The 144179-nt window shown below is 36.1% G+C and overlaps 8 protein-coding genes and 1 long non-coding RNA gene across 10 annotated transcripts in view; all 9 read right to left on the bottom strand.

Moving 5' to 3' along the window:
• LOC114643364 (extracellular calcium-sensing receptor-like) overlaps positions 1 to 305 on the bottom strand; it is a 6268-nt gene extending 5963 nt beyond the window's left edge. The window contains exons 1-2 of the mRNA XM_028791953.2: positions 100 to 305; positions 1 to 16 (exon numbers count right to left, since the gene is read on the bottom strand). The exon at positions 1 to 16 is cut by the window's left edge and continues 279 nt beyond it. Coding sequence (XP_028647786.2) covers positions 1 to 16; positions 100 to 296 — 213 coding nt within the window. The 5' untranslated portion in view covers positions 297 to 305. The remainder of the gene's footprint in view (positions 17 to 99) is intronic.
• A 7306-nt stretch (positions 306 to 7611) lies between these two features.
• On the bottom strand, positions 7612 to 31533 carry LOC114645410 (extracellular calcium-sensing receptor-like). Its single transcript, XM_051923773.1, has 6 exons — positions 31308 to 31533; positions 13837 to 14131; positions 12849 to 13640; positions 12206 to 12433; positions 11953 to 12076; positions 7612 to 9272 (listed from the first exon to the last, which is right to left on the bottom strand). The coding sequence occupies exons 1-6, from the start codon at positions 31502 to 31504 to the stop codon at positions 8374 to 8376; spliced, it is 2535 nt and encodes an 844-aa protein (XP_051779733.1). The 5' UTR covers positions 31505 to 31533; the 3' UTR covers positions 7612 to 8373.
• Positions 31534 to 40928: 9395 nt separating this feature from the next.
• Positions 40929 to 45405, bottom strand: LOC114645408 (extracellular calcium-sensing receptor-like). Its single transcript, XM_028793266.2, has 6 exons — positions 45209 to 45405; positions 44823 to 45117; positions 43689 to 44480; positions 43149 to 43376; positions 42902 to 43025; positions 40929 to 42015 (listed from the first exon to the last, which is right to left on the bottom strand). The coding sequence occupies exons 1-6, from the start codon at positions 45403 to 45405 to the stop codon at positions 41090 to 41092; spliced, it is 2562 nt and encodes an 853-aa protein (XP_028649099.1). The 3' UTR covers positions 40929 to 41089.
• A 10918-nt stretch (positions 45406 to 56323) lies between these two features.
• LOC114645407 (extracellular calcium-sensing receptor-like) lies at positions 56324 to 84379 on the bottom strand. The gene is made up of 8 exons (XM_051922548.1): positions 84160 to 84379; positions 78622 to 79064; positions 60461 to 60561; positions 60079 to 60373; positions 58981 to 59772; positions 58359 to 58586; positions 58112 to 58235; positions 56324 to 57281 (listed from the first exon to the last, which is right to left on the bottom strand). Exons 1-8 carry the CDS (start codon positions 84377 to 84379, stop codon positions 56368 to 56370), a joined length of 3117 nt encoding a protein of 1038 aa, XP_051778508.1. The 3' UTR covers positions 56324 to 56367.
• Positions 70976 to 71852, bottom strand: LOC127526834 (uncharacterized). The gene is made up of 3 exons (XR_007934274.1): positions 71707 to 71852; positions 71333 to 71586; positions 70976 to 71091 (listed from the first exon to the last, which is right to left on the bottom strand). It is a non-coding gene; the product is annotated as an uncharacterized LOC127526834 (long non-coding RNA).
• Positions 84380 to 95020: 10641 nt separating the features above from the next.
• On the bottom strand, positions 95021 to 130434 carry LOC114645406 (extracellular calcium-sensing receptor-like). Of its 2 annotated transcripts, none has more exons than XM_051923771.1 (6): positions 130236 to 130434; positions 129856 to 130150; positions 128550 to 129341; positions 98464 to 98691; positions 98210 to 98333; positions 95021 to 96312 (listed from the first exon to the last, which is right to left on the bottom strand). In XM_051923771.1, the coding sequence occupies exons 1-6, from the start codon at positions 130430 to 130432 to the stop codon at positions 95399 to 95401; spliced, it is 2550 nt and encodes an 849-aa protein (XP_051779731.1). In that variant the 5' UTR covers positions 130433 to 130434; the 3' UTR covers positions 95021 to 95398. The 2 variants fall into 2 exon arrangements, with proteins under 2 accessions (XP_051779731.1, XP_051779730.1); XM_051923770.1 differs by lacking the exons at positions 95021 to 96312; positions 98210 to 98333; positions 98464 to 98691 and adding exons at positions 126108 to 127031; positions 127675 to 127798; positions 127932 to 128159.
• LOC114645405 (extracellular calcium-sensing receptor-like) lies at positions 117469 to 121795 on the bottom strand. The gene is given in 7 exon segments (XM_051923772.1): positions 117469 to 117529; positions 117531 to 118393; positions 119037 to 119160; positions 119294 to 119521; positions 119912 to 120703; positions 121218 to 121512; positions 121598 to 121795. Coding segments are annotated over 7 exon segments (2550 nt in total). The 5' UTR covers position 121795; the 3' UTR covers positions 117469 to 117478.
• Positions 130435 to 134744: 4310 nt separating the features above from the next.
• Positions 134745 to 139075, bottom strand: LOC114643355 (extracellular calcium-sensing receptor-like). The gene is made up of 6 exons (XM_028791946.2): positions 138873 to 139075; positions 138493 to 138787; positions 137187 to 137978; positions 136569 to 136796; positions 136312 to 136435; positions 134745 to 135668 (listed from the first exon to the last, which is right to left on the bottom strand). The coding sequence occupies exons 1-6, from the start codon at positions 139067 to 139069 to the stop codon at positions 134755 to 134757; spliced, it is 2550 nt and encodes an 849-aa protein (XP_028647779.2). The 5' UTR covers positions 139070 to 139075; the 3' UTR covers positions 134745 to 134754.
• Positions 139076 to 143196: 4121 nt separating this feature from the next.
• LOC114643344 (extracellular calcium-sensing receptor-like) overlaps positions 143197 to 144179 on the bottom strand; it is a 6896-nt gene continuing 5913 nt past the window's right edge. The window contains exon 7 of the mRNA XM_028791936.2: positions 143197 to 144179. This exon is cut by the window's right edge and continues 40 nt beyond it. Within this exon, the coding sequence (XP_028647769.2) occupies positions 143306 to 144179 (874 nt within the window). The 3' untranslated portion in view covers positions 143197 to 143305.

Here is a 144179-nt window from a genome sequence, read left to right as displayed (position 1 = left end):
TCCTGTATATTTTACACTTTTAAAATAAATAAAAAACAAAACTTAGTCATACTTAAAAAATGTAACTTGTATGTTATTTTAAATAGTCAGAATACTCACCCTTTGCAGTTTAATGCTTCAGGCCTTGACTTAAGTGTGGGTTTGGATTCTATAATATTATTATGTAGTGTAAATATTCCTCCCAGCATGAAGTCCCCAGTCTTTGAAAAAAGAGGAATATCAGGATTTGTCCATAATTTGCAAAGATGATCTTCACCCTGTACTGAAAGAGCCAGCACAATAATTCTCAGAAGCATGTCTCTGAGTAAATTACAAGACACCAAAGATAAAGAGCTGGAGTTGATTGAGTTTATATAATGTTCTGCCTGAAGGTATTACTCCTTCAATAATTGCAAAGTAGAAAATGTTCTCATTTGCCTAATGTAGTCATGTTAGCCATGGGATTTGTAAAGTGTCTGTTTTTTTTCTGCAAATAGTATCTTTAATGTCTTAAATGTGCAAATTCTGATGGTAGTTATTTTAGTGATATGAAAAATAGCCTTATTTTGTATCCTAAAGTTATGTATGTAGTTTATCAATATACTTCTACTGAATTTGGGCAAAGGGAATACTAAAGAGAAGCATTTTAAGAAAATTCTCAGACATTTGTAAAATTCAATTTGAAACCAATGTAAGTCTATTCTACATAAAAACTGTTAAAGATTATATTAAAAAATATTCGGTACAGATACAATGCCACTACAAATTGAATTGCTGTCTCACAGCACTTTTATTCCACTTTGATTCTTGGATGGAATTTTATCCATCCATCCATCCATCCATCCTCTTCTGCTTATCTGAGATCGGGTCGCGGGGGCAGCAGCTTGAGCAGAGATGCCCAGACTTCTCTCTCCCCAGCCACTTCTTCTAGCTCTTCTGGGGGAATTCCGTGGTGTTCCCAGGCCAGCCAAGAGACATAGTCCCTCCAGCGTGTCCTGCGTCTTCCCCGGGGCTCCTCCCGGTTAGATGTGCCCGGAACACCTCACCAGGGAGGGGTCCAGGAGCCATCCTGATCATGCCCGAGCCACCTCAACTGACTCCTCTCGATGCGGAGGAGCAGTGGCTCTACTCTGAGCTCCTCCCAGATGACAGAGCTTCTCACCCTATCTTTAAGGGAAAGCCCAGACACCCTGCGGAGGAAACTCATTTCAGCCGCTTGTATTTGCAATCTCGTTCTTTCGGTCACTACCCATAGCTCATGACCATAGGTGAGGGTAGGAACGTTGATTGACTGGTAAATTGAGAACTTCGTCTTTCAGCTCAGATGGAATTTTATGTTTGAAGAATTTGCATATTCTCCATATGATCTCATGATTTTCTACTGTGAAAGAACTGTTTTTCCCTTTTCAGTCTAAAGGTATACTGTATGTTTGATTGACAAACCTAAATAGAGCTTGTATGTGTAAGAGCATGGCCTATAGTTGACAGGGTTGTTCTGCTTTATACTTCCTGGGTAAGGTCTGTCTGTCCCTAATGCTTTATAGTAATGGGAAAGTTTAGAAAGTTAAGTAAAAGTCTGTTGTCCAGCCCCAATCTTAGTCATACCTACAGTAAATGTGACTTTTCCATTCTGCAAAAGGTCATATGTTAGACACGACCGGGGGAAGTCTTACATCAGATCATTGATGGAATCTTCAATTATGCACCTCAGCTGTATCATCTGTTGAGATCAGGTATGTTGCTTTTGAAAGGTAAGCCTCTGTGAAATGGATGGTGGTGTAGGCATGATTTGATGTGCTGGGAATTTATTTTTCTTTGGTAATGGAACATGATGCACTAAAGTGAGTGAGACAGGGCATCACTGTTGGCAGCTCACATTGTCTCCTTATGGAAAAATGTGTTAAAAGTACAATGAGTTTATCAGAAACTTCAGGTGTGTCAGAGTCCGTTATGATTTCTTGTCAGGACAGGATGACAATTTTAAACAACATCCTATGAAAGTAAGACCAAGTATTCCAGACAGCCAGGTCATCCCAGGAAAGTCAGAGAAGAAGTAAAGGAATTACCCATTAAAATCATGTGGCCTCAGAGAAATATAAAAAAGTGGGTTTGGCTTAAGAAGCAAATAAGCTGCCTGCCTTCACCTGAGAGGCTGCTCCATACAGAATAGTTATATAATTCTTTGCATTTATATAGCGCTTTTCTCACTACTCAAAGCACTCAGCAATTGCAGGTTAAGGGTCTTGCTCAAGGGTCCAACAGAGCAGAGTATCTATTGGCGTTTACAGGATTCGAACTGGCAACCTTCCGATTGGCAGTGCAGATCCCTAGCCTCAGAGCCACCACTCTATGTCAAGAGGACCTTACTTCTCTAACCGGGAAAGACACTTTTTATTTGACTCCCTGTTATGCATGTTCTACGATAAGTGAAGCCCCTTATTTCTTACATTTTTAATAAACAACAGTTATGCATGTTTCCTTTTATGCTCTTCTATTTGTTTACTTGTTTTTTTTTTGTGCTACCATTGGCCATTTCTTCATTTTTCATTAATTCTTCAGTTTTCTTAATACACATTTTCACTCCATTTCCTTTCATCATCCCAAAGACATGCTGGTTATAGTAGGTTATCTCTTAAAATTCACATGGTATGAGTGAGAGTTGGTGTGTGCTTCTGTGAGCCATGTGATTGACATATATTAAATTGTCGGGATAGCCTGCAGCTTCCTGAGAGCTGGTAATGAAATGAATGGGTTTGAAAAATGAGGTAATGAATTAATATTGCACTGTAAGATACAACAGTTTTTTAATGCAAAACTATGTGTCTGGTAGTGTCTTAGGTGCAGGAATAAAACCACATTTTAATGTTTTTAAAATGTCAGTTTAATTTTCTCTCTAATTTTACATTAATTATTCCGGCAATCTTTAGCCTAAAGCTATGCTGTCAGGCTAAATTGGTAATGTCAAATTTTAACCATTGTAATGGAAGGCATGGATGGGCTGGCATCCCAGCAGGGATGGATGGTGGTACCTTCCTACATTTCTGTGTGATGCCCCATGCACTGCTACCTCTGCACAAGCTCAAACTCTAGGCGTCTGTGACGTACCTGAATGGACCAGTGGTGCAAAGCAGAAACACTGAGAACAATTTTTTATTACAGTGCCAGCAAGACAAAAAAACTGTAATGTCATGCACTTCAAATTAATTGCAGTCTTCTGCAATGATACGGAATTAATATATATATATATATATATATATATATATATATATATATATATATATATATATACACAAACAACAATAAACAAAAATAAGTGGTGGTGAATATGTACAGTACTTACAATGGCTCAAAAAAATATTAATGACAAAAATAAAAACAAACAATCAGACAACTCTTCTTCTTCCTCACAGAACAAAAATCAAGAGGACAGAAAAAAATAGTTATCAAAATCAAAAGTGACAATAATGGTACAAGGACAAAAATACAATAACTCTCTAAATACAGGAATGCTCAATAAAAATCACTATTCAGTTCACTCACCTTTCTCTCTAACTCCGGATGGTCAAAACACAATCCCTACTGGGCGTCCCTCTGTTTTATATGCCAGGCCAATTTCCCTGCAGTCATTAATGCTAACCCAATATACACCAATCAGCCTGTGACCTTCTACCCCTGCCACCTTGATCTTGCTGGAAGTCTTTGTATTTTCGTTGTTTGCCTTTACTTATGCATGTGTGTGTGCCGGGCACACACTCACATGCACACGCTTCCAGCTTCCTGAAGTCACTTTTAATTTTACTCTTTATCTGTAAGTTCAAAATTCAAAATTCCACTGTTTAGCCTGCCACAACTCATGTGGCCAAATGGATGCCCTTCCACAGTATGGCGTGAAGTATTGGTTGGTTGTTGCTGTGTTTGCAGTCGAGGGTTCAAATGGGTGAGAAGCCTTTTCACTCACGTTAAAAATAAAACAAGCCTTTTGTAAACCAGAGATTTACATTTTTAACTTGTTTATTTGACTGACGTCTTTATCCATGGTGACTTATACTCCTTGAGATATAATTAGCTACATTTATTACTGTATATATTTCCAATTGAAGCACAAGCAGGCAAAGTGACTTGCTCATGGTCACACAGTACTACCAGTGGTGTTTGAACCCACATCTTCAGGGTCTGCAATCCAAAGCCTTAACCACTAAAACACACTGCCTGCATTTAGTAGCTGAGTCCTAGATTAGGGGAGTAAGACACCATTTAATTTCCACACCAGCCTACACTATACCATCCTATATACAAAATGAGTGCCACACAAAGTCAGTGTGTTAGACCCATCAACCAAATATCACATTATAAATATAAGAAATAATAGAAAATAAAAATATGTATTGTTTACAATAAGCATGCAATTACTTGATACTGCCTGGCTTCTGTATTAATTAAACAAGCACAAAAAACAATAAATAAATTAGTTTTCTCTCTCTTTTTCCTGCCTGCTTCTCCCATCCTTTAACCTCCCATCTCTTTTCTTGTCTCTCTCTTTTTCTTTTTGATCTTGCACTCCCCTTTAAAGACTGGGGAGCTGTTTTCCAAGCTGATAATAAGGCAATCAGACTGCCCGCACGCGCCGGCAAGGCAGCGCACGGACAGCTGACCACCTCGCACCAACCAGGAGTGTCTTCCTGGCAGATCGCTTGCACCTGCTCCACTCCCCAGCACAAGCACGTTGATTATTTATTAAAACTATCACTTTTTTTGATTTGCAGACCCGCTATACCACAAGGTGCCTTCTGTTAGTGTCTGAAATATGTATTGGTGGTGGTGACCAATTTTTGGTCTGGGAGTTCATATTCCCACATAGTTACTCATATTTGTTGTTTTTATGTTATCTATTATTACTATTAACCTTTTTTCCACCTATACACAAAACAATATATTATTCATATATATAGTATACGGTAATTTTACTGCTAGTAAAATCAACTGTGAATGTGGTCATATTGGCAGATGCAATTGATGTTTCACATGCTCTCGTCACAACACAAACTTTGCAGATCGTATTTGGTGTATGTCTTCACATCTTCCATATGTGGTAAAATAGCGGAGGTCAAGTGCCGCATGCTTCACATATCTTCAATGTTTTGCCAACAATTTAAAAATGAATGCATGCAATATAGGGGTTGAAAGCTCAGGAATAAAACTATTTTATGATACGTAATTCGTTTTTTTCTCCCTTTGTGGATCTCCAACTGCAAATATGCAAACCGTATCACAGACCTTCTCTTCCATATATATATATATATATAGAGAGAGAGAGAGAGAGAGAGAGTCACATTCTGACAGAATGTTCTCTTGATTATAATGATCTCCATGCTAAGTAGAATGAACATTGTGACGTGGTAAGAGGTTACAAGCAATGTGCCCTAGAAGAGGTGGATTTGTCCTCTAACAAAATGCAAGCTTTCGAGGCAACTCAGGCCCCTTCTTCAGGCAAGATGTAATACAGAAACTGGAGTTCCCTGTGTTTATATAGACACCAGGATAATAAAAGGTGTCATTTTGCTTCACTTCTCACTACATTCATAATGGCTAACACAGTACAACACCCTAGTACTTCCTCCAACAAATAAAAGGTTCCAAAATTTTAAGAAAGTCTCTTCTTCATTTATATATGAATAAAAGTATGTGAATAAATGTAAAGTGTATGCAAAGACCTTTTTCATTTTGCTTAACATAAATGGCAAAGTATAACAATATTGTTTCCTTCTGAAACTTTAGAGTATGTGGGAGACCTTTAAACTACTAAGATCTCAGTCAAGCAAAGCTTTAAAACTGACAATTTAGATGGTTTCTTATGAGAAAAAATATCTTGAGCAAGTCAGTTGGTCTTTAATCTCATAGTGACTTCTATTGTGGTCTGTTGTGCTTTCTTCTGTATATTATTATTTTTTTAATTTTCTATTATTAGAATGTAAATGTTTGTCAAAGTAGTTTTCACCACTGACTAACTGGTCTTGAACAAGTCACTTTACCTTGCAAACATATTTTGATTTCAGTTTTGCTAAAATACGCAATATAGCAATGATGATATCTTACTGATAAGACACTTTTCCGTGACTTTCACTTCCTGTTTTTTGCCTACTACTCCTGCTCAGGGATCCATTTTGAGTCCTATTTTATTTTCTATTTTTTATGCTGATGACATGCAGGTCTATATTCCTGTGTGTAATTCTGCAATGAATCATCTGCACAATTGTCTTATACAACTAAGATCCTGAATAGCTGACAATTATCTCGATCTTAATCAAAATAAAATGAAAGCGCTGATAGCTGCTCCTCCTGCCAAAGCTCAGATTGGTTTTGGACACATTGGCTCTTTCTCTAACTTTTGCAAACCTCGTGTTCGGAATCTTGGGGTTATTTTTGATAGTAACCTCTCTTTTGAGAATCCGATAAATTCTGTGGTCAAGAGTTGCCTTTTCCAGTTTCATATTTTAGATAAAGATTAAGACTTTTTAATCTCCTATGGATCTTGTGAAAGTTATTTATTCTTGGATCTTTTCTTGGATTGATTACTGCAACTCATTGTATTCTGGGAGCAGCAAATCCCTGATATGTAGGCTCCAGTTGGTCCAGAATGCTGCTGTCCATTTTTTGGTTGGGGCAAGAAAGTTTGATTTTTTATCTACAATTTTAGCCAATTTACACTGGCTACCTGTTAGTTTCAGAATTAATTGTAAAATTTTGCTGCTGGTTTTTAAATCAATACATGGGTAGGCTCCCACCTGTTTATCTGAATTGTGTGTCATGCAACCATCCAGAGAGCTTAGATCTACCAGTAAGTTGTAGTTTGTTGTCTCTCGTACAAAGTACAAAACTAAGGGGGATAGGGCTTTTATAGCTGCTGCACCTTTTCTTTGCAATTCTTTACATGTTTAACTGTTTATAACTAGAATGAAGATGCATTTCTATTCTCTAGCTTTCCATGACCTTCAGTGATACTGATGGTTCCTTCCTCACAGTCATTTGTTTGTTATTTACTTCTGGTTTGCATTGTGTTTTATTGTATATTATTTATTCTATTTATTTTATTTATGTTTATTGTATAATTTATTGTAAAGCACTTTGGCTGTAGAATTACTGACGTTATGCTGTCAAGATTTCAGTGCACAAAGCAAACAATGAGAAAACAGACAGGTTTATTGTATTTTAATAAGCTTTTATTAACAATAAATTGACTCCTTTCACTTTTTTATTTTGAGGTATACAGTATGATCACTATTCATTCACTGTAAAACATGCTTTATGTATTTGAAAGCAGAACAATAACCAATAATTAACAGCTTTAAGTTAATTTGTTTAAGTAAACAAAACACAAAGATACTTGGCTCTTTTATTATTACACATTTAATTGCTTGTAGATGGTTTTACTTCAGTGTTTATAAGATATACTCAGAATGAAGTGTAACACTGTCTTTTTCATACACTGTACAATTCTTCTAAAAAACAAGTAGATACAAAGTTTTATTTTTTATAATGTGTTTTCATCACAAACAGATAAAATATGTTACAAAGTATTAATATCACACAAGCTTTATAAGTGTATCCATTTAGATTTATGAATCAGTTTTATGTAAACATGTATGAACTGTGTTGCTGTGGGAGAGACATGTCTTTCAAGAAGAAAAATCTATTATTTTATCTATACAGGTTACTTATTTGGCATATGTCTCCATGTTTATACCACACTAGCAAACATCATCATTTACAGATATCAGTTAATGAAGTTATATATGTAAATAAATAAGAGAAATATAAAATCACCCTTCAAATTAAGCAATGTTGCAAAATATCTCAAATATATTCAGAATATCTTAATACAATTTTGCTTTATACTGAAAACTTCCTTAATAAACTTTCTTAATTTGTTGACATAACATACAGTCTGAAAATCACAATCAAATATAAATTGTCATATGGTGTCAAACTGAAATGTATGGAAATGAACAGGAAGTTACTTTAAAATATGCCAGAATGCATTTCTGATACATAAACATTAAGAATAAATTATTTTGGGATCTGATAACAGTTCTTTCTTATGTTTCATAATCCATTTCATTCATCCTTCCTTTTACTAATAAACCCAGCTAAATTAGATAAAGGCTGTGGGGACTGCAGCCAAGCACAACATTTTAAATATTCTAAAACAGACATGTTGAATTATACACATGATTCATTTTTAACAATCTTTGGATTACCTTAGCATACAGTTCATGATACTTCTAAATTTTAATTTGGCTTGTTGTACAAGCAATGCTTTAAAAAAGTATCAATGTGTACTGTATTATGGATTTGATGTGACTGCATTTTCAAATGTTGATCTCCAAACGATTTTGACTACATTTTACCCATTAGGTGTTTTTTTGAATTTTTATCTGGTTTTAGTAGTATGATATAACATTTTGGAATAAAAATACAAAGAAGTAAACCAAAACTTGATGCCAGAATAGCAAATACCTCTACAGCTACTGTATACTTTCCAGGAGAGCTGATATAAGATGGAATAAATGTGATCCAAACACTACAGAATACCAACATGCTGAATGTGATGAATTTTGCCTCATTAAAGTTATCTGGTAATTTCCGAGCAAGAAAAGCTAAAACAAAACACATGACTGATAACAGGCCAATATATCCTAACACAATATAAAAAGCTACTGTGGATCCCATTTCACATTCTAAAATGATTACTTCTTTATTAGAGCTTATGTTTTTGGAAGGGAAAGGAGGATGTTTTACTAACCAAATGATACATGTCAAGGTCTGTAAAAGTGTAAAACTTAAAACGCTTAACCGCTGTTGAGTTGGTCCAAAGCATTTCATTACATTACTACCAGGCATTGTTGCTCTAAAAGCCATAAGCACAACTATTGTTTTCCCCAGAACACATGAGATGCAAAGGACAAATGTGATCCCAAAAGCTGTTTGTCGTAACATGCAGGACCACTGAGTGGGCTCTCCAATAAATGTAAGTGAGCACAGAAAACACAGAGTCAATGAAAAAAGAAGAAGAAAACTTAGTTCTGAATTATTAGCTTTCACAATTGGAGTATCTCTGAACTTGAAAAACACAGCAGTAACCGTGGAACTTAACAAAGCCCCTAACAAAGCAAATATAATTAATATCCTTCCCATTATTTCATCATAAGACAAAAATTCAATGTCCTTCAAAATGCACTGGTCTTTCTCCTTATTGGCCCGGTATTCCAAAGGACACTTTGTGCAGTAAACTGCATCTGTAAGTAAATGTTAGATTATCATGAACTAGCCATCTCAAGAAACATTTGGACTATTTTCATTTATTGATAAATGGAAAAGAACAAATTATACAGTATTATTATATTTTGACTAGCCTTTGTGGGAAGAAAATTCAGTACAATATATAGCTAAAAACATACAGCACAATAAAACTCCAAAGTGGCATTTAATTTAGGAGCAGTGTAGCAGATTATCTATTGAAATTTTTACAGAACTGTATCAGAAATGCAAATGCAAACCCTTACATCTAAAGCAAACCATTGTCTTCTGCTGTTAACTTAAAGTGCTGGTATGGTAAGAGTAAAACAAGAGATGAAAGAAAATGTATTTTTTTTATCTGCATTAGGAGTACAAACTAAGTAGGAAGTGAAAAAAAAAAGATTTTATGCTGGAAAATAGCATAGACAGAGTTCCATTTGGCTTCCTCACTGCACTGCAATAATTTGATAGGAGTATAGCAAAGTCCCAAAAATGTATGTAGTAAATGGATGTTATGATAAGAAACCCAGGCACCAGGGTCACACAAGCCAGTGCGGTCTTAGTGCTGGTCCCAAGGGCATTCAGCATAAAACCTGTGCCAAATCAAACATGTGGATGAGAAACAGAATGTCCATACTGGATTGGTCAATGCCCGGGTTACCAATGACCACTACCAATGCTGCTGTCCAGCAGGGAGTCAGTGGAAACTATGTTACAGCTGGGCAAAGTAGGTGAAGGAGAACAATAGGGGGAACAGTGGATTCAAACACAATGGAAAAAGACGAAGAGAAAGAGTGTGGAGTTCAGAGTAGGAACTTTGAATTGTTGGCACTATGACTGCTAAACGGTAAGAGCTGGCTGATAGAGCGGAGAAATATAGATGTACTGTGTGTACAGGAGACCAAGTGGAAAAAGAGTAAGGCCAGAAGCAATGGAAGTAGGAGCAAACTGTTCTAATATCATGTGGACAGGAAGAGAAATGGGGTAGGGGCACATGTAAAGGAAGAGTATGTTAGGAGAGTTTTAGAGGTGAAGAGAATGTCTGACATTGATGAGCATAAAATTGGAAATTGAAGAAGTAAAGTTAAATGTCATCAGTGCATATGCTCTGTAATTAGGATGTGAGATGGAGTAGAATGAAGGTTTCCAGAGTGAGAGACAAAATGGTGGAGAGTATACCTAAAAAAGAGAAAGTGGTGATCAGAGCGGATTTTAATGGGTACATTAGCGAAGGGAACAGTGGTGATTTAGAGGTGATGGGAAGGTATGGTGTTAAGGAGAGAAATGTTTAAGGGCAGATGGTGGTTGACTTAGCAAAAAGGATGGATATGGCGGTGGTGAATACATATTTTAAAAAGAAGGAACACAGGGCGCACTATGTCCTACATACGAGATGAAACATGAAAGAAATTAGAGACTGTAAGGTGGTGGCAGGGTGTAATGTAGCTAGACAGCATCAATTAGTGGTATACACGATGAATTTTGAGGTGAAAAGGGGGAAGAGAGTGAATATTTAATCAAGGATCAGGTGGTGGAAGCTGAAAGAGTTAGACTATTGTATGAAATTCAGAGAGGAAATGAGACAGGAGCTGGGTAGTGAAGACATGGTAGATGATTGGAACACCACAGCTGAAGTGGTAAGGGAGAGAACTAGGAAGGTGCTTCATGTCATACCTGGACAGAGGAAGGAAGACAAGGAGACTTGGTTGTGGAATGAGGAAGTATAGGAAAGCATAAAGAGGAAGAGATTAGTGAAAATGAATTGAGATACCTAGAGAGATGACAAAAGCAGACAGGTGTACAAAGAGATTCAGTGAGAGGCGGCAAAGGCTAAGGAAACAGCATATGCTGAGCTATATGAGAAGCTAGACATGAAGGATGGAAAAAATAGCTTGTACTGATTGTCCAGGCAAAGGGTCCCTACGGAAAAGTATGTGCTGCAGGTCAGAGTGATAAAGGATACAGATAAAAATTCGGTGACAAGCGAGGAGAGAGTGTTGAAAAGGTGAGAAGGAGTGCTTTGAAGGACTTATGAATATAGAAAATGAGAGAAATTGTAGGCTGGATGAAGTGGAGATAGTAAATCATGAAGCACCAGGGATCAGCAAGGCTGAAGTGAGGGAAGCTATGAAGAGAATGAAAAGTGGAAAAGCAGTTGGCCTGGACGCTATACCAGTGGAGGTGTGGAGATATTTAGGGGAGAAGGTTTCTAACTAGATTGTTAAACAAAAAAGCGAGAAAATGCCTGTGGAGTGGACAAGGAGTATATAAGTACCGGTTTTCAAGAATAAGGGAGCTGCAGTAACTACAGAGTGACAGAAGTGATTTGTGATAGAAGAGTAACTGCAAGAGTGAAAGAGAGGGTCTATGAAACTGTAGTGAGACCAGATATGTTGTATGGTTTGGAGACGGGAGCAGCTGAAAGAATGTTTTGATTAGACTTTATTAAGTATGACAATAGATGAATGTTTGCAATGAACTGATACAGGAAAAACCTATATTTAATCTGACTGCTTCCATGCATTACCAAATAGTTTATGCACCCTGTGATGAAAGAACACCTGGATTCCTGGATTATGTTCAGTTCTGCTGAGACACATTCCAAGTTCCCTTAACAAAGCAGGTTATGGAAAGGGATCAGTTTAACTAGTTTGTGTATTTAAACACTTTGGTCATTACCTGTGCTATTGCTAATTTCTCCTTCTGCACATGGTAGGCAATCAAAACAACAGACTGGTTTTCCTTTTTTTGTAGCCTTCCGTGTACCAGGACGACAGCTTTCACTGCATACTGATTTTGGAATCTAAAAAAAAAAGGAAAGCAACAAAAACAAAGAAGTATTTTTCTGAAGCATACAATAACAAAGCTCGTAAAATTGCAATACACTAAATTTTGCCTTTTGTTTAAGTAAACATAAAATAAAAAACATTACCTTGGTATCATTGTTAGCCCACACAATGCTGTTGTTGTTCATTATAAACTGTTTTCCTTCTGGTAAAGATGCATCATAAAACCCAATAGTCACAAATTCTATGATTCCATTTACATTAAGCTGCCAATTCACCAAATCATATCTTGCAGGAGGGTCTCCGTTAATGTCAAAATTCACATAATCACCATTGTTTACACTGAAATTAACTATTTTTAGGTACTGCAATGCCTGTTATAGTAAAAAAATATTGTGATCATAAAAAATAGATGATCAAATCCAACAACTCATCAGCTTTTATTTGCTCAACATTTTCAAAGTAACATCAAGGAGAGATTCAAAATATCATAATATACTGATTTAATTCATACTGTTAGCTGATTTTTTTCTATATACCTTACAATATTTATTAACATTTTGCACATTCTTATGGATACATCAACTATAGCAGAAGTCAATGTAAATTAATTCAAACCTAAATTTACTTTAACAGTATCTGTATTTATAACCACCATTATGTAAGCTAAAATCAAATGAATATTTTTTTAAGAAAACAAGTAAAAGTAACATATAATTTAAAAAGTTTAATGAGCTTGTTAAATTATGTATTAAAATATATATAAATAGTAGATGACAAATTACTTACCTGCACTGGCAGTGTATCTTTTTGGTTTGCCATGCAGGGTCCTTGACTATCCTGGCAAGCAAGAAGGTCATGGAGCGCATGTGCTACAGTATATACAGCTTTGTACACATTATATGTAATTCTTAGTTCAGAAGCATCAGTGTACAGATTATTTATTAGGTGTAGATTCTCCGATCCTGTACAGGTTTTAGAATGTGAAGTGTTGAAACTGCAATCAAACATATCTTCCCAAAGTTTAATCAAACCTGTATTGCCTGAAGTGCTAGATGGACGAACTGAAAGTAAAAATTCTTTCAGCCCTGGTATTTCTGCATTAGCAATTGAAAAACCAATCGCTCCTTTATAAATTCTGTAGTTTTCCTTAGTTGCCACATTTTTGGCGGAAACCCAGGACTCACTGCCTACCCACTGTAACCCTGTAATATTTTGAAGCAGCAATTCCTTAATTAAAAATTCCATGTCTATAAAAATTGCAAAGGCTACAATAGTCTTGGAAGAAGCCATTTTAATTACTTCGACTGTTTTAAGAAATTTCTCTCTTGAATTGGTTCTGTAAATAACCTCTGAATATTCAATGCAGATACCTTCCTGTTCAGCTGCTTTTATAAAGGTAGCCATGCCAGAATTGCCGTAGTCATTGTCACTTCTTATTGTTCCCACCCAGGTCCATCCAAAATGCTTGACAAGTTGTGCCAGTGCCCTGCTTTGATAATAATCACTTGGTATTGTTCTGAAAAAAGTGGGAAACTCTTTCCTGTTGCTGAGACAAGCACAAGTAGCGAAATGACTGATCTGTGAAAATGAAATCAGTTAAATTAAATATATAAATACATATATAAAATATATAATTTGTAAACATTTTCAGTATATCATAATAATGTACACCTTCATTATAATTATAACTGTAAAAAGGATTTACTGAAAACCCACTGAGTAAGATTTAAAATCTAAAATAAGCAGGTAATAATAACAATACACTATATCTTACCACTGGTATGTTAAATTGACCAACAAGTGTAGCGATACCAATAGTTGGAGAAGATGCAGAATGTCCTATGATTGCATGAATGCTAGACTGTTGAGAACATGGCAGGGTTGATGGTTGTGCTTCTCCTGCTCCACTCATTAGTGCCATTGCAGCTTTGATTGCCAAAGGAACTGTATCACAAGTATCATATATCTTATATCCCAGCGACACATTAGGCAAAATATCTGTTCTGTTGTTTATTTGTTCAATCGCAAAGATCATGGTTTCAGCAAACTGATATTCTTTATAATTTAAACTTTTTAGAATAGAAAACCAAATTTAGTCACAGTTTTAAAATTAAACTTGACACTTATGTATTTTAGATAAATAAAATAATACTCACTCAGTACAGACTAATGCTTCAGGTGCTGACTTAAGTGTGGGTTTGGATTCTATAATATTATTATGAAGTGTAAATATTCCACCAAGAATAAAGTCACCAGTCTTTGAAAGAAGAGGAATATCAGGATTTCCCCATAATTTGCAAAAAGGCTCTTCGCCCTGTACTGAAAGAGCCAACACTATAACTCTCAGAAGCATGTCTCTGATTAAACTGCAAGACACCAATGATAAAAGAGTTGGAGTTGACTGGGTTTATGTAGTGTTCTGCCTGAAGGTATTATTTGATAAATGCAAAGTAACAAAGATTCTCATTTGCCTAATGCGTTAATTTTAGCCATGGGATTTATACATTGGCTGTTCTTTTCTGCAGATATTATCCTGCAGATATTATTATTATGTCATCAATGTACAAATTAGACAGATTATATTCTGATAAATTATAGTTCTTTCAGTAATAAAATGAGAGTTCTATTTTTTATCCTAACACATTTTATATACTCTACAGTATGTGTTTTATTAATACTCTTCAGCATTTAGAGATATACTGCACACATCAGTTTGAATTTGTGCAAAAGGAATTCTAAACAGAAAAATTTTCATACAACAGTAAAAACTAATGTGTAACCAATGTGAAGCTTTTCCAAATAAAAGCTATTAATTGTATAATTCAACAATATTCATTATGAACAAAGTGGTGCAATAAATAGTGTGACTGTCTTTCAAAACTTGAAGTTCACTTTGATTCTTTGATGGAACTTCACTTGTGCATATTTTCCATATCATCTTATAACTTTCTGCTTTAAGGACACTGGCTTCCTCATATAGTCTAAAGGCATACCATTTTTCTGAGTGAAATTCATAAATAGAATTTGTGGGTGTATGAGCATGGCCTGTAGTAGATAAGAGTTGTTTCTTGATTTCTTTGGTATTGGTAGGGTAAGGTCTTGCTGTTTCTACTCCTCTACAGGAAACAGCAGGTTTATAAAGTTAAGTAGGAGTCCTGTTGTCCAGCCTCAATTACACTCATATTTACTGTATATATGTTCCATTCTCCAGAAGGACATAGATAAACACAGATATTATAAGATGATAATTGTTGGAGGGAATGACGCTGATCACAACAATATTTTGTCATCATTTAGCTCAGTTGGAATCACCATTCATTTTACTGAATCAGCCCGCAATCCAGGAGTTATCTTTGACTCTAGCATGTCATTTAAAGTGCATATTACTAAGTTGTCCAAATCATGTTTCTTCCATCTTAAAAATGTTGGGAAATTAAGGCGCTTTCTAAATAAACAGGATTCTGAGAAATTAATTCATGCATTTATTTCTAGTGGGATTGACTACTGCAATGCGATGTTCACTGGATGTTCAAACTGTTCTTTATACAGCCTCCAGTTAATCCAAAATGCTGCTGCAAGAATTATTACAAGAACAAGAAAATACGAACACATAACTCCTGTTCTTAAATCCTTACACTGGCTCCCGGTTAAGTTTAGGGCAGATTTCAAAAGCCTTAAATGGTGGAGGTCTGGCTTACTTGTCTGAACTTATCATGATTTGATTTATGATGATGATTTATTATGATTCCAAGGATTAATAAAATAACAGTGGGAGGTCGAGTTTTTAGCTACAGGGCCCCAAAACTGTGGAATGGTCTGCCTGCTACTATAAGAGGTGCCCCTTCAGTCTCAGCTTTTAAATCCTGGCTGAAGACTCACTACTTCAGTTTAGCATATCCTGACTAGAGTTGCTGATTAACTGTACAGACTGCATCTCTGTTGTTAGTAATTAGCACTAAAACATAAGTAACATGATAGTTATAATTTGTTACTAACCCTCACCTATTCTGTTTCTCTTCTTGGTACTCAAATGTGGCACTTGGTGCCATGGCCCACCTGCCAAGTTGTTTTGCTTGCCTAAGGTAAAGTCATCCCTAATGGTGGATTGCAGGAATCGTGGGGTAGAGGGGTCCTTTCATCAGATTGGCTGGCCCAGCGCTGTTTCAGCTGTGGAATGGCCAAATGGGGGAGGTAGCTTGATGGTTGAGGTCTCCAGGACTCTAAACAAATCCAAATCATATTATGTGATATCATCTACTGTTAAATTCTGCTCCATACTTGTAATATTTTTATTTTTATACTGTATTGAGGATTTGTTCTGTTCTGTGTATTGTATTGTATTGACCCCCTACTTTTTGACACCTACTGCACGCCCAAACTACCTGGAAAGGGGTCTCTTTTTGAACTGCCTTTCCCAAGGTTTCTTCCATTTTTTCCCTACAATGGTTTTTTTTGGGAGTTTTTCCTTGTCTTCTTAGAGAGTCAAGGCTGGGGGGCTATCAAGAGGTAGGGCCTATTAAAGCCCATTGCGGCACTTCTTGTGTGATTTTGGGCTATACAAAAATAAATTGTATTGTATTGTATATATAAAACAGGACAGGGATCAGTCTTACATCATATTGTTAATGGACTTCTCAATTATGCACCACAGATGTATCATCTGTTGAGACTAGGTATGCCGTTTTTGAAATGGAGGCTTCATTGATGTGGATGGTGGTTTTAGTATTTTATTGTTTGTTGGGAAGGAAATTTTCTTTGGTGACTGAACATGCTGCACTAAAGTCAGAGGTTGATGAGGCATTGTTGTCTCAGTTCACAGTGCCCCCTTGTAATATAAAGTGTTGGAATTACAATGATCTTTATGTGTCTCAGAGTCCATTTTGATCTTTTTTCAGGATTGAACCGAATGCAAATTAAATGCAACATTCTCTGAAAAGAAGACCAGGAAAGTCAAAGAAGAACTAAGAGAAGTACCCCTTAAAGACAAGGGGCCTCAGATGAATATTTAGGAAGAAGGCTCTGTTGAAGAAGAAAAAAAGCTTTCTGCCTTCGCCTGAGAGGCTGCCTCATGCAGAATATTTATATCACAAAAGGACAAGAAGGGAAGCCACTGCTTTGTTGACTGCCTGTTATGCAAGTCCTCTGATAAGAGAAGCACCATTTTTATACATTTGTAACAAGCAAATGTAATAACCTGCATTCTAAAATACATTGTTTACATTAATGTTTGTCACTTGTTTTCTGCTTAACTGTTAAACACATTTTTCATCCATCTTCCGTATTCATAATTGAGATAAACTACTCCATTTTCTTTCATCATCTCATAGACATGCTGATTAAGTGTAGCTCATCTCCCTGAAGTGACCTGGTATGAGCGAGTGTTGGTGTGTGCTGCTGTAAGCCATGCAATTGACTGTCAGGATTCGCTGCAGCTCCTTGACAATTAGTAATGGAATGAATGGGTTTGGAAAATGAGGGAATAAATTAACCTCTTGGCATTAATACTACACTGTAAACTATGTCAAAGTTTTAATTTCAAACTATCAATGTACATTCTGTCCATTTATCTGTATCAGTAAATAAAAGATCAATATCCACAGATTTGCTGTTGGATTAATTGGAGAGGATTAAAATGTAAGGGAGAGTGATGCGTTGGACTGTGCTCTGTAATGGAGTTGAGTCCTATATAAGGTTTAGTTTAAGTAATTATGTTATGGCTAAAGAGACATTATAGAGTTTACTTTGTTTCACAATCATAGAAAACTACTTGACTTAATGTATTAGAAATAATATTTGTTCCATTTAGCTAAAGGTACAGGCCATTAAAAACAAAAATCAAACCAGATACTGAATATGAACAATTTTGTACTAAACAAACTGTACCTTTGCATGCAAATTATCAATCTAAATTTTACTTAAATAAAGCAAATAACAAATGACTGAAGTAGTCTTATACTGTAAAAATGTATGAATGCTTCTTTCTTAATTACATTCCCAGCATAGCATTTACTTCTGCAGCAGATATAATGTAAAATTTGAGGGTGTGAGAAGCAGGACCATTTTTGAGCCATGACATGTCACATAGCCTTGTAGACCTGCCAGAACAAATTAACTTGGGCTTCTTCACATTGTTTGTATTTTATACAGTTTGTTCCTCAAGCTGTTGCCATGAAATAGGTCATAAGCCAATTTATGTTGACTGTAGGTACATTTTAAAGCTAAGACAATGAACTCACAATTGCTGCTTTCAAGGTTGTGTTCAAGTACTTCCCATACAGGGCTTTATTATTTTCTAAACCTCCATATTCACCTCTTTGGAAGAACGTGCAAATTCCATACTGATATATCCTTAGCCAGAAAAAAAAGAAATGCCAAGGCACAGAAAGGCACTGCATTAATAATAATAATTAAGCAAAAGTAAAAATAAAAAACTACATTTATTTAGATATACATTTTCAGAAAGGAGCAGCTTGTTTGCTCAGTAGTTAGCATTAATTCAAGAGTGTGAATCCAGCACCTGTTGACTGTTGCGAGGATTCTGAACATTTTCTTAATATCTGTGTGAATTTTGTTCTTGATGTTTAGTTCCAAAGTTGTGTTTGTCATGTTTACTGGCAGTTCCTAATAAGCCTTGTGTATGGGTGTGCATGAGTGGGCCCTGTGATGGACTGTCTCCTCTTGTGTCTGATGTTGCTGAGATTCACTCATTAACTCATGAATTTATACATGTTATCATTGGCATTTTTGGCAGGAAAAATCTGGTGGGGCCAGTCCATATTTTCCTATATGTATGCAGACTTCTCTAACATTTACATTAATTAACCTAACTGATATTGTCTCCCTCTGTTTTCCTAATGCCTAGAGAGACACACTTTTTCACGTCACAAAAATATCAATAAAACAATGGGATGTGTGTGTGTTCATGTGATGCTCACTGGGGAATGGCTGCGCATTAGCTGCTCTTCAAATCACACCTTATTCTTTAGCTTTTTCCACCTACTTTTTCTGTCCCTATAACACTGACAATATACTGTAGTTAAACAGGATATTAATTTACCCACTAACAATAATGCTTTCAAGAGAAAGAACTTCTTTTGAATCAACAACTGTTAGCCCAGTTACAAGTCCTTTAAGGCCAGACATGACTGCGTTATAGCGATTGATACTGACAAATTTTCCTTGATAATTACAAAGCTTAAAAACTTTGACAAGGAACAAAGTGACATACATAAAGCCTTGTTAAACACAGTCATTCAAAAAAGTTTTCTTTGAATAAAGAACCAACTAATGCTTTGAAATCAGAGCAGAACAAACTCTCTAAATTCTTTGAACTCTTACTAGGACAACCAGAATGACACAACTTGAATATAACCTGCCTGCTTTTTAAAATGGCAGCTTTGCAGTTTAAAAGACGACCAGGAGGGACAATTGTAGAATCCTGGATATTCTATCAAATACTGAGAAAGGTAATATGGTGCAGTATCTCGAGTCACATTGGTCATTCTAATTCCCACATCTTTACAATTTCATGCTTGAGGTCATGAGAACTTATCATATTTGCAATGAGACGGGTTGATGCTTCCTACTCATCTGTAAGATCCTCTTCTTTCCTGATTATGGTGCTCAGACTGCACAAGTTTGTAATTCAATGTCCCAAGTCCAGAAGAAAGCTAGAGACATCAGCATTCAAGCTTTCCTTTTGTATCCTTGTAATGTCCATGTAACACATGCAGGTTTTCAGCACCTTTTCATAGATCACAAGCTGGATTTGGAGGTGAATGATAACTTTATTTTGACTGATACCTGACTTTTGGACTGTTTCACATACTGTACTCTCAATTGTTATATGTTAACATCATTATCATGGCTGAACTGTAATTACTAATGGTCTTGGTGTGAATTGTATTGTATTTTTGCACTGCAAGGTGTAGTGGACAGTATCTGTTACTTTGTCCAGCATTTTTCCTGGGTCTGCATCAGTCCAGTGGCTCCTCTTTCTTTAACTGTTTTTTGGGTTCTACCAGGGTGGGCATTCAGAGATGGGTGGTGACCTCCTTTGTTTACATCATGTTTCCTTTCCTTTAATAGTCATAGTAAACCAGCTACTAAGCTGACCTGCCCTACGTGCAGTATTTCACAGACACCAGGGACACTCTAGAGGAACTTAAGTATAACAAATAATTGTTTTTATTGTGGTGATCCATGAAACATGGTGTCTAAAACACCAATCCAGTTGTTTGTGGGATAGGCATTTGTAATCAAATGAACATTGATTTATGAGCTATATAGATTAGGTTGCTGCTGAAAACTTTATTAGCTCTGTTTTAGTAAATAAATTTCATCTGCTTTATACTTCACTAAAATATAAGTCAAAGGTGCTTTCTGTTGATGGTAAGACCATTGGTTTGGGTTTTTAGAGTCAAGTATTCTTCCTTTAAAGCTCAACACTGGACTATTACATAAACTATTACATTCATTGTTACTCAGTCTTCCATTACATAGTTCATCCCCTATCACTTCAACAACTAAGAAGATTCACAAGAAGTCCTGTTGGGCCAAGGAAGCTGAAGAGGCCTTTAAAAATATAAAACGTCCCTGACATTAAGACATCCAGATCCATCCTGACAGTTCAAACTGGAATTGCTCACTTCCAGTATAGGCTATCCCCTCACAAATGTTTCCTGATATGGGAAATACTCATCATTGTATCATTGTGCATGCTATCCTAGAAAACTTACATCTACAAAACAGAATTATGGCATACAATAGGTAACAGAAAACTATTAGCCATCAAATTGGCATTAGAAGAATGGAGACATTGGTTGTAAGGTGCCATATACCCATTCACCATATACTTTAACCATTTCTTTGGATGTTTTAACTTTATTATTAACTATCATGCTGGTGATAAAATGTGTAAAATGTAGGCTTTATCATGACTTTATGATCTGGATGAAGTACCTAGTAAACAGAAGACAAATTCCTAACAGTGACCATTACCAAATTACATGATCCTCTAGGAAACATTATAAGAATTGCTCAATCACAAATTCCAGTTGCTAGAAAATTCTCAATGGGCAAAAATAATATACCTTCAGACTTATAGGAAAGATTTTGGAGTGGGTTCACTCCTCTAATTTATTCAGAAACCTTCATATTGTTCAGAACATTGAATTCATGAAACATTATTTCTTGTGGGGGAAAAAATGGCTGTGATTTTGTTTTAGCCTTTGAGGTTTGTAATTGTACGATAGAATTTCAGGGGTTGCCTTTAAGTTTACTAACCTAATCCTGCCCATAGTCACTCTTGAGAATCCATTTCTATGGATTTAGTTACAGACCTGTCTTCATCTTAAGGCTATAGTGTTATTTTGGTTATAGTAAAATGATTTTCAAAAGTGGCTTACATTATTGCTGCAAAATACTGTACTAAAATCACTAAAAATAAGCTAGAACATGGCTTTCAAACTTTTCAAAGTGAACTGTTTAATCAGTATTCAAAATACTCAAAGATTGACACTAAGAGGAAAAAAGTGGTGGAACCTTGATTGGGTGAAATTAAATGGAAGTGCTGGGCAGGTGTGGGAGGCTTTTATTTTTGGAAGGGCAGCAGGTGTGGTGCTGAGCACATATTCTGGACTGAAACAACATGTAGTCCATGTGATTTTTGACTGAGAAAAAAGAGTGGTGGGGTCAGTATTGACTGTGTGGTGGTGCAGAAACCACAGTGACTTTAAAAATAGAGAGTGAACAAACTTGGCGAAGGCATGACCTAGGTCAGACACCAGGCAGAAGACCATATGTAGAGGACTGAACTACAAATCAGATAAAAAAAGTTCTGGATGATACTTCAGTAGCTAGGGCATTCTTCACAGCCAGTAGAGTGAGGGGGTTATAGTTACATGTAAATAGTTCCAAGTGCAACTCCTTTTATTAGTGCCTTATACTCTGTTTTTTTCTTTTTTGTATTTGTTAAGTAAATGGCTTTCTATAACCACTTTCAAACACAATAACTGGGTCACTACAGTATGTTGCATACAGTGCTCATTGACTTTATTTTTTAAATATCACAGCTAAAGTACTAATACGAATAAGTTAAAAAAAGATGAAAGAATGTGAAAGACTTTAAAGTCATAAAGACCTTTAGTGTTTTAGAATAATGCCAATAATGGTGTGACTTCACATGTGCTGCTGCTGTGTTCACTTTTTAAAGTTGCACAGGTGTCGCAGCCAGCTGTCTTTCTGCGGCTTACCTAAGTGCTGCCGCTGCCCTCATGTGTTGCTTTTGTCTTTTCCACTAACTTGATTGTTTTGCGTGGAGAGGAAACACATTTGCATCTTCAGTTCTGTTAAATGTGGCTATCACTAGTGGAAATGCTCCAGTGCTGTTTTCAAATGAAAACAAAGTAGCTTCTGTAGTTCTCTGCAGCAAAAATACTCCATTTTAACAATTGCTTTTACATTTTTATTTTCAGAAATATGGTAAAATGAAATGCTTAATTAAAAAAGTAATACTTAAACAAAGTGAGCAATGAGTAGCTATTGTTATCAAAGATATCTGTGGTGACAAATTCAATAATTAGTAATTACTGGTTATTATATATCTTTAAGAAATGGCTACTAGTTTTATACTATGATTAAGAAATTCAACACAATCCAACCTCTGCTCCTTAGGGACAAGCTGACAGAGATGGGATTAGATTCATACCTAGTGGCATGGATCGTGGACTATCTTAAAGACAGACCTCAGTATGTGCGTCTTGGGAACTGCACGTCTGACATTGTGGTCAGCAACACAGGAGCGCCACAAGGGACTGTACTTTCTCCGGTCCTGTTCAGCCTATATACATCGGACTTCCAATACAACTCGGAGTCCTGCCATGTGCAAAAGTTCGCTGATGACACTGCTATCGTGGGCTGTATCAGGAATGGGCTGGAGGAGGAGTATAGGGACCTAATCAATGACTTTGTTAAATGGTCCGACTCAAACCACCTACACCTGAACACCAGCAAAACCAAGGAGCTGGTGGTGGATTTTAGGAGGCCCAGACCCCTCATAGACCCAGTGATCATCAAAGGTGACTGTGTGCAGATGGTGCAGACCTATAAATATCTGGGAGTGCAGCTGGATGATAAATTAGACTGGACTGCCAATACTGATGCGCTGTGCAAGAAAGGACAAAGCCGGTTATACTTCCTTAGAAGGCTGGCTTCCTTCAACATCTGCAATAAGATGCTTCAGATGTTCTATCAAACAGTTGTGGCGAGCGCCCTCTTCTACGCAGTGGTGTGCTGGGGAGGCAGCATTAAGAGGAAAGACGCCTCACGCCTGGACAAACTGGTGAGGAAGGCAGGCTCTATTGTTGGCATGGAGCTGGACAGTTTAACATCTGTGGCAGAGCGAAGGGCGCTCAGCAGGCTCCTATCAATTATGGAGAATCCACTGCATCCACTAAATAATGTCATCTCCAGACAGAAGAGCAGCTTCAGCGACAGACTGCTGTCACTGTCCTGCTCCACAGACAGATTGAGGAGATCGTTCCTCCCCCAAACTATGCGACTCTTTAATTCCACCAGGGGGGGTAAACGTTAATATTTAACATTATACATAGTTATTGTCTGTTTTTTTTCACCTGTATTATTATCATTCTTTAATTTAATATTATTTATTGTATCAGTATGCTGCTGCTGAAGAATGTGAATTTCCCATTGGGATTAATAAAGTATCTATCTATCTATCTATCTATCTATCTATCTATCTATCTATCTATCTATCTATCTATCTATCTATCTATCTATCTATCTATCTATCTATCTATCAGTAGTAAAATAATTTTTATTTAATAAAAGCATTATTTTTGAAATGGCTTTTTAATTTTGCATTATGCTTTACAATATAAGCAATGTAACAGCACTAACAGCAAATATAATTGTGTTAATACATATAGGTTCCAAAACAAACACGCTTCTCAAGACAGTAGTAAAACCGCAGGAGGGGAAATATTATGTAGGGGGTCCTACATGAGAAACACTGGTCTAAAGAAACATCCTGCTGCATGGGAATTACCAGATATCTTTTTAAAAAATATGTCCGTTTACATGGATTCTTCTCATCTATAATACCTGATCATGACCCTCAATTTGTGTCATGTATCTGCCGATTTTCCTGCAGTGAAAAGGCCTGCAAGATTAATATATTATCAGGATACTAGCCTAAGTCAGATGTTCGGATAGTGAGAATTAAGCAGGACTCAGAGAAGTACAATTAAATCTAATTTTAGAGATATTTTTGCTCATCGTTGAGTTTGCTCGCAATTTCACTCTGCCAGGAAAATGTCTTCCTTTGAGCGTTTGTATGGATTCAGACCACCTCGTATTGCACTTCTTTTGACTTCATCATAGGTACCGAGTGTTACCGTGTATCTTTATAGACTTTATTGTGATTAGCCACTTGTTCAGGAAAGCTTGAATGACATGGAAAAACACTGCCAAGCAATTTATAGATGTTACCGAGTTTCTGGCTGGGGAAAAGGTAGGACTTGCAATGCAAGCTATACTTCAGTGAGTTCTGTCCTACAAGTTGGCACCAAGTTACACTGGTCCCTTTTCAGAAACATGTGGGGCTAGTATCCGATAGGTTTGCTCTCTTTTGCCATTTCAGGATACACCCTGTATTCTATGTTTCATGACTGTAATGTACACCTCCTCCTCCTATTAATGTGGATGGCTTAGGGGAAGTTCACCACATTGTGGACTGTCGTCATAAAGGAGTGCAAGTGGAATATGTTGTACACTGCTGTGGTTATGGTCCAGAAGATCACTTGTGGGTCGGTTCGGATAAAGTTACACACTTGTAGCACATTTTCATGCATGTTTGAGTTTTGACCAAACTGGAGTTATGTTATGATGAGCATAGATAATGTTTTTACATGTTTTTCTGCAAGTATTTTGCCCTTTTATGCATCTTGGTTATCTTGTTCACCACCAAATTAAACATCTAATTGTTAGGTCACACTCCCGGCTAATCGGGGCATGCCACCAAAGGTTGCAGCGTTTGTCCCCACTGATGCAACAAGTTAAAAGATCACCTGCAAAGACCTTTCCTCCTCCAAGTTTAAAACAAATAAAATAAAATAAATCTCTGTAGTTGTTGTAAGTATTCTTTATTAACATTATAGACCTTATTTGGCTTGATTTTGATTTTTGTTTTGAATCACCTCCATTATTCTCAGTTTGCTTCTTTCGGCAAACTATATAATACTGCTGATATAAAGTGTTAAGATCACACTGGGCCTCCATCCCTCATGTTTGTAGGGCCCGGAGACAAGGAGACCCTAATTTTGCGAGTTGGCTGTTGTTAATGCAGACAACTGAGGCTGCCCCATTTAAGCCTCTAACTGCTTCGATTTTTTTTGGTTTCTTCATGGTCCCCCAACATTAGCTTAAAAGTGAAGTATTTGTCAATTGGCTATTAGAGTGAGTTAGTTATTTTTCTAAATTTTTTCTACCTTTTTTTCTTTGTTTGGATCTTTAGTGACTTGGGTTGTTCTGGATTATAACAAAAGTCGTTCTCTTTAGATTGTTTTTCGGTTTTGTTATTGCTAAACCACTTTGGACGTTAACTGCTTAATTATTTTCTGTTCCTAGCCTTTATTTTAAACTAGCACTCTTATTTTATGGAAAACATTTCTTTTTGTACAGTTTGTTATTTTATGCAGTCTCTCCCAGTCAGACCTCCAGAATGTCACAAAAGGAATGTTAAAATTGAATTAGAAAAGGAAAGGAAATGATCAGACATAGAAGATGTTAATAAAATACATGTTAATAACCTAGGCTGGCAAAATCCCATAAAAATGTATAATCTCAGTATCTCTCTACTAGGGAATCTCAGGTAAACTGATTGAATTGATGTAACAATAAGCTTAGAGAATACTCCATTAATTTGCATTCGTAACTTCTGAAAACAATATCTTTTCACACAAATTACTGCCAATTCTTAATCCAGTCACTTGCATGGTTTAGTAACACAACATTGTAAAATAATGGAAATTTGAAATAAATTCAGCAATAAAAATTAAACCAATTTTGCTGATATATATTATAATGATCAGACTGTTAACATTGGTCAAAATAGTTTTCACCACAGACTATTTGGTGTTGAACAAGTCACTTCACCTTTCAATATGTAAACCTATTTTGATTTCAGTTTTACTAAAATGCACTGTGTGATTTGTGGTGCTTCAATATATCATATGACCTAGGACATACGAACTCCTATTAGACAAACTGCTGCTGGGAAAGAGACAAAAGTTCTTAAGTTAATTGCTCCAGCATTATAATAAAATCTATTGCAATAATATCTCAATTGAGAGGTAATGCTGTCAAGATATTACAGATTTGATTACACAAAACAAACAAATGAGAAAACATATAGCTTTATAGTAGCTTAATAATCTTTTATTAATAATAAACTGACTCCTTTCACATGTTTAGTTTGATGTATATGATTACTGTTCACTCACTGTACAACATCTTTTATGTACATGAAAGGATGATAATAACAAATAATAAACACCTTTAAGTAAATTTGTTTAAGTAAACAAAAAGCACAAATTTTTTGCCCTGTTATTATTACACATTTAATTGTAGCTGGTTTTACTTCAATGTTTATAAGACATACTTGGAATGTAGTGTAAAAGTGTTTTTCATGCATTGTTTTCTATTATATATTTTCTAAAATACCAGTTTAAAAAATATTACATTGGTTCAATATTGTAAACTCTCTACCAAAAATATGCTTAAGCCAATTGTTAACTGATATTGCTACCTGCTAATAACATATTGAGAGCATAAAACTGAACTTTTCTAATAATGTGTTTTCCTCACTAACACATAAAAAGTGTTACAAAGCATTCATGTCACACAAGCTTTATAAGTTTATCCATTTAGATTTATACTTTTGTTTTATGTAAACACACATTAATCTGTTTATAAAGAAGCTGAATTGGGGACCAATTTTTGAGCATAAAAATATATTATGTTATCTATATAGGTTACTTGTTTAGAATATTTCTCAATGTTTATACCGCACTAACAAACACCATCATTTACAGATATTTATTAATGAAAACAAATATGTTAAATTATACACACAATTAATTTGGTTACCTTAGCATATAGGTCAGAATATTTCTCAGCTTCATTTTGGCTTGCTGTACTATCCATACTTTAAAAAATGTCACTGATTGTGTACTGTATCATAGTTTAAACGTGACAGAATTTTCATGTAGATGTCAAAGCGATTTTGCCTGCACTTTACCCATTAGGTGTTTTTTTGAATTTTTATCTGGTTTCAGCAGAATGATATAACATTTTGGAATAAAAATACAAAGAAGTAAACCAAAGCTTGATGCCAGAATAGCAAATACCTCTACGGCTACTGTATATTTTCCAGGAGAGCTGATATAAGATGGAATAAACGTGATCCAAACACTACAGAATACCAACATGCTGAATGTGATGAATTTTGCCTCATTAAAGTTATCTGGTAATTTCCGAGCAAGAAAAGCTAAAACAAAACACATAACTGATAACAGGCCAATATATCCTAACACAATATAAAAAGCTACTGTGGATCCCATTTCACATTCTAAAATGATTATTTCTTTATTAGAGTTTACATTCTTTTGGGGGAATGGAGGATATTTTACTAACCAAATGATGCATATCAAAGTCTGTATGAGTGTAAAAGTTAAAACGCTTAACCGCTGTTGAGTTGGTCCAAAGCATTTCATTATATTACTACCAGGCATTGTTGCTCTAAAAGCCATAAGCACAACTATTGTTTTCCCCAGAACACACGAGATGCAAAGAACAAATGTGATCCCAAAAGCTGTGTGTCGTAACATGCAGGACCACTGAGTGGGCTCCCCAATAAATGTAAGTGAGCACAGAAAACACAGAGTCAGTGAAAAAAGAAGAAGAAAGCTTAGTTCTGAATTATTAGCTTTCACAATCGGAGTATCTCTGAACTTGAAAAATACAACAGTAACCACAGAAGTTAGAGAAGCTCCTAACAAAGCAAATATAACTAACATCATCCCCATTATTTCATCATAAGACAAAAATTCAATGTCCTTTAAAATGCACTGGTCTTTCTCTTCATTGGCCCGGTATTCCAAAGGACACTTCAAGCAGTGAACTGCATCTGTAAGGAAAAGTTAGACTGTCGTTAAATTAGCCATCTTAATTAACATTTGGACTACGTTGATTTGCTGCTAAATAAAAAAAACGATAAATTATATTATTATGATATTGTTCAAAAACTGTTATGGCAGGAAAGTTCAGTCCAACATGTAGCCAAAAATGCAACACAGTTAAACTCCAAAGTATCATTTAGTTTATAAGCAGTGTAGCAGTTTTTCTATTGACATTTTTACAAAAATGTATCAAAAGTGACATAAACTCATTAATAAATGTAAACCATTGTCTTCTGCTGTTAAGTTGTAGTGCTCATATGTTAAGAGTAAAACAGCATAAGAAAAAAAGATTATTATTTTTTGTCTGTCTCAAAAGTACAAACTCTTAAGATAGAGGTGGAAAAAAGAGGACTTTATGCTAGATAAAAACTAAGTACTACAGCAGATTATTATTAAAATAAACAAATACAGGAAAAATGGTATCATGTTCCTCAGTTATTTAGTTCTCACATTACAAGGAATATTTTGCATATTTAATGTATCAACTTTCAAACATAAGGTTACTATACAGACTGTGCAACCTAAAATTGGCTAACATTCTGTTCCTGGACTATTTTCAGTTCTGCTGGGACATATTCCAAGTTCTTTTAACCGTGCACTATACAAAGAAGGTCATTACCTGTGCTATTACTAATTTCTCCTTCTGCACATGGTAGACAATCAAAACAACAAACTGGTTTTCCTTTCTGTGTAGCTTTACGTGTACCAAGACGACAGCTTTCACTGCAAACTGATTTTGGAATCTAGAAAAAAAAAAGTAAAAAAAAAAAAAATGATGCACAACTTTGAAGTATGCACTATTAAAGCTCATAAAATTAAATCATACTAAATTTTGCCTTTTGTTCAAATGAAAATAAAGAGATCACCTTGCCATCATTGGTGGCCCACACAATGCTCTTGTTGTTCATTATGAACTGCTTTCCTTCTGGCAAAAATGCATCATAAAATCCAATAGTCACAAACTCTATGATTCCGTTTACACTAAGCTGCCAATTCACCAATTCATATCTTGCAGGAGGATCTCCATTAATGTCAAAATTTACATAGTCGCCATTGTTTGCACTGAAATTTACTTTCTTCAGGTACTGCAATGCCTGTTATATCAATGAATATTGTGATCATAAAAAATAGCCTATCAATTCCGAGAATTTATCAGCTTTATTTGCCTAGCAATTTCAAAGTAACATCAATGACAGATTTCAAATATCTTAAGCTACTGCTTTAATTCATACTCTTAACTGACTTTTTTTATATACATTGCAATATTTATTAAAATTTTACACATCCTTACTGATATAACAGCTGTACCAGAAATCAAGGCAAATTATTTCAAACTTAAATCCAATTTAACAGTATCTGTAACCAAAATTATGTAAGTGAAAATCACTTTTTTTTATAATAATAATAGTAATGATCAAATATTTAGAAACGTTCAATACCTTGGTTAAACTATATGTTAAAATATGTAAACATTTGAAGATAAACTACTTACCTGCAGTGGCAGTATATCTTTCTGTTTTGCCATGCAGGATTCTTGATTATCCTGGCAAGATGGAAGGTCATGGAGCGCATGTGCTACAGCATATACAGCTTTGTACACATTATATGTAATTCTTAGTTCAGAAACATCAGTGTACAGATTATTTATTTGCTGAAGATTCTCCAGTCCTGTACAGGTTTTAGAATGTGAAGTGTTGAAACTGCAATCAAACATATCTTCCCAAAGTTTAATTAAACCTGCATTGCCTGGAGTGCTAGATGGACGAACTGACAGTAAAAATTCTTTCAGCCCTGGTATTGCTGCATTAGCGAGTGAAAAGCCAATTGCCCCTTTAAAAATTCTATAGTTTTCCTTAGTTGCCACATTTTTGGCAGAAACCCAAGATTCACTGCCTACCCACTGTAGACCTGTAACATTTTGAAGCAGTAGTTCCTTCATTAAAAATTCCAAATCTATGAAAATTGCAAAAGCTACAATAGTCTTTGAAGAAGCCATTTTAATGACATCAACTGTTTTAAGAAATTTCTCTCTTGGATTGGTTCTGTAAATAACTTCTGAATATTCAATGCAAATGCCTTCCTTCTGGGCTACTTCTATAAAGGTGGCCATACCAGAATTGCCATAGTCATTGTCACTTCTTATCGTCCCCACCCAGGTCCATCCAAAGTGTTTGACAAGTTGAGCCAGTGCTCTGCTTTGATAATAATCACTTGGTATTGTTCTGAAAAAAGTGGGAAACTCTTTCCTGTTGCTGAGACAAGCACAAGTAGCAAAATGACTGATCTGTGAAAATGAAAATATACATAATTCTACACAATACATAAACACTTTCAGTATATCATAATATATTAGTAACAACAATTAAGTAATTTTACAGAACAATTTCATGCTGTTACATTTTTATGGTAAATTTATTTATTGTGAATTTTACATGCCATAGACGTGATGCAACCTTGGTATAATACTAAAATTTATTTGAACAATTACACCTTCATAGTATTTAAGACTTTTAAATGGATTTACTGAAGAACCACTGAAAAAAGAGCTGTTAATAATAATACTACTACTAATAATAATAATAATAATAATGATACATTATTTCTTACCACTGGTATGTTAAATTGTCCAACAAGTGTAGAGATACCAATAGTTGGAGAAGAGGCAGAATGTCCTATGATTGTGTGAATGCTAGATTGTTGAGAACACGGCAGAGTTGATGATTGTGCTTCTCCTGCTCCACTCATTAGTGCCATTGCAGCTTTGATTGCCAAAGAAATAGTACCACAAGCATCATATATCTTATATCCCAGTAACACATTAGGCAAAATATCTGTTCTGTTGTTTATTTGCTCTATCGCAAAGATCATGGTTTCAGCAAACTGATATTCTTTATAATTTAAACTTTTCAAAACAGAAACACAAGTTTAATCAGTTTAAAAACAAAACTGACACAAATGTATGCTATGCAAATTAAAAACTACTCACCCTGTACAGAATAATGGTTCAGGTGTAGACTTAAGTGTGGGTTTGGATGCTATAATGTTATTATGAAGTGTAAAAATTCCACCCAACATGAAGTCACCAGACTTTGAAAGAAGAGGAATATCAGGTTTTCCCCATAGTTTGCAAACAGGATCTTCACTCCATACCGAAAGAGCCAGCACAATAACTCTCAGAAGCATGTCTCTGAATAAATAACAGGACAGCAACGAAAAAGAGTTGACTTGGTTTATATTGTGTTCTGCCTGAAGGCATTACTCCTTCAGTAATTGCAAAGAAGTTTCTCATTTACCTAATGTACTCATTTTAGCCATGGGATTTATACATTGGTGGTTCTTCTTTTTCTGCAGATATTATCCTTCTTGTCATCAATGTAAATATTCTGACAAATTAAAATTCTTTTAGTGATAAGAAAAACAGCTATTTTTTTTATCCCAAAACATTTAGGATACTGTATGCACTTTAGCATTACATTTCAACATTTAGAGATATATTAACTTATATTACCTATGGGATTTGAGCAAAGGGAATTCTTAAAACGAAACACTTTGAGACAATAGTAAAATTTTATGTGAAACCAATATGTGTGTATTAAATTCAAAAGCTATTAAAGGTCATATTCAGGTCATATTCAATTGCTCAACAAATAGCATAGCTGTCTTTCAGCCCTTGGACTCCACTTTGAATCTTGGATGGAACTTCACAAGTGAGGAATTTATACAGTATATTCTCCATTTGAGCTCATGATTTTCTACTTTAAGGGCACTTGCTTTCCTCACATAGTCTAAAGGCAGGCTGTTTATTTGACTGACATACCTAACAATTTGTCTGTGTATGGCCTGTAGTGGACAGTAGTATCTCTTGCCTTCTGCTTGATCTTGATAAGCTAAGGTCTGGCTCTCTCTATCCTTCTACAGGAAACAGCAAGTTTAGAACGTTAAGTAGGAGTCTGTTGTCCAACCTCAATTACACTCATATTTAAACATGTTCCATTCTTCAGAAGGACACATATAAGACTGTACTGGGAGCAGCCTTGTTAAAAATCGTTAATGGATTTCCCGATAATGCACCTTAGATGTGTCATCTGTTGTGATTAGGCCTGTTGCTTTTGAAAGGGAGGCCTCAGTGATCTGGATGGTGGAGTAGGTATTTTACTGTATGCTGGTGAGGGAATTTTCTTTGGTAACAGTATACACTGCACTGAAATGGCTCAGAAATTAATGGGGTAATTATGTTCACAGTGCCGCCTTGGGAGAAAAAGAATTACAGTGAATTAAAAACCTCAGGTGCCTCAGAGTTTATTTTGCAAATTCTGTGCAATATCCTCTGAATTCCAAGCAGGAATTCCATCACAGGAAGGTCAGAGAACAGGTAAGAGGACTACTCCTTAAAGTCATATTAAAAATTAAATAAGAGGGCTCTGCTGAAGAAGAGAAAAGGCTTTCTGGTGTCTCCTCCCCTTATCCTGTCTGGACCTTGCAGAAGGAGGAAATATTCAACTGACAGTTACAGCCATCCAGCTTCTACAGGTCTGTGTCCCATGGCTCCCTGCAGGGCTCCCCATTCAAACCTTACCTAACCAAGACTCTAGTCCCTGTGGCCATCTGTGGCCCCTAAAACAGCTCCTCATCTGAGCCTCCCGACTCCCGCTGCTTTCCAGGACTTATGCGGTGTGTCCCATGAACAGTGCACTCAATCTCTATGATTGCTCAGCTGGATTAGCCTTCTCCAGTCCCTGAGCATTGGCTGCACGCTCCCCTAAAGGGGCTCTCCTCCCAGCTGTCTGCTTTTTCTCTTTCTTTCTCACTCACACACCAGCTGTCTTCTGCTCCTGCTTTTCTCTTCCATTCTTTCTTTTAACCTCTGACTCCTTCTCACTCTTTCTGCCGATCTGTTTCCTTCCCCCTTCTGCCCGTACAGGCTTCTTATATATTCTGCTGTGCTCAGCATGGCTGTGATGAGTTGTGCTCTCTGAAGCACCACTGAGGCACCTGACTGATCTACCTGCCTTCACACGTATATACTACGTGGACAGCCAGCTCCACAATTAACCCTGGAGTGAAACGCACACACACACCCATGCCCACCTGGCAGCTGCACTAAGTTGGGCCACGATTATTTATTTAAAATTTACCTGACACCACAGACCACAAAATGGGGGGCTGTGTTAAGGGTATGTGAATACCTTGGGAATATTACAATGTAGCTAGCTAGCATTAAGAGTTAAAGGAATACAAGAAAAATGTCGACAATCAGCATTGTTTACTAAATAAGCGCATAAGCTGATGTGCAACCACTTATGCAAGCATTGTATTTACAGTATGTAATCTCTGAAGGAGAAGTATATTAAATATTGAAGTAAATCTTTGTTTGGGGTCACTCCTATCTGTCATTCAGTGCCTGCAGGATACCCCTTTTCATTAAAACAAATAAAGTGCAGAACGGACAAGCTTCCTTCTGCCAGGTTCATTTAATTACCTGAGTAATAAAGGGAGTCCTTTTTCTTACACAGTTTTCCTGGTGCCCAGACATAGGGCTGCTCGAATCCTCCCAGTGAGGAGACCCAGTGGATTGAAAATCTCTAAAGGAGAAGAAGGCTGACAAAGTAGTTATGTCCAGTGGGACCACGTCCAGCAAAAGTTGAGACTGGCCCGTTCTCATCTGTGAAGGACCCAAGACTCCAGGTGATGCAGGGGAACAATTTTCTGTCTTTAATATGTATAATTACAGTTTAATTTTTTTCCACAGTTTTTGATGCCCAACTTTAAGTCAGTCCGAATCTTTCCGGTGAGGAACACACAGCAGATTGGCAATCTCAAGAGAAGTGTGGGCGACAAGGTAGTTATGTCTGGTGGCAGGTAGTTATGTCTGGTGGCAATCGTTAGAACCGGCCCATTCTCAGCTGCTTTGGACTCCAGAGGACGTGCTCATACCAGTTGTGGAACAAACCTCAAACAGGTAGAAGAAGGCTTGTTCATTTGCTCTTTTGAGGTCAAACTAGCTAATCTGTGTGGTAACTAAATGCTTACAATACCTGTGTGGTCAAATAGCTAAGTGCACAAAATAGCTAGGCAAAAGTCCTGTGGTTCAAGTCCAGCTCCAACCTCAGTCTCCCTGTCTGCGACTGTGCCTCAGGGGGTCGTGAACTATGTAATTTAACACAGCTCTGAGTTAATTTGGGTCAAAATATTAGTTTGGATACAGTATGTGTGATATTTGGTACAATGAAAATGTCTCCACTTTTGCTTATAAAAATGTAGATCTCTGATCAAGTCTTAAGGAAAAATGTTCTTTTGATAATTATAAAATACAGAAGAGACCATTTCAGTAAAAGTAAAATGATACTGGTGAGTATGTGTCTGAAAATGTTGCATTAAACGTGTAAAAATGCTGTTTTAGTTTTATATGGTGATTTGTTTGAGGAAAATACTGCAAGTGATTAGACATATTAAAAGAATGCTCAGTGTGTCTGAAAATGAGTATTGATAATACATAGATAATACTAGTTGTGTGTGTGCCAGCGGCATTTATAAGATAGGAAATGAAGATTCAAGCTTGTATGTTTTCTGTGTAGAGTTTGTGGGTTCTCCCACAATCTATACTAATAAAAGGCAAAGCCCTCACTGACTCACTCATCACTAATTCTCCAACTTCCCGTTTAGGTAGAAGGCTGAAATTTGGCAGGCTCATTCCTTACAGCTTACTTACAAAAGTTAAGCAGGTTTCATTTCGAAGTTCTACGCGTAACGGTCATAACGGTCAACAACGTCCGCCATGTTAAACTTTCTTATTTATGGCCCCATCTTCACGAAATTTAGTAGGCGGCTTCCCTGTACGTACTTATTTTGGTGGTATGACGCCACTGTCGGCCGCCATATTGAGCTTTCCAATGGTCTTTGTTACTTATGGGCCCATCTTCAAGAAATTTGGTACACGGGTTCCCAACGCTAACTGAATCCTACTTACGTACATACAGTAATCCCTCCTCCATCGCGGGGGTTGCATTCCAGAGCCACCCGCGAAATAAGAAAATCCGCGAAGTAGAAACCATATATTTATATGGTTATTTTTATATTGTCATGCTTGGGTCACAGATTTGCGCAGAAACACAGGAGGTTGTAGAGAGATAGGAACGTTATTCAAACATTGCAAACAAACATTTGTCTCTTTTTCAAAAGTTTAAACTGTGCTCCATGACAAGACAGAGATGACAGTTCAGTCTCACAATTAAAAGAATGCAAACATATCTTCCTCTTCAAAGGAGCAAATAAATCAATAGGGCTGTTTGCTTTTAAGTATGCGAAGCACCGCGGCACAAAGCTGTTGAAGGCGGCAGCTCACACCCCCTCCGTCAGGAGCAGAGAGAGACAGATAAAAAAATCAATACGTGCCCTTTGAGCTTTTAAGTATGCGAAGCACCGTGCAGCATACTTAAAAGCTGCACACAGAAGGTAGCAACGTGAAGATAATCTTTCAACATTTTTAGACGAGCGTCCATATCGTCTAGGTGTGCGAACAGCCCCCCTGCTCAATCCCCCTACGTCAGGATCACAGATAGTCAGCGCAAGAGAGAGAGAAAGAAAAGTAAGCTGGGTAGCTTCTCAGACATCTGCCAATAGCGTCCCTTGTATGAAATCAACTGGGCAAACCAACTGAGGAAGCATGTACCAGAAATTAAAAGACCCATTGTCCTCAGAAACCCGCGAAGCAGCGAAAAATCCGCAATATATATTTAAATATGCTTACATATAAAATCCGCGATGGAGTGAAGCCGCGAAGGGCGAAGCGCGATATAGCGAGGGATTACTGTATATACGTCCATAGCCTGCAGCTTGGTCGCCGTGTGAGGCGGCATTGGGTAGTTGGCTGCCTGACTATATAAGGCCATCTGTCGCTCCGGTCTCTTCATTCCCTTCCTTGCTTCGCCACGGTATTCACGTCTCCCTGCTGATAACTGCAGCCTTTTTATTTAATCCACGGCTTCTCCGCTGTTTTATTGTTCGTTTATTACGATTATAGTTATTGTGTAGGTATTTTAGACTTAGTTTACATTGTTCAGGTACCCATTTCCTTTATCGTTCCAACCATACCCCCATTAACATGTCTATCGAGGTGATCACCATCGATCAAAGAACTGTCATTTACCGAGTGGTTTTCATGCCCGGAGATGGCGACTGCCTTTTCCATTCTCTGTGTTACATATTGCACGCCCATATCAGGCTCACTCTTGATATTCGGAGGAACATTGTGTCTTATGTATTGAATGACTGGGACAGGTTCAAGGTGTAGACTGATGACGGTACAGGAGATAATTATACTACACAGGAGCACTATAAGAGTGAAATGCTTAAGCCCTTCACCTATGGTTCTGCATGTGAGTTGATGGCTGCCGCTGAATTGTTCGGTTGTCACTTTCAAGTGTACCGAAATGGTCAAATATTTTACACCTTTGTACAACCGCCAATGCCTCTTAAAGATCTTAGATTCACAGGTGACGATTTGAATAGTGGACACTTTGATGTTTATGAATGTTTAAACTCTCAAAAGCTGGATGCGAAGTTATCGATGAAACCCATTTCAATTCAAACTCCTCCAATTTCCAGTAAGGCTCTGCTTCACAATGACAATTAATAAGTCTCAGGGACAAACCCTACAAAAGTTTGGCATTGATTTGAGGCAAGATTGCTTTTCACATGGTCAACTATACGTTGCATGCTCAAAAGTAAGCTCAGTGCACAGCTTGGTCATATTACAACCGGAGGGCCGAACTGACAACGTGGTATACAAAGAGATCCTTAACAAATAATTATTGGTATATTTTCCCTCAGTTTAAAAAGGTTTACTTTTCTTCTTAATAAAAATTTTAAAGCAGTACTTCGCCGCTGCGAAGCGCAGGAATTTTGCTAGTATTTAATATTTTAGCTTTGTTTTTTTTGGCACGTGGTTTCCTAGTTGTTAGATATTTTCCTTGTTGTTGCAGAAATGTATCACCACAGAAGATTCTTCCTCATTGTTGCTGACTCAGTTTGCACCATGTAGAACTGAGCTGGATTGTATTGTATTACAGCTGCTTTTGTTGCTCTGCTCCCTATGTGAAGCTTGCAGCAGTGATTGGGGGGTTATGTCATCAAAAGCTATTGGGTGAATGTTTGTCCTGATCAGTAAAGTGAGCGAGAGCGGAGTATAAAAATAAAGCAGTTAACTCATTATTCTTTAGAATTTGTTTTGTTTTTGTTTCTTTTTGTGAATTTATTGCTTCCAAACTCAGTGTGTAATTAAATAGACATCTTAATGTTCAGCGATTTCAGAGAAAGTAAATGTAAGCATAAGTGGCAGAATGTGTAAATACTTTAAATAGCAGATGTTGTGAAAAAAAAAAAAATAAATAATCATAATAATAAAACTTGTGTGACTTTGAGTATGGTATGCAGTGTATAAAAGATATTTTTTGAAGAAGTTTAAGTGAGTTTGAGAATATGTTTGGTTAAAGGCATTGTGTGGAAATATGTGGTGCTGTTTGAAAGGATGAAGCAATTGATTAAAAATATGCATAATATTATAACCTGCGGTAGGTTGGCACCCTGCCCGGGATTGGTTCCTGCCTTGTGCCCTGTGTTGGCTGGGATTGGCTCCAGCAGAACCCCGTGACCCTGTGTTCGGATTCAGCGGGTTGGAAAATGGATGGATGGATAATATTATAACATGTATTGTGACATGTTTGTTTTCCATCCATCCATCATCCAACCCGCTATATCCTAACTACAGGGTCACGGGGTTTTTTTTTTAATTTAAAGAGCTCTGAATTCAATCTGAAAATTTGTAGTAATTTTAAAGAAAATTTACAGTAAAAGGAAATATATTAGATATAAGCACTGCCGTCCAGTCTGGTTATTGTTCCATATTGATACAAGCCATACCGATAAGGGGTGTATAAATAATGCAGGAGAAAGTTTTAACTAACAAATAAAAGTAGATTGTGGTTTTTCCGTAGAACGAACACTCTGGAGAAGATACAAGGAAAATATCAGAAGATATCACCTGAAGAGCATGGATGAACTAGGCTTAACAGAAAATTATGGGTAAAAAAATCAATGTTATTAAGCATAGATACATTTTATACATTAGAATATTTTCTTATTAGTTTTCCTTATTAGTTTAAAGCACTATAATGTTTAACTGATAAAGGAGCAGAACCTCCATTCTCAAAATGCAGTAGTGTGATGCACTGCCTACCCTGAAGGAATTTTAAATACAAATATATTTGAATTTATAAGGTATTTGATGCATGTGATATATTGATTTCTTTTTCCATCCATTCCTTGTGCTATAAGCATATTTCAAATGTGAAATAAGATTGAATGTTAATATTCACATAACTACATAGCTAAGGGAAGGTTTAGTTTTTTTTTCTATAATCCGATGTTTTAATGAAACATTCCAGACAATTTGTTAAAATTATAAAGCTTATGATAGAAATGCAAGTGTTAATTTAATTAGCAGCTTAAAGAAACATACCTGGGATATGTATAAAGAACTTTTAGCCTTTAGATAACATGTTAAGAGATGCTAATATATGTATTTCAAGATAATTTCTGGGTATATAAGTGACCTATAAAAAGATTAAAGGATGTGGGAAACAATAGAATATCCATCCATCGATTGTCCAACCCGCTGAATCCGAACACAGGGTCACGGGGGTCTGCTGGAGCCAATCCCAGCCAACACAGGGCACAAGGCAGGAACCAATCCTGGGCAGGGTGCCAACCCACTGCAGGACACACACAAACGCACCCACACACCAAGGCCAATTTAGAATCACCAATCCACCTAACGTGCATGTCTTTGGACTGTGGGAGGAAACCGGAGCGTCCGGAGGAAACCCACGCAGACACGGGGAGAACATGCAAACTCCACGCAGGGAGGACCCGGGAAGCAAACCCGGGTCCCCAGGTCACCCAACTGCGAGGCAGCAGCACTACCCACTGCGCCACCGTGCCGCCCACACAATAGAATATGGTTTATATTAATTATCCTTTAAAACAATGTGAAATATAAGTTGTTTGGTAAATGATTTTAAAATCTGAGATTGAAATATAAAATCTAGACAATACTCTGCAATTAGAAACAATGGGAAAGGGATACTGGAGTCTGTTTTAGCTTATTTAGCTTGTTTTTGATATTGCTGCAATATGCTCAGATTCATGGCATGAAAATTCGAATGGGGCCATAACAAGAATTTTTATAAACGTTTGCAGACTTCTCTAATGTATCCAAAAATACACCATTTAGAAATGATCTGTTGTGCTGCAGTATGACATTTGGCCAAGGTAATAGGAATTCCTGTTTCACAAAATGTGAAAGCTGCTGTCTCTTGAAGTCAGACAAACGCTTCTGTGTTAATTGTTTCAGAATTGTACTGAAGCCTGATGCAATAATAAATCAATTGAGAGGTAGTGCTGTCAAGATAATGTAGATTTCATTGCACAGAGGAAGCAATTGAGAAAACAGACAGATTTACAATACTCTAATAAGTTTTTATTAATAATATATGGATTAATTTTGCTTTCTTATTTTGAGGTACATGCTCACTATTCACTCATTATAAAAAAGCATTTATGCAGGTGAAGGCAGAAAAATGACCAATCATAAAGCAGTTCATTCATTTTTGTAAACATAAGAAGAAGGTGCTTTTTATCTTTATACATATCAGTTGTAGTGGGTATTATATCAGTGCTCATGAAATATTTTTGGATTATAGTGTAAAATAGTCTTTGTCATGCACTGTTTCCTGTTGAAAGTAAGAAGTACAATTCTTGTAAAAAATCCAAATAGATTTTTTTTCCAGATAGAAGTTTTAAAAATATTGCATTGGATTAATATATTAAACTTTCTGTCAAAAAGATGCTTAAACCAATTGTTAACTAGTATTGCTACTTGTTAATAACATATTGAGAGCATAAAACTGAACTTTTCTAGTAATGTGTTTTCATCAAAAACAGTAAAAAGTATTACAAAGCATTTATATCACACAAGCTTTGTAAGTTTATCCATTTAGATTTATGAATTTGTTTTATGCAAACACACATTAATCTGTTTATAAAGAAGCTGTGGTATAATAAATTATTATTTTAAGTATACTTACAGTTTACTTGTTTAGATAATTTTTCAATGTTTATACAACACTAACAAACATCATCATTTACAGATATCTGTTAATTAATTTAGATATGTAAATAATTAAGAGAAATCTACAAACACACATGTTCCAAATTATCTCAAATGTATTTAACATATCGTAATACAATTTTAATTTATAGTGAAATAGCTTCCCTCATGTGTTGATATACCATAAAGTCTGAAATCACAATCAACTGATATAAATTTTCATAGGATATCAAACTAAGATGAATTGAGATGAACAGGATGTCACTTCAAAATATGCCAGAATGCATCTCAGATATAAAAAAATATCTATAAATTATTTTTCAATGTGATAAAATTTGTTTCAAATGTTTCATAATCTATTTCATTAATAAACCCAGCTAAACTAGTTAAGGGTTGTGGGGACTGAAGCCCAACACAACATTCTAAAACAAACATGTTGAATTATATACACTTTCAATGTTTAAAGTGTTTAACAATCATTTGATTACCTTAGCATACATGACAGAATACTTCTCAATGTTATTTTGTCTTGCTGTACTATCAATGTTTTAAAAAGTATCACTGACTGTGTACTGCATCATAGTTTTAACATGACTGAATTTTTACTTAGATTTCAAAGTGATTTTCACTGCATTTTTACCCATTAGGTGTTTTTTGGAATTTTTATCTGGTTTTAGTAATATGATATAACACTTTGGAATAAAAATACAAAGAAGTAAGCCAAAACTTGATGCCAGAATAGCAAATACCTCTACAGCTACTGTATACTTTCCAGGAGAGCTGATATAAGATGGAATAAACGTGATCCAAACACTACAGAACACCAGCATGCTGAATGTGATGAATTTTGCCTCATTAAAGTTATCTGGTAATTTCCGAGCAAGAAAAGCCAAAACAAAACACATAACTGATAACAGACCAATATATCCTAATACAATATAAAAAGCTACTGTGGATCCCATTTCACATTCTAAAATGATTATTTCTTTATTAGAGTTCACATTCTTTTGGGGGACTGGAGGATATTTTGCTAACCAAATGATGCATATCAAAGTCTGTATGAGTGTAAAAGTTAAAACACTTAACCGTTGTTGAGTTGGTCCAAAGCATTTCATTATGTTATTACCAGGCATTGTTGCTCTAAAAGCCATAAGCACAACTATTGTTTTCCCCAGAACACATGAGATGCAAAGAACAAATGTGATCCCAAAAGCTGTGTGTCGTAACATGCAGGACCACTGAGTGGGCTCACCGATAAATGTAAGTGAGCACAGAAAACACAGAGTCAGTGAAAAAAGAAGAAGAAAACTTAGTTCTGAGTTATTAGCTTTCACAATTGGAGTATCTCTGAACTTGAAAAATACAACAGTAACTGTGGAAGTTAACAAAGCCCCTAAAAATGCAAGTATAATTAAGATCATCCCCATTATTTCATCATATGACAAAAATTCAATGTTCTTCAAAATGCACTGGTCTTTTTCCTTATTGGCCCGGTATTCCAAAGGACACGTCATGCAGTGAACTGCATCTGTAAGGAAAAATTATGTTGTCATGAACTACACATCTTAAGGAACATTTGGACTATGTTGATTTACTGCTAAATAAAAAATAATTAATTATATTTTTATGATATTTTGACTAACTATTATGGGAGGAAAGTTGAATATAATATGTAGTTAAAAACATACCACACAATAAAACTCCAATGTGGCATTTAATTCAGGAGCAGTGTAGAAGCCTTCCCATTGAAAGTTTTACAGAAAATGATCAAAAGCAACACAAACCCATTCATGTAAAATAAACCATTATGTAATGCTGTTAAGTTGTAGTGCTGGTATGGTAAAAGTATAGCAAGAGATGAAAAACGAAAATGCATTATTATCATTTTTTTGTCTGTCTCAACAGTACAAACTCTAAGAAAGAAATGAAAATGGTGGACTTTATACTTGATAAAAAACTATGTTGTGGTGAATCATCCATTGCAATAATTTAAACGTGTAAAGCAAAGTCCAAAAACGTGTGCAGACCTTTTCCAGTAAATGGATGTTTTGATAAGTTTTTATTTTATTAAATATGACAGCAAATACTTTTTCCAATAAACTAATACAAGAAAAAATGGTGTTCTGCTCCTCAATTATTTAGTTCCCACATTGTAAGGTATATTTTGCTATGATGCTTGGGTCTAAAAAGTAAATCCTTATATATTTAATTTGACTACCTTCAAGTATAAGATTACCATACAGTTTATTCAGATGGTGATGAACTAAAACCTCATCATGGACTGGTTCCTGGGTTATGTTCAGTTCTGTTAAGACACATTCCAAGTCCTCTTAATCAAGCACTAAACAAAGTATGTTGTGGACAAGGATGGATTTTACTAAATAGTTTGTATATTTACACACTCTAATCATTACCTGTGCTGTTGCTAATTTCTCCTTCTGCACATGGTAGGCAATCAAAACAACAGACTGGTTTTCCTTTCTGTGTAGCCTTACGTGTACCAGGACGACAGCTTTCGCTGCATACTGATTTTGGAATCTAGAAAAAAAAATTAAAACAAAAAAAAATGTATGCACAACTTTGAAGTATACACTATTAAAGCTCATAAAATTAAATCATACAAAATTTTGCCTTTTGTTCAATTGAAAATAAAGAGATCACCTTGCCATCACTGGTGGCCCACACAATGCTCTTGTTGTTCATTATGAACTGGTTTCCTTCTGGCAAAAATGCATCATAAAATCCAATAGTCACAAACTCTAGGATTCCGTTTACACTAAGCTGCCAATTCACCAATTCATATCTTGCAGGAGGATCTCCATTAATATCAAAATTGACATATTCACCTCTGTTTACACTGAAATTAACCTTCTTCAGATATTGCAATGCCTATTATTAAAAAAATATATTGTGATCATAAAAAAACAACTGCTTTAATACTATCTGTAACAAAAATTATGTAAGTGAAAATCAAATGTTTTTTGCAGGAAAACTGGTAAAATACCGATATAGTTATAAATGTTGATTAAACTATGTATATTATTTCAAACTTAAATCCAATTTAACAGTATCTATATCCAAATATACGAAAAGGGGAAATTTTATACGAAAATAGGTAAATAATCAAATATTTAGAAACGTTCAATACCTTGGTTAAACTATGTGCTAAAATATGTAAAGATTTGACAACAAACTACTTACCTGCAGTGGCAGTGTATCTTTTTGGTTTGCCATGCAGGGTCCTTGATTATCCTGGCACGCTAGAAGGTTATGGAGTGCATGTGCTACAGCATATACAGCTTTGTACACATTATATGTAACTCCCAGTTCAGAAACATCAGTGTACAGATTATTAACTTGCTGTAAATCCTCCGATCCTGAACACGTTTTAGGATTTGAAGCATTGAAACTGCAATCAAACATATCTTCCCAAAGTTTAATCAAACCTGCATTGCCTGGAGTGCTAGATGGACGAACTGACAGTAAAAACTCTTTCAGCCCTGGTATTGCTGCATTAGTGATTGAAAAGCCAATCGCCCCTTTAAAAATTCTGTAGTTTTCCTTTGTTGCTACATTTTTGGCAGAAACCCAGGACTCACTGCCTACCCACTGTAAACCTGTAACATTCTGAAGCACCAATTCCTTAATTAAAAATTCAATGTCTATAAAAGATGCAAAAGCTACAATAGTCTTTGAAGAAGCCATTTTAATGACATCAACTGTTTTAAGAAATTTCTCTCTTGGATTGGTTCTGTAAATAACTTCTGAATATTCAATGCAGATACCTTCCTTCTGGGCTACTTCTACAAAGGTGGCCATGCCAGAATTGCCATAGTCATTGTCACTTCTTATCGTCCCCACCCAGGTCCATCCAAAGTGTCTGACAAGTTGTGCCAGTGCTCTGCTTTGATAATAATCACTTGGTATTGTTCTGAAAAAAGTGGGAAACTCTTTCCTGTTGCTGAGACAAGCACAAGTAGCAAAATGACTGATCTGTGAAAATTAAACCAGTTAATTTCAATATATATGTTTACAATATATATAATTACATAAAACTGTAAACACTTTCAGTATATCATAATAATATATTACTAACAACAATTACTATAAGTAGTTTTATAGATTAATTTCATACAGTTACATGTTTATGGTAAAACTATTTATTGTGAATTTTTACATGACAAAAATTTGATGCAACCTTGGTATAATACTAAAATTTGTTTGAACATTACACTTTGATATTGTTTAAGACTGTAAAAAGGATTTACTAGTAATTAATTAGTAAGATGTAAAATATAAAAAAGCTAGTAATAATAACAATACACTATTTCTTACCACTGGTATGTTAAATTGACCAACAAGCGTAGCGATCCCAATAGTTGGAGAAGAGGCAGTCTGTCCTATGATTGCATGAATGCTAGATTGTTGAGAACACGGCAGAGTTGATGATTGTGCTTCTCCTGCTCCACTCATTAGTGCCATTGCAGCTTTGATTGCCATTGAAACAGTACTACAAGTATCGTATATCTTATATCCCAGTGACACATTAGGCAAAATATCGGTTCTATTATTTATTTGCTCTATCGCAAAGATCATGGCTTCAGCAAACTGATATTCTCTATAATTTAAACTTTTCAATGTGGAAAAACAAATTTAAGTCACAGTTTAAAAATAAAACTTGGCACTCATCTACATTATGTTAGACAGATTAAAAAACACACCCTGTACAGACTAATGATTCAGGTGTTGACTTAAGTGTCGGTTTGGATGCTATAAAGTTATTATGAAGTGTAAAAATTCCACCCAGAATGAAGTCACCAGTCTTTGAAAGAAGAGGAATATCAGGATATTCCCATAATTTGCAAAAAGGCTCTTCACCCTGTACTGAAAGAGCCAGCACTATAACTCTCAGAAACATGTCTCTGAATAAATTACAAGACACCAAAGATAAAGAGCAGGAGTTGATAGAGTTTATATAATGTTCTGCCAGAAGGCATTACTCCTTTAATAATTGCAAAGTAGGAAAGGTTCTCATTTGCCTAATGTAGCCATGGGATTTATATATTGGCTGTTGTTTTTTTTCTGCAGATATTATCCTTCATGTAATCAATGTACAAATTCTGATAAATTAAAACTCTTTAAGTGATAGGAAAAGGAACTATATTTTTATCCTTAACCATGTTATATACTGTATGTATTTTATCAATACCCTTCAACATTTAGAGATATATTGTAAACATCTATTGAATTTGTAATTTTAAAAAGAAGCACTTTAAGACAACAGTAAAATTTAATGTTAAACCAATATGTGTCTATTAAATACAAAAGCTGTTAAAGGTTGTATTCAATGGCTCAACAAAAAGCAAGTCTATCCTTCAGCACTTGGACTCCACTTTTATTTTAGGATGAAACTTCATGTGTGAGGAATTTGCATATTCTCCATATGAGCTGATGATTTTCTACTTTAATGTCACTGGCTTTCCTAACATAATATAAAGGCATGCTGTTTATTTGACTGACATCCCTAAATAAAATGTGTGTGTGTGTGTGTGTATGATTTTAGAGGATTGTTTCTTACCTTCTTGATATTGGTAGAGTAAGGTCTGGCTGTCTCTAATCCTCTACAGGAAACAACACGTTTAAAAAGATAAGTAGGAGTCTGTTGTCTACACCCAGTTACACTTATATTTAAACATGTTCCATTGACCAGAAGGACACATATAAGACAGTACTGGGAATAGCCTTATAGAAATTGTTAATGGACTTCCCAATAATGCACCTTAGATGTATCATCTGTTGGGACTATGCGTGTTTCATTCTCCAGAAAGACACATATAAGACAGTATGGGAACACCAAATTGTTAATGTTATCATCTGTTGAGACTTGGTATGCAGCTTTTGAAAGGGGGGCCTCAGTGAAGTGGATGGTAGTGTAGGTATTTTATTGTATGTTGGGGAGAGAATTTTCTTTGTCGACAGAATATACTGCAATAAAGTGAGTCAGAACTTGATGGGACTTTAATGTTCGCAGTGTCTACTTGTGAAAAAAAACCATTTTGAAGTACAGTGGATTAGGAACTTCATGGGCCTCAGAGTTTATTTTTCTTTCTTTTTAGGACAGGACCAGATGCAAATTATATGTAACATCCTCTAAAATTAAGAACAAATATTGCAGGTGACAAGCCCATTCTAGGAAGGTCACAGAAGAGGTAAGAGAGTCATATTATCTCAGGAAAATGTTAAAGAAAAGGACTTAGCTGAAGAAGAGATAAAGCTTTCTGCCTTCGCCTAACAGGCTGCTCCTTACAGAATACTTATATTACAGGAGGACCTCACTTATCTGACTGGGGGAAAACACTATTCATATGATTCCCTGCTATGCATGCCCTCCATTAAGAGAAGCACATTTTTTCTGCATTTTTAACAAGCAACAGTTATGATTTGCATTTCAAAATGTATTGTTTAAAGTAATGATTTTCACTTGGCTGGATTTGTTTACTTGTTTTCTGTTTAAATATTAACCTCATTTCATCCGTCCTAAAGGCATGCTGATTAGGGTAGCTTGTATCCATGAATTGAGCTGGTATGAGCAACTGTCAGTGTGTTCTGCTGTAAGCCCATGCAATTGACATGTTGTACTGTCAGGACTGACTGCAGCTTCCTCATATCTAGTAATGGAATGAATGAGTTTGGAAAATGAGGGAATGAATTAACCTCTTTGCATTAATATTTGTCACACACGTGCACATGGGAGGCAGCTAAAGGGCTTGAGTAACGGCAGTTCCGAGGCATACCGGGATGTGGCAGAGTGCACTGACTCTTTTTCTCCCTTTCCTGTAGACCAAGCACAGGAGAGTCCACCTGGCTCTCTTGACGTCACTTCCGGGACAGAGCCTATGGAAGGAGACCTTGCCGGCTCCGGCCCCTGTGATGTCACGTCCAGGCTCGAACCAATGGTTGAAGACCTTCATGAGCCCGACCCATATGATCTCACTTCCTGTCTTCCCCTTTGAAAGGCTGCACCTTTTCCATGTTCCCTCAGTTCTGTTTTGGACTCGGTTTTGTGCACAGCAGTGCTGTATTTATTTACACAACTTTGCAGCCAGGAAACCAATTATACGGGTGGCTGCCCCAACTTTTTCATGACTCTGTGTTGAGTTTCTGACATATTGCACTGTAAGATATGTCATATTTTTAATTCCAAACTATCAATGTACGTGCTGTCCATCTATCTGTATTGGTATGGAAAAAATCAATACCCACAGAGAATCTGTTAAGTCAATTGAAGAACATTAAAGAGTAAGGAAGTGAAGTGTGTGGGACTGTTACTTTTGTAACAGAGTCGAGTCCTGTATACTGTAGGTGTGCTTTGGTTGCTTCCGTGATAAACTAATCAAAAATTTGGGTGATATAGATGGTTGGACTGCGGTGGGTTGGCACCCTGCCTGGGAATTGGTTCCTGCCTTGTGCCCTGTGTTGGCTGGGATTGGCTCCAGCAGACCCCCGTGACCCTGTATTCGGATTCAGCGGGTTGGAAAATGGATGGATGGATAGATGGTTGGATGGCCCTTAACTGAACCAGGGAATAGTGATGTGACAGGGAGTGTCTTGAATGCAGGAATAAAAACAGATTTTAATGTTTTCACAAGGGCAGTTTAATGTTCTGTCTAGGTTTACATGGATTCTACAAGCAGCCTAAAGCCACATTGTTAGGTTAAGTTAGTAATTTAAAATTTTAACCATTGTAATGAATGGGCTGGCATCCTAACATGGATGGGGATAGTCGGAGATTGCCTTCCAAGGCCATATCTTCCTCCAGAGTACTGGGTGTCAGAGTCTCCCTGGAAGTAGTCAAATTTGAACAACTGCTTGGCTGAGCTTTACTTCGGACATGCCAGAAGTACTTCCAGGTCTGCCATTAGATGGAGTTTCTTCACCCCAGCCAGGGAATCATAGCTAAGAGTGGAGTAGGGTAATGTTCACCAGGAATGGAGGAGGAGGAGAAACACAAAACTATTGCAAAGAGAATCTTTTGGGAAGGTATCTTTGAAAACAAGAAGAGCCTTTTGTAGACCAGAGATTTGTACCCGGTAGTTGAATTCTGATTTAGGGGTGTGAGAAACTAACCTCCACTGTATGGTTCTTCAAACAAGATTGGTGCAAAACAAAGTTAGAGTTAAGAACTGCCAAAAGCAGCAGCTTTCAGTCCCTGTTCAATACCCTGTTCAAAGTTCAATACCTTTAAGAATCAGTTTTAATCAAACATATTTTCACATAGCTACCTGTTTTTTTTTGTGCTAACTCTTTTTAAAATTAAACGTAAGTTTTTTGGCATCAACACACAAAACAATATATAATCCTTGGCATGTATGGGAATTTCACTGCTAGTAAAATCAAAGGTGAAGATAAACATATTGGCAGTTGCATTGAACGTTAATAAGTGCCCTTATGACTTCACATACTTGACAGATCATATTTTGTATATGTCTTTGTAGTGTCCGGATGTGGTAAAATAACCAATGTCAAATACTGTATGCTTCACATATCTTCAATATTTTGCCAGTGATTTAAAAAGTAACACAGTGAATAGTATCACATCACATTCTGGAAGAATGTTCTCATGATTATAGTGATCTCTGTATTAAGTGAGGTGATCATGGCGACATGGCGGGAGGTTGCAAGAAGTGGGGCCTAAGCAGGGGCTGAACTAGGGCTCTGACAAGTAAAAGGTGTGGCTGGCGGCCAGAACCCGTACCCGGCCGGCATGCCCACTGTGTGGAAGGACCAGGGGACAGAGTATTTTTAGGACAGTTTCTCCCTCAGGCCGACACAGGGCAGCCCCCTTGGTTTCCACTAGGGCCACAGGTAATAAGCATGGAAGCTCAACCCTGTTGGAACCTGTGGCCACCTCCAGGGGCCGCATGGACCTTTCCAGTGCCTTATTTTGCCACACTTCCAGGTAATGGAGGCTGGAAGAAGCTCGTTGGGCACCTGGAGTCTTTCCAGGTGCCCTATAAAAAGGGGCCAGTCCCCACCATTATTCAACCAGAGTTAGGAGGAAGAGGACAAAGCCTGAGGAGGAGTGGAGGCAGAGGGACTGGAGGCAGAGAAGAAAAGAGAGGGATTGTGTTGTGTATTGGTGATTTGTGAACACTTTATTCTGTAAATAAACCAGGTGTTCTGTTTGAACCTGTGTCCTGCCTGTAAGTGTCCAGGTTGGCTTCCACAAAGAATTCAAGATTTTGAAAGTCTCTTCATTTATACATGAATACAAATATGTGAGTAATGATAATGTGCATGCAAAGTCCTTTAAAAATTTTCAACATACAAAGCAAAGTTTCATTTCATTATTGTAATTTGCATCCTTCTTCCAGCAGATGAAAATTCAATACATCACTCTAAATAATAAACTATTTAGTTGCTGCAGATAAATGAGTTTTTGGAGATAAATACTGGCTCAGCAGAGGTTCCTGGAATCCTCAGGGAGGCTACCAAGAGCTGTATCTGAAATTTTTCCATTTGATTTTCATCACATCTTAACCACTGCAAAAATAAAAAAAATGCCGAACTTGATTCCCAGCTTTCTGAGTTGTAGAGATCTCACTCCCACTTACTAGATAAAAACCTGCAAAATAAAATATCAATTTTTAGGGCTGAACTAAGTGCACTTCTCTTACAATGAACATAATTTCAAATCCATTAGACAAGGGCTCACTATTTTGTCTCTGAGGCAAACCCCAATGAACTCATGGCCTTCCGCCTTCGTCGTAATGAGTCCTTTGCTACTATCTCTTCTATCAAGACTGAATCTAGTTGAATTACTGATGACCCCAAGAAAATAAATAAATAGTTTTTCAATTGTTACATAAGTGTGTTTTCTGAAGTGTCTGTGCCTCCCTCCTTGCCTCCCTCCCTCTAGATTCAGGAAAGATCGTGCCTAGGTGCTCCTGTTAATCTGCAGGAGCTAATGGAAACACTGAATATTATAAATAAAGGCAAAGTCTGGGCATTGATGGCATTCCACTTAAGTACATTTTAGCCTTTTGAAAACAGCTTTCTCTACCTCTGTCCCAAATGCTGAATTCAGCCATTTCTTCACAGTATTTGAATCCAATATTCAATGCCACAGTCATCCCCCCTTTATTAAAACAAGATGAAGACATGTCAGAGTTACAGATGATTATCTATAATCAAGTCAGAAACCAAACTCTTTGCTAATGTCCTAGTACACAGACTTCAGTCTGTTATCCATAAACTGATTCATCCTGATTAAACTGGTTTTATTCACACCTGATTTGCTTCACATGATCTTAGAAAACTTTTTTAAATAATTGATGCAGCTCCCCTCTTTACTTTACCCACAACTTTATTTTCCTTGAATGCTGAAAAGGCATTCGATTGATTACACTGGGCATTTCTTTGGCAGATGGTCAAGCTAAAAAGTTAAATGTGAAAATGCCTTTAGCCTGTAAAGTGCCTTGCTTAGAAAAACTGCTTCCTCAGGAGAAGGGCTGCAGTTGTGAGATGAAGAATGGTTCAAGGTTGCAGCATGTACACAGGATATAAGTTGGGAGAAATCTGTCATTTAAGTAGCTTGTGCTCTAAGTGAAAGAACAACTGGGGAGTTATGTTAAGGGTATGTGAATACCTTGTGAATATTACAATGTAGATGATTAGCATTTAGAGTTAAGAGAAATGTAGCCAATCAGAATTGTTTACCAAATGAGTGTATATCCTGATGTGTAACCACTTTATGCAAGTATTTATGTAATCTCTGAAGGATATAAATATTGAAGTAAGACTTTAATCAGGGTCACTCCTGTCTGTCCTTCAACAGCTGGAGGGTGCCACTTTTCATGAAAAGAAATAAAGAATGTAAAGGACAAGCTTCCTCCTGCCTGGTTCATTTAATTGCAATTATTTTCTTCCACACAGGTGCTGGACAAAATGAGACTTACTGCTGAATTTGTATGCATAATTAAAACATTATACTCTAGTCCCTTGACTGTGTTTGCTCACAAATGCAGGCAAATTGTCTTGCTTTCTTATTAAGAATGGGTCTGGACACACCTGCCTTCTCTCAATTCTTCTCCTTAATTTATCTTTAGAACCACTTGCTGAGGCCATTCATACATCGACATTATTTATATTTCATGACGTAACACCTATCATAGTGTTTTACTTTATGCCAATGACATCCTCCTATATGTAGAGAACACTCCAAAATATTTTACACTTATTTTAGACCTTTTGAAATCCTTTGAAATTCTCTCACAGTATAAAGTTAACTGGTTGACGTCCTCCCTTCTTCCAATTAGTACATCTGGTCATTCACATTTGATCCCATTTCTAACACGTGTTTAACCATTACATAACCATACATGAAGTTGCTATCTCAAATTATCATCATGTCTTAGCAGATGTTAAATGGTTAAAAATCCTAATGTCTTTTCAAACACAGCTGGCTACTCCTAAGATGAATGTTGTTCTCAGATTCAACTTTATCATCTCCATGATTTCCTGGTTTCCTCCCCCATTCTTTTTGTCCAAAGTTCATTCTCTGCTCTCCAGTTTTATCAGGAATAGCAAGAGACCCAGATTGAAACATGCTGTTTTAGGTGTAATGCAGGAGTGTCATTGCCTGAATTAGAATTTGAATAACTGGACTTATATGTTATGTCCAGTTTTGGTACTGGATAAGCCCTTCAACCATTCAACTTGGCTTTATCTTGACTTGGCAATTATACTCCCCTACAAATTGAATTAAAATTTTATTGTGCACAATTTAAAGCTCAGAACCTTCAAAATCTGCCTAGCAGTCATGATAACATATCCTGTATGAAATAACCCTAGCCAGAACCAAAACACAGACCAAGACACAGAAAAGCACTGCATAAATAGTAATTATAAAGTGAAATTAATAAACAGGAAACTTCATTAGAAATATATTTTCAGAAGGGAGCAGCCTGGTTGCACAGTCAACGACCAATTCCAACTTTCAATCCAGCTCCTGGTGACTGCTGTGAGGAGTCTCAACATCCTTTCCTGTCTGTGTGGACTTTTGTCTGGTTGCACCAGTATTTCTCCTAAAGTTGTGTTTGTTGCACAGACTAGTGTCCATTCTAAATAGCTCTGTGATGAACATGTACCCTTAACAGAGTTGGTTTCTCTTGTTTTTGATATTGCTGCAATATGCTTAGATTCATGGCATGAAAATTCTAACAGGGAGATTTATAGAATTTTTGTATATGTTTGCAGACTTTTCTAATGTTTCCAAGAAATACAGCATTTATAAATGATCTGTTCTGCTGCAAAATTACATAGAATAATAGATAGCAATAATAGATAGCAATAATAAAAATCCACGGGTACTGTTTAGAACAGTGGCTAAATTAACAAATGGAAATTCAGATCAACAGTGCAAAATACCAACAGATATTAGCAGTACAGACTTTATGAACTTCTTCAATGAGAAAATGAAAAATATAAGATCCCAGATCTCTGCATCACACTACAAACCAAATACTAGATTACCAGACACTGTCTCACATTGCATTCAGCACTTTAATAATTTAAATCCTGTAACTGATTAGGAAGTCTTAACTTTAATTTCTAAAATGAACCCCACTACTTGTTCCCTAGACCCAGTGCCAACAAAACTAGTAAAAAGTGAAATGGATGTTCTTGTAGAGCCTATTCTAAACACTTACAGGCACCGTGCTCGCTTGGTTTAGTTCTTATTTATCAAATCGATTTCAATATGTACAGAAATGTGCTGATAGTACTCCATCATTATGCACAGAAGTTCAATATGGTGTCCCGCAGAGCTCAATACTGGGACCTTTATTGTTTTCACTTTACAAGCTTCTACTGGGATCTCTCATTAGGAAACATAATGTTTATTTTCACTCGTATGCAGATGACACCCAGTTATACCTTTCATTTAAATCAAATGAAGTTTCTCCAAAGTTGTCTTTAATTAGTTGTGTTAGTGAATTAAAGGAGTGGATGAATGAGAACTACTTGTCTTTAAACACAGATAAAACAGAGATGTTAATTGTTGGAGGGAATGACGCCGATCACAACAATATTTTGTCATCATTTAACTCAGTCGCAATCCCCATTAATTTTACTGAATCAGCCCGCAATCTAGGAGTTATCTTTGACTCTAGCATGTCATTTAAAGTGCATATTACAAAGTTGTCCAAATCATGTTTCTTCCATCTTAAAAATGTTAGGAAATGAAGGCGCTTTCTAAATAAACAGAAATATCGGTTAGGATAATATATCTGAGAAAATAATTCATGCATTTATCTCTAGTAGGATTGACTACTGCAATGCGATGTTCACTGGATGTTCAAACTGTTCTCTATACAGCCTCCAGTTAATCCAAAATGCGGCTGCAAGAATTATTACAAGAACAAGAAAATGCGACCACATAACTCCAGTTCTTAAATCCTTACACTGGCTCCCAGTTAAGTTTAGGGCAGATTTCAAAATCCTCCTTTTAACATATAAAGCATTAAATGGCCACGGTCCGGCTTACTTGTCGGAACTTATCATGACTTACAAACCAGAGCGCACATTAAGATCCCAAGATGCCGGTCTGCTTATGATTCCAAGGATTAATAAAATAACAATGGGAGGTTGAGCTTTTAGTTACAGGGCCCCTAAACTGTGGAATTGTCTGCCTGCTACTATAAGAGATGCCCCTTCGGTCTCAGCTTTTAAATCCCGGCTGAAGACTCACTACTTCAGTTTAGCATATCCTGACTAGAGCTGCTGATTAACTGTACAGACTGCATCTCTGTTGTTAGTAATTAGCACTAAAACATAAGTAACATGATATAATTATATAATTGGATACTAACCCTCACCTATTCTGTTTCTCTTCTCGGTACTCAAATGTGGCACTTGGTGCCACGGCCCACCTGTCAAATTGTTTTGCCTGCCTAAGGTAAAGTCAGCCCTGATGGAGGATCGCAGAAATCATGGGAAGGAGGGATCCTTTCATCGGATTGGCTGGCCCAGCGCTGTTTCAGCCATGGAATGGCCAAATGGGGGAGGCAGCTTGATGGATGAGGTCTCCAGGACTCTAAATATATCCAAATCTTCTTATGTGATATAATTTACTGTTAAATTCTGCTCTGCACTTCTAAAATTTTTATTTTTATACTGTATTTAGGATTTGTTCTGTTCTGTGCATTGTATTGTGTTGTATTGACCCCCTTCTTTTTGACACCCACTGCACGCCCAGCCTACCTGGAAAGGGGTTTCTCTTTGAACTGCCTTTCCCAAGGTTTCTCCATTTTTCCCTACAAGGTTTTTCTGGGAGTTTTTCCCTGTCTTCTTAGAGAGTCAAGGCTGGGGGGCTGTCAAGAGGCAGGGCCTGTTAAAGCCCATTGTGGCACTTCTTGTGTGATTTTGGGCTATACAAAAATAAATTGTATTGTATTGTATTGTACATTTGGTCAAAGTAATAGGAACTCCTTTGAAGCAAAATGTGAAAGCTGCTGTCTGTTGAAGTTGTTCCAGAATTGTACTGAAGCCTGATGCAATAATAAATCAATTTGAGAAGTAGTGCTGTGAAGATAATGTAGATTTCATTGAATAGAGGAAACAATTTAGAAAACAGACAGATTTACAATAATCTATTAAGTTTTTATTAATAATAAATGGATTTATTTCACTTTCTTATTTTGAGGTACATGCTCACTATTCACTCACTACAAAACAGCATTTATGCACGTCAAGGCAGAAAAATGACTAATCATAAAGCAGCTTTAAGTTAATTAGATTTTGTAAACAAAAGTAGAAGTTGATTTTTAAAAATTTTTATACATGTTATTATTTGTAGTGGGTATTGTATCAGTTTTCATTAATTATTTTTGGATTATAGTGTAAAATAGTCTGTCACACACTGTTTCCTGTTGAAAGTGAGAAGTACAATTCTTCTAAAAATCCAAATAGACGCGAAGTTTTAAAAATATTGCATTGGATCAATATTTTAAACTTTCTGCCAAAAAGATGTTTAAACCAATTGTTAACTGATATTGCTAATTTTGTTTGCTAATAACATATTGAGAGCATAAAACTGAACTTTTCTGTAATGTGTTTTCATCACCAACAGCAAAAAGTGTTACAAAGAAATTATATCACACAAGCTTTATAATTTATCCATTTAGATTGAATGTTTTATGTAAACACACATTAATCTGTTTATAAAGAAGCTGTGGTGGGGCATATTTTTGAGCATAATAAATTATATTTTAACTATACAGGTTACTTGTTTAGATTATTTCTCAGTCTTTATACCAAACTAACAAACATCATCATTTACAGATATTTATTAATGAACTTAGATATGTAAATAATTAAGAGATTTCTAACATATCATAGTACAATTTTAATTTATAGTGAAATAGCTTCCTTCATGTGTTGATATGCCATAAAGTCTGCAAATCACAATCAAATGATATAAATTATAAGATAAAATTCCTTGAGATGAACAGGAAGTCCATTCAAAATATGCCAGAATATATTTTAGATGTAAAATAAAATTATCAATAAATTATTTTGCAATGTGATAAAATTTATTTCATATATTTCATAATCCATTTAATTCATCCTGCCCTTCACTAATAAACCAGGCTAAACTAGTTAAAGGCTGTGGGGACTGGAGCAAAACACAACATTTTTAAAATTCTAAAACAAACATGTTGAATTACATACACTTTTAATTTTTAAAGTTTTTAGCAATCATTTCATTACAATAGCATACAGCTCAGAATATTTCTGTTTAATTTGAGCTTACTGTGCTATCAATACTTGACTATGTGCTGTATCATAGTTTTAATGTCTTTGCATTTTCACTTAGATGTCAAAGCGATTTTGTCTGCATTTTACCCATTAGGTGTTTTTTTGAATTCTTATCTGGTTTTAGTAGTATGATATAACATTTTGGAACAAAAATACAAAGAAGTAAGCCAAAACTTGATGCCAGAATAGCAAATACCTCTACAGCTACAGTATACTTTCCAGGAGAGCTGATATAAGATGGAATAAACGTGATCCAAACAGTACAGAACACCAGCATGCTGAATGTGATGAATTTTGCCTCATTAAAGTTATCTGGTAATTTCCGAGCAAGAAAAGCCAAAACAAAACACATGACTGATAACAGGCCAATATATCCTAACACAATATAAAAAGCTACTGTGGATCCCATTTCACATTCTAAAATGATTATTTCTTTATTAGAGTTCACATTCTTTTTGGGGAATGGAGGATAATTTACTAACCAAATGATGCATATCAAAGTCTGTATGAGTGTAAAAGTTAAAACGCTTAACCGCTGTTGAGTTGGTCCAAAGCATTTCATTATATTACTACCAGGCATTGTTGCTCTAAAAGCCATAAGCACAACTATTGTTTTCCCCAGAACACACGAGATGCAAAGAACAAATGTGATCCCAAAAGCTGTGTGTCGTAACATGCAGGACCACTGAGTGGGCTCCCCGATAAATGTAAGTGAGCACAGAAAACACAGAGTCAGTGAAAAAAGAAGAAGAAAACTTAGTTCTGAATTATTTGCTTTCACAATTGGAGTATCTCTGAACTTGAAAAATACAACAGTGACCATGGAAGTTATCAAAGCTCCTAACAAAGCAAGTATAATTAATATCATCCCCATTATTTCATCATGAGACAAAAATTCAATGTCCTTCAAAATGCACTGGTCTTTCTCTTCATTGGCCCGATATTCCAAAGGACACGTCATGCAGTGTACTGCATCTGAAAGGAAAAGTTAGAGTGTCATGAACTAGCCATTTTAAGGAACATCTGGACTATGCTGATTTACTGCTAAATAGAAAATGATGAATTATATTACTATATTTTGAGAAAGCATTATGCAAAAAAAGTTTAGTACAATATGCAGCTAAAAACATACAATACAATAAAACTCCAAAGTGATATTTAGTTTCACAGCAGTGTAGCAGCTTTTCTATTGAAGATTTACAAATATTTCTCAAAAGTGACACAGACACATTAATGTAAAGTAAACCATTGTCTACCATTGTTAAGTTGTAGTGCTTGTATGTTAAGAGTAAAACAAGATAAGAAAAAAAGAATGAGCATTATTTTTTTGTCTGTCTCAAAAGTACAAACTCAAGAAAGAAGTGAAAAAAGTGGACTTTATTCTAGATAAAAAATTATGTTATATAGAATCATCCATTTAGTCCACCAGCATATTGCAATAATTTAAAAGTGTATAGAGATGTCCAAAAACAATGTTTTGATAAAACTTTATTAAGTACGAGAGCAGATCATTTTTGCAATAAACTAATACAGGAAAAATGGTGTCCTGATGCTCAGTTATCTAGTTCCCACAATCCAAGGAATATTTTGCATATATTTAATTTGGCAACTTCTAAACATAAGGTTACAATACAGACTGTGCAACCTTTAATTGGCTAACATCCTGTTCAGGACTGGTTCATGATTATTTTCAGTTCTGCTGGGATATATTCCAAACCCTTTTATCTGTGCACTATACAAAGCAGGTTATGGAAAAGGATGGATTTTACTAAATAGTTTGCGTATTTAAACACTTTGGTCATTACCTGTGCTATTACTAATTTCTCCTTCTGCACATGGTAGACAATCAAAACAACAGACTGGTTTTCCTTTCTGTGTAGCCTTACGTGTACCAGGACGACAGCTTTCACTGCATACTGATTTTGGAATCTAGAAAAAAAACAACAAAACATAATGGCATACAATTCTGAAGTATAGAGTAATGAAGCTCATACAATTAAATCATACTAAATTTTTCCTTTTGTTTAAATCAAAATAAATAAAAGAGATCACCTTGCCATCACTGGTGGCCCACATAATGCTCTTGTTGTTCATTATGAACTGCTTTCCTTCTGGCATAAGTGCATCATAAAATCCAATAGTTACAAACTCTATGATTCCATTTACACTAAGCTGCCAATTCACCAATTCATATCTGGCAGGAGGGTCTCCATTAATGTCAAAATTTACATAATCACCATTGTTTACACTGAAATTAACTTTCTTCAGGTGTTGCAGTGCCTGTTATATTAATAAATATTGTGATCACAAAAAGCAGGCCATCAAATCCTAGAATTTATCAGCTTTTGTTTGCCTAACAATTTCACAGTAACATCAAGGATAGATTTGAAATATCTTAATATACTGCTTTAATTAATGCTGTTAATTGATTTTTTTCTATATACATTACAATATTTATAAAAATTCTACATATCCTTACTGATATTTCAACTATAGCAGAAATCAGTGCAAATTATTTCAACCTTAAATCCACTTTAACAGTATCTGTAACAAAAATTATGGAAGTGAAAATCAAAATTTTTTCCATGAAAACAGATATAATAACCACACAGTTAACCATTTCTTGGTTAAAATATGTTTAAAAAATATATTAAGATTTGATGACAAACTTTACCTGCAGTGGCAGTATATCTTTTGGGTTCGTCATGCAGGGTACTTGATTATCCTGGCAAGCTAGAAGGTCGTGGAGCGCATGTGCTACAGCATATACAGCTTTGTACACATTATATGTAGTTCTTAGATCAGAAACATCAGTGTACAGATTATTTACTTGCTGTAGATTCTCCGATCCTGTACAAGTTTTAGAATTTGAAGCACTGAAACTGCAATCAAACATATCTTCCCAAAGTTTAATTAAACCTGCATTGCCTGGAGTGCTAGATGGATGAACTGACAGCAAAAATTCTTTCAGCCCTGGTATTGCTGCATTAGCAAGCGAAAAGCCAATTGCTCCTTTAAAAATTCTGTAGTTTTCCTTAGTTGCCAGATTTTTGGCAGAAACCAAAGATTCACTGCCTACCCACTGTAGACCTGTAACATCCTGAAGCAGTAATTCCTTCATTAAAAATTCCAGATCTATGAAAATTGCAAAAGCTACAATAGTCTTTGAAGAAGCCATTTTAATGACATCAACTGTTTTAAGAAATTTCTCTCTTGGATTGGTTCTGTAAATAACTTCTGAATATTCAATGCAGATACCTTCCTTCTGGGCTACTTCTACAAAGGTGGCCATGCCAGAATTGCCGTAGTCATTGTCACTTCTTATTGTCCCCACCCAGGTCCATCCAAAGTGTTTGACAAGTTGTGCCAGTGCTCTGCTTTGATAATAATCACTTGGTATTGTCCTAAAAAAAGTGGGAAACTCTTTCCTGTTGCTGAGACAAGCACAAGTAGCAAAATGACTGATCTGTGAAAATTAAAGCAGTTAAATTCTATATATGTGTAAAATATACATTATTATATACAATTTCAGTATATCATAATAATATATTACTAAAAATAATTGACTAATTGTATAGAACAGGTTCATACTGTTACTTTTTTAACGGTAAATATATTTATTTTGTATTTTACATGTCAAAGACTTAATACAAACTTGGTATAATGCTAACATTTATTTGAATATTTAAACCTTTATATTAATTAAACCTGTAAAAAGGATTTACTGAAGAGCCACAGAGGAAGATTTAAAAATTAACAAAAAAACACTTACCACTGGTATGTTAAATTGGCCAACAAGCGTAGCGATACCAATAGTTGTAGAACTGCCAGACTGTCCTATGATTGCATGAATGCTTGACTTTTGAGAACACGGCAGAGTTGATGATTGTGCTTCTCCTGCTCCACTTATTAGTGCCATTGCAGCTTTGATTGCCAAAGAAATAGTACCACAAGCATCATATATCTTATATCCCAGTGACACATTAGGCAAAATATCTGTTCTGTTGTTTATTTGCTCTATCGCATAGATCATAGTTTCAGCAAAGTGATATTCTTTATAATTTAAACTTTTCAAAATAGAAACATAAATTTAGTCACAGTTTAAAAATAAAAATTGACACTAATGTATGTTAGACAGATTAAAAAATACTCACCCTGTACAGACTAATGCTTCAGGTGTTGACTTAAGTGTGGGTTTGGATGCTATAAAGTTATTATGAAGTGTAAAAATTCCACCCAGAATAAAGTCACCAGTCTTTGAAAGAAGAGGAAGATCAAGATTTCCTTGCAGTTTACAAAGAGGATCTTCACCCCATACCGAAAGAGCCAGCACAATAACTCTCAGAAGCATTTCTCTGAATAAATTACAAGACACCAAAGATAAAGAGCTGGAGTTGACTGAGTTTATATAGTGTTATTACTCCTTGAATAACTGCAAAGTAGGAAAGGTTTTAATTTGCCTAATGTACTCATTTTAGCCATGGGATTTACACATTTGCTGTTGTTCTTTTTCTGCAGATATTATCCTCCATGTCATCATTGTTTAAATTCTGATAAATTAAAATTCTTTTAATGAGAAAAAGCTATAGTTTTGTAGTATATGTACTTTATCAATACACTTTGGCATTTAGAGCTATATTGTCCACATCCATTGAATCTATGCAAAGGAAAATTTAAAGAGGAACATTTTCACACAATATGTTAGACCAATATGTGTCTATTAAAGCTATTAGTGGTCATATCCCATGGCTCAACAAATAGCCTGTCTTTCTTTCAGCACTTGGACTGTAACACTTGGACTTTTTACATTTGTAAAAGTTAATGTAATGGATTGCATTCTGAAATGCATTTATTCTTTTCACTTGGATTGATTTGTTTATTTATTTTATATTTTATCATTAACCACTTCCTTATTTTTCATCCATCCTTCCATTTTCTTAATCCAGCTATTGTACTATATTTTCTCACATCATCCCAAAGATACGCTGGTAAGGGTAGCTTGTCCCTGTAAATCAATGTGTTATAAGCAAGTGTCGGTGTGTGCTTCTGTGTGCCACACAAATGACTTGTATTGTGCTGTCAGGATTAATAATAATAATACATTTCATTTATATAGCGCCTTTCCCATGCTCAAGGCGCTTTACAGAGTTTAAGAAAGAACGGCAGGGTATACAGCATATAGCATTGTCCTAAACCAGATAAATAAATAGAGAAGAGTAAGACAGTGAATTCAGAGAAAGCCTAACAGACAACATAATTGATGGTCTCGCACACACACATACAGGTTACATGAGCATCTTGACATAGAGGTAAACTGACAGAAGGATAATAAAGTCAAGTAGAGCTAAAAGCCTTCCTGAACAGATGAGTTTTGAGTTGTTTTTTAAAAGAATTCATGGAGTCAGCTGATGTAATTAATTTCGGTAGGTCATTCCAGAGTTTGGGCGCTATGCAGCTGAAGGCCCTGTTACCCATGGAGCGTAGATTAGTGTGGGGCACAACAAGATTGCCAGAATCAGAGGACCTTAGTGGGCGAACAGGCACATAGTGATGTAGAAGGTCACTGATGTAGTTTGGCACAAGGTCGTTTAAGGCTTTGTAGGTTATTAGTAGATTTTTATATTCAATTCTGTAAGACACGGGGAGCCAGTGAAGGCAGAGCAGGATGGGTGTTATGTGCTCGCTGCTGCTGGTTCGAGGAAGGACTCTTGCAGCCGAGTTTTGAATAAGCCGGAGCTGTGATATAAGATTAGAAGTGGCACGTGCCAGTAGGGAATTACAATAATCGATGTGGGATGTGATAAAAGCATGGACAAGTTTCTCAGCATTAGAAAAGGAGAGGAAGGAGCGAACATGGGATATGTTACAGAGGTGAAAGTAAGAAAGTTTCTTAATGTGATTTATGTGAGCGGAATAAGAAACGGAAGAATCAAAATTGACACCAAGATTCTTTGCAGCAGAGGCAGGTCTGATGAGATCACCGCCAAGATGGACTGGGAAGGAGCTCATTTTATTAAGTTGCACTTTGGTCCCAATTTGCAGGAGTTCGGTTTTGTTGCAGTTTAATTTTAAAGAGTTCTACTCCATCCAGGTATTAATTTCACTGAGGCAGGTTGTGAGCTGAGAAAGTTCCACTTTTAACATTGAAAGTGGAGTATTGAGTTTTGAATTGAGTTGAGTATCGTCTGCATAAAAATTATAATCCAGTCCAAAGCTACGAATAATATGGCCAAGGGGAAGCATATAAATACAGAAGAGAAGAGGGCCGAGGACAGAGACCTGAGGAACTCCCTGTGTGACTGGCGCTGAGCTGGATCTGTTGTTGCCAAGGCTAACAAACTCTTGCCTATCAGTCAGGTAGGACTTGAGCCACTGGAGGGCAGTGCCAGAGATACCCAGCATGTTCTCCATTCTGGACATTAGAATGTCATGTCTGACAGTGTCAAATGCTGCACTGAGGTCTAATAGAATTAATATGCTGGTTTGTCCAGAGTCTGCTGCCATAAGCAAATCATTGGTTACCCATAGCAGAGCAGTTTCACAGCTGTGCTGTGCCCAGAAACCAGACTTGAAAGGGTTCCATCAAATTATTAGAAGTTAAGTAGTTGGTGCGTTGGGAAGCTACAACACGCTCAAGAACTTTTGATAGAAAAGGCAAGTGGGAAACAGGCCGGAAATTGTTAAGATTGTCAGCATCAAGGCCAGACTTTTTTAACATTGGGGTTTCAGAAGCGGTTTTAAAAGTGACTGGCACAGTGCCAGTGTCAAGGGATGTGTTTATTATTGTTGTAATAGTTGGGATTATGGCATGAAGGCATAATAAGTAGTGTGGTGGGGATGGGGTCCAGTACACAAGTAGTCGGCCTCATCTTACAAAGCAGGTTATTAACAAAAGCAGATGTGACTGGTGAGAACTTGGAAAAGGAGCTGGATGGAGTGTAAGAACAGGGAAAGATATAAACAGATGATGTATTTATGTTAGTTGAATTATTTAGATCTTTAATTTTGTTATGGAAAAAGTGGAGGAAATTCTCACAGACTTCAGTAAAAGAGGTAGTTGGGCCAGATGCGGGTTCGAGTAGTTTATTAACTATAGAGAACAAAGCCCTTGGGTTATCGTGGCCACTTTCTATTATTCTGCCATAATGGGTGTTCTTGGCAGCGCTTAGTGCTTCTCTATAAGCTCTTTGGTGGTCAGAGAAAGCCTGGATGTGCACAGTGAGGCCAGACTTACGTGACATTCTATCAAGGCGTCGGCCAACTGCTTTCATAGATCACAATTCTGAATTATACCAAGGAGCTGAACACTTAAAGGAAACCTCCTTATGTTTTAAAGGAGCTGTTTTATCTAATGCTGAATGAAGGGCTGTGTTATAGTGGCCAACAAAACTATCTAGTGTTGATGGAATAGGTGAAGACAGTAAAAGATCAGAAATGGTTCCAGAAAGAACACAGGGACAGATATTTTTAAGGTTTCTGTAAGAAATTTGTCATTTACAGGTAAGAGGAGGGAGAGATAATGAGACAGTGAAAAGTACTGCCTTATGGTTGCAAATCAGTGCTGTAAATGTTGGCAACAGAAGTACAGATCAGATCCAATATATGACCACCAGAGTGGGTGGGAAAATCAACATGTTGTGTCAAGTCAAAACAGTCCAGTAAGGATAGGAATTCATTTCTCAGTTTAGATGTAGGGATGTCGATATGGATGTTGAAATCACCAAGAAGGATAACTCTCTGGGAAAAGTTAAGTTCGTTAAGTTAAGTTCGTATTAAGTTTGTTAATAGTTCAGTCAGATTAGATAAGAAAGATGCATTGTATTTTGGAGGATGCATAAATACAATGAGTGAGACAGGACCTGATTCCATTATTAGTTTAAGAGCCAGACACTCAAAAGACAATGGACAACCAATTGGGACTGTTTTGATGTGTAAATCCAATCTGACAATTACTGCAAGTTCACCGCCTTGTCTTGAACTGCGAGGCTCTGTGAGGAAAGTGTATCCATGTGGTGTTGCCTCCATGAGAGACGTAAATTCATTCGGTTTTTGCCAAGTCTCCGTTAAACACAGCATATCAAGTTTGGTGTCAATGATGAATTCAATGCTTTGCCATTAAGAGATCTTGAGTTAAACAATGCAATATTAGTTAATGAGGCTTCTTTTTGCACAGAGCCATGACCTGAGTTTATTTTCACATACTGTAAATTTGGCACACTGACACTTCTATTTCCAGGGCCGTGAGTAGAACAGCGTATTCCTGAGAAAATGCCGCTGGTGGTCTTTTCATTCGCAGCCCGGCAGTGGCGGTGACCTGACCCGCAATGTATTTTAGAATATTCCAGTCAGACCATTTGCTCTGGACAAACTGTTTAATATGAAGGAGTTTGTCACGAGAGTATTTTAGCATGATACTGAGCAATACTTATCTGATAGCAGTGGAGAAGCAGCACAGCATAGCGGAGCCGGTGAGACGGGTGAGTGCGGTAGTGGAGATGAGCGGTTGATAGCAGAGCAGCAGAAAGCATAGCAGGAGGAGGTAGCAGGATTTGGAGGTTCCAACATACAGCTATAAACAGTAATGCTGGGTATTACAGGCGTGATCACCCCAGAGCCACAAGCCAGGTGGATATGAACATCAGATCAGTTCTTAGTCATACAGCACAGTAAAATGAATCGGGAGCAGACCAGCATAGCAAATATAATCAAAGAGACAGATCATCCCAGGCTCCTAGATCGCTGGGTACAAAGAAATGTTCGTAGGTCTCGTCCCGTGATCCACAGATTCAGTTGTTCTCAGTCAAAGTCCATAAAATCTGTAAAAATTAAACCAAATTCATACAGTTCGCGTCAGCTGCATCCACGAACTATATGTACAATAAATAAAATAAAACAAGCATAAGAAAGTATAGGATTAAGTCGTATTTTGCGAAAAGTGTTGTTAACTGAGAGGAGTGGCAACAGCATGCGTGTGCCAGCGTCCGATTGACCACTGCTCCCTGAGACGTAATAATATAATGAGTGGGTTTGGAAAATAAAGGAGCAAATTAACCCTTCAGAACTAAAATTGAACAGTAATATATAATAAATTTTAAATTCCAAACTAAGAATGTAAATTCTGCTCATCTATCTGTATCAGTGAGAAAAAAAATATAAAATCCACAGATTTGCTGTTAAGTTGAATGGTGTGGCCCGTGAGAGTGCTTTTACAATCCCTAAACCCAAAAAATGCCAAACAAACTGAAAATGTAAGGGAAGAAAGGTTTTATTACAACTGAATAAAGAAGGTTACAGGACTTTGGAGGCAAAACATAAGAAATGAAGCAGTAAAACAATAACAAAATGACCCTTCATACAGTATCTCCCCTTGTCTACACTTTCTCCTTTTCTTCCCTCTCGCTCCTCTTGAATTCTCTCATTCATACAGCACCTGATTCCAAGTTCATAAAAGCAATGGGCAATGGCCTCTTTTATACCCAATCCCTTTATCACTTCTGATGTCACTGCTGGTCTCCTGTCAAGTATCTCTGAGTCAGACATAATTCTTCAAAACCCCTGGAGTTGTGTTTATATAGACCCATCTGGTGGCCCAAAGTACTTGTTCCAGACTGCTGATCCGTTTCTTATGAAATGGCCAGATAACACTGCAGGGACCTCAATAGCAGCCTCCCGCTGCCATCAGTTACATTGCTGAGGAATGTGCCCTTTTTTATTGTGCACTCCCCACTGTCTTTCCAATACTTTTACATTCCTTGAGATGTTTTTGCCTGTATCATTTCCTGGTATTCCTGCAGGAGCAAGTTACGCTTGTCCTGTCCAGGATGTGTTTCCCATGCCTGTTGATACAGGCCCTGACTCCAATCTGTGACGTAGAGATGCGTCCCCAAAGTAACATGCAGCTGAAACTTTCACAACATTGAGCGTCAGCAGCACAACAAGGTATTTAAACAGTGCAGTTCCAGTAACAGGGAAAAGCAGAGAGTGAAAGTATTAAAAAAAAGGACTTAACTGTTTGTTCATCCACGCATGAAAGGTGGGGTTACCATAGCTCCTTATTCTCTGGCTGTTCCCTCTCAAATAAAGGCGCATGCGCCAGGCAAGATGCCATTTTATATGGGGTGCTTTGGTTGAGCGCATGAGCAGTGCTCAGAAAGCTGAAAAAGACATCCAGGAGGTGGGATACCTTTTTAAGTATATTGAGTTTATTTTGGTTTAATGATTTTTTTCAGTTTGCATTATTGTGACCATAGATGTACGTATAAAAGAGAGATTATTTTTGGTATTATTGTTTATATTAGGTGGTGTCAGATTTAGTTTGGTTTTGAGTTATACGGGTTGTTTTCCTTTTTAAGGGAATACAGTCAGTTCCGTCCAACAGCAGGGTAGTCCATCATCTTTATAAGGGTTGAGACATTTTCCACCACGGGTCGGTTAAACTGCCTTAGGGAGAGAAGAGAATTCAAAAAAGGTACAGCGTTTACTGTAGAGAGGTGCTGATGAGCTCTCAGTAGTGAGAGAGTGGCTCAGTGTCTGGCTGCTTTAGTGGAGTGTAACAGACTCTTATTGGTCAGTTCAGGCTCCTGATTTATTTTGTAGGTTGAGGAGCTGAATTATTGAAGACTGAATCAAAGCCTTATTTTTAAATAGTGTTTGGGCTGTTTTTTTTCTCCAGAACAGGGAAAATTGCCTTTGGGGGTAAAGCCTTGTTTTTGAGTACTTTGTTTTTCTTCACTTTATTTATTTAATTAATTATTTATTTATTTTACATGGAATGATTTGTTTACTTGAAGAAGTTCATGGATTATTTTTTTCTTTATAAATTTGTTGTGTGTGTGCACTGTATATATTCCTGCACCAGAATTCAATATGCTGTTGTAATAAACATGTTTTACTTTTATCCATCCTCTCTTGCTTAATATTTTGTTTTGACACTGCCTGTGTCAGCTGTCTGTCCTGGTCGGTCCCAAACTTTTAGCAGGATACCTACTCCTGTAGGCAGCTTGTGGCATTTTGGTGTCAGTGGTGGGATTGACCAGGGTGCCTGGCTGAGATGGCACCTAAAAAGGCAGTGACAACAGTCCCAGGAACAGGTGAATTAGCAGGAGCACTATTACAATCCCCCGATACAGCTGGAGGTACAACATCAGAAACAAAGGCATTGGAGAGGATGTTTCAACAATTCCTGTCATCACAGGAGCACAAGAAGAAGAAACAGGAACAAAGACAGAAAGCTTGGCTGCATCAGTTTATCTTACTACAGGAGGAGGTACAGTGTTGATGTGAGAAGGCACATTCAGCAGTACAAGGTGCAGGTCGTCTTTCGGCTGGGAGCGGACATATGACCGTTACTGGGGTAGTGGATTCCAATCCAACTGGTGCAGTTGAAGGTATACTAAGGTGGGTAGATAACCCGAAGCTTCCTCCTTACAGGGATGAGGGGGACATAAAACTGTTCCACTGTTCCTAGTAATATTTGAAAGAATGGGATTAGTCTTCTCCTGGCCCAAGACTGATTGGGCAATACTGCTGCTACACTTACTTTCAGGTAAGGCCAGGGCAATTTTTGTCACTATGGACCTGGCTGAGTCACTGAACTATGACTTGCTCAAGCAGGCCATATTGAGCAAGTCTGAAATAAGTCCTGAGAGTTATAGATTAGCATTTCGAACTGCTCAGTGGAAAGGCAGTGAAACTTTTTTAGAGCTGCAAAATCATTCAAAAAATCAATGTAACCGATGGCTAAACTCACAACTGTACAGCAAGGAACAAATAATAGATTTTATTGTGTTAGAACAATTTTAAGAGCTGGTGGAACCTTAGATGAAGACCTGGATTCTCTAACACATTACACAGTCATAATGCCATCCTGCAAAATTGGTGGAGGTCTTCCTGAACATTCGTGGACATCCTAGGAACAGGTAGTGGAGTCCAAGAAAAGAGATGGAAACCAAAAGATGTGAAGTCATCACCATCACCTCATCTTGCCCTTACAGGTGCACCAAAGGTCAGGATACGTCATGCTTCTCTCCTCTATGGTTGGGAGGGGGAGCAGCTTGGCAAGCATAATTTGTTATGGGTGTAGCCAGAAGGGGCATAAGATAGTACAGTTTCCAACAGCTCAAAATAGTGCAGTTAAAGAAGAAATGTTATGTTATGTGCCATGCCCCTTGCCAAGGAAGACAACCATACTGAATCAGAAAAAGTTGATGAATGTCAAAATTTCTGCTCATACCAGAAAAGCAATTTTAAATACTGGGAGTACCGAGCCCCTTGTTAGAAGGGATGTGGTTGATGAAAAAATAATGCTAACAGCTAGGAGAGTGCTTCTGAGGTGTGATCATGGCAATGAAGTATCTTATGCCATGGTGAAGTTGGGTATCGAGATAGGAGGTCAGATGTATGCAATGTATGTCCGTTGGGGTTGTCAAAGAAATGCCTTATCCTGTCCTATTGGGGTTGGACATGTTAGATCTGGATGGAATGTTGCAACAGAGCCTGGTGAAGGAAATCTGAATCGCAACCAGAGCTCAAGCACCTGCTGCATTTAGAAATGACCAGCTCACCTGGGACACTTTACCATTTGCCTTTGAGGGCAAGTCTATGGGCCGTAACATCCTCAGGCAAAGGAAACATGCCAGAGTACTGGGAACCCCAATAATGGACCAAAGAATTGCACCTGTCTCTGAAGCTCAAAGTGGCCTGTCTTTCATTTAAGGGGATATAGGGTCTTTGCAGCATGGTGATCCCAGTTGATCACCTTTACATTGGTAACATTAAAGTGTAAGGGAGAATGGCGTGTGGGACTATGCTTTTTAACAGAGTTTAGTCCTGAATAGGTGTGGTTTGGTTGCTTCTGTGATAGACAAATCCTGACTTTGAAAATGCAGGTGAAATAAATGGTTGGATGGCTCTTACCTGATAGACATAATTGTGATGTGACAGGTAGTGCCATGGATGGAAGAATAAAAACAGATTTTAATGTTTTCACAATAGCAATTTAATGTTCTCCTGAAGTTTACATGGATTCTACCACCGACTTATAGTGTAATGCCACGTTTGTTAGGGTAAACTGGTAATGTCAAACTTTACTCATTGTAGTGGCTGGGTATGGGTGGTTTTTTCATCCTGGAAGGAACAGTTGTTTCTGTCTTCCTGGTTTCGGAAGGTTGGGGTAATAAAGAGATAGTTGGAGACTGCCACCCAGGGCAACATATTCCTCCAGCCCACTGGGTGGCAGGATTCTCCTGGTGGTAGTCATGTTTAGACAAGCTCATGGCTGCAAGGAATATGTAATCTGACCCAGCCATGTTTTTGAGCTACACCTCTGACATGCCAGAAGTACCTCCATGTCTGGCTTTAAAAGGAGGATCTACTCCTCATCTAGGGAATCATGGTTGAGAGTGGAGTAGGGCTGTGCTTATCTTGAATATAGGAGAACAAAATGAAGGAACATGCAACTGATGCAAAGAGGAGCTTATGGAAAGACAGTTGGAAAAATAAAATGCCTTTCTTGGCCCAGGGATTTGCATTTGGCAGTTAAGGTCTGGTTTAGAAGTGTGAGACACCTGCTAACTTCCAAAACAGTCTCCACAATGGGGGTAGACGTTTAAACTATGAGAACACAGTCAAACAAAACATTAAAACTGATATCTCCAAGTATGAGATAAAAAGTATTGAGAAAGTCAGGTGCCCTTCCATCTCACAGTGATCTCTGTTGTGGTCTGTGCTGGTCACTAGAGTATATTCTGATGGCTGCTGTTAGCATACATAAAAAGTAGTATATACTGTGAAGGCTTAGAGACTTAAATAGCTATTACAAAAGAACAGCAAGCAGTCCATGAGGAGAGAGGAAGAGCAAGGAAAAGCTATATTATATATATATATATATATATATATATATATATATATATATATATATATATATATATATATATATATATATGCATATATATATATATATATATATATATATATATATACATACATATATATATATATATATATATATATATATATATATATATATACACATATATATATATATATATATATACACATATATATATATATATATATATACATATATATATATATATATATATATACATATATATATATATATATATACATATACATATATATATATATATATATACATATACATATATATATATATATATATATATATACATATATATATATATATATATATATATATATATATATATATATATATATATTATGGGGGTGCCAAAGAGGCAAATACATTGATTTTCTGAATATATAAAGTCATTGTCGGAATATATAAAGTCAACATCGGAGTATATAAACTCATTCCTGAATATATAAAGTCAAAGTCAAAATATATTGATTGAAACGACTCAGGCACATTTTTAGTAAACTAAAAAACTGAAATAAGTTTCACAGAAATAACAACCTGGTGTGGAATTCCACCTCAGAACACTGGAACTGTGAAGTAGTAGTATTCTACTATGTAGTAGTAGTATTCTACTATGCCACCTGTAAAATACACGTAATATTATAATAATCAGCCTATTTTTATACATTACATTCTGCATCTTGCAGATTGTCTCTCCAAAATCCCACTACAAGTAATTCAGCTTCGTATCTATTGCTTCCTTCCTCTGACATACAAAACTTGAAAAGTTGTTCAACCTCAATAGTTGTTAATTTTTTCTCCAATTTAATAAAAAGGGATTGAAGCTTCTGTGGAAACTGCTGAAATGCTGAAAGAACTCCAAGGCTCTGCAGTCCTTCTTGAAATCTATAACTAAAAAATAAAAGTTCTCAGTAAAACCCAATTCCTATAACTACTTCCATATTTAATATGTTACATGTATATGTAAAATAATGAACCTGTAAGTAACACTTTACAATAAAATATTTTAAGTAAACATTGATTAATTTATGAAATACTGTAAATATCTGAAATTCAGAAAAGTACATTGAATTTTCAGGGTATAAAAAGGAATAAATATTTATTTAATGAAATTGATATTGTATACCTTTCAAATGGAGTTCTTGTTCTCTGTAACACATACCAATGTGCCACATCTTTGGTAACAGCTCCTTTATTTTCCAAGGTGATTTTTCTGAAACACCCAGAAAGGCTTAAAATGCTGGATGCTCTACTGATAGCCACTTGCAATTGTGTGTCTGATGTAGCTGTTTTTATTTAGAAGGAGACATAACAGTATTAAATTACGGTACTTTTTGTTTACAAATTGGACCAAATGTAAACTATGTAATTGTGTGATTGCTACTTACCCTTTCTTTAACAGTGGACTGTAGTATTTATTATTCAAGAAATTTGAAGGAATTCTCTATCCATTTCTTTTGTAATTTGTTGCTTACCCTATGTAGTTGTTGATAATGGCACAGATAATTTTTAATCTAAAGTTTTTATGCAGAATGGATATAAAGCTTCTGATAGAACTGCCATCTATGGGGAACAACATTGTACAAAAGAAAAAAGTATAAAAACTCCAATGAAAAAATCACACCCTACAAGTGTCACATAATCCACATCAAATCATCACATCATGTGTCCCATATACTTTAACTAAAATATTGTTAAATAAATCACTTCTGTAAAATGCTCTCATGAATTGAAATGGAACATGTCGAACCATACATTTTTTAAAACTGTAGACCTACGTAACATTATTAGATTTATTTTCATAGCGCTGAGCCACAACAGGAATACCTTGGGATTATTTTGCATCAGTTTGTGAAAGTGCAGAGTTGAACTGATCTTATGGTTGTTGAAGCATCTCAGACGTGCACAAGCATGAGGCAGACTCTGTTCCTGGTATTGTTTTCACACACTTTTGTTTAATAGTCAATTGTACTTGTCTCTCGGAGAACTTGGCAGTGTTGATATAACATGAAGCACAATGTTTGCAAATGAATAAGCGGTTATTGGGCTGGACTTGTGACCAATGAATTAAGGAGGTATGCAGTTCTTCAACTGAAATGGTCACTTGCATTCGAGTATGTAACATTTTCATTGATGATACTATTTTCTGGAAGTGGTTTATTTAACAAAATTTCAGTACAAATACATGTGTGTTTGAGACATTGTGAGCATAGAAGTAAATGACTTGAAGTGGATAAGATTTTTTTCACAGACGTTTCTGATGGTTTTCGCTGTTTTTCAGCATTGGCCCCCATGGGCACCTATTTTATCAGAAATAAAAAAACAACAGATTGTTGTGTTGAACATACCTCTATAAGTTGATTACGAATATCAATATCAAGAATATCCTCAACTTCTGCTTCAGTATTTTCTGGACCTTTGGCCAAGGATTTATAAAGAATTGGGGAGAAAAAGCATGGTGATTGCCCACCATGCACAACAGACATTACTATCAGTTGTCCCACAAACAAAATAGCAATTTTCCTTTAATGCTGCACGAAAGATTGATAAAAAAAGTTTTTACAAAAATCAGTCACAAAAGCAAAACATTTAGTTATATGAAAATCAATTAGAACGATAACTTAGTCAAGCAGTTAAGGCTTTGAACGTCAAACACTGAGGTTGTAGGTTTAATTCCCACCACTGACATTATGTGACCAAGTACCTTCTCCTACCTGGGCTATAATTGAAAAAGAAATGGAATGAATTGTCTCAAAATTTTTCATCTTATTGGATAAATTTATTGGATAAATTTTGCAAACATACCTGCTGAATTGCAACTTAAAAGTTTGCTCCCTGAAGCACCCTCAAACATTCCACTGTCATGTTTCAAATATTTCAGACATAAGCGAAAATATTCACGTTTTGGACCACCAAGGTCTACTGCTCCTTCAGAAATGCCACTATCGTCAGTAAATTTTACATCAATTCTTTTTTTTGGGGTAAAGTTTGATCTACTCATTGCTTTCACTGTGCCATCCAAAAAATATCGTCGTATTATACTGAACTCAGTAACTTCATGTTCATTTATTGCAGTGGTAAGTGGCATCAGTATTTGCTCAACAGACAATAAAGTATCTCTGTAAAATTTAAATATTGCTCGGTTAATATTCTACATAAGGATTTATGCTGAAATATCCTGTCGCAACTGCATCTCAGTAAGTTATACTGTATACATTTACAGGCCTACAGCTTCCTTTTGCTATGACTAGCAGTCTACTGAAAATTCCAAAGATACATTGATTGAACACATCAAACATGTACAGCTAAACAATACATTTAAACTGTCTGTGAAAATTTTTTTAAAAATATTTGGGGTTCAACCCAGCATTAATTTAAACTACATACTGCTGGCTTTTAAGTGTCTCTTCCATCAATGATCTGCTAATTGCTTCTTGAATATTGGAATCTTCAGACAAATATTCTTCATTTTCAAGAAGGTTAACATAGTCACTATATGGAAAGAATGTTCATAGAGTAAAATATTGTACAAGTAATTTCACAATATTAATTATTCACACTGAGAAAAACTTTAACTTTACTTTGTAGGACTCTGAAAGTAATACAAAAAAGTCCCTGGTATACTAACAATCTGTACTTTTAATCAAATTGTAAAATCTTTCCACAAACAATTGTTGGACTGTGCACATTGGTTTCTGTAGCTTATGTTTTACTATTTAGTTTGATACCTCCAAAATATTCTGGCAAATGTAAACAAACTATTAACAAGTTTAAAGGACAACAGAATGTTCTTTGAAAGTGCCACCCCATACAGTGGACAACATATAGTTGACATTAATATATGAATTTAAGTAAATATTTATACATTTGTATACAAATGTATTCAAAATTCATGTATGAAATGTAAAGAAAAATCACAACTGTTTCAAAGTGCACTCAAATACTGACAACAAGGAAAGTAATTAAATGAGAGAAAATAATTTTAATGTGCTTGAATGTGTAAAAATGTTTTGGCTTTCCCACTGGACACAGAGTAAATTATGTCACTTCACTTAAATTAAAACACTGTCAAACACTGAACAAATTATTGCATCCTGTCAGTTTCAGTTTTACTTTAGTTATTTCGGTTTTCCATTTCCTTGCCTGACATACCTAACATATGACATGCTGAAGCAAATAACAAAACTCTTTTTTATGTTTAGTAAGGGTTGAAAGCAAAAAAGTGGAAGACTGAATAAGAACTGAACAGAAATATAATTGATAATAAAACCTTAATCAAGCAATCTTCTTTGAAGTATAAACAGCTTCTGAAAATTGAGCAATTTAATCAATTAAAGCACAAAACTATAACCTCTCTGTTTGGACCAGTCAACATAACCAGTTTCCTTTCACTATCCAAGATTTCAGACTGTTTTGTTTTCCAGTCTGTTTAAAACAATTCTGTATCTGTATGTGCATCCATTATATAAACAGTCATTTGTAAAGTCTGAATTTGCATTTACCAGAGAACCAGTGCGCTGTGCCTATACTCCAAGAAGAATGTTATACAAAAATAAACTGCATTGAAAATATTATGTCCGAGTTATTTAAAAAAGTAAACATCTAGACCTCCATAGAAAGGCTGCAGAACTGCTCTAAATAAATCAAAAATTGAACGTTCTTCTGTGTTTTCTAAAACCTAACCTAACCTAATGTTCTAAAAATTACAACAACATCTACAGGACTGCCAGAAAAACCCTGGGATTAGACTTTTTTCCATCACTTCAGGACAATATCAAAGTTAAATTTTACATTTCACACAATTCAGTATTTCAAATTTGACACTTCAAAACACAGCATTTCTGTTCTAAGTACTACAGTGAAAACAAATCACCTTTAAGACAAGAATATGACTTTGGGCATTTTTCTGACTGGAACACAAATATCTTTGATGTAAAAAACATTTTCTTCTTAAACATATTGTGGGGGCAGTTCTAAACAGTAACCCAGCTGTAAAGCTCCCCTGATGTCTCATTAAGGTCTTGTGCAAGGGAGTAAAAATTGCACCTTGATTAAGAGACATAGTAGATTGCTCTTGTATTTTTCTGGTGCTATGAATTTTTATTGCATCAATGGCATCACTTCTGTTTTTCTATAATGATAAATAAAAAAATATATAATTGTAGAAATGTAACAAATTTAATTATGCTTTAAACCATGCACCTTTGAATATATTTAATAAAGAAAATGACTCTCAGGACACCAGAGCCATACCTGGCGTCATTTGGCGCAAGGTTGAAGCTAACTCTGAGCAAGATACCAGGTCAGTTAACTAACATAGATTACGACTGTCTATTAACCTAACCCTCACTCTTTGACAAACTTGCAGTAAAACTAGAGTGCCCAAAGAAGAATGCACACATTACACATGATTACCGGGCCATGATTTGAACTTAGACTCTCGGAGCGGTGAAGTAGCATTGAAAATTAAACTATATGATGGTGGGTTTCTTTTTTAAAAACTTGCCTTTACAATTTAAAGTGATATTTCATTATTAAATCATGGCACAGTAAAACATCAAAAAGTGGATAACAGATAAGAAAGAAACTTAAAACAAAGGTGTATAAGAAAGGTGTTTATAAATTCTACTACTTTTTAAATTTTAAACAGTATACACTGGGACAATTACAAAATTCCATGTATATTGTGAATAGAAAACTTCTGCAACACCTCTTCACACCTATTCATCTTTATTAGATTTACCAATGATGTTAAAAACTGGTCTCAGTTTTTTTTTAAAAGTGCATTATTATATTAAGCTGTACCAACCCAAGTCATTGTATATTGATATTAAAGCATTCACATACTTCTAAAGATTCAAAATCTCTTTCACTCTTCTGCTCCTCAATTATTTCTCCTTCAGAATTTGATGGCTAAAATAAAATATATTAATAATAATAATATCACATGTAAAAATATTTAAATTTATCAATGAAAGTATTCCACAACCTTCATTTTTAAATTTTCAAAACATTTCTTTGGTAACTACTTAAGTAAAATTAAGAATACATACACGTGCAAACCTGTAACATTAATTTGTTACAGGGACAATCTCCAAATATAAATTGATGTCCAATATTAAACCATTTTTAAAATACAAACTTACAGATGCCTCAGGGAAAGTCAACAGTGTTGTATCTGGTCTTACATATATAGACTTCTGATGAAATATCTTTTTAATCACAAAGCCATTTAAAGTTTGGAGGCTCGTCAAGGATGGCACCACCAGTTTGCTGTGACATCCAAGTAAAATTTGTCTAAGATTAAAAATCGATAGATAACGTAATACATAATTACAATTAAATATAAAACATAAAACAATAGTTTATTAAATTTTACATTTACAAGATATGCACTTCCAGCGAAAGAACTATACAAAAGGAAATGCAATACTAACCCACATGTATCAACCTTTGGCTTGAACGCTTCACGAACAGCCTTCATCACCATGCCTTCATCCCAACACACTTTGAATTCCACCGCTGACTATGACCAGACTCAAACAGCCACGCTTTAATTGCAGCTCTGGGCACTTTCTGGCATTCAGCATCTGGAAGGAGTACCACTTCTTTGAAAAATGTCGGATGTTCTACTGACGGCTTTCCCGATCCAAGAAGTTTTCTAAAATAAAGACATTCAAATATACTATACATGTTACTGAAAGCCAAATGAACCATTTAATTTAGGAAGAATTTTAGTTATATTAGCTGTGTCCCACTGTAAAAAAAACAACCGGTAGAAGGGCAAAACGCTTTAAATTAGAAAAAAGCTTACTGTTTTGTTATCATTTGGATAAACATAAGCCTGATTGTTCTCCGCCACAGGGCAAAAAACGAAAATTTCTTACTTTAGGCAGTTTGTCTATACAGCGCTTCTGCTTTACAGCCTGTATGTACCTGTAAAATCCTCCTGAACCTCGAGAGTTCTTTCTCAGATTGTACACTGGCAACTGCACTTTATGTCCTCTACTGAAAATACTGCTCACTTCCTGTTGAGGTGCCTGATATTGACTAGAAGTGTGCGCCGTTGATGTTGAACATGTAGCCAATTCAGATACCATTTGTTCTACTGTACTTGGGTGGGGATATGGTCTGCACGCATTAGTATCTATGAACTCTTCATTTTCGATTAAATTTCTCACAACCTGCCTTTCTGTGTTACTATCCATTGCAAAATACAAAAACTACTAATTCTTATTATATTTTTTGTATAACGCTTTTCTGAAACTTCTCTCACAGTTGGTCGGTCTTGTGAGGAATGTCTCATAACGCGCCCATCGAAAAATTAAATATATCGCTTAAAAAAAGAGGAGCACAAATATTGTATTAAAAGATTAGTTGAAATTTATTTTTATTAACATTTTGACTAACTTTTGGTTAACTTATTTCATTTCACTGTATTAGGACCCCACAGAGTTTACTAAACACGTGCCTGAGTCGATTCACTCTGTACTGTATACTCTGCAATGACTTTATATATTCCAACACAGATTTTATATATTCAAGTTTTGACTTTATATATTCGGGAATTACTTTATATATTTCGACAATGACTTTACATAATCAGGAATGACTTTATATATTCTGACAATGACTTTATATATTCCGAAAATGACTTTATATATTCTGACGCTGACTTTATATATTCAAGTTTTGACTTTATATATTCCGACAATGACTTTATATATTCCAATGCTGACTTTATATATTCAAGTTTTGACTTTATATATTTCGACAATGACTTTATATATTCAGAAAAATCAATGTATTTGCCTGTTTGGCACCCCATAATATTTTATATATATATATATATATATATACAGTGGTGTGAAAAACTATTTGCCCCCTTCCTGATTTCTTATTCTTTTGCATGTTTGTCACACAAAATGTTTCTGATCATCAAACACATTTAACCATTAGTCAAATATAACACAAGTAAACACAAAATGCAGTTTGTAAATGGTGGTTTTTATTATTTAGGGAGAAAAAAAAAATCCAAACCTACATGGCCCTGTGTGAAAAAGTAATTGCCCCCTGAACCTAATAACTGGTTGGGCCACCCTTAGCAGCAATAACTGCAATCAAGCGTTTGCGATAACTTGCAATGAGTCTATTACAGCGCTCTGGAGGAATTTTGGCCCACTCATCTTTGCAAAATTGTTGTAATTCAGCTTTATTTGAGGGTTTTCTAGCATGAACCGCCTTTTTAAGGTCATGCCATAGCATCTCAATTGGATTCAGGTCAGGACTTTGACTAGGCCACTCCAAAGTCTTCATTTTGTTTTTCTTCAGCCATTCAGAGGTGGATTTGCTGGTGTGTTTTGGGTCATTGTCCTGTTGCAGCACCCAAGATCGCTTCAGCTTGAGTTGACGAACAGATGGCCGGACATTCTCCTTCAGGATTTTTTGGTAGACAGTAGAATTCATGGTTCCATCTATCACAGCAAGCCTTCCAGGTCCTGAAGCAGCAAAACAACCCCAGACCATCACACTACCACCACCATATTTTACTGTTGGTATGATGTTCTTTTTCTGAAATGCTGTGTTCCTTTTACGCCAGATGTAACGGGTCATTTGCCTTCCAAAAAGTTCAACTTTTGACTCCTCAGTCCACAAGGTATTTTCCCAAAAGTCTTGGCAATCATTGAGATGTTTCTTAGCAAAATTGAGACGAGCCCTAATGTTCTTTTTGCTTAACAGTGGTTTGCGTCTTGGAAATCTGCCATGCAGGCTGTTTTTGCCCAGTCTCTTTCTTATGGTGGAGTCGTGAACACTGACCTTAATTGAGGCAAGTGAGGCCTGCAGTTCTTTAGACGTTGTCCTGGGGTCTTTTGTGACCTCTCGGATGAGTCGTCTCTGCGCTCTTGGGGTAATTTTGGTCGGCCGGCCACTCCTGGGAAGGTTCACCACTGTTCCATGTTTTTGCCATTTGTGGATAATGGCTCTCACTGTGGTTCGCTGGAGTCCCAAAGCTTTAGAAATGGCTTTATAACCTTTACCAGACTGATAGATCTCAATTACTTCTGTTCTCATTTGTTCCTGAATTTCTTTGGATCTTGGCATGATGTCTAGCTTTTGAGGTGCTTTTGGTCTACTTCTCTGTGTCAGGCAGCTCCTATTTAAGTGATTTCTTGATTGAAACAGGTGTGGCAGTAATCAGGCCTGGGGGTGGCTATGGAAATTGAACTCAGGTGTGATACACCACAGTTAGGTTATTTTTTAACAAGGGGGCAATTACTTTTTCACACAGGGCTTTGTAGGTTTGGATTTTTTTTCTCCCTAAATAATAAACACCATCATTTAAAAACTGCATTTTGTGTTTACTTGTGTTATATTTGACTAATGGTTAAATGTGTTTGATGATCAGAAACATTTTGTGTGACAAACATGCAAAAGAATAAGAAATCAGGAAGGGGGCAAATAGTTTTTCACACCACTGTATATATATATATATATATATATATATATATATAGTATGATAGTGTGAAAGAAATACACTGGCACCCCCATCTTGTATCTGTTTCCCTGTATAACTGAGGCAATGAACAGAGGCAGGAGGAAGTGTCAATCAATCTTCTTTATTTTCTAAGCCTTGCAAAAGATAACCCTTACAGGAGAGCAAGCACCTCATTATCAAAGAATAAGTGTTACTAAGGAGGAACTGGTACTGTGCCTTTTTATACGCTTCATTGATCAGATAAGAATTCCAAAAATTTCATTATATGTATATTCAGAAGACCTTTAATATTATTGGTTACATCCAGTTGCTAACACGGCATAGCGGAACATTGAAACCTTAAATGATCACAACTAACCAGGTCCACTAGGCTGACTGGCAGTCCGTCAGTTCTGTTGACCTAACAGTGCATGACCTTTTTAGGTGTTTAGGTGCCTCAGCACGTCCACTCTGTCTTGAACTTTCAGTTTAGCCACAAGTTCCCTTTTTAGCTTGGCCAGCCTGTCAGCAGGAAACTTAACCTAACCACAACATGAATCAGCAGGCACATGTTAAAAGACAATTTTTTTAGGTCAAGGAGAAATAATAACAATGTCTAAGGGTAAAGAACTTAGTAGTTTAAGTACAGGCTGAAGTCAATTGCCAAAGGCTCAGGAGTATCAACAATTAGGCAAACACTATAGTCCAAAAGTTAGAGTAACAAGGTGTTAATTCAAAAACAGTAAATATGCCGTGTCACATAAACGAGTCACAGATATCATGAAATTTTGGTGCAGCCACCCGTATATTGTTTCCCCGGCTACAAAAGTAGATTTTTTAAATGAGCAATGTTCATAGAACAGAGTCCAAAACAGAACTGGTTTGCATTGAGACAAGATGGCGGTTTTAACAAAACGGGAAATGACATCATCGGAACTGGAAGTGACATCTTTATGACCAGGAGTGACATCATCATTGGCGCCAGAACCAGAAGTGACATCTTGTGAATTTCCCCCTGGGATTAATAAAGTATCTATCTATCTATCTATCTATCTATCTATCTATCTATCTATCTATCTATCTATCTATCTATCTATCTATCTATCTCTTCATGACCGGCAGTGACATTATTGTCGGAGCCAGAAAAGTGATGTCTTTATGACTGGAAGTGACGTCATCATTGGCGCCGGAACCAACTGGGATTTCCAGAGAATGGTCTTTAAGAGACTGAGAGAGACAGCACACTCCACCACCCCCTGGTCTGGCATAGAATTACTATTATTTAAGCCCTTTAGCTGTTTCCTGTGTGTGACAGTCCATAAAATAATCATTTTCTTAAAGAATCCAGAGGCTAGGATATTGGCAGGAGTATGCCACCACCTTTTATTTTTTTTATTTTTAACATTTTATTGAATTTATTAAAAGCAAATAACATTCCATACAAGCAAGTCAAATTTTACAAAACTAAGTTCAAATTAAATCAACCCCTACCCATGAGAAACAAAGCTAGGCCAACAGAGTAAAACTTTAATAGTAGGAAAAATAAATAAATAATAATAATTAAGGGAAGCGAATCCACTTCTTCAATTTAAATGTTTATTCTAAAATTTTATTGATTAGATCCTGCCAGGTTTTAAAAATGTTTTGCACAGATCCTCTAAGTGAGAATTAGATTTTTTTCAATTTCAAATAATATTTAACATTGGTTACCCACTGACTTAAAAAAGGTGGGCTAGGATTCTTCCAGTTGAGCAAGATAAGTCTACGTGCCAATAGTAAAGTAAAGGCCATTACAATTTGTTTGTCCTTCTTCACTTTAAGCCCATCTGAAAGTACACCAAACACAGCCTGTTAATGGGTTAAGAGGGATTGTGACACCAAGGCTGTGACACCCAATGTACTCTGGGATTTTTGAAAGGGAGGGACATTAAAATGTTTTTATATATTAAAGAAATGCTGTCTGAGTTCTCAAGACTGATCAATATTTTTTTCTAGAATAGAAGTACGTGGGAGGTGAAGAAAATTAGGCAGATTTTGTTTATAAGAAAACATAGAATGGCTTACTCTGCCACAGGAACAACAATACCCCTGCCACATGAAAATACAGTAAAATGATGGTAAGAACAGGGGAAATACAACCCATACTGGTACCTTCTATGAGTAATAAACATAATTAATTTTTGGCATGTATTCTGCAAATACTTTTCTCTTTTTTATGCAATTATGGATTTTGGGGGAGTCACAGAATTTAATTCTGTCATTGATTTCTTGCTGGAATGTGTTTTTAAGTATTTCCAATTTTTTTCCATCTTTTTTTGATGTCATGTTGGTTTTGTTGCTTGCCACCATTTTGTAGTCTTATGTCTTTGCACACACTCCTTGTTGCTGAGGAGTGGCGACTGTAATCCCCTGAAAAATTTGTGAGAAAGTATTTTAAATACTGAATCAGGAAGAGAAGAGACTTAACCATACAAATGTGCATATACTGTAACTGAAAAAAATGACCTTGCTAAATACCAAACCCCAAAATGAAACCCAGAAATTTTAGTAAAATGTTAGTTCAAAAAATCAAGAACCAGAGAATCAAAAAGGAAAATGAAGTGCTTATAGTCTTTTAGTTGTCAATCAAATTCAGTTACTGCAGACATAAAGGTATCAACCTTAATACCATGGCGACTGTGGCATCACTAAAAATGAGTTTACAGTAACTCTGCTGTTATCGACACAAAATGGAGGTGTCCATGAAAAGCAAATATGTAGTTGAATGAAAGACAAAATATAAATAACTAGGTTTAATTTTAGTTGTGAAAATGACCTACATTGGATTCAGAAAGTATTCTGACTCTTTCACTTTCTGCACATTTTATTTTGTTTTAGATTTACTGTCAATAGATAAATCAACCATTTTTGCCCATCAATCTAGATTCAATTATAACCCAGCCACAGGGGATGCACAAACCAGTGTGTTTCTTTGTGCCGATCCCAAGCCTGGATAAATGGGGAGTAGTGGAAGCTAGGTTAAGAAGAGAGGTGATGATTAGTGAGCAGCAGTACAGTTTCATGCCAGGAAAGAACACCACAGATGCAGTGTTTGCTCTGAGGGAGTTGATGGTGAAGTATAGAGCAGCCCAGAAGGAGTTGCATTGTGTCTTTGTGGACCTGGAGAAAGCATATGACAGGGTGCCTCGAGAGGAGTTGTGATATTGTAGGAGGAAGTCGGGAGTGGCAGAGAAGTATGTAAGAGTTGTACAGGATATATACCCTGTCGACTATGATGTTTGCTGGTGACACTGTGATCTGTAGCGAGAGTACGGAGCAGGTCAAGGAGACCCTGGAGAGTTGGTGATTTTCTCTAGAGAGTACAGGAATGAAGGTTAGTAAGAACAAGACAGAATACATGTGTGTGAATGAGAGGGGGGTCAGAGGAATGGTGAGGATGCAGGGAGTAGAGTTGGTGAAGGTGGATGAGTATACTTAGGATCAACAATTCAGAGTAATGGGTATTGTGGAAGACAGGTGAAAAAGAGAGCACGGGCAGGGTGGAATGGGTGGAGAATAGTGTTGGGCGTGATTTGTGACAGACCAGTATCAGCAAGAGTGAAAGGGAAGGTCTACAGGACAGTAGTGAGACCAGCTATGTTATATGGTTTAGAGACGGTGGCACTGACCAGAAAGCAGGAGACAGAGCTGGAGGTGGCAGAGTTAAAGATGTTAAGATTTGTACTGGGTGTAAACGAGGATGGACAGGATTAGAAATGAGTACATTAGAGGGTCAGTTCAAGTTGGATGGTTGTGAGACAATGTCAGAGAGGCGAGATTGCATTGGTTTAGACATGTGCAGAGGAGAGATGCTGGGTATATTGGGAAAGGGATGTTAAGGATAGAGCTGCCAGGCAAAGGGAAAAGAGGAAGGCCTAAGAGAAGGTTTATGGATGTGGTGAGAGAGGACATGCAGGTGGTGGGTGTAACAGAGCAAGATGCAGACAACAGGACGATATGAAAGATGATGATCTGCTGTGGCAACCCCTAACAGGAGCAGCCGAAAGAAGAACAAGAAATCTAGATTCAATTATGATGAAGAGCAAACATATTTTCAGAAAGTCATAATCTCTCCAGCAAAAGAAAAAACAATCATAATTTCTCCGAGATTAGGTCTGCCTTGAGGTCTCCTCCCTGTTGGATATGCCTGAAGCACCACCCCAGGGAGATGTCTGGGAGTTCCAAATCAGATGCTCGAACCACCTCAACTGGCTCCGTTCATTATGGAGGAGCAGTGGGTCTACTTTGAGCTCCTCCTGAATGTCTTCGCTTCTCGCCTTATCTCTAAAGCTGAGCCCAGACACTGCGCAGAAAACCAATTTCTGCCTCTTGGATCCACAATCTAGTTCTTTCGTTCACTACCCACAGCTCATAACCATAGGTGAGGGTATGAACGTATATTGAGCAGTAAATCAAGAGCTTAGCCTGTCCCTACTCACCTCTTCCCTCACTCGCTAACAAAATGCAGAGATGCTTAAACTGCTCTGCTTGAGGCAACATCTCACCTCCAAACTGAAGAGAGCACTCCACCATTTTCCAGTTGAAAACCATGGCGTCAGGTTTGGAGGTGTTGTTCCTCATCCCAGCTGCTTCACATTCTGCTGCAAACCTCTCTAGTTCATGTCTAAGATCCCAGCCTGATATGGCCAGCAGGACCATGTCATCCACAAAAAGCAGAGATGCAATCCTGAGGCCACCCAACTTAACCCCCTCCATTTCCTGGCTCAATCCAGAAAATCTGTCAAAAAAATTATGAACAGAACTGGTGACAAAGGGCAGCCCTGCCTAAGTCACACACCAACAGAGAATGGGTCTGACTTACTGTTGGCAATTCAATCCAAGCTTTAGCTCCAGTTATATAGGGATCAACATCTGGTCGGGTACCCCATACTCCTGAAGCACTTCCCACAATACACCACGAGGGACGCGATTGTATGCCTTTTCCAAGTCCAAAAAACACATGTAGACTCATTGGGCATACTCCCATGAACACTCAAGAATACTTGTGAAGGTATAAAGCTGATCCAGCGTTCTACCCCCAAGTGGCAATCTGAATAAATTAATTTTAATATAAATATGATGATTTAGTGACGCACCAGTTCAATGGCAACAGATGAGAACCATACAGATTTTGCTCACGATATGCAATTGGCAAACCAGTGTATCCATTTCTAATCAGTTGTTGCACATGCAGTACACTTTTATGCATTAGCATCGGCTACTAAAGCAAATTAAGGAATGTCTACCGTGGTACTTTCTTAGACATTTTTAAAATTCTAGTGCTAGTATGTCTGTAGGTGAACTGCGAAAGTGTTATTTCTGGATACGATGAAAGCAGGACATTCCGTTGTGTCTGTGGACCATAAGTATGGCTCGAATGAGTCCACGGTTCACTACATTAATAGACAATTAAAAACAAAACCGAATGTTGTGATGTGATCAAAACACAAAATCAGAAGCAAAAACAGTACACAAAGAAATAATTAGACATGTGAACCCCACACAGCCAGGAATCAGAACACTTATGACTATAAGCCATTTTGATTTTATGGATAGAATTTAGGCATTTTTCCACCCCAGGAACCTTGTTTTTAGGAACTAGTGAGTTTCTGTATGATGTAAGCCCTGGGTTACTTGTGGTCCCTGGCCACTTTTGAGTGTTGCGTTCCCACTGCAAAAACAGGAATTGCAGTCTTTATGCAAAATATGTGACGTGCAAATAACAGTGATAGGGTGCAAAGTTCGGCATGTTTGGGTGTTTACGGGGGACACACCACACCTCATTGTTTTTACAACAACAACATTTATTTATATAGCACATTTTCATACAAAAAGTAGCTCAAAGTGCTTTACATAATGAAGAGAAGAAAAATAAAAGACAAAATAAGAAATTAAAATAAGACAACATTAATTAACATAGAAAGGAGTAAGGTCCAATGGCCAGGGTGGACAGAAAAAACAAAAAAAAAACTCCAGAAGGCTGGAGAAAAAAATAAAATCTGTAGGGGTTCCAGGCCACGAGACCGCCCAGTCCCCTCTGGGCATTCTACCTAACATAAATGAAATAGTCCTCTTTGTAGTTCGGGTTTTTCACGGAGTCACTTGATGCTGATGGTCATACAGACTTCTGGCTTTTAATCCATCCATCATTGTTGGAACATCATGGTGCTTTGGGTAGATGGTGGTGGCACATGCCACCACCAACAGGACACCGGAAAAGGAAACAGAAGAGAGAATAGGGGTTAGTACAGATTTTGAATGAATAGTTATTATAATGAATTGGATATACAGAGTGTCAGGATTAAATTACAGTGAAGTTATGAGAAGGCCATGTTAAAATAATGTGTTTTCAGTAGTTTTTTAAAGTGCTCCACTGTATTAGGCTGGCGAATTCCTACTGGCAGACTATTCCAGATTTTAGGTGCATAACAGCAGAAGGCCGCCTCACCACTTCTTTTAAGTTTTGCTCTTGGAATTCTAAGGAGACACTCAGTTGAGGATCTGAGGTTACGATTTGGAATATAAGGTGTCAGACATTCCGATATATAAACCGGGGCGAGATTATTTAAAGCTTTATAAACCATAAGCAGAATTTTAAAGTCAATTCTGAATGACACAGGTAACCAGTGTAGTGACATCAAAACTGGAGAAATGTGTTCGGATTTTCTTTTCCTGGTAAGGATTCTAGCAGCTGCATTCTGCACTAGTTGCAAACGATTGATGTCTTTTTTGGGTAGTCCTGAGAGGAGTGCGTTACAGTAATCTAGCCGACTGAAAACAAACGTATGAACTAATTTCTCTGCATCTTTCGATGATATAAGAGGTCTAACTTTTGCTATGTTTCTTAGGTGAAAAAATGCTGTCCTAGTGATCTGATTAATATGCGATTTAAAATTCAGATTACAATCAACGGTTACCCCTAAGCTTTTTACCTCCGATTTGACTTTTAATCCTAATGCATACAGTTTATTTCTAATAGCCTCATTGTATCCATTATTGCCAATCACTAAGATTTCGTTTTTTTCTTTATTTAATTTGAGAAAGTTACTATTCATCCATTCTGGTTTTAAGCGATCATATGTTCATACGGGAGAATATTGCTTGGATGCGGTTCATTTCGTGGTGCATCAGGGAGGCAACCATGAAAAGTGATGGAGTGCGAATACTTTTAGTGCGGAGGAACTGGATAAACCTCTGCCACTATCAGAATTACTAGATGCTATAAAGTCACTTAAAGGCGGGAAAGCAGCAGGCCCTGATTGCTACCCTGCAGAATTTTATAAGAATTTCTCCGCTCAGCTAGCTCCCCTCCTATTAGCAACATTTACAGAAGCTAGAGACAATTAAATTCTACCTCAAACTTTTCGCCAAGCATTAATCACCGTCTTTCCTAAACAAAATAAGGACTTATTACAATGTGCATCATACAGACCAATTTCACTTCTGAATAAAGATGTTAAGATACTCTCAAAAATCATAGCTAGAAGGATGGAGAAGTTGCTGCCTTCGGTAATATCACAAGATCAAACTGGATTTATCAAGGGTCGACACTTATCCTCCAATCGTCAACGCCTGTTTAATGTAATATACTCACCAACAAAGTCAAACACCCCAGAAATATTATTATCATTGGATGCAGAAAAAGTATTTGACATAACTGAATGGAAATACCTTTTCACTACATTAGAGAAATTTGGGTTTAGCCCGAACATTTGTGCATGGATCAAACTACTGTATACCAATCCAGAAGCTTCAGTTTGTATTAACATTTGTTCAGCATACTTTAAACTAGAATGTGAATACAGACAAGGATGCCCCTTGTCACCACTGCTATTTGAAATCGCCATTGAACCACTGGCGGTTCACTGTCAAAATGCTGATCAGATAAATGGGATTATCAGAGAAGGACGGGAACAGAAAATTTCTCTATATGCAGATGATATGATACTGTATATATCAGAACCACAAAATTCTGTGCCTACAGTCTTAACAGCACTTACAGAATTTCAGAAGATCTCTGGGCTCAGAATTAATCTGAATAAAAGTGTACTCTTTCCAGTGAATTCTCAAGCACACAATATCATATTGGACACCTTTCCTTTTATTATTGCAGATCAGTTTCAATACTGATTAAAGGCCAAACCACTAACAGATTTGTAAGATATCACTAGTGCTTGTGGACAATCAATTAGCACAATTCCATGTCTGAACCCCGTCTCTGATTGTAGGATATAGCAGGTCTGTGACACATGCATTTTAAATAAATAAATGCACTCATGATTTCAGGTCGGGCATAGGCAATGTGGTGGAGTGGCTCCATAGGCAGATGTGGGGGTGGGTGATCCCCTGTCCACATGCAAACGTGTGAGATAGACACATTCCCTCATTCATACTGGAGCCATGATTACCGCATCTGCCTCTCACAGGGTTTTAAAAGATTCTTGAAATGCATGAGAGGGAGAACAATGAAACAAGAGAACCATGAGTGAGTACAGTATTGAGTGCATGAGCCAGCTTGAGAGAGAGAAGGCAGAACGCTCAGTAGCCCCACATAACGATCGTCACTTTAGGGGCAGATTGTTACCTGGGCCCTCATGCATAATGCCGTGCATAGAATTCACACTAAAACATGGCATAGGGACAAAAGCGGAAATGTGCGTATTCACAAAAAAATCCAGATACATAAATCTGTGTGTATGCCAACTTACACGTTCTTCCATTCCATAAATCCCAGTCAGTGTGAAAAGTAACGCTTGTGCATGTGCCTGTCGCTCCACCTCGACTCTTCCCAGAATTACGCCTCTTTGAATATGCAAATCAATATAAATAGTCCCTTATGTTTCGCATTCTATGAAAACACAATGGCAAAAGCACAGGGAGAAAGAGGGATTTCAGTGAAAACCAAGTAGAGACAAGGAAAAAACATATTATTTGTTGTTTTAATCAGTGATATAAAGAACAAAAGGAAGTTGATCGAGTGACAGAGTGGCAGAGAAACTCAAAAGTTCAAGTTCAGAAAGTCACACAGTGCCCAGAATAAATAAGAAGATGGTCAGATATCAAAGTCACCGTGAAAAGGCGAGTCATAGCCCACCGTCTCAGTGTCATATGGAAGCGTATTAGGGTACAGAGAAAAGAAAAAAACTAGAACACTGAAAAAAAGGTTGAAATTTCCACTTTAATCACATAGTTTATTTTGTCATTAAAGTAAAATGTCATAAACTTCATCTAAAAATTGTTTAATTTAATCCTTTCTCAAATGCCAGTGTAACTAAAGTAGCATGTTAAATGCTTAGTGTTCTATGTACTCTTAAGTGTGTGAGTCAGTATGTGCTTCTTAAACGGGCTTTCTCTTATGCTAACAGGACACAGAATACATTACATTCATGAAGTTACAGCTCTCTGAACAATTTAAATACTAAGATGTATACTTGATATAATTTTCATGATGATAGAAATTAAAGCATGTATAAAACATTGAGGCACATTAGCCTCATGCAAGATGCTCGCTGCGCCGTGTGCGACCTTCAATTAAATAATTTATTGCAGCAGTACTGTTTCTTTCAAACGTACTAACCCCCAATTCCTGTCCTTCCTTTTCTTTCTCCATGTACCCAATCGCCACACAATCTGCTCTGTAATAGACGCTAAGCCATCTGTAAGCTTAGAACGCTGATTCTTCAAAACTTTTAAGGAACATTGAAATATCTTCATAGTACATGTTTAATTATTCTGTTCATCTACCCTTCCAGTGTCGCGCCAGCCCCAGCAAGAATACAGTGCGAGGCAGGAACAACTCCTGAACGGGGTGCCAGCTCCTTTCTAGCGCTGCGACACTGTGTCCTCATATGTTTAATTATTAACAATATAGATTATTTAAATGATGTTAACATTTTATCTGTATAATTTAATAAACATTTTGCTGCATTTCATCTTAAAATTATATCGTCATCATATGTAAATACGTGCTAAAGTGGCTCAGGTTGTGCAATATTATCACTGTATCGCAAGTTTACAGTGAAGTAATTGTACTTATAAGTACAAATAGTTCTACAAGGAGCACTTGATGGATTGATTGATTGCGTTTATGGTTCTTGGGATGAAACTGTTTCTGAACCGCGAGGTCCATACAGGAAAGGCTCTGAAGCATTTGCCGTATGGGAGCAGTTCAAACAGCACATGGCAGTGATATAAATACTCCGAGTGGTGCAGTGAGAGTAATATGGAAAAAGATGATCCGCTGTGGCAACCCCTAATGGGAGCAGCTGAAAGAAGAAGAAGGTGCAGTGAGAGTAACAACGCTAAAGCAGCTATGGTATTTGGAATAGTTTGGCCATTCCGTGGACCATTATATTGTTACAGGTTAATTACAATTAGATGCCTTAAACTAATAAACAATATAATTTGAGTGTATTTTATAAAGCCGCATCAGGGATGTAGATCTAAAAAAGAAAGGGAAACCACACAGGAACAGTACCACTGCTTTGACACTGGGTGCCGCCAGTTTGCAAAACTGAGAGGAGTACTTGCATATGCCAGGGATTGAGCTAGCATGAAAATGTGCATGGCTTTATGCCAAGTTTAGTTTTTATATATCGCAATGTGAGCATGGAAATGGGTGTACGCAACATTTTTGTGCATACGCACTGTTTATACATGAGACCCTGGTGATCAGGTGAGCTTGCGCGTGTGGATAACTCCCAGGTTTAAAGGGGCACGAGATGCGTGGCAGGGGGATGGGTGTCCAGGACCCTTATCAGCTGATTGCTAGGTGAACTTATAAAAGCCTACCGGGAAAGTGAAAAAGGGGAACAAAAGGATAAGCTGGGTGAGTGGTTGGACGTCCGGGGTTGCTTGAGAACAGGAGTATGTAAATAATAGGAGTCTGTAGTTGAGTGAAGGACCGTGATGAAACAACAATTGGATGGGTGCAATTTTCACAGTAATTTTTTTGTTTTGTTACTTGATATTTTTTTGGGGCATTTTTAGTACATTCTATAAGCTGTTGTATTTTTTTTTCCTTTGCCTTTTTGCAATGTACAACTTTTGGGATTGTTTTAGCTATTTATTTCACAATAAATTGCACCTTTTTTTAAAGTTACACTTTTTGTCTGCATCTCTCTACTGTCCTACTGACCTCTGTCCCTCTATCAACAATTTGCGGTCTGCCAGTTTTATCTGTTAAGGACCCGAGTGCCTGACATCCTTCTAAGGGATCCATAGAACACTAAGAGAGCATGATAGAAGATAGGAAGAAAACTGGCTCTGAGCAGTTTGGAAACCCGTTGACAGAGGCAGCCAAGAAAACAGTCAGAAGTGTGGACTTCAGCTGCCGGTTTCTCCGCTGACTGTGCAATGCATTGGGTGAACTGGGGAGACAGGAAAGAGGAAGTTGTGCTGGGCTCAGTGAAAAAAGATAAAGAGTAAGGATCTGATGATTGTGTTTTATTCTGAGTTTATCTTTGGGTTACTTTAAACTCACAGACTTCTGAGTTATTGAACTATTTATTTATTTATGGAAGATCTTTTGCACTGCACTTTGGACGCTTTGTTTTTTGTTTTAATAAAAGCACTTAACCACTTTGTACCAACTACTTGCTGACTATGTGTGTCCTCATTTGACCGGCTCATCTTTGGAGTATGTTATTGGCGGTTCTGGATTCAAGTAATCTTGAAGTGTGGCGCCACCCTGGACTCACAGATAGTAGCTGGTTGAATGAAAAGTACAAAACCAGGGGGTTACAATTACTCAGATATTTGTGGATTTAACTTTTATTAAGAAGGGAAGATTACATTATGGTAATGTATGGAAAATACATGTTTTTATTACATTTGGAGATTCTACATTAATATTGAAGTAATTTAGAAATATGTAAACTGTATGAATGTGAATGTGATGTGAATGAATTTTGCACAGTAGTGCATTGCGCATCTGCATTTTGGAAGCTGCCACCTCTCAGTGTGAAGTAGTAAAATCTTTTCATTTTGTTCGGTTGAGGACAGCTTCATGAAGATAATTTTAATAGCTGAGTCTTATTTAAGCAGTTTATTTTTAAGCAGGATTATAAAATGATTTGCTGGATTGAACAATACTCAACAAATATTACTGGACAGCAGCAGGCAGCACACTTCCCAATTAGGGTGACCGGACAGCAAGCAGCAATGGGCTGATGGCGACCTCCTGGCAGTACTCTGGCAGCAGCAGTGTAGCAGTTTTTTTTACATTTGTAGATTTCTAATTAATATTGTAGTAATTTACAAACATGTAAGCTGTATTGATATGAAAGAAATTTGCACAGCAGTGCCTTGTGCACCTGTGCTTTGAAAGCTGCCTCCTCTCAGTGTGAAGCAGAAAACCTTTTCATTTTTTCCAGTTGAGGAAAGCCAGGAAATCACAGAGTCCTAAACCCTTCTTATTTCAGTTTAGATATTTATTAAAGATAATAAACAGTAGTGCTCTATCCATGAAGAAAGCTGCTGTTCCTGAGCACAAAGACATTTTTATACATTGCTTAACGCAGATAAGATACCTTGACATACCTACTATGCTAATGAAAAACACCTAATGACATTTTGACACCTTTGTGCAATTGTTCTTCAGTCATGCCTACTTTATTAGGTTATGACCATTCATGTTAATTACTGATTATGCTAATAGTCTACACCTGTTTGGCATTTTGTCGTCTTTGTCCAGTATCCTTTTCAGCTATGCTTCCTTATTATTAATCCTTCACCCAATCTTTGACATTGGCTTTCAGAGTATCATTTTACATTGGCGGAGTGGTTACATGTAAGACTCAGTGCAATTCAGTGCTTAACAGTGTTTAAACTATATTGGTGAGATTACAATATACTTTAAAAATAATAATGCCTTTTAAGATACAGAATCACATAGTAAAAAAGTGGTTAATTAAAATATGTGCTTAATGACATTATACATTCTGATTTCTGTGCATACTGTATTCTAATTATCCAAGTAAATATTCATGTACCGTATATACTCGCATATAAGTCGGATCTTGAGACCCGAAAAATCAATCATAAAATCAGACCCGACTTATATGCCTGTTCAAAAATATGACACTTATAGTTCGGGTATTACCGTGTGGTCACGTAGGCACAATACATAGAAAAAAAAGGCAGTGTGCTCCGTGGTTACTCTCTCAGGTGGGCGTTAGCATAGCATAATCTCTTGAACCAATAGCATGAGTTTTCCGTATTCGACTTATACGACCAACATTATAAAATGCAGGAAATTATACAGTAAAATCAAGCCCTGACTTATCCGCGGGAGAACGCAAGTATATACGGTAAATATATTTCTAAAAGGACAGCTTCTTGGAGCCAGTTCTAATAGCCGAGTCTTATTAACCATTGTACTTTCATTTGGTGCACATTACTGCATGAAAGCAGGATTAAAATAACAATTGGTGAATAGAACCATATTCAGTAAATATTATCCATCCATCCATTATCCAACCCGCTACATCCTAACCACAGGGTCACGGGGGTCTGCTGGAGCCAATCCTAGCCAACACAGGGTACGGAACAAACCCTGGGCAGGGCACCAGCCCACCGTAGGACGCACACACACACCAAGCACACACTAGGGACAATTTAGAATCGCCAATGCGCCTAACCTGCATGTCTTTGGAGGAAACCAGACTACCCGGAGAAAACCCACGTAGACACAGGGAGAACATGCAAACTCCATGCAGGTAGGACCCGGGAAGTGAACCCGGGTCTCCTAACTGCAAGGCAGCAGCGCTACCCACTGCGCCACTGTGCCACCCCAGTAAATATTAATAAAATGAAAAATGTATCACTGATAACTTGCTGCAAGTTTTTGAAAATAAGGAGTGCTCACACCTGTCCAAATATGCTTCAATAACTGGTCTACAAACTGAATTATACTGTCCCAGTCCTCATGGGATCCTTTTGAACAGACCTCTCCACACAAGGAAAGATAGCACAAAGAACCAGCAGCCAGATTTGGATTGGCCAGTTTGTTTTAAAAAAGTGGCATTCAGATATAGCCAGAAGAAACAAAACCAGTGCAACTCTATGATCTCAATACTGTATGCACATACTGTATACATAGTTGCTGCTAAAAGTATTTATATGATCTATTTCCTTTGCAAACATCAACATGTATTTCACTCTTTTAGTTGCTACTTTTCAACTAGTGGCTTATCACTACAAGTGCTGAATAAAGTAGTTGCCTAATTGGAAGGTTTGTGTTCTTGAGATCAGGGATTGAATGCAGCACAAGGTGACATATTTCCTATATTTATATTTTAAATAAAATAGTAAGCAACTGAGCATTTTAAAAATAAAATGGTAAATAATATGAACACTACAGTAGCAAAATGTGATTATTAATAATAAGTAATAATTTCAAAAGGATGGTATTTTGAAATTTTGTTTGGTGCAAGTATTTTGTCAGTGTTTCCAAACATTTTGCTCTCTTATTAGAATCCTTTTTTCAAACAGTTATTTGAAAAATAAAAACCTAACCCATCTATTTTATATAATACAGAGGAATTATATAAGACAGAGAGGAGAAAATGCTGAATTTATTCAATATGGGTAATTACATCCTTTACAATTCTGTGATGGCCAGTGTGATTATCTGTGCTGTAGTGTGGTGGGCTGGTAACATCATATCAAACAGAGTCTGTCAAATTAACAAGTTAATTAAAAACGCAGATTCAGTTAAGGGACTTATTATTGATTCACTGGAGGTAGTAGAGAATGAGAGAATGAAGACAAAACTGAGTGCCATTATAGACAATGCTGAATGTCCTCACATTGATACAGTAACATTGAGTACTTTCAGTCGATTAATTATTCAGCAGAACTGTGTCAAGAAGTGCTACGGCAGCTCCTTTGTACCAATAGCAAAACCATTAGGAGAGCAACAAGCTTAGAGACCAGTCTATTAACTTGTATTCTTTATTTCTGAAAACAACACCTTTTTTACATTAAATACTATGTATTGTTAATCCAGTCGATTGCATGGCTTCATAACACAACATTGCAAAATAATGGAAATGGCGCTATAGATTATAAACATTTTATTGATATATTATAATGATCAGAATTTTAATATGGGTCAAAACACATTTCACCACTGGCTACTTGGTCTTGAACAAGGCCTTTCAACCTTTCAATATGTAAAGCCAAAAGTGTTTAAGAAAAATTGATAGAATTTTGATTATAGTGAAACAGCTTCCTTCATGTGCTTACATACCATAAAACTGAAATTCAAAATAAAATTACAGATTTTCATAGGGCGTCACTTTAGATATATTAACCTCAAAATATGTCTGAATGTATTTTGGATATATCAAAATTAATGATTAATTATTGTGCTTTCTGAAGAGATTTGTTTCACAATTTATTTCATCATCCTTCCATCCACTAATAAACTCAGCTAATCTAGCTAAATACTGTGGGGACTGGCCCCTAACACATCATTTTAAATATTATAAAACAGACATGTTGAATTATATATACTATTGATTTTAACAGTTTTAAAAATCATTTATTACCTTAGCATACAGTTACAGGACATTTCTCAATTTTCAATTCACTTGCTGTACTATCAATGCTTTAGTATTCCTAATTGTGTACTGTATTATGTTTTTAATTTGGCTGGATTTTTTAATTTACATGTCAAAGCGATTTTGCCTGCACTTTACCAATTAGGTGTTTTTTTGAATTTTTATCTGGTCTCAGCAGAATGATATAACATTTTGGAGCAAAAATACAAAAAAGTAAACCAAAACTTGATGCCAGAATAGCGAATACCTCTACAGCTACTGTATACTTTCCAGGAGAGCTAATATAAGATGGAATAAAAGTGATCCAAACAGTACAGAACACCAGCATGCTGAATGTGATGAATTTTGCCTCATTAAAGTTATCTGGTAATTTCCGCGCAAGAAAAGCCAGAAAAAAACAAATCACAGATAACAGACCTATGTATCCTAAAACAATATAAAAACCAACTGTGGATCCAATATCACATTCTAAAATGATTATTTCCTTATTAGAGTTCATGTTTTTGTGAGGCAATGGAGGATATTTTACTAACCAAATGATACATGTCAAGGTCTGTACGAGTGTAAAAGTTAAAACACTTAACCGCTGCTGAGTTGGTCCAAAGCATTTCATTATATTACTACCAGGCATTGTTGCTCTAAAAGCCATAAGCACAACTATTGTTTTCCCCAGAACACATGAGATGCAAAGAACAAATGTGATCCCAAAAGCTGTGTGCCGTAACATGCAGGACCACTGAGTGGGCTCCCCAATAAATGTAAGTGAGCACAGAAAACACAGTGTCAATGAAAAAAGAAGAAGAAAACTTAGCTCTGAATTATTAGCTTTCACAATTGGAGTATCTCTGAACTTGAAAAACACAGCAGTAACAAAGGAAGTTAACAAAGTCCCTAACAAAGCAAATATAATTAATATCATCCCCATTATTTCATCATAAGACAAAAATTCAATGTCCTTCAAAATACACTGGTCTTTCTCTTCATTGGCCCGGTATTCCAAAGGACACTTCATGCAGTGAATTGCATCTGTAAATAAAAGTTGGATTGTCATGAAGTAGTTATCTCAAGAAATATTTCGATGTTCATTTACTGCTAAATGAAAAAATGATTTTTTGACTATTATGAGAGGAACATTCAGTACAATACTGTATGTAGCTAATAATAATGCACAAAAAACTCCAAAGTGGCAATTATTGTAGAAGCAGACTAGCATTTCTCCTTTTGAGATTTTTACAGAAATGCATCATAACTGATATGAACTCACTAATTTAAAGCAAACTGTTGTCTTCTACTGTTAAGTTGCTGTGCTTGTATGGTAAGGAATAAAAAAAAGAAAACGCTTTTTTATTGTTTTTGTTTCTTTAATTTTTTTTTTCTTTTTGTCTGTCTCAAGAATACAAACTAAAACAAGTGAACAAAGTGGAGTTTATGCTAAATAAAAATGATGTCATAGAGAATCTTCCATTTGGCTTCCCCAGCACACTGCAGTAATTTAAAAGAGTATAGCAAAGTCGCCAAAAGTATGCAGGTCAGTTCTTCTCCAGGGAGCGGATGTCTTGAAGATACTTTATTATGTACTACTGTAAATAATGTTTACAATGAAAAAATGTTTATGCACTCAGGGGTAAAACACTGTCCTGGGGCCTAATGCATAATACCGTGCATAGAATTCGCACTATAACATGACGTAAGCACAAAAGTGGAAATGTGCTTACGCACAAAAAAATCTGTGCGAACACCAACTTCCACGTTCTTCCGTTCCATAAATCCCTGTCAACGTGAAAAGTAATGCACATGCATGCACCTGCTGTCCCGCCCCAACTCCTCCCAAAATTACGCCTCTTTGAATATGCAAATCAATACAAATAGCCCTTAAACTCAGCCTTCTGTGAAAAGACAATGGCAAAAGCAAGAGAAAAATAGAAGAATTTCAGCGAATACCGAGTGACATAGCGTGTCGGAGAAACTCGAAAGCTGAAGTTCACAAAGTCGCACAGTGCCCGAAATAAAAAAGAAGTTGTCACGTATCAAAGTTGCCGTGAAAAGGCGAGTCATAGCCCACCGTCTGAGTGTCATATGAAAGCTTATTAAGGTACAGAGAAAAAAAAAAGGCACACACGAAAAAAAAAAACAGAAAAATGTCAACTTTAATCTCTAAATTTCCACTTTAATCGCATAGTTTACAAATCGCAGAGTATACAAATACTTTGAGTGGTGCAGTGAGAGTAATATTGAAAAAGATGATCCTATGTGGCAACACCTAACGGGAGCAGCTGAAAGAAGAAGAAGAAGGTGCAGTAAGAGTAAGAACACTAAAGCAGTTATGGTATTTGGAATAGTTTGACCATTCTGTGGACCATTATATTGTTACAGGTTAATTACAATCAGATGTATTAAACTAATAAACAATATGCGGTTAATTTCAGTGTATTTATAAAGCCGCATCAGGGATGTGGATCTAAAAAAGAAAGGGTAACCACACAGGAACAATAGCACTGCATTGACGCTGGGTGCCGCCAGTCTGCAAAACCGAACGCAGAACTTGCGTACAACAGGGTATGAGCTACCATGGAAATGTGCATGGCTTTACGGCAAGTTTAGGTTTTATACATCATGTTTTGAATGTGGAAACGTTTTTACGCAACATTTTTGTGCATATGCACCGTTTATACATGAGGCCCCTGGTCCTCAGTTATAGTTTCTACATTACAAGGCATATTTGTTAATACATTTGGATCTAAAAAATGTAAACTGGCATATTTAGTTTTACTATTTCCAACCATAAGGTTACCTTACAGGTTAGGCAGCCTGTGATGATCTAACACCTCGTCAACCACGTCTGGTTTCTGGATTATTATTACAGGTTATGGAAAGGGATAGATTTAACTAAATAGTTTGTACCTTTACACAATCTGATCATTACCTGTGCTGTTGCTAATTTCTCCTCCTGCACAAGGTAGGCAATCAAAACAACAGACCGGTTTTCCTTTCTGTGTAGCTTTACGTGTACCAGGATGACAGCTTTCACTGCATATCGATTTTGGAGCCTAGAAAAAAAGAAAGACAAAAAAACAAAGATGTATAATTTTGAAACATACAGTTTTTGGAAACTAAAAACAAATATATCATACTAAATACTGTCTTTATTTCAAATAAAAATAAAAGAAAATAGATGACCTTGCCGTCATTGCTGGCCCAGACAATGCTCTTGTTGTTCATTATAAACTGCTTTCCTTCTGGTAAAGATGCATCATAAAATCCAATAGTCACAAATTCTGTTATTCCATTTACACTAAGCTGCCAATTCACCAATTCATATCTTGCAGGAGAATCTCCATTAATGTCAAAATTTACATATTCACCATTGCTTACACTGAAATTGACCTTCTTCAGGTATTGCAGTGTCTATTATGTTAAGAATATTATAAACATAAAAGAGTTGAAAAAAATCAAGCCATTCAATCTAACAGCTCATCGATATTTTTTGCTTAATAACTTCAAAGTGACATCAATGAGAGATCTGAAAGAACTTAAACTGCTAGCTTAATTGTCACTTTTAAGCAACTTTTTTATATAGAGCACAATATTTATTGAAATTCTACATGTTTTTACTGAGACATAAACTGCAGCAGAATTCAAGAAAAACTGTTTTAACCCTATATTCACTTTAACAGAATTGTGTAACCATCATTACTTAAGTGAAAAGCAAGTGAATATTTTTAGGAAACAAACAAAATGTAAAATCAATACCTTTTTTAAATTAAGGTTAGAAAAATACACAAATTCTATCTGGCAAACTATGTACCTGCAGTGGCAGTGTATCTTTTTGGTTCGCCATGCAGGGTCCTCGATTATCCTGGCAAGCTAGAAGGTCATGGAGTGCATGTGCTACAGCATATACAGCTTTGTACACATTATATGTAACTCCCAGTTCAGAAACATCAGTGTACAGATTATTAACTTGCTGGAGATTCTCTGATCCTGTACAGGTTTTAGAATTTAAGGCACTGAAACTGCAATCAAACATATCTTCCCAAAGTTTAATCAAACCTGTATTGCCTGAAGTGCCAGATGGACGAACTGACAGTAAAAATTCTTTCAGCCCTGGTATTGCTGCATTAGCGATTGAAAAGCCAATTGTCCCTTTAAAAATTCTGTAGTTTTCCATAGTTGCTACATTTTTGGCAGAAACCCAGGATTCACTGCCTACCCACTGTAAACCTGTAACATTCTGAAGCACCAATTCCTTAATTAAAAATTCCAAGTCTACAATATTTGCAAAGGCTACAATAGTCTTGGAAGAACCCATTTTAATTACTTCAACTGTTTTAAGAAATTTTTCTCTTGGATTGGTTCTGTAAATATCCTCTGAATATTCAATGCAGATACCTTCCTTTTCGGCTGCTTTTATAAAGGTAGCCATGCCAGAATTTCCATAGTCATTGTCACTTCTTATTGTTCCCACCCAGGTCCATCCAAAGTGTTTGACAAGTTGTGCCAGTGCCCTGCTTTGATAATAATCACTTGGTATTGTCCTAAAAAAAGTGGGAAACTCTTTCCTGTTGCTGAGACAAGCACAAGTAGCAAAATGACTGATCTGTGAAAATTAAACCAGTTAAATATAATATATATGCAATTTGTGAATACTGTTGGTATGTTATGATAATATATTAGTAACAATAACTCATTAATTTATATAACTATTTAATACAACTTAATGTTTATAGTAAATCTACTTAATACATATTTTTCATTCCAAAGAATTGTTACAACCTTATTATAATACTAAAATGCATTTGAACAGTTACACTAAATTAAAACTGTAAAAATGTATTTAAGATTTAAAAAGTAAAAAAAAATATAAGCTGTAAATAATAATAATGATACACTATTTCTTACCACTGGAATGTTAAATTGACCAACAAGCGTAGAGATACCAATAGTTGGAGAAGAGGCAGAATATCCTATGATTGCATGAGTGCTTGACTGTTGAGAACACGGCAGAGTTGATGATTGTGCTTTTTCTGCTCCACTCATTAGTGCCATTGCAGCTTTGATTGCCAAAGGAACAGTACTACAAGCATCATATATCTTATATCCCAAAGACATATTAGGCACAAAATCAGTCCTGTTGTTTATTTCCTCAATTGCAAAGATCATAGCTTCAGCAAACTGATGTTCTTTATAATTTAAACTTTTAAAATAGAAAGATAATTTTTTGTCCCTTAAAAATAAAACATAACACTTGTATTTATTAGAGAGATAGACAGAATACTCACCCTGTACAGATTAATGCTTCAGGTGTTGACTGAAATGTGAATTTGGATTTTATAATATTATTGTGTAGTGTAAAAATTCCTCCCAGCATGAAGTCACCAGTTTTTGAAAAAAGAGGAATATCAGGATTTCCCCATAGTTTGCAAACAGGATCTTCACCATGTACTGAAAGAGCCAGCACAATAATTCTCAGAAGCATGTCTTTGAGTAAATCGCAAAACACCAGACATAAAGAGCTGGAGTCGACTGACTTTATATAATGTTCTGCCTGAAGGTATTACTACTTAAATAGCTGCAATGTAGAAAAGGTTCTCATTTGCCTAATGTACTCATTTTAGCCATGGGATTTATTCATTTTCTGTTATTTTAAATATTGTCAAATATTGTCCTTCATGTCATTAATGTACAAATTCTGATAAATTACAGTTCTTTTAGTGATAGGCATGAGAGCTATATCCTAAAGCATGTTATATATTTATGTTATCAATACACTTCAGTGTTTAAAATACATTGCACACATCTATTGAATTTTTGCAAGGGGAATTCTAAAGAAAAACACTTTAAGAGAATATTAAAATTTAATTTGAAACCAATGATGAGTCTGTCCAACAGAAAAGCTATCAATGACCACATTCAGGAATATACACTATGGACATTGTGGCACAACAAATAGTTTAGCTGCCTTTCTGCATTTCGACACCAAAAATATAATTATTTTATACTGTAAAGGCACTGGTTTTCCACACACAGATTAAAGGCAGGCTATATGTTTGACTGACAAAGACAAATAGAATGTGTGTGTGTGTGTGTGTGTGTGTGTGAGCATGGCCTGCAGTGTACAGGGTTGTTTTTTGGCTTCTGCTAACTTACTTCCTGGGTAAGGTCTGTCTGTCTGTAATCCTCTAACAGGAAAGAACAAGTTTAGAAAGTTATCTAGGATTCTGTTGTGCATCCTCGATTATGGTCACATTTAAACATGAACATTTCATTCTCCAGTAGGGCACCTATAAGACAGGACTGTGTGCAGTATTGCATTGTATTGTCAATTATGTACTTTAGATGTATTTTCTGTTTAGACCAAGTAGGTATGGTATTATATATTTTGGAAGATATTTTTATAGTGACAGATGTTTCACAAAAGTAGGTCAGAACGTGATGGTACATTATTGTCACAGTTCACACTTTTTCTATGTGAAAAAAAAAACTTATTAATTTAGGGATGTTGTTCCAAAATCTAGGTGCTATGGAGCTGAAGGTTCTCACCCACAGAACACAGTTTAATTCTGGGCACAGCTTCTTGTGTGACCAGCACTGAGCTGAAACTGCTCTTGCCTATCAATCAGGTAGGAGTTAAACAATTTGGGTGCAGTCCCAGAGATACCCAGAATATTCTCCATAGTCCATGCCTGACTAAGTTCTAACAGAATTAATATACTGGTTTGCCCAGAGTCTGATGCCATAAGAATTTATTAGTTACCCTGTAACAGTAAGGTTATTTTGTGCCAATATAATCTGTGAAATTTATTTCAAAACCATGCAATTCAACTGAGAGAGAGAGAATGCCAGGGAAATGGACAAATGACAAGTGGAGGGCAGGCAAGAGAGATGGTAAAAAAACATATGAAGGACACACAAGCAGGTTATTTTAAAAGTGCTGATGTCTGCAAAACCAAAACAGAGCCACAGTCTGCAAAAGCCATCAATGGTGAGAACAGGAGAAGATGTTATTTTGGCACACAGCCCATCTGGTAGTTTCCCATATCTGACAAGAATTCTATGAATATGTAAATATGTGAATATTTATAATGATGAGGATCCAACACCAAGTCAGAAGTGCCTTCTCATGCTGTTAACATTCCCACCTGATGGGACATCTGGTTGTCAGCATTCTCCCACTTGGCTGTGATGTCCCTTGGCTTCTCTATGGCCTGAAAATGAATATGTACATGATTATACATTGTATTATTGGGAATATCTTTTAAAGAAAGTTAAATACATATATCTCTTTTTGTTTCATATTTTGTACCATATGTTGAGTTGGGAGGGTACAACATGCTCAAGAAGTATAGACAGAAAAGACATGTAAGAGTCTGAAAATTAATCAGCATCAAAACAAGACTTTTTTAATGTTGAGGTTACAGAAGCAATTTTCAAAGTTGCTGGCACAGATCAAGTGGTAATATTTAGAATTGTGGTAGGATTTAGAATTATGGCATGAAGGCAGTATTTCGTAAGTGTGGTGGGGATGAGGTACACAGGTAGCAGGCTTCATCTTACAGAGCAGATATTAATAAATGTAGATGTAACTGATGAAAATTTGGTAAAGGAGCTGGATGAAAAAGGGAGACAGAAAAATATAAAAGGAAGATGAAGTTGTATTAGTTGAGTTATTTAGATTTTTTAATTTCATAACAGAAAAAGTGAATGAATTTTTCATTCTTGTTTCAGTCTTCAGTTGTGGTCTGTAACTATAATATATTTCATACTATATAGTGACTATGGTATATTTTAATGGATATTGGTCTGCTTTCTAATGGGAATAACAAGGTGTCACACCAGAAATATATGCCACGAAAAATGCCTGCTGACACTTTAGATTGCGAGCAATGGTACGAGAATGCAGTTAGACTTCTTTTTGGGCACATACACCGTCCAGATCTAAACACTAGTGTGGAGAGTCGCTCGCGTACTGAAGAATCTCAGAAAGTCTTTCTCCCGTGGGGCAACTGGGATATTTTCCTGAAAAAGATCAAACACAGTTGTGTAGGGTGTGTCAGGAGTTTCCACCTGCATCTGAAGTCACTTCAGTACACATGTACTGTGTCAGCATGCCCGTGTCGATCAAACACAGGAGGCTCTGTAGTATACTTCCGACTTTACGCTGTAGGAAGATAAGTAAATAAATCAAGATAAGTAACATTCGATCTGGCTTTTATATAAGTAACATATAAATGCTTTTATGTGGTGTTTCTTTGAAGGACAGGTGATTGGCAGTATGATGCTGAACCTTGTCCTATATCCAAACAGTGCCATCTTTCGCCTTTACGCCTGGTGCAGCTGTGTTGTTCTTATATGTGAGTTAACGTTTCTTGTGGGGGCAGGGCTTCTTTTCCCTTTCTCCAATCTGAGTTCACCTCTGTTATAGCTTGCCTTTATTTGAAAACAACAGTGTCAGATTGGGGTGAGCGTGAACACGACTGAGAGCAAAAAACTGAATTAAAAAAACGCTAACCTTTACAAGTAACATACATTTACAGCGGCGGTTACAGACTCAAATGAAATGTATGTTTTTATTGTATAATAGTAACAATAAGAACAGCTCACTGCTCAAAACGTTTATTTTGGGACACGTTAAGACTCGAACCCAGGACCTTCTGAATAGGAGTCAGCAGCTCTATCCGCTATACTATATAGCTCTGTCCGCTATACAAGATATCAGGATAACAAGCCACACTAACCTGATTTCTTTTTCTTCGGTTATAGTCTTGAATAAAAGCGCACTTGTTTTGTTATACTTGTACCTTTTGTGAAAGTGCTTATTTGATATTTGGACTTCAGTCTTCACATATTATACACTTCATGTCTACATTTTGTCGTTAATACTAAAACATGGAAAAAGTTTGTCTTTTAGGTATGTGTTCAACATTTTCTGTCATCCTACACTTACACAGATCTTTGTAGACAAAGATCCAAATAATGATATATTTTTTTAGCCTAGTTACCTGACTCCCTGATAAATAAGGCTTCAGTTGGGAGAAGTTTTTGTAGTTTCTCCGGCGGTGGGGGGGATGGTACAACAGGCTGCTTGCTGCTTGTGATTATCGACACATTTCCAAGACAAAAGACACTGAATGGAGACGTGCAAGTGGATTTAAGCTGGGCCAGATTTACGAGTTTTCTCGTAATCTTTGGTAATTCTAGTGTTGATTAAAATTCGGAATGGGGTTAAGATTATGATTTTATTCCCTTATTATGTGTTTAGGGTTAGTTGAACCTTAGGGTTAGAATGAGTTTCTGGATTAGAATTAAGGTGATCATGTCTTTAAGAATTTTAGTATAAGGTTAGATACAACAACAACAACAACAACATTTATTTATATAGCACATTTTCATACAAAAAGTAGCTCAAAGTGCTTTACATAATGAAGAAAAGAAGAATAAAAGACAAATAAGAAATTAAAATAAGACAACATTAGTTAACATAGAAAGGAGTAAGGTCCGATGGCCAGGGTGGACAGAAAAAACAAAAAAAAACTCCAGAAGGCTGGAGAAAAAAATAAAATCTGTAGGGGTTCCAGGCCACGAGACCGCCCAGTCCCCTTTGGGCATTCTACCTAACATAAATGAAATAGTCCTCTTTGTAGTTAGGGTTCTCACGGAGTCACTTGATGCTGATGGTTATACAGACTTCTGGCTTTTAATCCATCCATCATTGTTGGAACATCATGGTGCTTTGGGTAGATGGTGGTGGCACAAGCCACCACCAATAGGACACCGGAAAAGAAAACAGAAGAGAGAGTAGGGGTTAGTACAAATTTTGAATGAATAGTTATTATAATGAATTGGATATACAGAGTGTCAGGATTAAATTACAGTGAAGTTATGAGAAGGCCATGTTAAAGTAATGTGTTTTCAGTAGTTTTTTAAAGTGCTCCACTGTATTAGCCTGGCGAATTCCTACTGGCAGGCTATTCCAGATTTTAGGTGCATAACAGCAGAAGGCCGCCTCACCACTTCTTTTAAGTTTTGCTCTTGGAATTCTAAGGAGACACTCAGTTGAGGATCTGAGGTTGCGATTTGGAATATAAGGTGTCAGACATTCCGATATATAAGACGGGGCGAGATTATTTAAAGCTTTATAAACCATAAGCAGAATTTTAAAGTCAATTCTGAATGACACAGGTAACCAGTGTAGTGACATCAAAACTGGAGAAATGTGTTCGGATTTTCTTTTCCTGGTAAGGATTCTAGCAGCTGCATTCTGCACTAACTGCAAACGATTGATGTCTTTTTTGGGTAGTCCTGAGAGGAGTGCATTACAGTAATCTAGCCGACTAAAGACAAACGCATGAACTAATTTCTCTGCATCTTTCGATGATATAAGAGGTCTAACTTTTGCTATGTTCCTTAGGTGAAAAAATGCTGTCCTAGTGATTTTATTAATATGCGATTTAAAATTCAGATTACAATCAACGGTTACCCCTAAGCTTTTTACCTCCGATTTGACTTTTAATCCTAATGCATCCAGTTTATTTCTAATAGCCTCATTGTATCCATTATTGCCAATCACTAAGATTTCGGTTTTTTCTTTATTTAATTTGAGAAAGTTACTATTCATCCATTCTGAGATACAGGTTAGACATTGTGTTAGCGAATCAAGAGATTTGGGGTCATCAGGTGCTATTGATAAATACAGCTGTGTGTCATCAGCATAGCTGTGGTAGCTCACGTTATGTCCCGAGATAATCTGACCTAATGGAAGCATGTAGATTGAGAAGAGCAGCGGACCCAGGATAGAGCCTTGTGGAACACCATATAGAATATCATGTGTCTTTGAGTTATAATTACCACAACTAACAAAGAATTTTCTCCCTGCCAGGTAGGATTCAAACCAGTTTAAGACACTGCCAGAGAGGCCCACCCATTGACTAAGGCGATTCTTAAGAATATTATGATCAATAGTGTCAAATGCGGCACTCAAATCTAAGAGGATGAGAACAGATAAATGGCCTCTGTCTGCATTTACCCGCAAGTCATTTACTACTTTAACGAGTGCAGTTTCTGTGCTGTGATTTGTTCTAAAACCTGACTGAAATTTATCAAGAATAGCATGTTTATTGAGGTGCTCATTTAACTGCATAATGACTGCCTTCTCTAGAATTTTACTTAAGAAAGGCAGGTTAGAGATGGGTCTATAATTTTCAAGAGAAGAGGGGTCGAGATTATTTTTCTTAAGTAGGGGTTTAACTACCGCAGTCTTAAGACAGTCTGGGAAGACCCCCGTATCTAATGACGAATTTACTATGTCAAGAACATCATCAATAAGCACACCCGATACTTCTTTGAAAAAATTTGTTGGTATTGGGTCAAGGGCACAGGTGGATGGTTTCATTTGAGAAATTATTTTATGTAAATCAGGTAAATCTATCCTAGTGAAAGACTCTAATTTATTTATTATGGAGTACTGGGGTTTCGGGGGATCCTTAGTGTTGGGGAGATATACTATGTTATTTCTAATATCATGTGTTATGATAAGTTATTTTAAGGTTACGATTAGGAATGGGGTTAAATTTCTATTTTCATCTACTTAGAGTTAATTTAACTTTAGGGTTAGGATTAATTTTACGGGTCAGAATTAAGATGATCATGTCCTTATGGCTTTTGGTTAGGGTTACATATGTTATAATAAATGATTTGTAACATTAAGATTATGATTACCAGGTTTTCTTATTTTCTGTGGTTCGCATTGCCTTAAATCATTGTTTGGGCCACACCTAGCTACACCAAAGGAAGCAGAGAAAAAATGGTTTGCAGTGTAAAAGAAACATTTACCTGGAAATATGTTAGTTTGTGGCATCACCATGCTGGAGTACTTTAGAATTGCCAGTCTAGCCAGCAAGCTAAGGGAAAGTGGAGTCCATGAAGGAAGCACTAGGAGAGAACATGTAACTAGGAGAGAATCTACATTCCAAACAGAAATAAAGCTAGTTAGAACCAGTAAAAGGGTAAAGACACAAAGAAGCACTGCTTTATTAGTAATTATAAAGCAAAATTAAAAAACAGGATATTTAGAAATATATCTTCTGAAGTGAGCAACATGGTTAGCATCAATCCTGAGTTTGAACCCAGTGCATTGTGACTGTTGCGAGGTGTGTGGATTTGTGTTTAGCTGCTCCAGTTTTTCTCCCAAAATTGTGTTTGTTATCTTGAGTGGCAATTATAAATAAGCCCTGCGTGCATGTGTACATAAGGGAGCTCTGTGATGGAGTGTTAAACTTACTGTAACAGAGTTCCTCTCATGTCCAATATTGCTGAGATATACTCATATACAGAATTAATACCTTTGAAATCGAATAAGCAGAATAGAAAACATTATCAATGGTATTTTTAGCTTGAAAATTCTTGTAGGACTACAACAGAATCTTCCTAAATGTATGCAGATTTCTCCAAAGTTTACATAAACTTGCATAACAAATAATATCTCTTTTTTGCAAATGAATAACAAGACCCACATGTTCACTGCCTTTTAACGTCATAAAAATATCAAACAGTGGGAACTGGAGGGGGCAGGTGTTTACATGATGCTCACTGGGCTATGGCAGCGCATTAGCTGCTGTCCGACATTCACCCCTTATGCTTTTTCCATTGAATATTTCTGTTCCTACACCAATAATTCTTCTTCTAATTTTGACTGCTCCCATTAGGGATTGCCACAGCAGATCATCTTCTTCCATATCTTTCTGTCCTCTGTATCTTGTTCTGTTACACCCATCACCTGCATGTCCTCTCTCACCACATTCATAAACCTTCGCTTAGGCCTTCCTCTTTTCCTCTTCCCTGGCAGCTCTATCCTTAGTATCCTTCTCCCAATATACCCAGCATCTCTCCTCTGCACATGTCCAAACCAATGCAATCTTGCCTCTCTGACTTTGTCTCCCAACCGTCCAACTTGAGCTGACCCGCTAATTAACTCATTTCAAATCCTATCCATCCTCGTCACACCCAGTGCAAATCTTAGCATCTTCAACTCTCCTACCTCCAGCTCTGTCTCCTGCTTTCTGGTCAGTGCCACCGTCTCCAACCCATATAACATAGCTGGTCTCACTACCGTCCTGTAGGCCTTCCCTTTCACTCTTGCTGATACCCGTCTGTCACAAATTACCCCTGACACTATTCTCCACCCATTCCACCTTGCCTGCACTCTCTTTTTCACCTCTCTTCTACAATCACCATTACTCTGTACTGTTGATCCTAAGTATTTAAACGCATCCACCTTCACCAATGCTACTCTCTGCATCCTTACCATTCCACTGACCTCCTTCTCATTTACACACATGTATTATGTCTTGTTCCTACTGACCTTCATTCCTCTCCTCTCTAGAGCATATCTCCACCTCTCCAGGGTCTCCTCAACCTGCTCCCTACTATCGCTACAGATTACAATGTCATCAGCAAACATCATAGTCCACGGGGACTCCTGTCTAATCTCGTCTGTCAACCTGTCCATCACCATTGCAAATAAGAAAGGGCTCAGAGCTGATCCCTGATGTAATCCCACCTCCATGTTGAATGCATCTGTCACTCCTACCACAGACCTCACCACTGTCACACTTCCCTTGTACATATCCTGTACAGCTCTTATGTACTTCTCGGCCACTTCTGACTTCCTCATAGAATACCACAGCTCCTCTCAAGGCACCCTGTCATATGTTTTCTTCAAGTCCACAAAGACGCAATGCAACACCTTCTGACCTTCTGTAAACTTCTCCATCAACATCCTCAGAGTAAACATTGGATCTGTGGTGCTCTTCCTTGGCATGAAACCATACTGCTACTCACTAATCATCACCTCATTTTTTAACCTAGCTTCCACTACTCTTTCCCATAACTTCATGCTGTAGCTCATCAATCTTATTCCCCTGGAGTTACTGCAGTCCTGCACATCCCCCTTATTCTTAAATATCGGCAGCAGTACATTTCATCTCCACTCCTCAGGCATCCTCTCACTTTCCAAGATTCCATTAAACAATCTGGTTAAAAACTCCACTGCCATCTCTCCTAAACACCTCCATGCTTCCATAGGTATGTCATCTGGACCAACGGTCTTTCTATTTTTCATCCTCTTCATAGCTGTCCTTACTTCCTCCTTGCTAATCCGTTGCACTTCCTGATTCACTATCTTCACATCATCCAACCTCTTCTCTCTCTCATTCTCTTCATTCAGCAGCCTCTCAAAGTACTCTTTCCATCTGCTCAACACACACTCCTCACTTGTCAGTACATTTCCATCTTTATCCTTTATCACCCTAACCTGCTGCACATCTTTCCCAGCTCGGTCCCTCTGTCTAGCCAATCGGTCCAGGTCGTTTTCTCCCTCCTTAGTGTCCAACCTCTCATACAACTCATCATACACCTTTTCTTTAGCCTTCACCACCTCTCTCTTCACCTTGTGCCTTATCTCTTCGTACTCTTGTCTACTTTCTGCATCTCTCTGACTTCTTCTTTACCAACCTCTTCCTCTGTATACTCTCCTGTATTTCCTCATTCCACCACCAGGTGTCCATTTCCTCCTTCCTCTTTCCACATGTCACGCCAAGCACCCTTCTTACTGTTACCCTTACTACATCTGCTGTAGTTTCCCAGCTGTCTGGTAACCCTTTACTGCCACCCAGTGCCTGTCTCACCTCCTCCCTAAACTCAACCTTGCAGTCTTCCTTTTTCAACTTCCACCATTTGATCCTTGGCTCTGCCCGCACTCTCTACCTCTTCTTGATCTACAACATCATCCTACAGACCACATCCTATGCTGCTTAACTACACTTTCCCCTGCCACCACTTTGCAGTCTTCAATCTCCTTCAGATCAACTCTTCTGCATAGGATGTAATTTACCTGTATGCATCTTCCTCCACTCTTGTATGTAACTCTATGTTCCTCCCTCTTCTTAAAATATGTATTCACCACAGTCATGTCCATCCTTTTGGCAAAATCCACTATCCTCTGACCTTCTTCATTCCTCTCCTTGACACCATACCTACCTATCATCTCCTCGTCACCACTGTTCCCTTCACCAACATGCCCATTGAAATCCGCTACAATCACCACTTTCTGTCCCTTGGGTACATTGTTCATCACTTCACCCAAGTCACTCCAGAAATCTTCTTTCTCACCCATTGCACACCCAACTTGCGGTGCATATGCACTAACAACATTCATCATTACACCTCCAATTTGCAGCTTCATAATCATTACTCTACCTGACACTCTTTTTACCTCCAAAACACTCTTGACATACTGTTCCTTCAGAATAAATCCTACCCCGTTTCTCCTCCCATCCACACCATGATAGAACAATTTGAATCCACCTCCAATCCACCTGGCCTTACTACCTTTCCATTTAGTGTCTTGCATGCACAATATATCAACCTTCCTTCTCTCCATCATATCTGCTAACTGTCTCCCCTTTACCAGTCATACTGCCAACATTCAAAGTTCCTACCCTCAGCTCCACTCTCTTTACTGTCCTCCTCTCCTCCTGCCTCTGGACACGTCTCCCCCCTCTTCTTCTCCTTCTTCTTCTTCGGGCAACAGTAGCCCAATTTCCGCCAGGACCCTGATAGCTAACAGTACTGGTGGCGGTCGTTGTTAACCTGGGGCTCGACCGATCCGGTATGGAAATTTGTATTGTTGTCCGCATATTGATTTGGCAAAATTTTACACCGGATGCCCTTCCTGACGTAACCCTCCCCATTTATCTGAGCTTGGGACTGGCACGAAGAAACACACTGGTTTGTGCATCCCCTGTGGCTGGGTTGTTCCTATGCCAATAATAATAATATACTTAAACAGGATATTAACTTGCCTGCTTATAAAAATGCCTCCAGTGGTTGATTCTGGCCAGTTGTCCATGTTAATTGGGGAGCTTAAAAACTTTGCCAATGAACAAAATGGCACATTTCAAGCATTATCAAATTAAACCATTCTAAGAAGTTTTTCAGACTTAAGAATTAACTTTAATACTTTGAAGACAGAGCAGAACAAACTCTCTAAATATTTTGACATCTTACTGCACTGACTGGAACGACACAACTTGTATATAACCTTACTGCATTGTGAAATAGCGTCTTTGCAGTTTAAAAGTACAACAAAAAAAAACAGGCAACAGGGACAATCATGAAATCCTGGATATTCCATCAAGTACCTGAGAACGGTAATATTTTGTATTATCTCAAGTTGCAAAGGTCACTCTGATTTCCACATCCTTCCAGGTTCAAGCCTGAGGTAATAAGGGCCTATAGTATTTACAATAAGAAGGATTAAGCTACCCGTCCACCTTTGGATAATCATTACATCTTGCCTGATGAAGGTGTCATTTTGTTTGACTTCTCACTAGAATGTGTTGGAAAAGTAAGTGTGATCCATGGAGACCCCACCGCACAACTTACAGGACTTAAAAGGATTTGCTAATATCCTGGTGCCAGGGACCACAGGACACCTTCAGATGTCTTGTGGAGTCAGAGCTGTTTTGCCAGCATGTGGGGGACCTACACAATATTAGACATGTACTTTTAATGCTGTGGTTGATTGGTGTAACCCTTTTGCAAAAACACAGGTCCCATTCAAAGATGAACAGCATGCTGAATTCAAACTTTATCTTGCTGCTGCCTCAGCATTGTATTCACCCATAATATTGACTAATTATGATTTTAAATAGGTGATCCATACAATTTAAGATGTTTGCCCCTGGATGTGATGATGATGATGTTAAGTGTTATGGTCTAGCTAGGGCTTTTTCCCTTGTTTTAGTTTAAAATGATTTTGTCTTCTTTGTGTTTTTTCATTATTTATCATTGTTTTCTGTTATTTTATAGTATTTCTGTTAACTTTTATCCTTTTATTTGCAGTGTCTGCATGGGAGAATATGTTCTCTAAAGTTTCCATATTTTGTGGGTGGTTTCTCAAGGCAAATGGCCACCTGTCCATCACCATTTAGTGATTGCTTTCAGCCCTATAAAGCCTTATGGGAAATGAAGTCCCTTACTGTTCATTGTGAAAGTGCTTAGTGTTTTGTTGAGTATCATTATGATTGTTTCCTACTTTGTATTAAATGGTTTTTATGGCTTCTGATGCTGTTTGTTTTTTTGTATTGGGACCTGTTTCCTGAGGATCATGTTTCAGGCAATATACTTTTCCCTCCTTTTTTAATGTTTTGTTATTTATGACTTTTGTTAATATATGAAGATTGTGGCAAGACTTGTCTCTGTTTTGGTACTCCCTCTTGTGAGACATAATTTAAGATATTTAAGGTTGTCTTTTGCATTTTGGACTTTAAAAGTCTGTTCTCTGTTGAGGCCTAGACAAACCTGAAGCCTCCCAATTTCCAAAGATCAGGGTAAGACCTTTTTTGAGACAGACCGGTTAGGATTCTGGCCTGTATTATGATGGGTCTTTTCTGAAGGCCTCAACTTTTTCCACAATTGTTATAGTACAGCTGTATCGAAGTAGGTGTCAGGAACTTGCTTTTTCCTTGGTTTAAACACATACTCCATACAGAAGTACCTTTTTCTATGGCATGACTAAAATTATTCACTATTTATTGGTTTTGAGCTTAATGTTGAAATTGGTACACATTCTTTTGTTGACTAATTTTGGAAAAAGCTTCTCCACAAACTAGTGTATTCCACCTGCAACATAACAGCAAAGTTTCTATCTGATCTGACAATGGTTGACTTCTTTTCTTTATGTATCAGAAATATTCTTTCTTCTTTTAACCGGATTTCTGCCATATTTAAGAAAGCTGTTTTTTCTCAGGGTTTTTATATCAGTCCAGAAATCGGAAATTGTTATAGTAAATTTTTACATAGTGAAAAAAGCATGAAGCTACTATTTATTCTCTTCTCTGAAAGTCTCGGCCTGCATTCTTGAATCTTGCCAATCTTATATGTAGTGCAGACCTTCCCAAGACTGGTCTCATGAAATGCTCTGTGTACCTATGTGAGAAGCTCACTGTCGGTCAGGCATCTTGTTTTCAGGGCAGTCACCTGGCTGCTAGAATCCTATAAAACAGTATTTCTGTGAGTAACAATGTCACAATTTAGCATCTTAAAAAACTCTTCTGTTAAATGCAGAGTGAGATTTTGGATTTTTAAGTTAAACACCTGTTATGCCTAATAAATGAATAAGGTAAATGAATTTGGTTACTTTCTCTAAAAAGACACATACCCCTGTGGCTACAAGATGCTATTTGTCTTTCCTCCTGCTGGTATAATGCAGGTTTGCTAATCATTTGAAGCTGTCCTATTTTAATATGTATTTTATGTTATGCAAATGGGATTTCGCTATTACGGTGAGATAGTTTTCTTCCAGGTTTCTTTCCTTGGTTTGGATTTTTGGATAAGTTGTTTGGGTTTTTCCATTTTGCTAAGCTGTTTGATAGGTAACCGCTTAATTATTCTCTACTCCTAACCTTTAATATGAACTAGTGCTCTTAAATGTATTTAACAGAAACCATTTCCTTTGTACAATTTGTTCTTTCATGGCTTCTCTTTCAGTCAGATCTTCAAGGCATCACATAAATAACATTAAAATATAATTACATTAAGAAATGTTGCTAAATAAATATTGAAAAAGATCTGAAATGGAAGAGGTTGTTCATAAAGCAAGTTTATAATATAGGCTGTCAAAATTTCATAAAAATGTTGCCACATGTGCATCAGAGTGTCACCTTTTGGGCTCAGCTAAAGTAAATAGTACCACCCCAGGACGAGAGGAGGTGTTGCTGTTAACACATTTGTCTCCTTCCCTCACAGCTAGGAGAAACTGCCCCTTGGGGGCACTGAACCAAAAGAAGCCTCGTTCCGTTTGGTCCACACCATCTAAAAGCAGGGAGACCACAAAAGATGGTGTCTCACTTTGATGTGGACCTGACGTTTGTATTGACAGATGCCTGAATTCTTTTTAAAAATCTGCACAGTGAAGTGCTTATTTTTCATTACTTCCTGCTTTTTTTTTTAATTAAACAGGGTTTTGTTGCCCAATTGACACCCCAAGCATCTTTTTTGTCCTGCAAAGATCATTTTGCTCTGCTACAATGTACAATATCAGAATCATTCCACTAGGGAATCTCATGTAATTTGATTGAATTGATTCAGCAAAAAGCTTAAAGGGAACTGCATTAATTTGTATTTTTAACCTTTGAAAATAAAACTTTTTTTTTACATAAATTACTATTAATTCTTAAACCAGTCATTCATGTGGCTTAATAACACCCCATCGTAAAATATCATTAATCTTAAATAAACTCAGCACTAAAGATCACAAAAAATCTGTCTTATATATTATAACTAGCTGTGCGGCCATGCTTTGCCTGGGAAATTTTGTAAAATAATAGACGCCAACTATATTGCCGTCAGTTAATTGGATGTATTAGAAGCACTATGTAACTAACTGGTTTTTTTTTTACTAAGGGCTGATATTATTGGCAGGCAGGGTGTTTTAGTTGTTTAAGCTTTGGATTTTAGACTTCAAACACTTAGGTTGTGCGTTCAGATTATGCTACTGACACTGTGTGACTATGAGCAAGTCACTTAAGTTTCCTGTACTCCAACTGGAAAAGCAAAAAAAGATGTAACTAATTGTATCTCAAATGTAAGTCGTCTTGGATAAAAGCATCAGGCAAATAATAAGTAATAATATTATTAGGTCAGTGGAACTGCTTACTCTTGAACATGCTGTACACAATTCTCCATAAGTAAAACATTCTTACATTAGATTAATTCCTGTTTTTCCTAGTGACTTGGCTTTTGTTAATGGTCAACGCACAATTTTACAAGAAGGTGTATTACTTTGAATTGAAATTGGTAATCATTAGGAATAATGTGAAATTTAAGTATATATTATTATCATTATTAGATTTTATATGATTTTCTTTTGTTTTGCACTATTCACTAAAGTACAGTATTTCTTTTTGTGTTTATTGTCGCCGCTGACTGTTTGATCTTAAGTCAGTTCTCCTTTCAATACACTCTATAGAAATGTGGTATTGAGTTCCTGTATGACAAATGCCCAAGGAAATATGAACTCCTGTTGGACAAACTGTTAAAGCGGCTGTCCCTGGAAAACAGACAAAGCTCTCGAGTTAATTATTGTAATAAACCCTGTCGGAATAATATCTCAGCTGAGAGTTAGTGCTGTCAAGATAATGCAGATATCATTGCTCAAAGAAAACAAATGAGAAAACAGACTTACAGTAGTTTAATAAGCTTTCATTCATAATAAATTAACATTTCAATTGGTTATTTTAACATATACACTCATTATTTATGCACTGTAAAACAGCATTTACACATGTGAAAACAGGATAGTATCCAATAAAAAAAACCTTTCATTGATTTGTTTTTAAAACACAAATGTTTTATTCTTTTATTATTACACATTTATTTGTTTCTGGAGGGCATTATCTGAATGTTTAGAAGATGTACTTTCACTTTTAAAATATTATTTTCAATTCTTTGTTCATATAATTTGTACAGCATGCAGCTGTCAGACAATGACAACTATGAATGATACTCTAAAGAATAATTTAACTCATACAATAGATCCTTACTTTTTTCTGTTGAAAATAAGAAGTACAAGTAGATGTGCAGTTTTAAAAATATTGCATTGGATCAATAGTTAAAATTTCCTGTCAAAAATATATGTAACCAAAATGTAATTTAAAGTACAGTACATTCATAATTATGAATATTAATTAAATTTTAAATTTGTACTCTATTAAACTGTAATGGTTAACTAATGTTGCAGCATAGTAACAACACATTAAGAGCATCAAATTTAACTTTTCTTATAATGTGTTTTATGCTGAAACAAACATAAATATGTTAAATTATATTCTACTCTTTGTGTTGTAAGACAATGGACGCCAGTTATAATAGCATCAATTAATCTGGTGTATCAGAAATACGATTTAACTAATTAAGTGCTTTTCCGATTTGCTGTATTTTTTTATTTTTTATTTACCAAGGGCTCATCTTATTGGCAGGAAGGCATTGGACTTCATGCCTTGAGGTTGTTGGTTTAAATGCTTCTACTAACACTGTATGATCATGAGCAAGTCACTTCACCTGCTTTTGTGTGAAATGGAAAACCAAACAAAATGCAACCAATTGTATCTCATATGTTGTAAGTCATCTTGAATATAGACATCAGTCAAATATTAATTAATAATAATATTAGGTCACTAGAGCTGCATACTCTTGAATATGCTATACACAGTTACCCATGAGTAAAACATTCTTGTACTAGATCAATTCCTCCTGTTTCCAGTGACTTGGCTTTTATTGATGTTCCTGTCACAGCACAATTTTATGGGAAACTGTATTCTGTTGAAGCGAAATGGATAATCAGTAGGAATAATGTGAAATTTGAATATATATTATTATCATTATTAGATGTTAACGATTTTCATTTGTTTACGCCATTCAATTAAGAATAGTATTTGTTTTTGTGTTTTTTCTCAGTTGTATGTAGTTCCCATTTAAAGTCCACAGATGTAACTGTATATGTAAGACAGTACCTGAAGTGGACATACCTAAGTAGCAATACCATAGGTGTTACACTGCTGTTTTAATGTGTAGAGCGAGGAGCACAGAGGATTTCTCCTTTAGAAATTCAAGTGATGCTAAGATCAGTTTTCTCCCTTGGAGTTTACAACACTACGATTTTATATCTTTTATAACATTTATATAAAATTTCAATCCTATCCACTAAGGCATTTTTTCAGATTTTGGGGTATTTAGTTTTTCTATTTTAGGTTTTTTTTTACCACAAATATTGATATATTGAAATGTCCTTTCTTAGCAGATACCTACTGAACTAGATCTACCGTCATGCCATATTTAAGCTTTTTAACTAAACAAGAAATAGTATTTTTGTTAATGAGGGAGAGGGGGAGTGAATGAGTTTGTATTTTACACACACACACACACACATACATATATATATATATATTTTAACAGTTTTTAAAAGACTATTAGTTACATTAGAAAACAGTTCAGAATATTTGTCAAATTTAATTTGGCTTGATGTGTATCATAGCATTAATGTAAATGCAAAAAAATGAATTTCACGATTTTGTTAATTAAGATTGGTTCTGTTATTTAGAAAGTTCATTTATAGAAGCATTTTCAAATGTGAATGTCACAGTGATTTTGACTGCATTTTACCCATCACATGCTTTTTAAAATTTTTTTTCTGGTTTTAGTAAAATGATATAACATTTTGGAACAAAAATACAAAGAAGTAAGCCAAAACTGGATGAGAGAATAGCAAATACCTCTACGGCTACTGTATACTTTCCAGGAGAGCTGATATAGGATGGAATAAAAGTGATCCAGACGGTACAGAACACCAGCATGCTGAATGTGATGAATTTTGCCTCATTAAAGTTATCTGGTAATTTCCGAGCCAAAAATGCCAGAGCAAAACACACAAACGCTAACACTCCAATATATCCTAACACAATATAAAAAGCTACTGTGGATCCCATTTCACATTCTAAAATGATTATTTCCTTATTAGAGTTAATATTTTTTTGGGGAAAAGGAGGATATTTAACTAACCAAATAATACACGTCAAGGTCTGTATAAGTGTAAAAGTTAAAACGCTTAGCCTCTGCTGAGTTGGTCCAAAATATTTCATAACTTTACTGCCAGGCATTGTTGCTCTAAAAGCCATAAGCACAACTATTGTTTTCCCCAGAACACATGAGATGCAAAGAACAAATGTGATCCCAAAAGCTGTGTGTCGTAACATGCAGGACCACTGAGTGGGCTCCCCAATAAATGTAAGTGAGCACAGAAAGCACAGAGTCAATGAAAAAAGAAGAAGAAAACTTAGTTCTGAATTATTAGCCTTTACAATAGGAGTATCTCTGAACTTGAAAAACACAGCAGTAACTGTGGAAGTTAATAAAACCCCTAACAAAGCAAATATAATTAATATCATCCCCATTATTTCATCATGAGACAAAAATTCAACATCCTTCAAAATGCACTGGTCTTTCTCCTCATTTGATCTGTATTCCAAAGGACACTTCATGCAGTGAATGGCATCTGTAAGTGAAAGTTAATTTGATTATTGTGAACTAGTCAACTGAAGAAATATTTGGACAATACTATTTCACTGACAAATGGAATATAATTTTGTTGCAATTTATGTATAATTTAAGATTTATGAATGTATTTATACCTTTTTGTTTGCAGATGCTTAAAGTACAATGTCTAAGGAAGAGGTGAAAAAAAGATTCTGACAAAACTACAGTATCTCCTAGACAATGATCCATTTGGCTTCCCCAGCACATTGCAACCAGAAAGAAGGTGGGTCTTCTCCAGTAAGTGGATGTTTGTGATGAACTGATGTGGAACCAGGAACCCACATTTTTTTTGCAGCTTTGTACCTATAGGAAAAACACTATCCTGCACTTCAATCATTTGGTTCCCACATTTCAAGACTCTTTTGCCAATATCCTTGGCTCAAAATACAACAGGCTAATATATTTAACTTGACTAATTATATACATAAAGTTACTGTACAGGTTATGCAGCCTGCGACTAACACTTCATCCAAGACTAGTACCTGGATTATGCTCAGTTCTGCTGAGACACATTCCCAGTCCTCTTAGCCATGTACTAAACAAAGTAGGTTATGGAAAGGAATAACAAAGTAGTACATGCATTTGCACACTCTGATCATTACCTGTGCTATTGCTAACTTCTCCTTCTGCACATGGTAAGCAATCAAAACAACAGACCGGTTTCCCTTTCTGTGTAGCCTTACGTGTACCAGGACGACAGCTTTCACTGCATACCGATTTTGGAATCTAGAAACAAAAAAAGTAAAATAAGAAAATAAAAAGAAGTAAAATTCTGAAGTATATAGTAAAGAAGCTCATAAAATGTCATCATACTAAAGTTTGCATTTTGTTCAAGTAAAAACAAAATAAAGTAGATCACCTTGCCCTCATTGCTGGCCCACACAATGCTGTTATTGTTCATTATAAACTGCTTTCCTTCTGGTAAAGATGCATCATAAAATCCAATAGTTATAAAGTCTATGATTCCGTTTACATTAAGCTGCCAATTCAACAATTCATATCTGGCAGGAGGATCTCCATTGATGTCAAAATTGATATATTCACCATTGATCATACTGAAATTAATCTTCTTCAGGTATTGCAGTGCCTATTATTATAAAAATATTGTGATTGTAAAAGTTAAAAGGAAAAAAATGCCTTTAAGTCCAACAGCTCATGAGTTTTCATTTGTCTAATATTGTTAAACTGATATCAAGGAAAGTCTCTTAAGTTGCTAAGCTGCTACTTTAATACACACTAAGTTACTTTTTCCATATACGCCACTATGTTAATTGAAATTTTACACATCTTTACTGATACAACAACTAAAGCTGAATTTAAAACAAATTATTTGTAACCTTTATTCAGGTTTAGCAGGTTTTTATAACAAAAATTAAGTAAAAATTAAAAAATAAGCATAATTGAAAAAGTTCAATGGCTTGATCCAATTATAGATAGAAAAAAAATATATAAAAGTATTAGAGGATAAACCACTTACCTGCAGTGGCAGTGTATCTTTTTGGTTCGCCATGCAGGGTCCTTGATTATCCTGGCAAGCTAGAAGGTCGTGGAGCGCATATGCTACAGCATATACAGCTTTGTACACATTATATGCAATTCTTAGTTCAGAAACATCAGTGTACAGATTATTTACTTGCTGTAGATTCTCTGATCCTGTGCAGATTTTAGATGTTGTATTATTGAAACTGCAATCAAATATATTTTCCCAGAATTTAATCAAACCTGTATTGCCTGGAGTGCTAGATGGATGAGCTGACAATAAGAATTCTCTTAGTCCTGGCATTAATGCATTAGCAATTGAAAAACCAAGTGCCCCCTTAAAAATTCTGTAGTTTTCTTTAGTTGCTACATTTTTGGCAGACACCCAGGACTCACTGCCTACCCACTGTAAACCCGTAACATTCTGAAGCAGCAGTTCCTTCATTAAAAAATCCATGTCTATAAAAGATGCAAAAGCTACAATAGTCTTTGAAGAAGCCATTTTAATTACTTTGACTGTTCTAAGAAAATTCTCTCTTGGATTGGTTCTGTAAATAACCTCTGAATATTCAATGCAGATACCTTCCTGTTCAGCTGCTTTTATAAAGGTGGCCATGCCAGAATTTCCATAGTCATTGTCACTCCTTATTGTTCCCACCCAGGTCCATCCAAAGTGTTTGACAAGTTGTGCCAGTGCCCTGCTTTGATAATAATCACTTGGTATTGTCCTAAAAAAAGTGGGAAACTCTTTCCTGTTGCTGAGACAAGCACAAGTAGCAAAATGACTGATCTGTGAAAATGAAACCGGTTAGCAACAACATTTATTTATATAGCATATTTTCATACAAACAATGATGTTCAAAGTGCTTTACAAGATACCAGAGAAAGTTACAAGGAAAGAGAAAGAAATAAGATTAGACAATAATATTAAAGAGTAAGTAACAAAGAAAGAAAAACAAACAAATGAATCTAAACGATCTTAAAAACATAAATATTTAAATTCAATATACGTATATAAATATATAACTGTGCAATTTTTATATCAACTTTATTAGTAAGAACAACTGATTAAATGTATATAATTTTGTAATACTGTTACATATTTCTGGTAAATCTATGTAATATATATTTATATGCCAAATTACAGCCATACTTTGAAAATAGCATGTATTTTGACAAATAGAAATTCATGTGAATTAAAAGTGTGAAAAGGATTTACTGAAAACCCACTGAATAAAATTTTACAAATACAAAAAGTATAAAAATGGCAATAATAACAATAATAATGATTCTGTATTTCTTACCACTGGTATGTTAAATTGACCAACAAGCGTAGCGATCCCAATAGTTGGAGAAGAGCCAGACTGTCCTATGATTGTGTGAATGCTAGATTGTTGAGAACACGGCAAAGTTGATGAATCTGCTTCTCCTGCTCCGCTCATTAGTGCCATTGCAGCTTTGATTGCCAAAGAAACAGAACCACAAGCATCATATATCTTATATCCCAGTGACACTTTAGGCAAAATATCTCTTCGGTTGTTTATTTCTTCAATAGCAAATATCATGGCTTCAGCAACCTGATATTCTCTGTAATTTAAACTTTTTGAAATAGAATATTTTTTGTCAGGGTTCAATAATGAAACGTTATACTTGTGTATGTTGGATAGATATACAATATACTCACCCTTTACAGTTTAATGGTTCAGGTGTTGACTTAAGTGTGGGTTTCAATTCTATAATATTATTATGAAATGAAAAAATTCCTCCCAGCATGAAGTCACCAGTCTGTGAAAAAAGCGGAATATCAGGATTTCTCCATAATGTGCAAGGGGGATCTTCACTCCGTACTGAAAGAGCCAGCACAATAATTATCATAAACATGTCTTTGTGTAAATTACAAGACACCAGAGATAAAGAGACAGAGTTGACTGAGGTTATATAGTGTTATCCTTGAAGGTGTTACTCCTTTAATTATTGCAAAGTAACAAAGGTTCTCATTTGTCTAATATATTCATTTTAGCCATGGGATTTAAAGATTGGTTGTTTTTTTCTGCAGATATTATTCTTTATGTTTTCAGTATACCCATTTGGATAAATTACAGTTCTCCCAGTGACAAGAAAGAGAGATATATTCTATACCCTAAAGCATTTTATGTATGTACTTCATTAATGCACTTCAAAGTTTAGAAATTGTAAATTGTTCCTTTCTATTAAAGTTCCATATATTCCCTATAGTCTCTGACTTTCTACTGTAAAGACACTGCTGTATGTTTGACTGACAAACCTAAATAGAATTTGTGTGTATGAACATACAGTAGCCTGTAATAGACAGGGTTGTTTCTTGGCTTCTGCTTCTTACTATCAGAGTAAGGTCTGGCTGTCTCTAATCCTCTACGGGAAGAAGCAGATTTTCAGGCCCTGTGCCAGATGCTTGCTGGAATAGGCTTCAGCTTCCTTGCAGCCCTGATCTGGATAAGCGGGTTTAGGAGATGAATGGATGGGAGTAGGTGTTTGTTACCCAGTCACAGTCATGCTCATACTTATACATGATTGTTCCATTCTCCAGAAAGACACATATAAAACAGGAATGTGAATATGTCACAGCAAATACTTAATGGATTTCCCAACTATGCTTGTCAGATATATCATCTGTTGAGATGAGGTATGCAGCTTTAGAATGAAAGGTGTCTCAATGAATGCTGTTTTAGACATGGTATTGTATGTTGAGGAGTTTTCTCTGGTGACATACAGTAACATACTGTACTAAAGTGAGTCAGAACTTGTTGAGGCTTTATTGTCACATTTCACACTATCTTCTTGTGAGAAAAGTGTTGAAAGTACAGTTGATTAGGAACCACACAGGTGCTTCAGAGTTCATGTTGTTTTGTTTTTAGAACAGGGCCAGAGGCAAATCATATACAACATAATCCAAAAGGAAGGCCAAATGTTCCTGACAGCCAGCATATCCCAGGAAGATCAGAGAAGAGGTAAGAGATGTTTGCCCTTGAACAAGTCACATCAACTTTCAATATGTAAACCCATTTTGATTATAGTTTTATTGAAATACACTACTGTATATGACATACTGCCAAGGAAATGGGAACTCCTATTAGATAAATGGTGAAATCTGCCTTTATGCCTGGTGCAGCTGTGTTGTTCTTATGTGTGAGTAGACATTTCTTGTGGGGAGGGCTTCTGTTCTCTTTCTCCAATGTAGAACCCTCGTCCTCATCTGAGTTCACCTCTGCTATAGCACATCTTTATTTGAAAACAGCAGTGTCAGATCGGGGCTAGCATGAACGTGACTGAGAGAATAAAGCTGAATAAAAAAAAAACTGACCTTTACAAGTACCATTTGTTTACACCGGCTGTTACAGATTCAAATCAAATGTATGTTTTTATTGTATAATAGTAACAATAAGAGCAGCTCACTACTCAAAACGTTTATTTTGTAAAACGGCAAGTCTCGAACCCATGACCTGTTGATTATGAGTCAGCAGTTCTTACCGCTGTACTACCAATGCAGTCATGACAATGAGGTACACTAACCTGATTTCATTTTCTTTGGTTATAGTCTTGAATAAAAGCGCACTTAAGTTTCCTGTACTCCAACTGGAAAAGCAAAAAAAGATGTAACTAATTGTATCTCAAATGTAAGTCGTCTTGGATAAAAGCATCAGGCAAATAATAAGTAATAATATTATTAGGTCAGTGGAACTGCTTACTCTTGAACATGCTGTACACAATTCTCCATAAGTAAAACATTCTTACATTAGATTAATTCCTGTTTTTCCTAGTGACTTGGCTTTTGTTAATGGTCAACGCACAATTTTACAAGAAGGTGTATTACTTTGAATTGAAATTGGTAATCATTAGGAATAATGTGAAATTTAAGTATATATTATTATCATTATTAGATTTTATATGATTTTCTTTTGTTTTGCACTATTCACTAAAGTACAGTATTTCTTTTTGTGTTTATTGTCGCCGCTGACTGTTTGATCTTAAGTCAGTTCTCCTTTCAATACACTCTATAGAAATGTGGTATTGAGTTCCTGTATGACAAATGCCCAAGGAAATATGAACTCCTGTTGGACAAACTGTTAAAGCGGCTGTCCCTGGAAAACAGACAAAGCTCTCGAGTTAATTATTGTAATAAACCCTGTCGGAATAATATCTCAGCTGAGAGTTAGTGCTGTCAAGATAATGCAGATATCATTGCTCAAAGAAAACAAATGAGAAAACAGACTTACAGTAGTTTAATAAGCTTTCATTCATAATAAATTAACATTTCAATTGGTTATTTTAACATATACACTCATTATTTATGCACTGTAAAACAGCATTTACACATGTGAAAACAGGATAGTATCCAATAAAAAAAACCTTTCATTGATTTGTTTTTAAAACACAAATGTTTTATTCTTTTATTATTACACATTTATTTGTTTCTGGAGGGCATTATCTGAATGTTTAGAAGATGTACTTTCACTTTTAAAATATTATTTTCAATTCTTTGTTCATATAATTTGTACAGCATGCAGCTGTCAGACAATGACAACTATGAATGATACTCTAAAGAATAATTTAACTCATACAATAGATCCTTACTTTTTTCTGTTGAAAATAAGAAGTACAAGTAGATGTGCAGTTTTAAAAATATTGCATTGGATCAATAGTTAAAATTTCCTGTCAAAAATATATGTAACCAAAATGTAATTTAAAGTACAGTACATTCATAATTATGAATATTAATTAAATTTTAAATTTGTACTCTATTAAACTGTAATGGTTAACTAATGTTGCAGCATAGTAACAACACATTAAGAGCATCAAATTTAACTTTTCTTATAATGTGTTTTATGCTGAAACAAACATAAATATGTTAAATTATATTCTACTCTTTGTGTTGTAAGACAATGGACGCCAGTTATAATAGCATCAATTAATCTGGTGTATCAGAAATACGATTTAACTAATTAAGTGCTTTTCCGATTTGCTGTATTTTTTTATTTTTTATTTACCAAGGGCTCATCTTATTGGCAGGAAGGCATTGGACTTCATGCCTTGAGGTTGTTGGTTTAAATGCTTCTACTAACACTGTATGATCATGAGCAAGTCACTTCACCTGCTTTTGTGTGAAATGGAAAACCAAACAAAATGCAACCAATTGTATCTCATATGTTGTAAGTCATCTTGAATATAGACATCAGTCAAATATTAATTAATAATAATATTAGGTCACTAGAGCTGCATACTCTTGAATATGCTATACACAGTTACCCATGAGTAAAACATTCTTGTACTAGATCAATTCCTCCTGTTTCCAGTGACTTGGCTTTTATTGATGTTCCTGTCACAGCACAATTTTATGGGAAACTGTATTCTGTTGAAGCGAAATGGATAATCAGTAGGAATAATGTGAAATTTGAATATATATTATTATCATTATTAGATGTTAACGATTTTCATTTGTTTACGCCATTCAATTAAGAATAGTATTTGTTTTTGTGTTTTTTCTCAGTTGTATGTAGTTCCCATTTAAAGTCCACAGATGTAACTGTATATGTAAGACAGTACCTGAAGTGGACATACCTAAGTAGCAATACCATAGGTGTTACACTGCTGTTTTAATGTGTAGAGCGAGGAGCACAGAGGATTTCTCCTTTAGAAATTCAAGTGATGCTAAGATCAGTTTTCTCCCTTGGAGTTTACAACACTACGATTTTATATCTTTTATAACATTTATATAAAATTTCAATCCTATCCACTAAGGCATTTTTTCAGATTTTGGGGTATTTAGTTTTTCTATTTTAGGTTTTTTTTTACCACAAATATTGATATATTGAAATGTCCTTTCTTAGCAGATACCTACTGAACTAGATCTACCGTCATGCCATATTTAAGCTTTTTAACTAAACAAGAAATAGTATTTTTGTTAATGAGGGAGAGGGGGAGTGAATGAGTTTGTATTTTACACACACACACACACACATACATATATATATATATATTTTAACAGTTTTTAAAAGACTATTAGTTACATTAGAAAACAGTTCAGAATATTTGTCAAATTTAATTTGGCTTGATGTGTATCATAGCATTAATGTAAATGCAAAAAAAATGAATTTCACGATTTTGTTAATTAAGATTGGTTCTGTTATTTAGAAAGTTCATTTATAGAAGCATTTTCAAATGTGAATGTCACAGTGATTTTGACTGCATTTTACCCATCACATGCTTTTTAAAATTTTTTTCTGGTTTTAGTAAAATGATATAACATTTTGGAACAAAAATACAAAGAAGTAAGCCAAAACTGGATGAGAGAATAGCAAATACCTCTACGGCTACTGTATACTTTCCAGGAGAGCTGATATAGGATGGAATAAAAGTGATCCAGACGGTACAGAACACCAGCATGCTGAATGTGATGAATTTTGCCTCATTAAAGTTATCTGGTAATTTCCGAGCCAAAAATGCCAGAGCAAAACACACAAACGCTAACACTCCAATATATCCTAACACAATATAAAAAGCTACTGTGGATCCCATTTCACATTCTAAAATGATTATTTCCTTATTAGAGTTAATATTTTTTTGGGGAAAAGGAGGATATTTAACTAACCAAATAATACACGTCAAGGTCTGTATAAGTGTAAAAGTTAAAACGCTTAGCCTCTGCTGAGTTGGTCCAAAATATTTCATAACTTTACTGCCAGGCATTGTTGCTCTAAAAGCCATAAGCACAACTATTGTTTTCCCCAGAACACATGAGATGCAAAGAACAAATGTGATCCCAAAAGCTGTGTGTCGTAACATGCAGGACCACTGAGTGGGCTCCCCAATAAATGTAAGTGAGCACAGAAAGCACAGAGTCAATGAAAAAAGAAGAAGAAAACTTAGTTCTGAATTATTAGCCTTTACAATAGGAGTATCTCTGAACTTGAAAAACACAGCAGTAACTGTGGAAGTTAATAAAACCCCTAACAAAGCAAATATAATTAATATCATCCCCATTATTTCATCATGAGACAAAAATTCAACATCCTTCAAAATGCACTGGTCTTTCTCCTCATTTGATCTGTATTCCAAAGGACACTTCATGCAGTGAATGGCATCTGTAAGTGAAAGTTAATTTGATTATTGTGAACTAGTCAACTGAAGAAATATTTGGACAATACTATTTCACTGACAAATGGAATATAATTTTGTTGCAATTTATGTATAATTTAAGATTTATGAATGTATTTATACCTTTTTGTTTGCAGATGCTTAAAGTACAATGTCTAAGGAAGAGGTGAAAAAAAGATTCTGACAAAACTACAGTATCTCCTAGACAATGATCCATTTGGCTTCCCCAGCACATTGCAACCAGAAAGAAGGTGGGTCTTCTCCAGTAAGTGGATGTTTGTGATGAACTGATGTGGAACCAGGAACCCACATTTTTTTTGCAGCTTTGTACCTATAGGAAAAACACTATCCTGCACTTCAATCATTTGGTTCCCACATTTCAAGACTCTTTTGCCAATATCCTTGGCTCAAAATACAACAGGCTAATATATTTAACTTGACTAATTATATACATAAAGTTACTGTACAGGTTATGCAGCCTGCGACTAACACTTCATCCAAGACTAGTACCTGGATTATGCTCAGTTCTGCTGAGACACATTCCCAGTCCTCTTAGCCATGTACTAAACAAAGTAGGTTATGGAAAGGAATAACAAAGTAGTACATGCATTTGCACACTCTGATCATTACCTGTGCTATTGCTAACTTCTCCTTCTGCACATGGTAAGCAATCAAAACAACAGACCGGTTTCCCTTTCTGTGTAGCCTTACGTGTACCAGGACGACAGCTTTCACTGCATACCGATTTTGGAATCTAGAAACAAAAAAAGTAAAATAAGAAAATAAAAAGAAGTAAAATTCTGAAGTATATAGTAAAGAAGCTCATAAAATGTCATCATACTAAAGTTTGCATTTTGTTCAAGTAAAAACAAAATAAAGTAGATCACCTTGCCCTCATTGCTGGCCCACACAATGCTGTTATTGTTCATTATAAACTGCTTTCCTTCTGGTAAAGATGCATCATAAAATCCAATAGTTATAAAGTCTATGATTCCGTTTACATTAAGCTGCCAATTCAACAATTCATATCTGGCAGGAGGATCTCCATTGATGTCAAAATTGATATATTCACCATTGATCATACTGAAATTAATCTTCTTCAGGTATTGCAGTGCCTATTATTATAAAAATATTGTGATTGTAAAAGTTAAAAGGAAAAAAATGCCTTTAAGTCCAACAGCTCATGAGTTTTCATTTGTCTAATATTGTTAAACTGATATCAAGGAAAGTCTCTTAAGTTGCTAAGCTGCTACTTTAATACACACTAAGTTACTTTTTCCATATACGCCACTATGTTAATTGAAATTTTACACATCTTTACTGATACAACAACTAAAGCTGAATTTAAAACAAATTATTTGTAACCTTTATTCAGGTTTAGCAGGTTTTTATAACAAAAATTAAGTAAAAATTAAAAAATAAGCATAATTGAAAAAGTTCAATGGCTTGATCCAATTATAGATAGAAAAAAAATATATAAAAGTATTAGAGGATAAACCACTTACCTGCAGTGGCAGTGTATCTTTTTGGTTCGCCATGCAGGGTCCTTGATTATCCTGGCAAGCTAGAAGGTCGTGGAGCGCATATGCTACAGCATATACAGCTTTGTACACATTATATGCAATTCTTAGTTCAGAAACATCAGTGTACAGATTATTTACTTGCTGTAGATTCTCTGATCCTGTGCAGATTTTAGATGTTGTATTATTGAAACTGCAATCAAATATATTTTCCCAGAATTTAATCAAACCTGTATTGCCTGGAGTGCTAGATGGATGAGCTGACAATAAGAATTCTCTTAGTCCTGGCATTAATGCATTAGCAATTGAAAAACCAAGTGCCCCCTTAAAAATTCTGTAGTTTTCTTTAGTTGCTACATTTTTGGCAGACACCCAGGACTCACTGCCTACCCACTGTAAACCCGTAACATTCTGAAGCAGCAGTTCCTTCATTAAAAAATCCATGTCTATAAAAGATGCAAAAGCTACAATAGTCTTTGAAGAAGCCATTTTAATTACTTTGACTGTTCTAAGAAAATTCTCTCTTGGATTGGTTCTGTAAATAACCTCTGAATATTCAATGCAGATACCTTCCTGTTCAGCTGCTTTTATAAAGGTGGCCATGCCAGAATTTCCATAGTCATTGTCACTCCTTATTGTTCCCACCCAGGTCCATCCAAAGTGTTTGACAAGTTGTGCCAGTGCCCTGCTTTGATAATAATCACTTGGTATTGTCCTAAAAAAAGTGGGAAACTCTTTCCTGTTGCTGAGACAAGCACAAGTAGCAAAATGACTGATCTGTGAAAATGAAACCGGTTAGCAACAACATTTATTTATATAGCATATTTTCATACAAACAATGATGTTCAAAGTGCTTTACAAGATACCAGAGAAAGTTACAAGGAAAGAGAAAGAAATAAGATTAGACAATAATATTAAAGAGTAAGTAACAAAGAAAGAAAAACAAACAAATGAATCTAAACGATCTTAAAAACATAAATATTTAAATTCAATATACGTATATAAATATATAACTGTGCAATTTTTATATCAACTTTATTAGTAAGAACAACTGATTAAATGTATATAATTTTGTAATACTGTTACATATTTCTGGTAAATCTATGTAATATATATTTATATGCCAAATTACAGCCATACTTTGAAAATAGCATGTATTTTGACAAATAGAAATTCATGTGAATTAAAAGTGTGAAAAGGATTTACTGAAAACCCACTGAATAAAATTTTACAAATACAAAAAGTATAAAAATGGCAATAATAACAATAATAATGATTCTGTATTTCTTACCACTGGTATGTTAAATTGACCAACAAGCGTAGCGATCCCAATAGTTGGAGAAGAGCCAGACTGTCCTATGATTGTGTGAATGCTAGATTGTTGAGAACACGGCAAAGTTGATGAATCTGCTTCTCCTGCTCCGCTCATTAGTGCCATTGCAGCTTTGATTGCCAAAGAAACAGAACCACAAGCATCATATATCTTATATCCCAGTGACACTTTAGGCAAAATATCTCTTCGGTTGTTTATTTCTTCAATAGCAAATATCATGGCTTCAGCAACCTGATATTCTCTGTAATTTAAACTTTTTGAAATAGAATATTTTTTGTCAGGGTTCAATAATGAAACGTTATACTTGTGTATGTTGGATAGATATACAATATACTCACCCTTTACAGTTTAATGGTTCAGGTGTTGACTTAAGTGTGGGTTTCAATTCTATAATATTATTATGAAATGAAAAAATTCCTCCCAGCATGAAGTCACCAGTCTGTGAAAAAAGCGGAATATCAGGATTTCTCCATAATGTGCAAGGGGGATCTTCACTCCGTACTGAAAGAGCCAGCACAATAATTATCATAAACATGTCTTTGTGTAAATTACAAGACACCAGAGATAAAGAGACAGAGTTGACTGAGGTTATATAGTGTTATCCTTGAAGGTGTTACTCCTTTAATTATTGCAAAGTAACAAAGGTTCTCATTTGTCTAATATATTCATTTTAGCCATGGGATTTAAAGATTGGTTGTTTTTTTCTGCAGATATTATTCTTTATGTTTTCAGTATACCCATTTGGATAAATTACAGTTCTCCCAGTGACAAGAAAGAGAGATATATTCTATACCCTAAAGCATTTTATGTATGTACTTCATTAATGCACTTCAAAGTTTAGAAATTGTAAATTGTTCCTTTCTATTAAAGTTCCATATATTCCCTATAGTCTCTGACTTTCTACTGTAAAGACACTGCTGTATGTTTGACTGACAAACCTAAATAGAATTTGTGTGTATGAACATACAGTAGCCTGTAATAGACAGGGTTGTTTCTTGGCTTCTGCTTCTTACTATCAGAGTAAGGTCTGGCTGTCTCTAATCCTCTACGGGAAGAAGCAGATTTTCAGGCCCTGTGCCAGATGCTTGCTGGAATAGGCTTCAGCTTCCTTGCAGCCCTGATCTGGATAAGCGGGTTTAGGAGATGAATGGATGGGAGTAGGTGTTTGTTACCCAGTCACAGTCATGCTCATACTTATACATGATTGTTCCATTCTCCAGAAAGACACATATAAAACAGGAATGTGAATATGTCACAGCAAATACTTAATGGATTTCCCAACTATGCTTGTCAGATATATCATCTGTTGAGATGAGGTATGCAGCTTTAGAATGAAAGGTGTCTCAATGAATGCTGTTTTAGACATGGTATTGTATGTTGAGGAGTTTTCTCTGGTGACATACAGTAACATACTGTACTAAAGTGAGTCAGAACTTGTTGAGGCTTTATTGTCACATTTCACACTATCTTCTTGTGAGAAAAGTGTTGAAAGTACAGTTGATTAGGAACCACACAGGTGCTTCAGAGTTCATGTTGTTTTGTTTTTAGAACAGGGCCAGAGGCAAATCATATACAACATAATCCAAAAGGAAGGCCAAATGTTCCTGACAGCCAGCATATCCCAGGAAGATCAGAGAAGAGGTAAGAGATGTTTGCCCTTGAACAAGTCACATCAACTTTCAATATGTAAACCCATTTTGATTATAGTTTTATTGAAATACACTACTGTATATGACATACTGCCAAGGAAATGGGAACTCCTATTAGATAAATGGTGAAATCTGCCTTTATGCCTGGTGCAGCTGTGTTGTTCTTATGTGTGAGTAGACATTTCTTGTGGGGAGGGCTTCTGTTCTCTTTCTCCAATGTAGAACCCTCGTCCTCATCTGAGTTCACCTCTGCTATAGCACATCTTTATTTGAAAACAGCAGTGTCAGATCGGGGCTAGCATGAACGTGACTGAGAGAATAAAGCTGAATAAAAAAAAAACTGACCTTTACAAGTACCATTTGTTTACACCGGCTGTTACAGATTCAAATCAAATGTATGTTTTTATTGTATAATAGTAACAATAAGAGCAGCTCACTACTCAAAACGTTTATTTTGTAAAACGGCAAGTCTCGAACCCATGACCTGTTGATTATGAGTCAGCAGTTCTTACCGCTGTACTACCAATGCAGTCATGACAATGAGGTACACTAACCTGATTTCATTTTCTTTGGTTATAGTCTTGAATAAAAGCGCACTTAAGTTTCCTGTACTCCAACTGGAAAAGCAAAAAAAGATGTAACTAATTGTATCTCAAATGTAAGTCGTCTTGGATAAAAGCATCAGGCAAATAATAAGTAATAATATTATTAGGTCAGTGGAACTGCTTACTCTTGAACATGCTGTACACAATTCTCCATAAGTAAAACATTCTTACATTAGATTAATTCCTGTTTTTCCTAGTGACTTGGCTTTTGTTAATGGTCAACGCACAATTTTACAAGAAGGTGTATTACTTTGAATTGAAATTGGTAATCATTAGGAATAATGTGAAATTTAAGTATATATTATTATCATTATTAGATTTTATATGATTTTCTTTTGTTTTGCACTATTCACTAAAGTACAGTATTTCTTTTTGTGTTTATTGTCGCCGCTGACTGTTTGATCTTAAGTCAGTTCTCCTTTCAATACACTCTATAGAAATGTGGTATTGAGTTCCTGTATGACAAATGCCCAAGGAAATATGAACTCCTGTTGGACAAACTGTTAAAGCGGCTGTCCCTGGAAAACAGACAAAGCTCTCGAGTTAATTATTGTAATAAACCCTGTCGGAATAATATCTCAGCTGAGAGTTAGTGCTGTCAAGATAATGCAGATATCATTGCTCAAAGAAAACAAATGAGAAAACAGACTTACAGTAGTTTAATAAGCTTTCATTCATAATAAATTAACATTTCAATTGGTTATTTTAACATATACACTCATTATTTATGCACTGTAAAACAGCATTTACACATGTGAAAACAGGATAGTATCCAATAAAAAAAACCTTTCATTGATTTGTTTTTAAAACACAAATGTTTTATTCTTTTATTATTACACATTTATTTGTTTCTGGAGGGCATTATCTGAATGTTTAGAAGATGTACTTTCACTTTTAAAATATTATTTTCAATTCTTTGTTCATATAATTTGTACAGCATGCAGCTGTCAGACAATGACAACTATGAATGATACTCTAAAGAATAATTTAACTCATACAATAGATCCTTACTTTTTTCTGTTGAAAATAAGAAGTACAAGTAGATGTGCAGTTTTAAAAATATTGCATTGGATCAATAGTTAAAATTTCCTGTCAAAAATATATGTAACCAAAATGTAATTTAAAGTACAGTACATTCATAATTATGAATATTAATTAAATTTTAAATTTGTACTCTATTAAACTGTAATGGTTAACTAATGTTGCAGCATAGTAACAACACATTAAGAGCATCAAATTTAACTTTTCTTATAATGTGTTTTATGCTGAAACAAACATAAATATGTTAAATTATATTCTACTCTTTGTGTTGTAAGACAATGGACGCCAGTTATAATAGCATCAATTAATCTGGTGTATCAGAAATACGATTTAACTAATTAAGTGCTTTTCCGATTTGCTGTATTTTTTTATTTTTTATTTACCAAGGGCTCATCTTATTGGCAGGAAGGCATTGGACTTCATGCCTTGAGGTTGTTGGTTTAAATGCTTCTACTAACACTGTATGATCATGAGCAAGTCACTTCACCTGCTTTTGTGTGAAATGGAAAACCAAACAAAATGCAACCAATTGTATCTCATATGTTGTAAGTCATCTTGAATATAGACATCAGTCAAATATTAATTAATAATAATATTAGGTCACTAGAGCTGCATACTCTTGAATATGCTATACACAGTTACCCATGAGTAAAACATTCTTGTACTAGATCAATTCCTCCTGTTTCCAGTGACTTGGCTTTTATTGATGTTCCTGTCACAGCACAATTTTATGGGAAACTGTATTCTGTTGAAGCGAAATGGATAATCAGTAGGAATAATGTGAAATTTGAATATATATTATTATCATTATTAGATGTTAACGATTTTCATTTGTTTACGCCATTCAATTAAGAATAGTATTTGTTTTTGTGTTTTTTCTCAGTTGTATGTAGTTCCCATTTAAAGTCCACAGATGTAACTGTATATGTAAGACAGTACCTGAAGTGGACATACCTAAGTAGCAATACCATAGGTGTTACACTGCTGTTTTAATGTGTAGAGCGAGGAGCACAGAGGATTTCTCCTTTAGAAATTCAAGTGATGCTAAGATCAGTTTTCTCCCTTGGAGTTTACAACACTACGATTTTATATCTTTTATAACATTTATATAAAATTTCAATCCTATCCACTAAGGCATTTTTTCAGATTTTGGGGTATTTAGTTTTTCTATTTTAGGTTTTTTTTTACCACAAATATTGATATATTGAAATGTCCTTTCTTAGCAGATACCTACTGAACTAGATCTACCGTCATGCCATATTTAAGCTTTTTAACTAAACAAGAAATAGTATTTTTGTTAATGAGGGAGAGGGGGAGTGAATGAGTTTGTATTTTACACACACACACACACACATACATATATATATATATATTTTAACAGTTTTTAAAAGACTATTAGTTACATTAGAAAACAGTTCAGAATATTTGTCAAATTTAATTTGGCTTGATGTGTATCATAGCATTAATGTAAATGCAAAAAAATGAATTTCACGATTTTGTTAATTAAGATTGGTTCTGTTATTTAGAAAGTTCATTTATAGAAGCATTTTCAAATGTGAATGTCACAGTGATTTTGACTGCATTTTACCCATCACATGCTTTTTAAAATTTTTTTCTGGTTTTAGTAAAATGATATAACATTTTGGAACAAAAATACAAAGAAGTAAGCCAAAACTGGATGAGAGAATAGCAAATACCTCTACGGCTACTGTATACTTTCCAGGAGAGCTGATATAGGATGGAATAAAAGTGATCCAGACGGTACAGAACACCAGCATGCTGAATGTGATGAATTTTGCCTCATTAAAGTTATCTGGTAATTTCCGAGCCAAAAATGCCAGAGCAAAACACACAAACGCTAACACTCCAATATATCCTAACACAATATAAAAAGCTACTGTGGATCCCATTTCACATTCTAAAATGATTATTTCCTTATTAGAGTTAATATTTTTTTGGGGAAAAGGAGGATATTTAACTAACCAAATAATACACGTCAAGGTCTGTATAAGTGTAAAAGTTAAAACGCTTAGCCTCTGCTGAGTTGGTCCAAAATATTTCATAACTTTACTGCCAGGCATTGTTGCTCTAAAAGCCATAAGCACAACTATTGTTTTCCCCAGAACACATGAGATGCAAAGAACAAATGTGATCCCAAAAGCTGTGTGTCGTAACATGCAGGACCACTGAGTGGGCTCCCCAATAAATGTAAGTGAGCACAGAAAGCACAGAGTCAATGAAAAAAGAAGAAGAAAACTTAGTTCTGAATTATTAGCCTTTACAATAGGAGTATCTCTGAACTTGAAAAACACAGCAGTAACTGTGGAAGTTAATAAAACCCCTAACAAAGCAAATATAATTAATATCATCCCCATTATTTCATCATGAGACAAAAATTCAACATCCTTCAAAATGCACTGGTCTTTCTCCTCATTTGATCTGTATTCCAAAGGACACTTCATGCAGTGAATGGCATCTGTAAGTGAAAGTTAATTTGATTATTGTGAACTAGTCAACTGAAGAAATATTTGGACAATACTATTTCACTGACAAATGGAATATAATTTTGTTGCAATTTATGTATAATTTAAGATTTATGAATGTATTTATACCTTTTTGTTTGCAGATGCTTAAAGTACAATGTCTAAGGAAGAGGTGAAAAAAAGATTCTGACAAAACTACAGTATCTCCTAGACAATGATCCATTTGGCTTCCCCAGCACATTGCAACCAGAAAGAAGGTGGGTCTTCTCCAGTAAGTGGATGTTTGTGATGAACTGATGTGGAACCAGGAACCCACATTTTTTTTGCAGCTTTGTACCTATAGGAAAAACACTATCCTGCACTTCAATCATTTGGTTCCCACATTTCAAGACTCTTTTGCCAATATCCTTGGCTCAAAATACAACAGGCTAATATATTTAACTTGACTAATTATATACATAAAGTTACTGTACAGGTTATGCAGCCTGCGACTAACACTTCATCCAAGACTAGTACCTGGATTATGCTCAGTTCTGCTGAGACACATTCCCAGTCCTCTTAGCCATGTACTAAACAAAGTAGGTTATGGAAAGGAATAACAAAGTAGTACATGCATTTGCACACTCTGATCATTACCTGTGCTATTGCTAACTTCTCCTTCTGCACATGGTAAGCAATCAAAACAACAGACCGGTTTCCCTTTCTGTGTAGCCTTACGTGTACCAGGACGACAGCTTTCACTGCATACCGATTTTGGAATCTAGAAACAAAAAAAGTAAAATAAGAAAATAAAAAGAAGTAAAATTCTGAAGTATATAGTAAAGAAGCTCATAAAATGTCATCATACTAAAGTTTGCATTTTGTTCAAGTAAAAACAAAATAAAGTAGATCACCTTGCCCTCATTGCTGGCCCACACAATGCTGTTATTGTTCATTATAAACTGCTTTCCTTCTGGTAAAGATGCATCATAAAATCCAATAGTTATAAAGTCTATGATTCCGTTTACATTAAGCTGCCAATTCAACAATTCATATCTGGCAGGAGGATCTCCATTGATGTCAAAATTGATATATTCACCATTGATCATACTGAAATTAATCTTCTTCAGGTATTGCAGTGCCTATTATTATAAAAATATTGTGATTGTAAAAGTTAAAAGGAAAAAAATGCCTTTAAGTCCAACAGCTCATGAGTTTTCATTTGTCTAATATTGTTAAACTGATATCAAGGAAAGTCTCTTAAGTTGCTAAGCTGCTACTTTAATACACACTAAGTTACTTTTTCCATATACGCCACTATGTTAATTGAAATTTTACACATCTTTACTGATACAACAACTAAAGCTGAATTTAAAACAAATTATTTGTAACCTTTATTCAGGTTTAGCAGGTTTTTATAACAAAAATTAAGTAAAAATTAAAAAATAAGCATAATTGAAAAAGTTCAATGGCTTGATCCAATTATAGATAGAAAAAAAATATATAAAAGTATTAGAGGATAAACCACTTACCTGCAGTGGCAGTGTATCTTTTTGGTTCGCCATGCAGGGTCCTTGATTATCCTGGCAAGCTAGAAGGTCGTGGAGCGCATATGCTACAGCATATACAGCTTTGTACACATTATATGCAATTCTTAGTTCAGAAACATCAGTGTACAGATTATTTACTTGCTGTAGATTCTCTGATCCTGTGCAGATTTTAGATGTTGTATTATTGAAACTGCAATCAAATATATTTTCCCAGAATTTAATCAAACCTGTATTGCCTGGAGTGCTAGATGGATGAGCTGACAATAAGAATTCTCTTAGTCCTGGCATTAATGCATTAGCAATTGAAAAACCAAGTGCCCCCTTAAAAATTCTGTAGTTTTCTTTAGTTGCTACATTTTTGGCAGACACCCAGGACTCACTGCCTACCCACTGTAAACCCGTAACATTCTGAAGCAGCAGTTCCTTCATTAAAAAATCCATGTCTATAAAAGATGCAAAAGCTACAATAGTCTTTGAAGAAGCCATTTTAATTACTTTGACTGTTCTAAGAAAATTCTCTCTTGGATTGGTTCTGTAAATAACCTCTGAATATTCAATGCAGATACCTTCCTGTTCAGCTGCTTTTATAAAGGTGGCCATGCCAGAATTTCCATAGTCATTGTCACTCCTTATTGTTCCCACCCAGGTCCATCCAAAGTGTTTGACAAGTTGTGCCAGTGCCCTGCTTTGATAATAATCACTTGGTATTGTCCTAAAAAAAGTGGGAAACTCTTTCCTGTTGCTGAGACAAGCACAAGTAGCAAAATGACTGATCTGTGAAAATGAAACCGGTTAGCAACAACATTTATTTATATAGCATATTTTCATACAAACAATGATGTTCAAAGTGCTTTACAAGATACCAGAGAAAGTTACAAGGAAAGAGAAAGAAATAAGATTAGACAATAATATTAAAGAGTAAGTAACAAAGAAAGAAAAACAAACAAATGAATCTAAACGATCTTAAAAACATAAATATTTAAATTCAATATACGTATATAAATATATAACTGTGCAATTTTTATATCAACTTTATTAGTAAGAACAACTGATTAAATGTATATAATTTTGTAATACTGTTACATATTTCTGGTAAATCTATGTAATATATATTTATATGCCAAATTACAGCCATACTTTGAAAATAGCATGTATTTTGACAAATAGAAATTCATGTGAATTAAAAGTGTGAAAAGGATTTACTGAAAACCCACTGAATAAAATTTTACAAATACAAAAAGTATAAAAATGGCAATAATAACAATAATAATGATTCTGTATTTCTTACCACTGGTATGTTAAATTGACCAACAAGCGTAGCGATCCCAATAGTTGGAGAAGAGCCAGACTGTCCTATGATTGTGTGAATGCTAGATTGTTGAGAACACGGCAAAGTTGATGAATCTGCTTCTCCTGCTCCGCTCATTAGTGCCATTGCAGCTTTGATTGCCAAAGAAACAGAACCACAAGCATCATATATCTTATATCCCAGTGACACTTTAGGCAAAATATCTCTTCGGTTGTTTATTTCTTCAATAGCAAATATCATGGCTTCAGCAACCTGATATTCTCTGTAATTTAAACTTTTTGAAATAGAATATTTTTTGTCAGGGTTCAATAATGAAACGTTATACTTGTGTATGTTGGATAGATATACAATATACTCACCCTTTACAGTTTAATGGTTCAGGTGTTGACTTAAGTGTGGGTTTCAATTCTATAATATTATTATGAAATGAAAAAATTCCTCCCAGCATGAAGTCACCAGTCTGTGAAAAAAGCGGAATATCAGGATTTCTCCATAATGTGCAAGGGGGATCTTCACTCCGTACTGAAAGAGCCAGCACAATAATTATCATAAACATGTCTTTGTGTAAATTACAAGACACCAGAGATAAAGAGACAGAGTTGACTGAGGTTATATAGTGTTATCCTTGAAGGTGTTACTCCTTTAATTATTGCAAAGTAACAAAGGTTCTCATTTGTCTAATATATTCATTTTAGCCATGGGATTTAAAGATTGGTTGTTTTTTTCTGCAGATATTATTCTTTATGTTTTCAGTATACCCATTTGGATAAATTACAGTTCTCCCAGTGACAAGAAAGAGAGATATATTCTATACCCTAAAGCATTTTATGTATGTACTTCATTAATGCACTTCAAAGTTTAGAAATTGTAAATTGTTCCTTTCTATTAAAGTTCCATATATTCCCTATAGTCTCTGACTTTCTACTGTAAAGACACTGCTGTATGTTTGACTGACAAACCTAAATAGAATTTGTGTGTATGAACATACAGTAGCCTGTAATAGACAGGGTTGTTTCTTGGCTTCTGCTTCTTACTATCAGAGTAAGGTCTGGCTGTCTCTAATCCTCTACGGGAAGAAGCAGATTTTCAGGCCCTGTGCCAGATGCTTGCTGGAATAGGCTTCAGCTTCCTTGCAGCCCTGATCTGGATAAGCGGGTTTAGGAGATGAATGGATGGGAGTAGGTGTTTGTTACCCAGTCACAGTCATGCTCATACTTATACATGATTGTTCCATTCTCCAGAAAGACACATATAAAACAGGAATGTGAATATGTCACAGCAAATACTTAATGGATTTCCCAACTATGCTTGTCAGATATATCATCTGTTGAGATGAGGTATGCAGCTTTAGAATGAAAGGTGTCTCAATGAATGCTGTTTTAGACATGGTATTGTATGTTGAGGAGTTTTCTCTGGTGACATACAGTAACATACTGTACTAAAGTGAGTCAGAACTTGTTGAGGCTTTATTGTCACATTTCACACTATCTTCTTGTGAGAAAAGTGTTGAAAGTACAGTTGATTAGGAACCACACAGGTGCTTCAGAGTTCATGTTGTTTTGTTTTTAGAACAGGGCCAGAGGCAAATCATATACAACATAATCCAAAAGGAAGGCCAAATGTTCCTGACAGCCAGCATATCCCAGGAAGATCAGAGAAGAGGTAAGAGATGTTTGCCCTTGAACAAGTCACATCAACTTTCAATATGTAAACCCATTTTGATTATAGTTTTATTGAAATACACTACTGTATATGACATACTGCCAAGGAAATGGGAACTCCTATTAGATAAATGGTGAAATCTGCCTTTATGCCTGGTGCAGCTGTGTTGTTCTTATGTGTGAGTAGACATTTCTTGTGGGGAGGGCTTCTGTTCTCTTTCTCCAATGTAGAACCCTCGTCCTCATCTGAGTTCACCTCTGCTATAGCACATCTTTATTTGAAAACAGCAGTGTCAGATCGGGGCTAGCATGAACGTGACTGAGAGAATAAAGCTGAATAAAAAAAAAACTGACCTTTACAAGTACCATTTGTTTACACCGGCTGTTACAGATTCAAATCAAATGTATGTTTTTATTGTATAATAGTAACAATAAGAGCAGCTCACTACTCAAAACGTTTATTTTGTAAAACGGCAAGTCTCGAACCCATGACCTGTTGATTATGAGTCAGCAGTTCTTACCGCTGTACTACCAATGCAGTCATGACAATGAGGTACACTAACCTGATTTCATTTTCTTTGGTTATAGTCTTGAATAAAAGCGCACTTGTTTTGTTATACTTGTACCTTTTGTGAAAGTGCTTATTTGATATTTGGACTTCAGTCTTCACACATTATACACTTCATGTCAAAATTTTGTTGTTAGTACTAAAACATGAAAAAAGTTTGTCCTTTAGGTATGTGTTCAACAATTCTGTCTTGCTACACTTACATAGATCTTTGTAGACACAGAACACACATTAAATGCATGTTTTCCAAATAACAATATATTATTTACACTGTACAGCTCCTGGTAACTCATGCCCAGATAAACAAGACTTGAGCTGAGAGAGCTTGTTGCTGTTTCTGGGGCGGTGGGAGGATGGGATAGTAGGCTGCTTGCACTTATCGACACATTTACAACACAAAAGTTGCTGACGGAGAGGTGCAAACGGATTTAAGGTGGGCCGGGTTTACGAGTTTTTTCATAGGCTTTGGTAATTCTAGTGTTAAAGAAAGAAACATCCTCTAACAGGATAAATCAGTAATCAAGCAGAAGAAAAGCTGTTCATTTTCTATCAGTGGAACATTTAGAAGTTTAGAAATACATCTATAACCAATGCCATCAGTATGTTTTGCCACATTAAGGTTACAAAGGTCTTGAGAAACCTCTTTGCTTTTACCCATCAAGAGATGCTTCTTGTGTGACACCTTGGTAATGAGAATCTTTTTTTTAGGCTATCAATTAGGACTAAACCAGCTGATATTAATTTGCACTGATTAGGGGCAGGATTGTTTTCTAAATACTGACAGATTTCAGCTGGTTTCTTGGCTTTCCATGCCTTTTTGCACCTACTTTTCTTCATGTGTTCAATACTTATTTCCTGTGTCATTCCACTTTATTACACATAACTTAATTTATGGATTTATTTGTTTTGATTTTGTGATAAGCTGCCCGGACACAGACAGACGGACACCATTGTACAGTCCACCACACATTTATTGTACATATTTTACAAAGTCCATAAGTGCACAACCCAGTGCCTTAAGCACCAAACTCCCCCAAAGTCCAGGCCTCTCTCACTCTCTGCCTGCTCTTCAGGCCGCCTCCTCTCCTGCCTCCAAACTTTGTCCACTCCTCACCCGACTCCAGTCCTCGTCTGCAGGGAGGCGGCCCCTATTATAATTACCCAGATGGGCTCCAGGTGATTCCCGACACTCCTTAGACACTCCCCTGTGTGGCGGAAGTGCCGGCTATGCTCCCGGAAGCCCTCCGGGTGTTCCCAGTCTTCTTCCCCCCAGCACTTCCTGGTATGGCGGAAGTGTTGGGGTTCCGGGTCCTTCAGGCATGGGGGCGCCCCCTGGCGGAGACCACGGGCCCCTACAGGGTTGGGCTTCCAAGCCCTGCACCCGTGGCCCCCAAAGGAACCAGTGCGGTCGCCCCCTCGTGGTCTGGAGGAGGTATGAGGCCTCCTCCTGTCCTCCTGGGCATCCCGTGCCACAATGTCTTTGTATGTGTGGATTACTTGGGGTGATATCGACATCTGGTGAAAATTTCATGTCTATAGCCCCATTAGAAATATATTTATTAAGAAAAACATTGACGCATTCAATACTTATTTTCTTGCTGGTATTTGATGGTGACACATAATATCTATTATTTCGCCTACAGTATATAGATTATTTATTGACATGTATCTTCATTTTTATACCATACTATCAAACATTATTACTTTCAAATATCTGTAAATTAACTTGAATAATATTAAAATACAGTTCAGATTTTTTATACCTACAGTATTTACCCAAGAAAAAAACCATGGGGAGACATGACTGGTTAGGTATTTGAACGCAAAGCATATAAAAGCCACATTTGAGATACATGAAAATGAATATTAATTTCTTTTATATAGTTAATTTTAAACTTTGTTAAATTAGTTTTAGATATTTGATATGTTTTTAGATATCTTTATATATGATTAAGAAATATCAGACATTAAAGAAATTCAATTTAAGATGTCAATAAATATGAGAAATGTAAAAATGTGCTTCAGATCATGTAATGTTCCAAAATATCTCAAATGTATTTAAGCTATCTTAACATAATTGTGATTTATAGTGAAATATTTTAATTTATGTGTTGACATTATCATAAAATTGAAAATTACATTTAAGTTATATGAATTGCCATTGGGTATCATATTGACACATCTTGAAATAAGCAGGAAGTTACTTATGTTAGAATGCAATTCAGACATATCAAAATTAACCATGAATTGTATTGTAATCTGATAAAAATTGTTTTAGATGTTTCGCAGTCCATTTCATTAATTGTTCCATCAATTAATAAGTCCAGCTAATCTACATAAATGCTAGGCGGACTGGAGCCCCAACATAGCATTTTAAATATTTTTAAAGCAGACTTGTTAAATTATATATACTATTCATTTTAACAGCTGTAAAAATAATTTGATTACCTTGGTGTACAGCTTCAGATTTTTCTCAATTTCATTTTGGCTTGCTGTGTAATCAGTGCTTTAAAAAATGATCACTGATTGTGTCTTCTATATCATGGTTTTTCAAATGTAGATGTCAAAGCGATTTTGACTGCATTTTACCAATTACATGCTTTTTTGAATTTCTATCTGGTTTCAGCAGAACGATATAACATTTTGGAACAAAAATACAGAGAAGTAAGCCAAAGCTTGATGCCAGAATAGCAAATACCTCAACAGCAACTGTATACTTTCCAGGAGAGCTTATGTAAGATGGAATAAAAGTGATCCAAACAGCACAGAATACCAGCATGCTGAATGTGATGAATTTTGCCTCATTAAAGTTATCTGGTAATTTTCGCGCAAGAAAAGCTAGAACAAAACACATGACTGCTAACACCCCAATATATCCTAACACTAGATAAAAAGCTATCGCGGATCCCATTTCACATTCTAAAATGATTACTTCTTTATTAGAGTTCATGTTTTTATGAGGTAATGGAGGATATTTTACTAACCAAATGATACATGTCAAGGTCTGTAAAAGTGTAAGAGATAAAACGCTTAACCGCTGCTGAGTTGGTCCAAAGCATTTCATTATTTTGCTACCAGGCACTGTTGCTCTAAAAGCCATAAGCACAACTATTGTTTTCCCCAGAACACACGAGATGCAAAGAACAAATGTGATCCCAAAAGCTGTGTGTCGTAACATGCAGGACCACTGAGTGGGCTCCCCAATAAATGTAAGTGAGCACAGAAAACACAGTGTCAATGAAAAAAGAAGAAGAAAGCTTAGTTCTGAATTATTAGCTTTCACAATTGGAGTATCTTTGAACTTGAAAAATACAACAGTAACCACAGAAGTTAGAGAAGCTCCTAACAAAGCAAATATAATTAATATCATCCCCATTATTTCATCATAAGACAAAAATTCAATGTCCTTCAAAATGCACTGGTCTTTCTCTTCATTG

The sequence above is a fragment of the Erpetoichthys calabaricus genome, chromosome 2 (assembly GCF_900747795.2).
Source record: "Erpetoichthys calabaricus chromosome 2, fErpCal1.3, whole genome shotgun sequence".
Classification (NCBI taxonomy): Eukaryota; Metazoa; Chordata; class Cladistia; order Polypteriformes; family Polypteridae; genus Erpetoichthys; species Erpetoichthys calabaricus.
This window is presented reverse-complemented; position numbering and strand designations above follow the sequence as displayed.

What these genes read in the sequence shown, in the direction of transcription:
- LOC114645406 (XM_051923771.1), bottom strand. Translation starts at nt 130,432, where the DNA reads ATGTTTATGATAATTATTGTGCTGGCTCTTTCAGTACGGAGTGAAGAT. An exon ending in AAGATACACTGCCACTGCAG is followed by an intron (nt 98,692 to 128,549) that starts GTAAGTGGTTTA and finishes TTAACATAATAG; the next exon opens with ACACTGCAATACCTGAAGAA. An exon ending in AGAAATTAGCAACAGCACAG is followed by an intron (nt 96,313 to 98,209) that starts GTAATGATCAGA and finishes TTTTATTTACAG; the next exon opens with ATGCAATTCACTGCATGAAG.
- LOC114645410 (XM_051923773.1), bottom strand. Translation starts at nt 31,504, where the DNA reads ATGCTTCTGAGAGTTATTGTGCTGGCTCTTTCGGTATGGAGTGAAGAT. An exon ending in GGGCTAACAATGATACCAAG is followed by an intron (nt 12,077 to 12,205) that starts GTAATGTTTTTT and finishes TTTTTTTTTTAG; the next exon opens with ATTCCAAAATCAGTATGCAG. An exon ending in AGAAATTAGCAATAGCACAG is followed by an intron (nt 9,273 to 11,952) that starts GTAATGACCAAA and finishes ATTTACTTACAG; the next exon opens with ATGCAGTTTACTGCACAAAG.
- LOC114643355 (XM_028791946.2), bottom strand. Translation starts at nt 139,069, where the DNA reads ATGTTTATGATAATTATTGTGCTGGCTCTTTCAGTACGGAGTGAAGAT. An exon ending in AAGATACACTGCCACTGCAG is followed by an intron (nt 136,797 to 137,186) that starts GTAAGTGGTTTA and finishes TTATAATAATAG; the next exon opens with GCACTGCAATACCTGAAGAA. An exon ending in GGGCCAGCAATGAGGGCAAG is followed by an intron (nt 136,436 to 136,568) that starts GTGATCTACTTT and finishes TTTTGTTTCTAG; the next exon opens with ATTCCAAAATCGGTATGCAG.
- LOC114645407 (XM_051922548.1), bottom strand. Translation starts at nt 84,379, where the DNA reads ATGGTCCTGCTGGCCATATCAGGCTGGGATCTTAGACATGAACTAGAG. An exon ending in AAGATATACTGCCACTGCAG is followed by an intron (nt 58,587 to 58,980) that starts GTAAAGTTTGTC and finishes TTAATATAACAG; the next exon opens with GCACTGCAACACCTGAAGAA. An exon ending in AGAAATTAGTAATAGCACAG is followed by an intron (nt 57,282 to 58,111) that starts GTAATGACCAAA and finishes TTTTCCTTTCAG; the next exon opens with ATGCAGTACACTGCATGACG.
- LOC114645408 (XM_028793266.2), bottom strand. Translation starts at nt 45,405, where the DNA reads ATGTTTCTGAGAGTTATAGTGCTGGCTCTTTCAGTACAGGGTGAAGAG. An exon ending in GTCAATTTAACATACCAGTG is followed by an intron (nt 44,481 to 44,822) that starts GTAAGAAATAGT and finishes TAATTTTCACAG; the next exon opens with ATCAGTCATTTTGCTACTTG. An exon ending in GGGCCACCAGTGATGGCAAG is followed by an intron (nt 43,026 to 43,148) that starts GTGATCTCTTTA and finishes TTTTTTTTCTAG; the next exon opens with ATTCCAAAATCAGTATGCAG.